This window comes from Necator americanus, chromosome V (genome assembly GCF_031761385.1).
Source record: "Necator americanus strain Aroian chromosome V, whole genome shotgun sequence".
In the NCBI taxonomy this organism is placed as follows: Eukaryota; Metazoa; Nematoda; class Chromadorea; order Rhabditida; family Ancylostomatidae; genus Necator; species Necator americanus.
Window position 1 is genome coordinate 9078047 of NC_087375.1, and position 106320 is coordinate 9184366.

Sequence of the window (106320 nt, forward strand, 5' to 3'; positions counted from 1 at the left end):
CAGCGGAACCTCTTACCGACTGCGCTACCCCCGTCTCCTGCACCAATACATGACAAACTGAAAACGCGTCAAGTGATTGCTGAAAGAAGTTAGCTGATAAAGCAACTGTTTAAATATGTGCGTGTAGTGACCATTTCACACGGTCTCGGCCAATCATTCGCATGAGTGTAAGGAGTTGCTTCGTCATACAATTTAATCAGTCTTATGCTCCTGATTCATCTATTACTGGAAGTTTCAAACGAAATTTAACGAATTACTGGAAGTTTTAAACGAAATTTCGAATTTTCACATAGACGTGAACAACGTCTCCAGTCCTACATACTAGTGGGAAAAGTGCGACAGCAAAAACCTTCACGGATGCTACATTTGATCTCTTTATACCCAAACCTCATACTTCAATCAAAACGACCAAATACGCTAGTTTCCCCGGCTCCGTTACCGACGCTAACATCAGTTTGAAATGCATCAGACGCTTATTGTGCATACTACGGGTGATTTATTGCAGCACTATTAGCAAAAATCGATTTTATGGGCCAATAAACCAGCTGGATTTGAGATGGTAAGGCTTGTAATTGAACTGGCGCGTATACGCATTTGCAGCAAATAAATTGAAATCAGCGGCATTTTACTGATTTCCTATTTTAAAGGAAGCAGACCACGAATCCGACGTAGTGAAGGAAACCACGGGAAAATCTAGAGTTGGGCTTGTAGATTGCGGGATCAGGGATGGTTCCGCGCTCATTTCTCCCTGATCGTCGTAAGAAACGACGTGGAGGACGACGTTTTTTTAAGACGATTTCAGTTGCAACGCGCTAACCTTGTGGACGCGACGCATCCAAGTGCAATCGGTCGAAGATCAGTGATATCTTTTTCTTTTCACCAGCCCTCAAACGAAACTAATGAATAGGCTGCTGAGGTGGGGTGTACGCACAGGCGAGTTCTTACGTACCTCGTAGGGAATAAAGCAGTTTCCATGCTGTTTTCTACGACGATTTGGAACGGGTGAGCGGAGCCACACCGCATCCCACAATTCACGAACCTGGCTTGCCTTGCAAGCCTTGCGAGCCTATCTCTAGCTTTTACCATGGATTCCCTCACTACGTCAGATTCGTGGTATGCTGCCTTTAATGAAGTATTCATTCAATACGCTTGAATTCTACTAATATGCCAACAAACTTGCATAACTAAAAAAATGAATGGAGCCTGTTTAAGTGAAAATGACACTCGCGGGTCTCGTTAAGATCATGTGCGTTGCAAAAATACCAACGCTAATCTTTGAACTATAAAACTAGCCATTCTCGCCGTTATTGCATCGTTAAACACTCTTCGTTCAACTTTGCACGAAGCACGACCGCTTAGAAAAGCGAGATTTACAGATTACAATTGTTCTGAAAGAAGCCGATAGAGATCCTGTATAACTATGAAATTTCGTGCGGAAATAAAAGGCTAATAGAGGCAGAAGATATGAAATGAAAAACCAAAGAATTTTCGATTTCTCTCGTACCCATATGCGTCTTAATGGCGTTTTAATGCGATTAATAGCAGTCCCATAAAAGGCGCATATATGTCGAGGGTCGATTCGAAGACTTTTCGTTCCTTACAGCTGCATCCTAGCAGTGACTTCGTAAAAAAAAACAGTGTAGACAGCTCGGAATGCTAAATCGAAGCGTCCACTGCGAAATGTGAAGAAAAAAAAGATTCCATCAAAAATCACACTTTTTGGAAACAGCAGCAAAAAGCAAAGAACCTTAGAGTTAAGTATGTTTTACTAGAAAACTTCAAATCTGTCTTGTAAATCGATAATACGCGTGAAAGTGAGGTAAATTAAGTATTCTATCACTAGTGCAGTAAGGTATTAGAGAAGTCTAGACCACCTGATGCTGAGAAGAATTTACTTTCATGGAAAATTTTGTGAACCTGCACCTGTTCTCGAATAAAAAAATAAATAAAAAAATATCATTAATATGAGGAATAACTGCACAATTCTTAATTCTTCGTTTTTTTTTTGTTCTTCAAGTAAAAACACTCAGGACAACATAAATCTCAGGAGAAATGCGTCTTAATGTTTGAAGTGTTTCCCCAAGGTGCTTTTTCTGTTTCAATTCAAGAAGTTACACATATGTAAAATACAAATTAGTGAGCAAATAGTTCTAAGAAAATAAATAAGAAATACCGCTGATAGAGAAAAATAAATGTGAAGTAGTACTGAACGGCGAAGAAATTTCTTCAATCTAAGAAGGGTTCGTCATTTGAAGTGTATCTTAGTCGGAACTGCTTTGAAAGATATGGAAAAATAATAGGACGTGATTCCAAAAGTAAAAAAAATGGGTGAAAGATCGAGAAATGAAGAAGAAGAAATGCGTTCAGAAACTGAAAAGAAAAAAATTGAAAAGAAAAAAAAAAGAAATGAAAAGAAATTTGCATTGAGAATCATGATGAAACAATTGTAGAAATCAAAAACTGACACCAATATTTTATTTCAAAGGTATAGCTAAACATACATCTTGCCAAAATACATTCGATTGCAAATCTGCAAATCTGCAGAGAGCAATTCGGGCCACGCATGTGCATGCCAAGTGTGGGAACTGTGATCGACCACGGCCAGCAAGGGCGTGCCAGCGTATCGATGCTGTTAATCGCGTGGAAATAGTTAATTTCTGTTACTTTTATATGACGTATCAAGCGAATAGTTTTTATTCGAATGCCAGTTTTTTTTCTGACATCGAAAAAAAAATCCCTCATAGAATTGTTGAATTCGAGGAATAACTGCACAAACTTCATTCATCGTTTCCTTTTTATCGTTTTTTTAAAATCAAATAAGAATGTTTAGCACAATACCAATCTCAGCAAAAATGACAGATGTGTATGGACAATTTTTTCGTATATAAAGTTGTCCATGAAAAATGTTTTATGACAATTTCAATGTCTCACTTATAAGAATAATTTCTATTCCGTTCTAGAGAAAACCTCGTAGATCGTCTACTGATCTAACCTTGCTGAGTGCTTTTCGTTTCAATTGCACGAAAATTAAGAAAATATAATATTCGACAAATTTTATTGACTTGCAAATCTTCTCATCTAAAAAACTGTCTTTGGTCTCATTTCCATCCGATTAAATCAACGTTTTACATTTGAAATAACTACACTGTCGGCGTTTTCCCTGAGAAAATTCTCAGAACGGAAAAATACCACAGAAACAGCGACAGCACGGTCATTTCAAATCATTAAGAAGTTATGTTAACCAGCAAGAAGAAACGAAGGTTTAAATTTACATTCTGTGCTGATCCTTTTCTTTGCAGTTTTTTAAATCCCCAGACATCAGGAAAACATGATACATGAAGTCGGAGAACACATGCTGAAGATCTCAATTTAAAGAATTTTTTTTTGTGAAAGGACTCTAGCCACAAAGAAGTCTGCGGCTGTTATTTATAGGTTCCGTGTTACATAAATTTCGGTAAATTGTTCTCTTCTCCTGGAGAGAGTCCAACGCATCTAATCTACATGCGTTTGAAAAAATAATGAACGATTTTTCATGTTGTTATTACGTTATGAGTTTGTGCCGAAATACGCTGAAATTACGGATGTAATCGATCGTTTATTTTTTTTAAATAGAGTGCTTTGATGTCCCAATGCCAGTAGTGGTCATACATGTGTCTTTCTTTCTTTCTTTCTTTTCGTAAGAAAGATAAGCATGAGTTTTTTTAAGTAGAGAAGATTGTGAAATGGGAAATTTGAAGGGATTTAAAAGTGGATGCGATAATAATAATAATAATGATAGATAAAACTGCGATGTAAAAAAATGTGAAGTTCAGAGAAGAGTTCACAAAATAAAATTTATTGGTAATAATTAAAAATTCAAAGATAATTAATTGTGCCACTCATCAACATTTTTAGGAGTAAACAGATTTTTCATGTAAAAATGTAAAGATTTACGCTATGGATTGAGCCTTTTCTTCAGTTAAGGTGAGGTGGATAAGAATTCCACTAGATACCCAAACATACACTCCTATGGAAAATTTGAACGGTCCCCGGCAACAAATAAAGTAAAAATAAGGTGTTATTTTAAGAGAAGACTATCGTAGATTATCCGTACTGATGAGTCTGACGGATCAATGTGAAACTCATCCGCTCGGCTCTCCTATCATAAAACCGAATAGCAGCAGGGGGTCTGATTTTAAGATGTGGTGATAAATTGAAGGAGAACTTTTGCATCAAATCCAACATCATAATAGAAATTAGAGCAATAATTGAAATAGCACGAATTCTAAAGAATAGGAATAAAGAATAAAATCTGAAGAATAAAACAATAGAATCCATATTTTGCCCAAAGACAGTCAAATGTGTAAACAACGACATCAGTTTGTTTAAAAATGGAGCGTTTCTCAATTAGTTTTAAACTGACAAGAAGCTGCCGAAACTTTCCAAATCCATTGCAAAGCCATGCTGATCTTTATTAGGTGAAGAGGATGAATCTAGTTGTTTAACCACCAGAAATCGGTTTATTCTGACAATTCTCATCAATTAAAGCTAAAAATGTTAATTTGCTTTTGCTGACACTTCGTCGAAATTCAACTGATGATGCGTTTAGTTGTGCGATACGTAGTTCTTTGAAGAAGATAAAAGTACATATTTGAACCCCAATTTCTTAACATCTGAACGTGATAATATAATGTTGACGTATAGATCTGACTCAAAATCAAACACCTTTTTTCCTGCAAGAACTGAAAAATACTTATATTCTTTTTCATAATGTGAAGGATTTACTGCTCATAATTTCCTGAAAAAATATCGAACTACTATCAACGTAAGAAATTCTTCTGCCAGATGTTGCTAAATATTCTTGGAACAAACGGTATACGGCGATATGAAATCGGAAATTCCTAGAAAAATGACTAAAGCGAATGGGCAGCTAAACATCTGTTGACGCAGTGGTTAATTCTCAGAAACTGAGCGGATATGAACAGATTCATAGGATAAACGTATTTAAAATCCATGACCTGCAAATCCTGCACGAACTTCCCCATTAAATGAGTGGAACGAAAAAAAACTCAGCAAAACATTGTAGTGAGGAAGAAAAAACAGCTGAAGAGCTGCTCAAGACCCAGCACAAACAATAGACGGAAAGCGACGTGCGGCATTCATGAGTGAATCCCATCTATGGCAAGACGAGACAAAAAGTGCTTGAAAGCAATCCGTTTTCCAGGTTTGTGGAGTTCATGGAAAAGAAGTGCTTTTCCAGGAAAATAGCCACCACCTCTGAAAAAAGACACGTACAAAAGAAGTCTTTTTTTCTATTTCAAAAGTTTTTCTAAGTCAGAATGAATGGCTTGACATCTCATTCATTCACTCAAATTCGAAGTCGTATTTGCTGCATAGAAATGTAATGTTCACAGAGAAGAGAACACGTCAATGTATTCCTATGATTTGTTTCTCAAGTATCCGGGAAATCTTATACAACATTTGCAGCTTTAAATAAGACATCACTACTATCCTAAGGTTAGATTGCATGGGAAATTGACAGTAGAATGAAGACTAGCATATCAAGAACTTAGCGGGAAAAAAAATCTCTTTGACATCTGCAGAGGTGATACTTTGACTTGAGTGACGAGGTATTCGAGAAAAGGTACATGGTAAAAACGACTAAACGGCTATAAATGTGCGATAAATCAAATGTTCAAGAATGTTCAAGAATGTTGACCGTCACAAACATCTGCAAATTATTTTCAGAAGAGATCCCTATGCGAAATGACGAATTTGTTCACATAAATCTAGTTAATTGTTGAGAAAAAAGGTTGCACTGCACGGGAACAGCATTTTATTTTGTGAAGAACAACTGTTCAAAATCGTCACGTTCAAAAAAGTACAAAACGTGAAAGAATTATTAGGAAAAGGAGGAAGCGCTATTAGGAGCTCGCTATCTCGTTTGTGCCTTCAATTTCCTTCAAATTTAGCCAATTATGATTTTGAAATTATCACTTGTTAGAGACAAATTTTGAGGTGAAGTCAATGAATGGTGTTCGAACAGCTGCAGAACGCGACGAATTACAGGAAAAACGACTTAGTTTTGATTCAAAACGTTTCATCAGCTTTGTTATTACTCCCTTCTTCGTCTTATGAGTCTTTTCAGACGTGAAAAGTTAGGGTTGCAGGCATTGTCGCTTCTACATTCACAGATCCTCTTGCATGGATTCCAGTACTTTGCGTCACATGGTAAAAACGTTCGGCTAATATTTGTTGAATGTCGATAGACTATACGAATATGTGAAAGATTCTATTTTCGAAGTACATAGTTGCACTTTTCTGCATTTGTTCGAACGATAGGAATCATTCGATCCTTCGAAGAAAGAGAGTCAGACGGCGTAAAAACTCCGAGCTAAAGTAGTTAAAGAAGTCACACAACAACGCAAGAAGGATTACATATGTCAGGTTGAATAATAGGTAATGGCGCTTTTTATAACGCTAATCTAGCGCCCAGAGAAAAAGAACTTTAGCATTACTTAACATGTTATTTGAAAGAGCATTTCTTTCTCTACGAAATATTATTTTTGTTTTTTTTTCAATGCTGATTTCATTTTTAGACAAGTACATGAATGGTGTTCAAACAACTTTCATTTTCTTTTTGCGCTTAATCAAGGTGCCAAAGTCACAGAAGCTGCTCGTGAAATTTGTTATTTGTGACTAAATGCCAAAAAGAATAGGTGCGGAATTGGTTTAAAGGCACTTTGGAGAGGGTGGTTTCGACCTGAAAGATGCGGCTCGGTCCGGGTGACCAATAGAGTTTGACGAAGAGTGGTTGAATTCGTACTTTTGTACGAAAATCCGTGTCAAACGACAAGAGAATTGACCGAGCAGAGTCGGACGGCGATCAATCGACGATAGTTGGAATCCGTGGGAAAAGTCCCGAAAGTTTGACATTTGGGTTCTGCACGTTTTGAGCGGAAAGCAATGTTTGACAATCGCCATCGAATTGCTTGTCATCTTCACACACACACGGCCATAAGCAGCGATTCATTCTTCGGATTTTTACCGATGATGAAAATCAGTACCTGTACGTCAATATGAAGTAAATTTTATTAAATTTGATTGTCGATTAAATGGTGTTGAAAATGCCCATTTTTGTCGACTTAACTTTTGATGTTATTGATCTAAAACTTAACAAAAATTAAATCAGCACAGAAAAACAAAGACATTAACTTTTAGGGGAAACGATGGTCTCTCAAATAGTGGACCACGTGAAGCTAAACTGTTTTTTTTTTCTGTGCGCAAGTTTAGATTCAATAAAACCGCCACTACTTGACGATAAACCTAAAAGCTCAAGATCTTTTCAATTGCATGGAGTGCATTTTAAGAGCAGATGAATATACAAACCGGTTATACTGACTTACTTCTAGAAGAAGGGTAGAGGTCACAAACATTATTCATAGAAGGATTATGCCCATATACAGTAGTATAAACCGAACAAAACTGCTCCTATCCCAAGCCGCACACAAATCATTTGGGGCGAAACGAAACGGATAATGATAGGGGGCCGGAGAAGAACCGACGTGTGCAGCAGTACAGATGATGTCACAACGCTTTAGACGACCACGCTCTATTGAATGCTCAGGAAAAGTGCGGTGTAAAAAGGTTTGAAATGGGTGAAGCGCAAGAGAGCGACGAATATTGCAGACCTGTAGTTGCAAACGGCTTTATACGACGAAGATGTGGGCGAGAAAAGGAAAAAGAAAGTGACAGTGAAAAAATTATGGAAAACATGGAAAGAATGTTTAGAAAAGAACAATAAAAACGTGAACGCACATCGCTATGGAAGTGTTTTTTCAACGATTTTCGTTGACGACAAGAGAAGATTCGGCGACAACATTCATCTCATCTCTTCAGATTCCATGCATCGTTTTTTTTCCGGCCAACACAGTATTTCAGAAGGATAAACACTGATATGCCGAATCAACGTCGATGTTCGCATGATTGATGGAAGAATCATGGGGCTCCAGTCACACTGCATCTTTTAGTAAATCAATTATTTAACCATCATTTCATCCTTCGCATTCCAACAAGTAATGCATCTTGTAAAAATAAAATAAAAAAAATCTGAAATGGTACGAAAATAGAATCGAATTCATGCATTTTTCTTCTTTTGAATGTTATTGATGTAATGAATGTGGTTATTGAGAGAGAAACTTTAAAGATCGACCAACGTCTGGATCTTTTTTACAGCTACAAAAGGGTAGTTCCTCAGGATTCCCCAGAATTAGCTTGCCTTCTCCACAGCAGCAGTCGCCGAATTGAAGTGAATGCACATCGCTAAGGAAATGTTTGCGTAACTGGGGGACGATTTTTGTGGAAATCGTGTAGCTTTTTTCAGCCTTCATAGGAGCTAGGCGGTAATCCGACCACTTCTCCAGAGGAGATACTGTTCTTCGTGCACCTGGCCTTGGACTCCTGGAAATATTTCTCCCTCTCCTATTTTATGATTGGTGTTCGGGGGGTCGTCACTTTTTAGTCTAGTGATAGTGAAGCATCTCAAAAGCAGACCGAAACCTTTTGTAGAATTTGAGGAAATAAAATGAAACTATTCCGATCACGATGTTTACTCTGTTTTAAAGCAGAAGGCTGGCGCGCTCCAATCGAACTCCCCGGAACGCTCGAAGCCGCATCTTCCGGGCCGTTTTTTACGGTAATTAGGAAGAAATGGACGTAATCACCCTCCTCCCCATAATCTACGACCCCATATAGGCATAACCCATCTGAAACCCGCACCACCCCAGATTCGTGGGATGTCTTTAAAGCAATCAAGTAGTATACTTTATCATGCTCCGACGTCTCGGCCACATCCACTTTTTTTCGGAACTGAAAAACAGCCCGTGATTTATATCTTTGTTCTAGACCGCAAAAAAAAAAACATAAACATATCATCACCATCCAACTAGTTAGAAAATTAAACACAAGGAATAAGTAAATCTTTCAAGCACCCATACTGCAAGGTTCTCCACGAATGAACGCCCCATTTCGTAGACAATGGTGATATTCACTTACCCTCTATGACCTTCATTTGTGGACAATTCCACAATAACAGGATGAATGGGGAAGGGAGAAGAGTTCGTTTACGCTTTATCTTGAGTATTTTTGAGGTAGCTCGTTCAGATAACCTTATCAGCTTTCTTTTGCTTTGTTCAAGAAAACAAGTAAGAGTAAGAGCGAAGAAGATTTTCGACGGTACTGAACACACGAAATAAGTCGTGAGCCATATTTAGGCTCCTGAAGAAGAAGGGTGAAGGAGGGGTGGGGAGAAGGGGAGCGGGAGGGTGGGCGTTTATGCCAGAACTTCAAGCCATAGAGCACTAAACTAACAACGTGGCTGCCTAAAAACAGAGTAGAATGAATCGAACATTATGTCCACGATTAAAGAAAGAAGGTGAAGATTTTATGTACTTCTGCAAAAATCGTCTTGTTTTTGACAAAGGTCACCTCGTCTAGACAAAAGACGCGAACAAATGGCGTATCACAAACTCATCAAGGCCTTTCAGAACAGAATTGGAGTTATTTCATATTTCGGAGTTACTCTTTATTTTTATTTGAACTTTCACCCATTTTTTCATTTATTCAAATATTTATTCAACCTTATTTTTTATTCAACTTAATTTAATTTTAATTTTAATTTTCAAAATCCACTATTCGAAATAAGGAAATCCAGTGGAAAACTATCGACTGCCGACACCCAGTTTTTATAGCGTTTCACTCGTTCGATTCTCAATTTCGTTCTATTGTCAGAAGACGTCTGCAGAAGAAAATTTCGCTATGTGCTTGTGCCGCTCCTAAATATGATAAACCGCAAAAAGCCCTTTGAAATTTCTTTATGTGTCGAAGTAACCAACCAAAGGACCGGAAAGAAACCTATCCATCACTTCATTCGCCCTTTCAGACGTCTATTTATCGTCTATCTACGTGGAATGAGATCTTTCTTTCTGTTTTTTTTTGCTCGTTCCAACAAAAATATATTGTTTAGCAGGAAATTTGTGGCGACGTGATATATGTGTACAGCTAATAAAGGTAAAGTGAAGGAAAAAAACCGAAAGATGAACATCACAAAAGCGATATGTCCAACTAACATTGAGCAAAGTCAATAATGAAGGGCAAATAGGCCTCATTTTTCTTAACACCCGCAGGGAGCAGCTGTTTCTGAACAGAAATTTACGGAGGCAAAAAAGTGTAGTAAAGGATACTATCTGAAAATATCGAATGGTAAGAAAGATATGTAGAATAGCAAAGAAGGGAAGCAAAAGGTATCATAATGATATATGAATGGAAAAGAAAGAAATAGATCTTTCATTGGACTGAAAGTTTCAAATGAGAAGTGTCACAAGCAGAAATATCGATAGATTTGACGGGAAAATGATAGACAAATTAAAGTAAAAAGAAGAAATTGAAATATATACATGCAGCATATGATGTTAAGATATTTGAAGAAAGGAAAAAAGCGAGAAACAGTCATTATTGGCATCACTCCACGAATCTGAGGTGGTACGGATTTCAGGTAGAGTATTCGTATACGGGATGGAAGACTATGGAGAGGGGGGTGATTCCGTCCTCTTCTTCCTAATTGCCGTAAAAAACGGCCCGGAGGATACGGCTTCAGGCGTTTTGGCGCACTATTTTCTACAAGGGGTTCGATTGGAGCGCGCCAGCCTTGTGCGGCGCCGCATCTTCCGGATCGTTTTTTACGGCAATTAGGAAGAAAAGGACGGAATCACACCCCCCTCTCCATAGTCTCCCATTCCGTATACGAATACTCCACCTGAAATCCGCACCACCACAGATTCGTGGGTGGGGTGATGCCTTTAAGCGATGAGCTGTTCGCAATAAAAAAGGATGTAATCAGAAATCAGCACCACCACTTTTCAATTCCGTAAAAAAATAAGAAAACGGGAACAAAATCTCCATTAGATCTTCGAAAATAAAAATTTCTGGCGTAATCTTTCGCTAGCGAAGAAGTCCTTGAAATTTGGAATTCGCGCAAGATGAATGTTATGATCGTCCTTTCTATGTCAAAACCTCTCGCAAGCAATATCCAACATTACTTCATCTTTACTTTCTTTCAATTTTCTTTTTTCGCATATTTTTGCTTCCATAATCTCCTGTAAAATGACCTGAGGCTTTTCATATGTAAGCTGCACCCTTCTCAGCAGAGCCCGACAAGCTCATCGGAGCTTCATTCATCGTCGCTTCTGCTCTTTCATTTTTCCGTAGAATGGTGCAAAAATTGGATTTTTAGACGCAGAAAACTCATTTTCCACTAGTCTCGGCATTTGCTTTGCTCCTAGAGCTGCTCCAGACCTTTTTTTTGTAAACATTGAGTTTTTCACTCATTTCTTCGTGCAAATGTGCATGATTAGCGTTTCTTTTTGTAGTCGTAGGTGCAGTGAAAGTCCCAGATGCGTCTCAAACAACGCTAATCATGCACAATTACAAAGAAATGAGAGCAGAAAATCAATTTCTACATGCGAAGTCTTTGATGAGATGTTCTGGGGTCAAGACAAGCTATTGAACTAGCAAGAAAAGGCCTTTTTTCAAATCACGATTATAGATGGAGCAAATTGCGTGAGCAATTACATCGAAAATGAGACTGAAAGATTATTTTAGAGGCGCTCAAGGGGAAGAAAAAAACGGCAAAACTAGGAAAATTCGAGAAGGACTTTGCTGAGGCCATTTGATCCCATTCATAAACAATTATGTGAGGAGAAAGAATGAAAAAACAAGAAGAGAAGAGCTCCATGGGATTTGTCCCGTCCTGTGAAAAAGACGCCAACGCACACCTTCATCGAGGGCGCAACGCATCACATCACCGATACACCACGTTTTACGTCGAATGCACTTTCTGCACATATCCCAGCGAACGCGGCGGTACGTAGCCTCCGTCTGACACGTCGATTCTCGAGAGATTAATCGTATCTAGTGGAATGAGGAACTCACACTGGGAGAAACGAAAAACAGTTGCGCTTCTCTTTGAAACGAAATCGGTGTCTTGCACAAAAAGGTGAAAAGAAGTAAGCTTAGGCGGCTATAGATATTAATCCATAAAACCTTTCTTTCTCTTTTCCTTCTCTTTTAGTCAGAAAAAAAAACTTGAAGAAAGGATGTTGGCATCGACAATAATAAAGGTAGGGTTATGTATCCCAACTGGAAACAAAAAAAAATAACGTCATTTTAAAAAAGGACCAATTCTCGCAGGAAATTAAGCCTTAGTACACTTATTTTTATTTCATTGTTTATCTTGTTGGTTATGAAAACTTTGCATGAACAGCTATTTTTCTACTATATTTTCTCCGGTAAATACTGATTACGGATAAAACTTGGTTAATATGGTATTCAATTTTTTTCTGAGTTGCCTTTGATTAGCGACAATTGATCTTTTGGAAGAAACGTGCTAGGAATTAGTGGTACCATGGCAACAAAGCTATGCTACTCCAGAATACATTACACCGAAGAAAAAAAAGCAAACGTTTAACGGCAATCCAAAAAATCCACTGTGACAATCGACGCAGTCATTTTTCCTCTATTGAAATGCATCCTCGAAAAGAAATCGCATTCTCAATATGGCTAAACGTTATGTAAATGGGTGTCTGCTGATGACGTTAAAGGCAACGTCTCGCAGAGCTGGTGATGTTATGGTATCCTTGGGAAAATATAGAGTTCGGGTGTGAATTGAGCGTGTACCACTAAATCACCCCTAATCGTTCAAAAAAAAAACGACGTGGAAACCGCCCAAGTTCCTTCAAGATACGTCAGAATGTGTCACCTTTCTCCAGGTTCCGGTTCCCTCAGCAACCTATTCATTGCTTTTACATGATTAGGCTGCTGAGATAACCTCATTGATTCTGGATCGCTCCCTCCTCGTGGATGTGGTGCTTGTGCAAAGGTGGCGCGTTCCAACTTAACTCGCAAGGACAAACGCCGTTTTCCACGTCGTTTTTATATTTTTTTTTATGTTATATGTTGTATATGTTATTTTTATGTTATTATTTATTTTTTTTATTTTTTTATGTTTTTATTCAGGACGATTACAAGGAACTGAGTGGAGCTACGTTCAAATTCGTAATCGCCGAACTCTATGTTTTCCACCAGGATTTCGTACTAAGTCTATTTCATGATACGATGTATGATTCATTTCATGATTTAAATTATTTGAGATACAAAGAATCGGAAGAAGGTCTACAGCAGATTGTTCGCAGTAGCTGTGAATAATACTCGGATGAAAAGAAAATTGTGCATAGGACGGAATTAATTGTGAGAGGACCAGAAAAGTGCAAGATAACGAAGAATTCCCCGAAGCGAAATACACAAAAGTTCATGACTTTAAGATCAGGTTAGTGGAGTTTCACGCTTTATTGCAATCGCACGAACGTTCTTCGCATTTCAGGATGTCGACCTTGAGAAGTGCGATCACTAATCGGAAGTAACTAATAAGAAAGTTTTGTTAGACGTCAAGAACATTCTACTCTGGAGTCAAACTAACCTTTCATGCAGAAGCGCTCTGAAAAATTCTACTTCATATGAAACTCGACGTATACGTATTTCAAAACTCGGAAGAAAAACCCTTGAACGTGGTTTAATCGAGTAATTCCGTGGAAATGAACGGAAAAATTTATAGTTAAGTCAAAGAAACTTATGACGACCATAATCTCAAAAATCCTATTTCGAAGAAAAATGATGAGTGCAATCACATTGAGTGGAGTATATTATTCTAGCTAGACAAGTTGCTCGGAGAAAAATAGTAGTACAGGGTACATATGTACTTCTATATGACAGCTGTTCCTGTTGACATATAACCAAGAAATGCGAAAAAGCCAAATAATGTTGTAAAATGAGAGGAGAAGATAGAGGACATAGGAGTGAACTGAATCAATAGAAAAATACTAAATTGTAACCGGAGAAATTTTGGTAGAGGTAGTGGTAGTTGAAAACGAGAACAAGACCTGAATCATCGTAGAGTCTTCTCCAAAATGAAAGCCAATGTTGTTGAGTCTGGAGCAAAGTGATAGAAATATATCTTATATCAAATATTTAGTGCTCTGAAACGCCTTGCCTCTACGCAAGATTACGTGCTAAGAAAACTCTCTTACGTTAACAGACAGAAAGATTTAGCCAGCCACTTATTGTAAAGTACCAGCAAGGTAATGATATTTTGAGTTACTTACACCACTTCTTAATGAGTATTGACATTAAAGTCACGATGTGTGCGTCATAAGCTTTACCATTTAAGGGGATTCAAGGCACTGCATACCAGCTGTGAACAAATTCTAAGACCTTTCTCAGTAACTATAGTCGGGTCAATACGACATGAAACACGAGTGTAGTTGATGTGCATTTGCGTACGCGCTCGAAACGGCGCTGTGGAGGCAGCAGTTGGAACCGAGGTGGGCCCGTCGCCAACTGCAGCGATGGGTGGTGCCAGCAAGGATTTCACCACGCTCCTAGCCACTACGTTCCACCGAAGCGCCTCGAAAGAGGCCGCGTACGCAATTGCGTACGTGTTTCATGTCGTTTTGACCCTACTATAGCTGGATGTTTCACCTTTATTTGGAGGGGTACTGGCGATTTTACCTCGTTTGCTGGTGCCTTTACTTGACAACTTTCTGTCATAAAAAGCAGCTCCTTAAAGATTTCTTGAATTTCCATCTTTCTCCTCTGGTTGTTTCCAGAAAACCTTTGTTTTCCCAATTACATAGTAGATTTTCGTTAAAGGCATCGCCCCAAGAATCTGTGGTTGTACGAATTTCCGGATTTCATAAAAAGCAGTACGAGTGAAGTCTTCATGCAGATTTCTGAGAAAATCTTAGATGGATGCAAGAAACAGAAATAATACTCAATAATCGTACCCTACTTCTCCATGGTCATTCTAGCTTAGCATCCTAGCATCCCAGCAACTGTAACTTTACAAAAATCCGGAGCCAAATCATTGATTGGAACCGTTGTTGTTTTTCAAAGAAAACTGATTTTACAACTGTTCAGTTAAGGCGAAAGGAGTAAACGCGCAAATTTGGTTACACATTACAGTCAAATGTGATCGAGTTTTGACATTGTTGAGTTCTTAGAGCCTCAAAACTTGAGACTTTTGTGAAAAGAACAGTGAACAACACTTTGAAAACACTCTGACATGCCGAAAATAAAGAACAAAGTCGTTCGAGTTAAAACAAGCAGTGTTGAGCACAGCTCGAAGAATATTCATCTCGAATTCGTGGCATACACAATAAAAGTTGATAGGTGAGAGTGGAGAGTAAAAAACGCAAATGGAAAGGAAATAAAAGAAAAATGACTTCTGCTGATAACAAAACATGAACACTGAAAGAAAACTGCTATCACAGCTGGTCAGTTCAAGCGAAAGGAGAAAACGTGGTCCCCTTCACCAGCACAAAACATAAATAGTGGGCCCGTGCCGCGATCACAACAAACTCAAGCGATGAAGTAGCGTTTTGAATGTGCGACTTTTCGTACCATTAAAATCTATTTATTTAGTTCTATTTATTTGTTCATTCATGCTTGTATACGAAAGTGAGTGCAAAATTGTCGACTACGAGAATTGAAGCGGCAAAAATCGCTTCCTCCTTCCTTGTTAAGTTCTTAATCTCTTCAGCCCCTGCAAAGTGGAAGATGTGAAATTGGATTTCAAATCCGGACGTGAAAACAGTGAAAGTAGTGAAAAAGAAGTGGAATTATGGAAGTGGAATCCGATGTTAGCGATAATACATTCGCGACAACGTGAGTGAATGTAGGGGAATTTTTATTAGTTCGAAATCTTTAGGGAAAAGCTGTGGATTCCCATAATAAAAATTTGAAAATCCGAAGCGAAGACCTTGCAATGACGAAAGCAAAACAATACGGCAGGCGAAGACGTTGACGGTCTCATGGATGACTAATCCGCTGATTTTCCACCATCAATCATTATTCAATCTACAATTCGAACAAGAATTAAGGTTTGGGAAAAAATAAGAGTGGAAAAATCAGGAACAAGTGAGATCAGGATTCGTTCCGATTTAAGCATCTACGACTTACATCTAACAATGGTTATCAGCATCAGGGTATTTTAAGAATGCGGCACTTCTGCGATTGAACTCAGCCCAGCATAACAACAGCACTTTCTGTTTGATTACCGTTATCAACGGTTGTTTGCTGGAGTAACGGAATTCGCTACGTAGGATGAGTTTGATTGCTGCACCTGTCGTACTCGTTTGTTGACTGAGAAATGATCCAAAGATCAGATCACCTCAAATCAGCAGACGGTGATTCTCCACACTCCCCCACTGACATTGACTGACAGATGATAACAATTGAGATTTCAACGCTGCCAAAAACAATAAACCTCGTACGGGCCCGCAGCCAAGTGTACAGATCGTGACTACATAGAAACGTGATAATAAGACATTTATCACCTGCGCAGACGGAGAGGGTCTCACAAAAAACTTGAACTTGGTCCCGGAAGCTCAACAAAGGGCCTACAAAAAGTTCTGGACAACAACGCGAAAACGATCCATGCCATCGATCGTGAGCAGAACTCCCATAGGTCTTGAGCTCGAATCCAATCAAATTTCTCCAGTTGCGCTCTTATGGAAAAATGAGTCTTGGTTGGATATTTTGTTAAGGATGGGAATAGAAATTTCTCGTCCTCGTGAAAATGCGTCGCGTGGCGGAAATACATCTCCACTCCTTCTATCATTGGGAATGTCCCCGTAATAAACAGCAAGGCTTCGCCGCGAGATGCTGTTGCACCGAGAATGCGTCAGCAAAATGAAAAAATTATTGCTCATTTTGCTGGCGCAAGTTTTGTGAGGCGGGGGCACTCAACATTGCTTTAATCGAACTGTAGTTTTGGGGCGCAAAAACCTTGATAGAGCACAAAAACTGTTCTTAAGTGACAAATGGCTTTACTATTTGAGTAGGCTATAGTTCATCAATCGACAGGTCATCACTGGAAGTGAATAGGTGAGTGAGTCGGAGCCATAAAACGTGAGCATTAGTCTCCCGGAATCACCTTGACACGTAGGCTAAAGTTATTAAGCGAAAAAAGAAATATAGAGCTGAAACTACCAATGCTTTAGCTCTACAAAACTCAACAAACAGCATACCGGAGGTGGGCAGTTAACTCATATCATGTAGAACATTGAAAAAAGCCACAAATAATCTGAGAGGTTTCTTCTCCGCAATCTGCGCTTCACCGTCAGGAATGATCTTTGTGCTCTACGAACGTTTTTTTTTGCGCTGAAAAGTACAGTTCCATTAGAGTAGTGTTGAATGCCCCTGCAACTACATTTTACCTGTGCATTTTTCCTCATGAAGGAAGATACATTGGATACGTGCCCTTCCCGTTTCCCTATCGCCTTTGAACGTCGATCACAAATCGATGCGTCTAGGGAGAGTAGGATGCGAGAATGCTAAATATTTGCGCTTTGTCTAGTAAACTAACAATACGACATCTCGTAAAATGTGAGATCCTGCTTCGATCTTGGTGTCCAGCTTAAGGCCAGAGCTCACGACTATAAACGTTTTTTAATTGAGTCACATAGTTCTATTCTTATAATCGAATGCCTTCGAAATCTTTTTCGTTTTCGCCAACGTTGCTTATTTCCACCAATCAGTTGGGATTCAATGTCCCAGGAACAGAGGCTGCCTGTGCCCGACAGCACTGGCTTCATGGAATTGAAATATCAGAACCAAAAGCCGTTAAATTCTTATAAGATACATAAAAAGGACAGAATTTTCCAAAATTTTTTGTGCTGATACTCAGTGCATTTTTGGTCACTTTTACTCGCTTAAAGGCATCACTCCACGAATCTGAGGTGGTGCGGGTTTCAGGTAGGTTATGCTCATACGGAGTAGTAGATTATCGACAGAAGGGTGATTCCGTCTATTTCTTTCTGATTTTCGTCAAAAACGGCTTGGAAGATACAACTTCGAGCATTCCGTCGCGCTATTTTCCACAACGAGTTCGATCGGAGCGCGCCAGCTTTGTACACGCGCCGCATTTGCCGCGCCATTTTTTAGGGCAATTAGGAAGAAATGGACGGAATCACCACAATCTACGATCCCGTATAGGAACTCTCCACTTGAAATCCGCACCCCCAGATCGGGGTGATGCTTTAACACATTGGAAATTTCGTGTGTTTGGAAGAAACACCGAACAACGAAGAAAACGAGTAGTACATGAAAGAAGCAAATTTGCTGAAATATTGTTGGGATATTATCATTGAAGTGTTTTCTTTTTTCTTTTTAAATCTACAAAATATTTTTAAATACTGATTAGAGCACATAATACGATTAAAAAAAGAGAAGAGTCAGATGCATATGTGGAATTACAGGACAACAATGAAAAAAATTAAAAAATCAACATTTTGCTCCGACAATGTGAAATGGGACGATGCAGGATAGATGTAAACTGTGTTGTCCTGTAATTGTGTAAACTTTTTGCAAAAGAGTCCATAAAGAATCCATAAAGATGAAGAATTAATTATATGTATGTACGTAGTTTCCAGCAGTTTAAAAGTGGATTTAATGACCAAAATTGATTTAGTAACCAAAAAAACTCGGATTCCGTGCACATTGCTAGGTCTGGGAGATCACTAATAACTTAATGATAAGAGGTCCAACAGAAATGTTGTAATTAGTTCTTCAGAAAAGTAGGTTTACCCTTGAAAACAATCATACAGCTGTTTTTTTTTCCCAATTCCTAATCTTGTTGGAATTTTAATGGGACAAGGATGGGAAAATGGCATTCTCCCCATCAGATATTTGGAAAAACGGCGAGGCCATGGAAATAGAATGGTATGGCATCTGATAGGAAAATTTCTCACCCACAACAAGCTGGAATTTAATTTGCATAGAATTGTCTGTTTGTCAGTTGTTTTTTTTGTCATAAAACTTCGTTCAGGATCATACACTTTTCGGTTCATCTGATTCTCTCAAAATTTAGATTGGAAAAATTTCAAAAAAAAGTCGAAAAATTTAAAATTTTCTCCGATCTAAATTCCAAAAAAAAAACCAGGCCTCAAAAAACAGCGACGTGATAATCCTGTAGCAGAAACCTTCCTCTATAGAAATCCACCCAAAGTATTCGCTTGGTCCTCATCACGAAGTTATTCGCGATCTCCTAGAGCATACAATTCGCAAAGAATCAGAGTTCTTTGTTGTTATTAAATTCCACCTGAACCGCTTTTAAACTGCTGAAAACTAGAAATAATTAAATTCTTTAACTTCTAGATTAGGTTTCAAGTTTCTCCTTTGCGAAAATTTGACTCAGCGGGGTATCACATTGCGCATTGTCAAAACGAAATGTTTATGCTTTCACGTTATTGTCCTACGTCTGGAACTTAATATAATACTTTGAAATACATGTAATTATTTATATTATTAATGGAACCAGTCTCAATGTCCGGCTAAAGCCGGACTTCAGACCATCTGTGGTGTTTGCTTCGCTCGCCTTCACTGATCAACGATAATTAATATTAGTGCCGTTTTTTGTGAAATTGGACTTGTGCATCTCCAACAATCTTCCTTCCTTTTTTATATTATAACTAAAAGCGAAAGATTTCATGGAGATTCTAGGATTTCATGGAGGTTCTACATTTGGAGAACATTCGAACTCAGCTTTAAACACTCCTTACCAATATACTATAGAAAAAATTTAAAACTATCACTCGAAATATTGGTTTTCCTCCTGTTTTCCCCAAGTTATCAAAAAATGATGTTTTGGCATAAAATGACGTGAAAGACATCATCCTACTGATAAAGATAACGTTCCACGTCAGATCACATAAGTATCTCGCTACTATTTAAGCATCCGTTTGCATGTGTGTTTCCACTTTCTGAGAACGGCATGCTAACAACTTGAGGCGAACGAAGAAGGAAATAGACACGCGGAGGAGTCATAAAGGTGTAATGCAAAGCGCCCAGTGGCCACGGCTATGAAACGGCTGCAACCATCTTTTGCGTCATGCACGCGAAGTTATTGCGCACCAACCTGACGCCGGGCCGCGGGACCCGCCTTAGTCCATTGTGTAGCTAACTGGCGCCGCCGCACCAATCCGAGGCCGGTGGATCCGTCACACCCCTCTTTTCGAATTTCGTGACTGGCACACACACGTGGCAGAATAAACCCGTTATTATATACCAGTCTGAACGTCTAAAGGGCCAAAGCCGGACTTCAGACTTTCTGTGGTGTTCGTTCCACTCGCCATCACTGAATAAAAAAAAGGATAGTCACTGGCGTATCAATCCACTTGGGATGCGCCAATGCGTTTTACTGGAATTCGTAATCGTTGAGGTTTTTTGGAACGCGTGTTGGCCTATACAATGACTTGCGGGGGCCAGCCGGTGATCAAGTCAGTGTTTTTATCCTCTCAGAGAAGTCTGGTACCAATTTATCGACCCCGGAGGGATGAAAGGCTTGGTGAGCACCGCCATCACTGATTAATGAAAATAAATCAATAATAGTGACATTTTCTGTAAAATTAGAATTGTGGTTTTCCAGCAACGTTTTCTTCTTTTCCTTAAAGCTAATTTAAGCAAAAGATTCATAGCTTTCTTTGTAAACGCGTCAGTTCTTCATATGGAGAACATACAAACTTCACCTTTAAGCATTCTTTCGATACCAATGCAATATAGACAAGACTTGGAATCATTACTCAAAGTATTGGTTTCCCTCTTGTTTCCCCCAACGGTTATCACGGAATGATGTTTCACATAAAAAGAAGTGAATGACATCATCGTACTAATAAAGATAGCGTTTCACGTCAGATCATATAAACAGCTTGCTACTATTTGAGCAGCCGCTTGCACACAAGTTTCCACTTTCTGAGGAACGAAGGAGTCGCAGAGGTGGAAAGCAACATGGAAAGTGGATACAACTATGAAACGTTTGCAACGTCCCATTTACCTTTTTCGACATGCACACGAAAATACTGCACGATACTTCTACACCATGACACAGGACTTCGAACCTGTGGGACCCGCCTTACCCATTTTATACCTTCACGACCCCAGCGCACCAATCCAACGCTGATGGACCCGTCGCACCCCTTTCTATAGATATGGCGATGCGCCTACGCGTTCGACTTCAACTCAGCCGTTCGTTTGAGGTTCATGAACTCCCCTGCATCCTTACAATGACCTGCAGAGGCTAGCTGATGTGCTAAGCCTGTGTTTCTATCCTTCCAGACAAGTCTACTGCCAACTTATCGACCTTCAATTTCTATGACAGATCTCAGGTCCGTACCAGTATTCTTTGACGCAGAGTATACATAATTTGGTATAGTCGAATCAAAAAGGCAAAAACCTCCCCCTTCGATCCTAACCGCTGCGCTCCATTGTAGCGCTTCGAGCGCAGGCGTTTACGCAACTGCACCGCGGTTCATGTCATTTTGACTATAATTTCACTTCATTTGTGAGAAAACCCATAGATGCAGGGAACTAGCGATGAGAGAAAACAAAATTTGTTGTAAAGTCGTTTCAAGTAAAGTGTATCGGAAGCTGATGAGAAAAAGAAGAAATCCGACTTATGCTTTGGGAATGAGGCAATTAAGTGACGAACGAAAAGCGCGCATCCCCTCCATGAAGAAGACAAAATCTGCGATCTCTTGTACAATGTAAATAAAAATATCTGCAGAAACCCTAATGTCATCTGCAATTAGGAAACTAAAACAATATCACAAATATAAGGGAGTACATTTATGTTGGCTAATCCGGTACAAACCAGTTTTCATAGTTTCTCTACGTGAGCCGGTTGTTATGCTATACTGCCTGCTGTTTTCTACCACCGTAGCAGCATCGGAAGTGCGCGGTACGTGGTTGGGTAAACTAACCTACTCGCAGTTACCGCACAAATGTTTCCTTGTATGCGAGATTCAACTCAAAATGTCTTTTTAGGGAATACTTCTTGTTTTGATGGGAAAATATCCAGTGATGGTAGTGTCAGGACCGCTGTAAGTTCCGTGAGTTCGTTGGTGGCAGTATGCAATAACAACGAAACAAAATTTCTAGGAGAAAGAAGCAAAATTATGGTGTTCAGTTATGGTTTCAGAAACTCACAATCTACCATTGTTCGAGCAGCGTGATTGCCCGTCAGCTGGATGTCATCTGTACTCAACTGACGATTTTTACTGGTGAGGAAAATATGATAAGTAGTGCTACTGTCCCCATCTGCCTAAGTGATATGTTGAACGACTTACTTGACTTAATTGGAGGATTGATATTAGCGACTGTCCGGATCTTCCCGCTTGGGTGTGTTGTCCTTCACCACAGTCACTCCATTCGTCGCTATTCCGTATCTTGCGAAACCTTATGCCTCGCCTTCACTGACTATCCACGCCGAGTGTCCTCAGCTACCCTATCGAACCCCTCAGTTTAAAACTTCCTTTTTCAGCAAGGTAGCCTTTTTAGGCTTGGACCCGACAAATTACTAGAACACGTTGAACATGGCGATCTGCTGGTCTTCTCAGTATAGTATGACAAAGACCATCCGTTCAAGATGGATCGACGAAAGCACAAATGACTCGTAGAGATACGCTATAATGATTACGTATTATGCATCGCGAAGAAACAACGCGAAACGAGCAAGCTGGCTTTTTTCCTGGGCTATCTATGGTTTAGATCAGGTGTTCATCATCAGGAGAGTGATTGAAATCTGGCAGCGGTGTTCAAGGTCAATGCAAATAGTCTTTCTGGACTTTGAATCCGCTTTCGACTCTCTTCATCGACGCCGTCTTTTCAACGGACTTCACGCAAGTGAAGTACCAGGAACGTTCGTTCGCCTACTTGATGACATAAATCAACGAACAACTGCTGCACTTCGGATACAGCCGTATGTACAACACCGTCTGGATTTGTAACTGGATTAAGACAACGGGAAGTGGTAGGACACTTCCTGTTCAACTTTGATACTTTGACTTTCATTGATAGCATCACGCGAAGAGCGATGTTCTGACGCATCCTACGCGTCGCGTCAGCCTTGTTGAATGCTTTGGGCGAACTGTGTATAACATTATTTAACCAGGTGGTGGTTTCGAATCCCATTTCTTAGAATTCTTATTGACCGTACTATCGTGACATTAACTCATTCTATTTTGACGATTTAGCTGTTGTGACACGCATCTGTGCAACACACTCTCATTCTTCCATCTAAACAGGACTCGCAGCTATGCAAAACAATATATTGGCCATTTCGTTATACTTATAATCGTAATTGCTAAACTGGTAAGCGAACAGTGAACTTTGTAACGAAATTTGTAGTCGTTCAGAAACATCACTCAGATCCATAGAAAAAGGAAACTTTTAAGCTAATACTCTTAATTATTAACTGTGGCCCTCCAGATCCTTTTGATAAGAATCCAAGATTTGAAGAACGAATACATGTAAGTTCACAATTTCTTGTGTGCAATCCCTAATATAGTCTCTGATTTGCTTGTCGGTGTTCTGCGACAGTTGTACTCCGCTCCAGTACGCTCTTAGCAAATGATGGACATAATAACAGACTAACTAACAGAAGAAAAGTGATTACGAAGGCTCGCATTTACTACATAGGAATACAAAGTTTTTGAACGGAAATTTACGATGGTTATGCTGCGCCACCATTTTAAGGTTGTTTCCAGTATTACATTAGACTTTATCCATTCACTGCCTGAATTCGCAGCTATAATGCAGAAAAGTTCTCTCAGATTCTGTAAAAAAGAAGAAGTCAGAACCAAAATCACGGCAATAAGGAACTTAGTAAAGTAATGAATTTTTTCGCGAGTAGCATTGCATGTTGTGTGGGTATTTATTCAAAATCATGTCCTTCATTTCACGTTCAAACCTAAACCGTTCAAACCGTTCAGACCTCGTGTTTAGGCAGTTTACGAGTATACACTTGCATAACAATGAGCCTCGTATACACGAGGCCGCGTACATATATGATTCATACTGCCACATGTTCGTGCTGGCCCTTCTTATGCTGAATGCAACCTAGCGTTTGACTCTAAGCGTTGTAGCTGAGCCATATAACCTGCACAGCTAAATCACGCAAAATTCCCGTATATTGCAAGAAGGTACTCCTGTTCAGCGCATCCAGTCAATGCCTGCAGTAGTGAAACTCCCTGGAGATACCATGCGATCTTTGGCAATAACTATCTGTTTTGTCACGCTGAACTGCAGATCATTATCGAATGAACTGCAACAAATCGCCTTCTCTAGGCTTCCGCGATATCTCTGTGTACCGTTTGCTGCGCCGCAGGAAGCACGCATCAGAGATCCGAAGATCCGAGAAAGGATACGGTGGTTCAATGATAATGTTTTTCAAATGAAGCAATCAAAACACAGAAAAACTGCCGGCCTGCTCCGGCTATTACAAAAGCAACATGACATACAAGCGCGCCGCCTCCTTATCATATGGTCGGCAAGGAGGGGACAGTATGGCAACAAACATTACAAATAATCAATTATCGTGTTCCGAGTGCGGAACATGCACTATCTGATGCGGCGATGCTGATGAAAGATAGGAGGCTGCACGTTAGCTGTGAGTAACTACCACAACAACCTGAAACTTGGCTCAATATCGTTTAACGCGCCTTTGTATGACCGTGGGATTACAGCAGATGCAATTTCTAGATTGTAAGTACCCACCCCCCTCATGTGATAAAGGCAATGAGTTCCTGTCTAGGATACCCAGTCAGTCAGATATCCCTTCCACGTTCAAAAAGGGTCATGGAAAGGGTCAACCTCCGACGCCTGAAGAGCGCAAACGGAAGACGAGAACTCTCAAACTTCAGCTCGATTACGTTCTCACGTAGAGCGAATTGTTCTATCAAAGCTATGCTAAAGACCGGCTTATCAAATATTGCATAGAAACAACGCGTGACGAGCAAGCCGGCTTTCGTCCTAGACGATCTACGTCTGACTAAGTGTTCATCGTTAGAAGACTGATCAAGATGTGGCCAGAAGTATTCAGAGCAATTTCAGTTAGCCCTTATGTTCCTCGAAGCTGTTTTCGACTCTCCTCACCGAGGCCGTCTTCTCAACGCGCAGAGAACCAAGAAAGTCTATTCGTCTAATTGATTACATAAATAAACGAACAACTGTTGCAGTTTGAACACTAGACCATCGTTCTACTCGAGACCCAGGTATTTCGAGATAATTCAAATGAGCAGCAGAGGTTGTTATACCTTCATAATTGTGTCTCCTCAGTTCATCAATTTTGTTATACGCTGCTTTTAAAAACGCATTGACTAGAACAATACTGCGCGATGTTGCATCGAAAAACCAAGGTCAATCTATCATACTTCGAATGTATGCCACATTTATGTATTTATTGAAAACACCTACAGGTGTGCCATAAAACAAACAATATGGAACACATCTCACTAGAATTCCGCCTAAGTTCTACGCAACAGGACCGGCCCTTCAAAGCTTAAGGGGTGGTGGGTTGGCAGGTTACTCTTCCGCTACAGAAGGTAAGAAATTCTCACGCGAGATCCTTTTCCCAGTTCCAGAATGCTGCAGTAGATAAAGGGTTACCAAGGTTAGCGTGACCAACTTAACCCCGAACAGAGCAATCCTTCAGGGACCCTGGGCGGACGACAGGGGGACCTCAAGCGCAGGGACTCACCACCTTTGCTATCCTCGAACGGTTATCCACCACTAGGAGAGAATGAGGACCAATTTTACAAATGATTTCGAAAAAGAGCATACTAAGCAGAATTGCAGCTAGGTAGTGCCATTATGAACAACAGAAAAACAGAAACTAAGACTGTGAGCTAGAAATACATATCAATTCAATGCTTAATGTGGTCGCTCGTTAGAGAATGAACATGCTCCACAACTCTGAAACAGTGAGATTTTAGACCATGCTCAGTTGGGATAGCCTGTTATTGAATATCTTCGAAATTGGACTAGAAACTTCAGCGGGAAGTGAATTAATCCAACGCCCAACTCTGCAGAAAAAGGAGTTGAACATAGTTGAGAAGAGTTTCCGTCTAGAGTTTGGAGTACTGCGAATTGAAGCTTCCTGTTCTCCCGCTTGTTAGTCGGAAAATCCGATACTTTCCTGCCTTTAGCTTAAATTCCATTTGTAAGATACGAAAACCCAAAACTAAATCGTTGACTACTCTTCTGTACTTCAAGCTCGTAAAATTCAGAGCGTTAAGTCGAATTTCATTGAAAGGAAGTTTATTGAATAGTTGTTGAATATTTGTGTGATGTGTATGTGGATATTATGAGTAGTTTCAGGGCAACCCGGATCGGAAAAGCATCATGATCATGATATATAAAAACGGGCTTATTCTGTCACGTGTGTGTGTGTGTGTGTGTGTGTGTGTGTGTGTGAGTGTGTGTGTGTGTGTGAGTGTGTGTGTGTGTGTGTGCGTGTATGTGTGTGTGGGTCCACCGTTCCATATTCACGGCCACTGCACGTGTTGCATTGCACCTCTATGAATCCTCCACGTATCTATTTCCTTGCACGTTTGCCTCAACTTGTTGCCATGCCTTCTTCAAAAAGTGGAAACATCCACACAAACGGCTGCCTAAATGGGGTCCACCGGTGCAGGATTGACGCGCTGACGCCAGATATCTATAGTATGGGGTGCGACGGGTCCCAGGGTGTCAGATTGATGCGCCGAGATCGTAAAGCCATAAAATGAGTTAAGGCGGGTCCCACGGGTTCGAATTCCTGCGTCATGGTGTAGAAGTATCGCGCAGTAACTTCGTGTGCATGTCGAAAAATGTAAATGGGACGTTGCAAACGTTTCATAGTTGTGTCCACTTTCCGCGTTGCTTTCCACCTCTGCAACTCTTCCGTTCCTCAGAAAGTGGAAACTCGCGTGCAAACGGCTGCTCAAATAGTAGCAAATTGTTTATATGATCTGACGTGAAACGCTATCTTTATCAGTACGATGATGTCATTCACTTCATTTTATGTGAAACATCATTCTGTGATAACCGTTGGGGGAAACAAGAGGAGAACCCATACTTCGAGTAGTACTTTCAAATTGTGTCTACACTGTGTTGGGAACGAAGGCGTGTTTGAAACTAAAGTTTGAATATTATCTAAGTGTACCCGTTTAGAAAGAAAACTATGAAACCTTCCGCCTTTATTTATAATAAAAAAGAGGAAAAGGGGAAGAAAAGGTTGTTAGAACAACACAAATCTAATTTCAGATATTTGCAGAGAGAAAGAGAATAAACAAACTTTCATTAATTTTCATTGATCAGTGAAGGGGAGCGAAGCGAACACCACAGAAAGTCTGAAGTTCGGGTTTAGCCGGACGTTCATACAGGTCTATAATAAACCAGCCTGAAAATTTGTTGTACTTTTTCTTTTTGATATCCTTCCTCAAGAATGGATTCTAGACTGGCATTGCGTATTCTAGATCTGGCAAAACGTATGCCTTGTAAAGAAATATTACTAAATCAACGGCCTTAGGGTGCATGTTCCTAAATGTTGTAAAAATAGATGACAGCTCTTTTTTGGTGACTAAGTCAAAATGAGCGGAGAAGTCGAACGACTTATCGATTATAACCCCAAGATCTCGAATTTGCTCTCGTTGTTGAAATAGTTGTTGAATATTTGTGTGATGTGTATGTGGACATTATGAGTGGTGTAAAAGCACTGAATGAACTTTCGATTTGCAGTTAGACCTCACTCAGTTCTCGATTCAACCGAAACTGAATGCAAACGAAACAAACTATGTGATCGAACAGATTTCCAGAGGAACATCGGAGCCAACATCTGCATCACTGGAAAACCTTGCCGTTAATGCAGTATGTGTATGCCTTTAAATACGTCACGACCCACGTTCAGTTCCTCAATTCAATTCCAGTAGTGATATAGTCGAGTCAAAACAATGTAAAGCTAGGATGAGTTGCGTAAGCAGTTGCACTCCAAGTGGTGCGGTGGAGTCGAGAAGGGACTATCGCTAGCTTTTCGAACCAAATTAGTTCGAAACCAAATGGAGTTAGAAATGCTCCAATCTCGTTTTCATCTGCTGAATCCACCGCGACGCTTCGAGGACAACCGCTAACACAACTGTTAAAGGCTTAAGATCATTTGTTCCGACTTTGATTCATAAGAGCTAGAATGGAAAGCGTTTTTCAGTCAAATGGTCGAGTTAAGCAGGAAAAGCTTACAAAATTTTGCTGCTATTTAGTAGTTCGTTAATATGTTCAAGAAGTAGGGAGAAGCAGGGAGGGAGATTTAGCGTGGGTTCTCTAACTTATAGAATAAGTGCTACTTTGTCGTTTACTTTTGAACTGAATATGAAAGAATACCTGCTTCATTTGCTACGATCCCCTAACAGAAATATATATATATATATATATATATATATATATATATAATCCCCACTACGGTTTCTGTTCTCTTAGTCGGTGCGTTGAAGGCAGCTTATCACTAAGCTGACAATGCTGCCTCTGTGGGCGAATATAGGGTTGGAGCGTAGGTTACGAGTATCCCCTTACCGGCCAGAAAAACGGCGTCGGAACCGCCTTCGTTCGTAAGAGTTTCAACGTTAGAACGTGCCAGCCTTGTACATGTTCTGAGTTCCTCAGCAGTGTGTTCATTGTCTTTACATTAATGGGCTGCTATGGAGACCTCACTGACCTCATTCTCGACCGCTCGCTCGTGGATGTGGCGCGTGTACAAAGATGACACGTTCTAACGCATCTCGAAAGAAAGAAGAAACAAACATGGTTTTCAGCACGATTAGGCGGCGTTGAATTGAATTGCGTCACGTTCATGCTCGCAATCTACCACCCAAGCTCTATATTTGCCAAACCCCAACATCGACAGTTTTGTAGGACACAACTGTTAACGTTTCATGCTCTCGATGGTTGGCATGCCTAAAGGCACCACCCCACCAATCTGGGTGGTAAGGATTTCCGGTGAAGTATTCGTATACGGGACCATACGTTATTCAGAGAAGGGTGATTCCGTTCATTACTTCCTAATTGCAGTAGAAAACGGCCCGGCAGATACGGCTTCGAGCGTTCCTGTGCACTATTTTCTAGAACGAGTTCGATTGGAGCGCCAGCCTCGTGCACGCGCCGTATCTTCCGGGCCGTTTTTTACGGCAATTAGGAAGAAATGGACGGAATCCCACCCCTCTCCATAATCTACTATCCCGTATATGAATACTCCACCTGAAATCCGTACCACCTCAGATTCGTGGGGTGATGCCTTTAAGCGCCACCATTGAGGCAAAACCACGAGTTGTAACAGAAAAGAAACGTAAAGAAATAACGAACGGGAAAAAATGTGGTGAGATAGAAATGTGACGCACGGGACCGTCACTCATCACTTCCAGGTGCTTACTTACTCCACCACCGATCGCATGACATACCGAGAAGCAAAAGATCAAGCAAAACTGACGGATATCAACTGCTCTTCTCCTCTGGGAGAAATTCTCAACTCGGTGAATTCCTTGAATACTGAAAATAAGAGTCAAACGTTAAAGTGCTGCGTACTTATGCGTAGACAGTTCTGCTTTAGCAAAAAAAATCTTTTCTAGGTCATCCGTCTCGGTCCCTGTGAAATTAACTGGGACTACGATGTGGTGGGCGTAATCCTTGCAGCTGCATATAAAACGCTCATGGAAGAACCAACTGTGCTTGAGGTTCGAGATTCATTAGAGAAAGTAGTTAAGTAGCTGTAAACTGCGCATCGTTTCAAGCTATCGGCCCCAATTACAATCTATGGAGACATACACGGTCAATACAGTGATGTCTGGCGATGGTTTCACGCAAATGGTTGGCCTCCAGACACTCGATGTCTTTTTCTCGGAGATTACGTCGACAGAGGACGACATAGCACAGAGGTACAGCCAAAACAACCTAGGCATGTGTGGTTCCTTGACGTGGTGCGCTCGAAGCTGCGCTGTGGAGCTAGAAGTTGCGCTCTAGGTGGGACAATCGTTAGCTCCACTTGACTCTGCCCTTTGGGTCGCACTAACCATAGTTTCGCGTCGATCGCAACAGCTAGGTACACAGCACCCGTTCGAGCACAGAACACAGCTGTAAAAGGCTTCTGGCCGTTTTGACATATATACCATCACATATCAGCTATACCTAGAACATAAATAAAAGACCTCGCACAGTAGTAATTGTTTACTGACAATATAATGTTGTTAAGAATTATATCAGTGTCATTTTAAAATCAATATTGTTTACCCGCAGGCACTTTTCCAGGTATTGATGTTCCTGCTACTTCTAAAAATAGTCCTGCCGAAATCCGTGTACCTCATTCGCGGAAACCATGAAGACCCACCCGTCAATAAAGTGTGTCGCTCTTCACGAATACTTATTCCTCAGACTTATGGCTTATATATTTGACAATAGCAGGACTTCAGGCCTATAATTTCCAAAGTGAAGTGAGAACGCGATTCTCTAGACGTTTATTCAAAAAGTTATACAGGAAAATAGGAAAAGTTTTCAGGTGGGTAACTTTGAAGGTAGTGTATCATTACGTACTGAAATCCCAGGGAACTTGTAGAGTTCGGGTTGCAGATTACGAAAGTTAGCGTGGGTTCGCCCAAATTCCCCTAATCGTCGTAGAAAAGCAAGGACCACCTCTGTCCATGCCACGAGCGAGCTGCCCCAGATCAATTGTGCATCCTCACCAGCCTATTCAAGTGAAACCAATGAATAGGCTGCTGAGAGGACCGAAGCTCGCCGTTCCCACGCCGTTATTTACGTCGATTAGGGTGATTAGGGCGGAGCTACGCTACGTCCCGTAATCTACAACTACGGGTTCCCTGAGGCTTTCGTAACAATTTAGGGATACACTAAATTCAACCTTTTAAAAATAGCTTTGTTTCACACTTCTTAACAGGTGCAAATGTAGTTGGGGGCACTCAATGCTGCTCTAGTTGAACTGTACTCCTGAGCGCTAAACGTCCATAGAAGACAAAAACCGTTCTTAAGTGGCAAATTGTTTTCCCAATTGGAAAAAAAATTGAGGAGGCGATAGTTCATCAATCGACAAATCACTACTAATGGTGAATAGCCGTATCACCTGGGACACAAACCTAAGCGCTAGTCTTCGAGCATCATTGAACGTATTCTAAGCTACTAAGATAAAGAAAGGAAGAAAGGTCTGGAAATACCAATGTTCTACTCTATCTTCTTTCTTAGTATTTCTCCATTCTACAGATCTATCTTAGTAGCTTGGACCTACATGTCATGATCTTCGAAGATTAATGTTTAGATTTTAGGGGCCCAGCTGACTTCTTTTTTCGCTTCCAGTGATGAAAAGTCGATTGATGAATTATCGCCTTCTCAACTGGGGAAGGCATTCGTCACCCAGGAACGGTTTTTCTGCTCTGTTGTAGTTATGCCTTGTGCTCTATGGACGTTCTGCGCTCGAAAGTGCAGTTCGACTAGAGCAGCTTTGAGTGTCCCCACTTTCAACTACCTTTGCACCTCCTAATATTATACTACCAAAATTGGAATTAACTTGCCAGATGTTTTCTGCTATGATCGGGTCAAAACGACATAAATTTCGGTGCTGTTGCGCTCGAGGTGGCGTGTTGGAGCTAGCTGCTGGGATCGAGGTAAGACCATTGCAATTACTGCGACGAATTGTGGTAGCAGTGGTCCCTCTTCAACCCTAATTGCTATGCTTCACCGCACCACTTATACAATGGCACCGTGCTTCATGTCGTTTTGACCCGACTATATACATGGAAGCACAGCTAACACTTATTTTCAGTGCTATGCCGATCGCTTGCGTAATTAATCAACAGATAATGTGTTTTCATGGTGGATTATCCCCACGTATTAATACTATCGCCGAGATCGCAGCTTTACGAAAACCAATAGTAACTAACAAACGGATCGATCTACATATCGACATTATGTGGTCTGATCCACATGTCGACGTCTGGGGTTTTGGAGTAAGCGATAGTCAAGTTTTTGTGTTTAGGACGCTAAAACTGCTTGCAGTTCGTTTGCAATTACCTAGCTGATTCTTTTGCAAAATTTAATGATTTGCTAGAAGTAATTTAGTAGTTTGCTAGAGGTTTTACATGTATTATTCAGCCGAACACTTTTCGTGATGCCGCTGGAGTCGGAGTTGGATATGTGTTTGGACCAATCCAGATAAGAAAGTTTGTAAAGAGAAACAAGGTTTGCATGTTCTCAACTCAAAACGGCATGAAGCACGGTGCAATTGCGTACGCGGCTTCTCTCGAGACGGTGCGCTGAGCTGTTAGGAGCGTGCTGGAACCCTTGCTGGCACCATACATTGCTTCAGTTTGCGATGGTCCTATCTCGGTCCCAATCGCTACCTCCACCGCGCCGTTTCGAGTGCGTAGCAAATGCACCGAGGTTCATGTCGTATTGATCTACTGTACTTGGACAAACTGAATAAATACTTCTGTACATCATAACAACAAGAGAATTCCTAAGATATTGCATTTATAGCTATCGCTTATCGTTCGTGGACATCAACCACCAATGAGTGGTTATGAGCGTATAGGGAAGCACTTGTTGACGATATTTTCTACAGCAGGATATCGAGTTAAGGACGACATTGGAAACATGAGTAGGTATAAACAATCAAATAGAAACAGAGCGAATGTAGATGATTTGCTATGGAATTCTTTGGTAGGTCGCCAATAACCTACCACCAAAACATTTCCACTTCACAAAAGCAATAGCGATAAACATTTGCATTACAATCGGTGGGCAAAACCCCTCCAGATCTTCCTAAAAACGTCACTTTTTGAATGATAGATTACCCAAATAAACTTGGAAATGATCCTTATCGAACAACTGACTTTCCAAACAATTTGATTGCGAGAACATATTCAAAGACTTGATATACATTGAGCGTTCTTAACTACAATTCTTGCCTGTGCTTTAGGCGCTTCATTGGTTATCGGCGAAGATGGCGAAATGAACATCGTACGTATACAAATTGGCGAACCGTTGAAATTGAAACGACAGCGGTACAAAATGGAAAAGGTTCTTCCTTGCTTTCCTTCAATTACTGTGCAACTTTACACTTGACACACATATGTAGGCATTAACAAGTGGATCAAGTATAATCTGTTTTCCTTACTTGAGGGAGACAGATATCGGGACTGCGGAAAGCCAAAACAGAAGCACTCTTCAACAGGCGATGAATACAGTTGAAGATACATCACCTGAAGTTCACAGACATCGTAGCTTTTTCCTTAAAGAAAAAACAATAAATAACCTTAACACTCTAGTCAAAATATCCGCCATATCATTCTCATGAATACAACACCATTAAAAGATCTCAAATCTGGCCAAATTCCACAACAAAAATTTAGGATTGGAAACGTCATCAAACCAAAGAGGTGATTATTCTAATTTTTCACTGTTTTTGATGATCCCATAGTTTACCGTTAATTCCACTTCTGGTCTTCATATCTCGTAAGATGCTGATTTTTGTGCGTGCTTGGGTACAACAAACTCTCGTTTTTCCTCAAAAAGTGTTTACATGGGAGGATTAGGGATTTAAGTTTGAGTTTTTACTCTAGACATCTTTAAACAGTTCAGGAGAGTACGATCTCTGACAGGCGACAGTGATCAGCGTCTAATCTTAGGGTCCAACCCCACCTTACAAATACTTCATGCAGAGATTAAGAAAGGAATAAGGCCCGCTTTTTATGAATACTTCGACACTTAGATAGCCCGTCTTCACTGGACGTGCGGGCCCCAGCATCTCTTCCACTCATTTCGTTCCCTCGGGATTGTCATCTAAGATGTTTTCATGTTTCTTGAGTGACGTTGACGAGGTCCTTGAGCCGTATCCACTTGAGCTCTCAGCTGTTCCATCCGTGTAGCGAACACGTCACTCCATCTCGTCGGTCTCCCTCGAGGGCGTTTAGCATCTCTTGGGATCCACTCTAGCGTTCTTTCAGTCCATCTATCGTCGATTCTTCTCATGATGTGACCGGCCCATCTATGCTTCGATAAATATTCCGCTGGGTCGCGAAGACGGGACATTCCTCTTAAGTCGGAGCTGCGAAGACTGGCTAGGTGTTGTGTGCGCCGGTTAAACTTCAGAAGGCATCTCTCAAGGGCTGTGTGGGTAGTAAGTAGCCTCCTGGAGGCGGCAGCGGTGTCTGCCCACATCACCGCTGCGTAACAGAGCGCTGGAAGAACTGTTGAGTCAAACAGAAGGGCACGATCTTGGTCACGAGTCAGTTGGTCCGTAGCTTCCCTGACGGGTGCGAATGCTGCCCATGCTGCTCTCATCCTTCTATTCAGTTCTTCCTCCAGGTTTTCCATGTTCATAGAACGTCCGATGTATACGTATGACGTAATTTTCACGATTTGGTAGCCTTCAAGTTGTACTCCTCCGTCTCACAGTTGGCGTTCTTCATAAACCGTGTCTTTCTTCTGTTTATTCGCAGCCCTATTCTCTTCCCTGCTTCGTTCGATCCGTCGAGCATCGTTTCTGCTTCATCGGTACTGCTCGAAAAGAGGTCGATGTCATCCGCAAAACGAAGGATCTAGGGAAATATTCTTTCAACACGTATCTCCCTTTCTTCCAAAGCAAGTGATTTCCATTGTAATGCAGCGTGAACAGCGATACAGTTTCTCCTTGTCGTACTCCTTTTTCCATTAAATATGGGGGGGGGGCTGTATCTTAGTGGTGCATCGATCGCAGCAGTTGGCTAATGTCCTCACACACGACGCGTCCACACCTTGATCGACCAACGCTGGCAGTATCGCATTCGTTTCTGCGTTGTCGAAAGATTTTTCATAGTCGACGAAGGTTAGAACAAAGGGCAGGCGGTATTCCCGGCAAAGCTCTATGAATCTCGAAACAGTCTGGATGTGGTCCAAGCAGCCAAACTCTTAACGGAATCCAGCTTGTTTTTGAGGGCGAACTTCATCCAGCCTCCTAGAAAAGTGCGTGAGGATGATCTTAATGAATACTTTGTATGACACACTCACCAAGCATATCGGACGGTAGTTCCAAACGTCTTCCCGGTATCTTTCCAATATATAAGAACCGTTCGCGATCTCTTTCACTGGTCTGGTATCCTTTCTTCCCAAGGTAAGACGTCATGTGCGCCGCTAAGATTACATGAAGTGAATGATCACCAGCCCGAAGAAAGTCTGCTGATATAAAATCAGGTACCAGTAACTCGTAGTTATGACGGGAGAATCCGATTTGTAGCTTCATCAGTGGGGATGATCGAGCTTGACACAGGAGTTGATGAACGGAAAAGGTTCGAGTGGAACCTCATCGTGATGATTTCCATCTCAAGACGAGAAGACGTACGAGTCCCGTCGAAATATTATAGCCGTGGAGATCCCTGCGGCACTTCTTTAGACTTGCTCTCCTTTGTGCTGCTTCTAGGATCTTCTTCTGCCTGAATTTCAAAAGATACTCCTGCAACGCTTTTCTGCAGCCAGTGTTTGCTACTAACCGCTCAGTGTGCGATGCATTCAGAACAAGCCTCAAATCCCTTCTTCTTTCCAACAATTCCTTGCTGGTCTTCGAAGTTCGATCCAAACTTGTCGTGCGCGGCTTCGAGGCACGTTCGGCACAGGCTCGTAATCCTTTGAGCAGCATCTCGTAGTCCACGTTTGGGTCCTCTTCGATGTGCCCGTCACCTTGGGACAAGGAGTTCTCGAGTATGAAATCATCGTCCACGCTTCCATCCTCCTTCGTTGCCGATAGCAAATGCTCCTTTATCATGTAGCTAAGTCGAATTTTTTGAACTAAGGAGATGGCAATCAGAACAACTAAAAAGGGATGGTACTACTGAGACGGCAAGTAGACACAACTTCCGGTTGATGAGTATGTAGGCGATCTCCGACCGAGCACAAAGCCAGCGAGACGATTCATTCCATCCGTCCCCTAAACCAAATCTTCCTATCCTGTACTCCTCCAGTCTTTCCTAGTTTTGCGTTGGAGTCCCTGACGACAAATTTGTAGGACTTCTCGTTGCGGACTACTTCCTCCAGCTCCTCGTAAAACGCGTCCAACTCGGATTCATCAGCTGCTGATGTTGGTGATTAGCAGCTGATGATGCTGATGGGTTTTTGACGCAGAGGACGGAGAAGATTGGTTAGATGAGGAGACAGAATCTCGTAAGAATCAACAAGATGGACGAAGGATGAATGCACAACAAAACCAACACCGCCTACATTTCGCGACGGAAGCTTGCCTCCACGAATGACGAATGTACCGCCAATCGTCATCTATCGTACGTCGCTCCTTCTGCACTTGGTCTCCTGCAGAGCAGTCACGTGGAATTCGACAGCTCTGGGAAGGGCATCCAGGTCACCGTCTGTGGATGCTGTTCTCGCGTTGCAGGTACACAGTCTCCATGGCGAGTCGTGCTTGGTCCAGAATCGAAGACATCCTGAGCAACCTGAGATTTGATCGCCTCCGACCGGTCGCCATACCGTTCGACGTCTGAGCAAGGCCCAGTGTGCAGGGTACTGAGGCAATGAATATGCTAGACTGGCAAAGAGACTTTTACCCAAACTAAGCAGCCCTGCCAAGGCGAGTTTAGCTTTCACCAAAGGTGAGTGCCCAACCTATATGGATCTGGGAGCCACCTTGCGACATTTTGCTAAGACGATGGTGAATTTCAGCAGTGGTTTACCCCAAGCTAGGCTTCCGATTCCGAGAAATCGTAATGTCGGATGTGTCAAACTCCTCAGCTTTTGAGACCCTGACGGAGGACGAACCTTAACGTCACAATGAGGCGGTAATCAGTTATTTAGGTAGCGAATAAGAGTAGTGATAATGAGCTAGTCACCGAATTCAAACATACGCAAAAGAAGAGAATGACAAATACTAGCTAAAACACCTCATTGGGGCGAAAGAAGTGGTTAAAGCATTCCGACAAAACAAAACCACAGCGGTTGAAACGACCTGAAGCCTCGTGGAATTACGCAAGCGGCTGCACCTGAAGTAGCACGGTGGAGCTAGCTGTTGTGATCGCAGATTCTTCATCACTTCTGCTGTCCGCAACAGGCGAGCCGGTTGAGACTTCCCAGTCACAAGAGAGCTTCACTGTATTCAGTTGGAACAATCACAACATCAAGAATGGCATGGAGGAGGCCATCTACGATTGATATCACTTCCTAATTCTGGTATGATATCACTTCGGTGAAACAACATGCAACATCTATGTAGCAAGAAAGTGTTCACCAAACAAAGAACAAAAACAGAAATATTCATAGCATAAGAAAAATATTACAGGGGTTTGAAGCTCCTCATGGGAACAAGTACCAAGCATCGCCGGAAACAACTAGTACAATACCAAAACATCGAGGAGTATTTCAACACTTAACATTTACAAGTGAATATTCAGTTGATCTGAAAAATGCAAATAGCACTGATCCTTCGGAAACAACTTCAGTAAGAAATGAGGACATCATCTTGTTTGTTTCGACGATACCTCCTTGGAGGTAATGGTCCCAATTTGGCCACTCTTTCGGCGTGTCGTGCAGCCAGTCGTCGCAGTGCAGGTGGCACGTGCTGGAACTTTTTCAGATAACAATTTTTTCATAGAGAACGAATAAAGAATTACATGTGCTTTGTGTGAAAAATGAAAACAAAAGTATTATCTCATTCAAAAAATAATATTGACGAAGTAGACCTGTTTACTCTCTTCGAGGAGAGCAATTAGTCGTGCTGCATGCATTCGATCACACCAACTAATGAATGTCATCGCTTCTCCAGTCCGCCTAAGAGACTCACAATGACACAATCTTGTTTTATCATGCTAACATTACTACAAATCTACAACACTATCACTACTAAAAATACACTATCATTACTAAAAATTTAAACTTACCCAGCCCTGCCAGTTCTACCGACTCTGTGGACGTACTCCTCGATATCGCCAGGAAAATCATAATTCAACACATGCCTAAGTGAAGAAAAACGAATACACGAAAAATAGATTTGTACATCGGCATAGTGCCACATGTGCAGCAAACAAAAAAGATCCAAAGATTTCTTGAGATGAACTCCTTTTCTGGCTTTTCCTATACCAAATCTCGTTTCATCCATCGCAAAGGATAGCTCACGTGATATCGGCTATGTGGATGCCTCGGCTCACCAAATCCGTGGCCACCAAAATTTGGCACTTGAATTAAACATTCTTCGAAGATAACGGACGTAGCTTGATTTTGGGAAAGTCACCTGTCCTAAGCGTAATTCCCGGAAGACATTTTCTCGGTCTAGTTGAGACCTTCCACCATGCATCCCCTGGGCAGGAATACCGCACTTGCACAATTCAGATGAGATAAAATCAACCCTAAGACCATAACATTTAAGTAGCGTTTATTGCGAGAGCAATATGGAGCTCATCACTGTAAACCTACATAGCTTTCGCTTTCACAAAAATGATCATTTTAAATCGAGGCCCATGCATATGTAGTAAGTAATGAACAATTTCACGTAATCGGTCGAACTTCTGGCTTCCCTCCCAAAATTCGAAATACTGTTTCACAGCTGAGCAGGCCTAGATAGTGGCTTTGTTCTGGATCACATAACCTGGTGAATCTAATCTATCCACTTCTTTTATTCTTTCTTTCGCTGTACTACCTTTTTTACTTTATGACTAAATCAAAACAATACAATTCTGTGATAACTGCTTATGAGAGGGAAACGGATAGAGGAATTTACGGAATTAGGAAAGAAATTGATCAGCACTCACAGTAAGATTCAAGCTTCCAACAACAACCATTATCGCATCCTTTGTATACTTCTTGGCTAGTTGCCTAACGTTTTCAGGCCAAGTTGCGCTGTAACACACCTAGTCTGAACATAGTCTGAAACGTCAACATGAACATGAAATCCACAGAAAAGACGACAACTCCGGAAAGGCAAGAAATTGCTGAGTGTGCAAAATCTACCTAGTAAGGGCAATAATACGATCTGGTCGTATTTCGCACAAAATTCGACGAATAGACGGCTCGAAGCCGAGATCAAGCATGCGGTCTGCCTCATCCAGTACCAAATAGGAGACAGTAGCTAGCGAAATAACACCTTCGTCGGCCAAGTCCGCGAGTCTGCCAGGAGTTGCGATCACTGGAAAGTGACCAAGGAGAATACTCTTGTGGAAAAAAGCACTAATCAGCTCACCTATTTCCACTCCGCTTCGGCACACTTTCATCTGGTCGAGACGCGCGACTCCACCATATAAACAAACACTACGAAAAAATGGGATGAGGAATACTCGAGTCAAAACCACCTGAAGCAGGGCAGTTGCGTAGTTCGCAACTACTGACTCCACCGCACCGCTTCAGTCGCAGCCGTTTACGCAACCACACTAGGCTCCAGGACGTTCTGACTCGACTATGTATAACGTATTGAAGCAGTTCCACTTAACCCACCTTTTATAACCATTGTATGAATATTTCTTAACCTCACGGTCAATTTGTTGAGCCAATTCTCGTGTCGGCGTAAGAACTAGAACGGAAGGGCATGGCTTCTTTTCTCCAGTTTCGTAGAGCCTATGAAAAAAGTAATGCATAAATAGAGAAGAAACGGTGGCTGAATAAGAGAATACTACAACGAATAAGAGACAGATGACAGGTGTATGGCGGAAAAATATGAGGAACAACAGGGATTCGAGGCCTTTTACAGCCTACACGAGTAGGCGTCATTACGAACGGCTAGAAACGACGTCACTCTCTATACGTCACTAAAAAGCGTTCATCTCCGTTCCACCTACAATTGCTTAGAGTAGAGGAAGAGAGGGTGTGGACAAAAAGAGTTTAAGTTAAATTGGGCGCGCTGTGATCACTCAGTTTGAATACATTCGTCCCCAACCATATGTTATTATCGCTTATTCGCACCCGACTACTTTACTGCCTTGCCTGGGGAAAAGTTAGAGAAAAGAACTTTAGCTCCTTGGCAAAGTACCAAGCTTCGGTAGTTCGGCGGTAGTTGCGTATCGGGACCACAGGGCTCTATTGGCTCAGTAGTAATTGCAACAAACGATGAACACTTTGTGGTCGATTTCGGATATCTGTGAAAAGAAGAAGAAAGCGTGCTAATGTATGGATCTGAATGAGTGTAATGTGTGACAGGCAAACTACGTAGTTCAACCTTAGCTACGTTCTTTTAAAAAGGAAAAACTCAGTAACTATTGATTCTTTTTATGAAACACTTTCCAATTCACAGACATGTTTACAATACCGGTCTAATTTCCATTCCCAGTCTCTCAGCAAATCCAAATGAGTGGTAGTTTTTTATTCGATAAGTACTAGACCAAAAACAAACAGAGAGATATGGATTGGAACCGTTACCAAGTATGTAAATTTGAAAATGTTATATAAGATTTTTATATCCGCTAAGTTCTCTTTATCAAATTACCCAGTCAAACCCAGCATACCACGAAATGTTGGGAATGACGATGTTGGGATCTCTTCAAGATGGAGTTAGAGGTGTAGATCATGAGTATGAGCGCCATCACGCACAATTCCTCTCAAATAACCTTAAAAACGACGTTAGAAACGGTGTTTGGTGTTCGAATTCCGTACGATGCAACTTATAAAGCGTCATCTCTGTACATGTTCTACGTCTGTGAGCGAACCGAAGAAAGTCAATTAGGTTTGCTCCGCAGCCATTTCAAGCAAAACGACTGAGTAAGCTGCCGAAGGATCCGGCGGATCAGTTGCCAAAACTAAAACTCTTGACCGATTTGGAATAAACTTACAAACCACCAATAGAATCAAGTTCAGACCTACCCATGCTGAGCTTCAATGTGCAGGAAGGCAGGCAAGAGAAACCCCAAAGTTTTTCCTGATCCAGTTTCAGAAACACCAATGCAGTCCTTCAACATGGTTTCAGGAAAATCAATTAGGGAGCTCCACAAATTTTAAAATACTTACGTTGCCTTTAAGAAGTGCTGGCCAGAGCTGTGCTTGTATCGGTGACGGAGCTGTGAAACTCTGCTTCTTTAGTTCTCTTAGAATGGATGCTAAAGCGGTCAATTGTGAAGATAGTTAATCTTTCACCACTTTTTTATTTTCTTGCGTATATACATATTACTCAGTCCGCGGATCCCCCTCACTAGAGGGATCACAGCCGGTTAGTCGCGAGGCTACGTGGCTCGTCCCCGGGTGGCCGATAGGGGGCAAATCGCGGACCAAAAGCGACCTTGTGCTTGTCCAGAGATGAGGGTGGATTCAGGGGATGGACTATCTGTTTCTGCTGAGCCAGGACTGACTCATGACATCCTCGTATCGCGCACGTCAGTACGGCCAAAAGCCTGCAATCAAATGACTGGGAGGTGCAAGGGAGGCGGTTTGGAGTCGCCTCCAGCAATAAGCTGCACATGTCCACTAGGGGAGAACGGAAGTTCTCCCAAAAACTCACGGGACTAGAGGCTTGCAACCTGACCATGGGTTTTAAAATTTTTTTGCATGTCACAGTAATAGAAAAGAGTCTTCTGCTTCCGGAGGAAAGCCTGGTGCGGTACCACCAGGAAGGACGGGGTTGCAGGAGTCATATAGGCTACCGAAACGAAAAAAGACTAGGATGACTATCTGTACTTATAACTCAGGTACGCTTGCATGGGAAGCGCCAGTCGAAGATCTGGTGGTGCAACCCAAGAAGATTAAGTACGACGTCATCGGACTGACCGAGACGAGACGACGTCACCCTCTCAACGCCGTATATGAAACTGGAGAAGAACTGTTCTTAGGAAAGTGTGACAGTAGAGGTGTTGGTGGAGTTGGCGTCCTCGTCAGCTCCACCAAAACTTCTACTGTATGGCAAAGAACATCGACTCTTTCGAACAACTTACGACCCGAATCGGACGTCTGCGGATGAGAAGACTTGGTACAACACCAGCTTTGACTATCTTCGTCGCTTACGCTCCAACATCAAACTACGAAGAAGAAGAAGTTGAAGCTTTCTATATGGACCTGGAGAAGATACCGAGAAGATCATGCCTTCTACAAGGTCATAATTGGCGATTTCAACGCCAAAGTTGGCCCAAGAACGCTTGAGGAATTTCACATCGGGACCCACGGTTTACAATGGAATGAACAGGAGGAGATGCTCTCCAAGTCCATCATGACAACTAAGACCATTCATGAGAACTCGCAATTCCGGAAGCCTTCTTCTCTACGCTGGACGTGGGAGTCACTCGGTGGAGGGCACCGTAATGAAACAGACCACATCATCGCCAATAAAAGGTTCTGCCTGACGGACATCGCTGTTGTGTCAAAGTTCTATACGGGATTGAACCATCGCCTCCTCCTTTCTCTTCTTTGCTTGTGAGGAAGATTTTCCCTCGCAAGGAAAGAAGAGAAAGCCAAGTTCAGAGAGAGAAATCCCAGAACTATTATTGACTGGAATCTCTTCGCTGCGCTAACCGGCTTTTAGGAACATTCCGCAATGGACAACAGGATTATGACCGGCTCGTTGAACACCTTCACGACTGCACGAAGAAGGCTGAGAGTTTCAAAACCACCAAGAGACGCCTGTCTCTTGAAACTCTTGAGCTAGCGTGGAGCAGCATGAGCCGCAGGGAACCAAGAACTCACGTCGGAGCTTGCAAAGCTTTGCAGAGAGGCGATAAAGGAAGACCTTAAAGAGAGAAGAGCAGAAGTGCTAACTGAAACTGCAGAGGCGGGAAAAAGCATCCGCTATGCCCGTCGAGATTCGCAAGACGAGGATGACAGGAACCCGAAGGGAACAACCATTGCATCGAGAAGGGAAATGGCGAAAATCATCTACGACTTCTACTCTGATCTCTTCGACAACCATGTCCACTTGCCTCCTCACCATCTGAGGGAAGACGGACATGTCATTCCACAGGTTCTCCTGTTCGAAATACGACATGCTATCATGTCGGTAAGAAATCGTACGACACCCGGTCCCGACAGAATAAGACCAGAGTAACTGAAGAACCTTCCGCCAGTACTCATCAACACCCTGGCGAGGCTCTTTACACGTTACCTGTCGGAATACAAAGCTCCTAAACAGTGGAAAACCAGCAAGACCGTGTTGTTGTATAAGAAGGGAGATCCACATGACATCGGCAACTATCGCCCAATCTGCTTACTGTCCGTCATCTACAAGCTCAGTGATCCTTCATAGGATTGAAAAAATCTTGGATGAAGGACAGCCATGCGAGCAAGCAGGGTTTCGAAAAGGATTCAGTACGATTAACCGTATTCACACTGTTTCGAAAATCATCGAGGTATCACGAGAGCACAAGATGCCGCTCTGTCTCACCTTCGACTCAGTTGAGACGGAAGCGGTCGTGGAAGCCTTGAACAACCAAGACGTCCGGCGTCCCTACTCAGTACATAAAGGTACTTCGAGAGTTGTACAGTAACTTCACGACCAAAATTTCGCCATTCTATAGTACAAGAATATCATCATTGACGTGAAAAGGGGGGTCCGACAGGATGATACAATCTCACCCAAAATATTCACAGCCACCCTCGAGAACGCAATGCGAAAGTTGGAATGGCACGATATGGAGTGGAGATTGATGGTCGGCAGCTACACCATTTGCGCTTTGCTGATGACATCGTATTGATAACACCTAGCATCAGCCAAGCGGAACGAATGCCGACCGAAATCGACGAAGCATGTAGATGCATCGGTCTCCACTTGAATCTACAAAAGACGATGTTCATGCGGAACGGATGGATCTCGGATGCCCCATTCACGCTCAACGGAACGAACATATCCGACTACACCAGCTACGTTTATCTGGGTCGGGAATTGAACATGACAACGACCTGATCCCGAGCTGCGTAGGAGGAGACGGACGAGCGGCTTGGGGATCGTATAAGAGCATCGAGGATGTAGTGAAGAAGACCAGGAACACCTGGCTCTGTGCTCACCTCTTCAACACCACCGTACTTCCTGCTTTCTCCTATGCTTCGGAAAGCTGAGCATTTCGAAAGCAGGAAGAAAACGCGGTGAGCGTCATTGAACGCGCAATTGAGAGATTGATGCTAAGAGTATCCCGTTTCACACAAGTGAGGGACGGGATTCGAAGTTCTCTCTTACGTCAGCGATCGAAGATTAGAGACGCCGCCGCATTTGCTAAGGAAAGTAAAATAAGGTGGTCCTGGCACGTGATGCGCTTTAACGAAAACCGTTGGACCAAAGCCGGCCATGAGCGACCGGGTTCCCCGCGATATTAAGCGCACTACAGGAAGACAGCCGACCCCATGGTCAGATTTCTTCACGAAGTCCTTTATTAGAAACTTGTGATGCTCTTCCTGTCCCACACGAAAGGAGGAACCTTTGGGCGACACTGGTACGCGATCGCGACAAATGGAAGAATTACTGGCGCCCTCTCTACCAGTTCGAAGATCAACGGAGTCAAAGTGATCGAGGTGATACATATCACTACAAGAGGATTTCGGTGATGGGAGGGTATCTGTAGACTCAATGTTGATTAAGCTGATTTTCAGATGACATGGCTTGCATTCGAACGAAACTGATAGGGGAAAACGACCAAGAAATCAGATCAACAGCACACTTCAACTCCAGTTCAATTTTATTGAAAAAGAAGACCCACGGTAGTCTTGGAATGCTTCATCAAAGGACAAGAAAGGAGGTGGTATATCAGCAGTCGACTCCTCATTGTGACGGTAGACCTAAGAGGTATTGGGCGGAAATGGAAAGTTACTAACGATGGAAAGTCTAACGTCCATCAATGGGGTACTGAAGTAATTGTATACCTTCATATTCTGCATACTGGCATATACAGCTTCAAGTTGTTGTGCTGTATAGTTTGGAGCGGTGGGAGGCTTCTTGTAGAGATCCCTCACTATTTCCTTGCAGTCTAAATTGAAAAAAAGACGTACTGAATTATAAATAGAGAAGAGGAAAATCACAAGCCTCGGAAACGTTCAATCTTCTTACGGTACTCTATGGCCCCTTCAACAGTGCGGCACATATCTTCTAAAACGTTTGACTGTTTCAAGTTTATTTCAGCATTTCAAAGTTCAACAACCAAACTGACCTGTGCTGATTGCATCGGCTGGAAGTGCGAAACACGACGGAGCATATGAAGGAACTGGTTGATGTGCCATGATAATGTGAAAGCTCGGACTACCTAGATGAAAACTTAATGTATGGAATTTCTTGAAAACAAATGTGACTTCAGTTCTGACTCTTCTCATGAACGAGCAGTGGCAGTTCATTTCTCACTAACATGTGTTTTAGGATTCTCAAGAGTTTCTCAGCTTGAAATTTTCGAAAATACGATGGAAGATAACAAGTGGGACTCCCTCGATGAAGGTGAAGACTTCCCGGTAGTATAGTGGAATAGATCACATCATGGTCAATCGAATAGTTTGCCTTATGGATGTTGCTTTTGTCCCTTTATTTCACAAAGGATCGATTTTTGGACTCCTTCGAGGAGTGTTCTTCTTCCTACGAAAAGAAGAAGACATGAAGCCTAACACCCTCATCAAGTGCCGAATCCCCGCTTCGTCATCCAGCTTCAGGAAAAATATGGTGATGGACAGGTTCGACTAAGAATGTAATCGACCCAAGGAACATCTTTATTTATGTACGAAGAAGAAATGTCCTGTGTATCGTGGAGGAAGTGGCAGTCATTGGCTGGGGCAGCGACCTCTCCCCTTCTTTTTCTAATGCTGCTTATTTTGATATTTTAATATTGTTCCTTTCTTTTTTCTGGAAATTAACGCAAACACAGGAAAACATCCACCATTGCGCATACCCCATGACGAAAGAAGTACTGCGGCATCCAGCCGCCCATAGTCGATCATGAGCACGGTGCGGTGCTGTAGTGAGCGTTTTGAGTCCGACAGCAGAGCTAGATGAGTGGGGTCCTGTCGCGCAGGTCTGTACGGTAGGTTCAATGGTAAACGATCCCCAATTTTTGGCCATCTTTCTGTCTTCCTTGTGTTTTGCATTACCCGTTTTCACACCTCCAGTTCTGAACTTATACAGCATTTCATAGACAGAAGTGCTGATGATTTCATTATAATTAGGTGAGACCACACTGGTTGCGGCAAGTCTGGAGGATTCGCGGTGTGGTGGTTCTTGGGCGGCAAGCGTTACCATACCCATGTCCATCTCTTGCTTCTTTATCTCCCTCTATTATGCGGGCATGACCGCTGATGAAGATAACGTGATGGAATGGTCAGCGCGAAGGAATAGGTGTGATATAGAGAAGTGTTGTCAAGGATAGGAAGAAACCAACTGATTGATCTCAAATCTGGTGAAACTGCGGTGAACTGCATTCCACATCTATCATTTTGGTCTATAATTCGTCTTGACATGCGCGCGGATCTGTTAGTGAAGTATTGGCTAAAGGGACAGGGAAGCCTGAAATATAGTAGTGTCAAAACGACATGAAGCACGTGCGCAATTGCGTTCGCCGCTTCTCTCGAGGCGCTTCGGTGGAGCGTAGCGGCTACGAGTTTGTTGAAACTCCTGCTGACACCACCCATCGCTGCAGTTTGCGACAGTCCCAACTCGGTCCCAACTGCTGCCTCCACGGCGCCGTTTCGAGCGCGTACGCAAATGCACCGTTCTTCATGTCGTTTTGACCCTACTATATTTAGCGCTAGTTGTACATCATAGTGTCTGCATCGGTGCCATATCGATTGCTACTAGTCGCTCATAGCGTTCGCTGCGAGCAAACTGAAATTATATATGTTATGAACTAAATATGGAAAACGAACATATGGATAATCAAGTGATACACTAGTGATCATAAAAATCTTGGAGCTGAATGTGCACTTGCTAGACGTAATAAGTGCACCAAAATATCTTTAATTCACTGTACTACGTCGTTTACATACAAGATGTTTGAAATCAGGATTACATAGTCTTAGGAAGGGATTGGCGCAAAGTAAGAACTGGTGCGACTTCCCCCATCATCCTTCTGGATCCGAACTAGCTAAAACATGTTTGACATGACTTGAACATGTTTTCTTCATGTTTCGACAATTCCGTCCGAGTTTACGCATGGCATGCCACCGGCATTTGTCGGGAATCTTTTAAAAATTCATTTCTATCTGTAAGTATTTCTTAACTCGGAATCAGCACCGTTTATATATATATATATATATATATACATATATATATATGCATGTGTGTATGCATGTATATACATATATATACATATATATATACATATATATATGCGTGTGTGTATGCATGTATATACATATATATACATATATGTACATATATATATGCATGTGTGTATGCATGTATATACATATATATACATATATGTATATATGTATATATATATATATATATGTATGTATATATATATATATGTATATAGTCGGGTCAAAACGACATAAGCACGGACCGTTGCGCAAGCGGCCACGCTCGTAAGCGGTGCGGTGGGGACAGCGGTTGGGGTCGTGTAAGGATCCACGCTACCCCACACATCTCTGCAGTTCGCCATGGTCCCACCTCGATTCCAACCGCTGTCCCCACCGCACCGCTTCGAGCGCGGCCGCTTGCGCAACGGTCCGTGCTTATGTCGTTTTGACCCAACTATATGCTTCGAGACTCGAATTGTCGGGTCAAAACGACATGAAGCTCAATGCAGTTTTTTCAGTTCTTAAAGCGGCTGCGCTCGAAGCGGCGCGGTGAAGATTATGGTCGAATTGGGACCATTGTGAACTGCTACAAGTGGTGTCAACCGGCGAGGGTCCTCTCGCGATCCTAGCCGCTGCGCTCCCCAGGAGTTTCATGTAGCCTTGACCCGACTGCATATAATGACTATTCGCATACCTCAAATCCATAAGGGTTATGCACTGATATGAGGGAAAAATGTAGTTGGGAGGGGGGCACTCACTGGTGCCCTTTTTTCCCGGCACTGTAACTTATTTTTCCTTTTAGTGACTTTAGTTTAGTTTTCTCATAGATCTTTTAAAACTAATGCTTAGGCCCTAGAGCCCCGATTGATTTGATTATTTTATTCGAAAAATAAGGGCGCCACTGAGTGCCTCCCCCCAACTACATTTTACCCCTGATATCAACGATGTCCTTGTTAGTAAAACCTCTATTATTCTGGAACTATTTCAGTCAGCAGATTTGACTTGGGAACACTCGCCATGCCTTTTCTTCACCAAGTTTTTGGCTTGCTCAATCCTTTCTCGTGGTTGTCTCGTAGAATGCCAAGAGATGAAATTGTTGAACGTGAAATTGAAGTTCAGGAAGATGACATGGTTCGTTCATTTTTGTATTTCTAATTTCTTTGCCCTCTTTTATAAAACTCATTTGAGACAAAACAATCCCGATTTTGTTTTAAGCCAGAATTTGAAACTGCACCGAAAGTTTGTGGTAAATTGGAAGCAGACTCTCAACAACTCTGCCAAAACAGTTCAAAACTGAATGATTTGGAATGTGGTATGGGTGGAGATACACTTTCGGAAAAAGTGACAGATGCTGTTATGAGTGCTCCTTGTAACGGCGAAAATGATAATTTTCTTGCTCTGGAAGAGTGCTGTCCGGTAATGTTTCTCATAGTTACTTTTCTTTCACAATCCACCCGTCCCCTTCTCCTTGGCTGTAGCTTTAACTATCATGATTCTAGAGTGTAGGTCTAGAAACGAATGTGAAAGTTCCTTCACTACATCGCAACTTGGTGGAGGAGCACGACAGTGCCAGCTATCCAGCTGGAGCAGAGGTCGACCAGCCGTGTTCATCCATCCCACTTCGTCATGGAGCCACAGTTCAGGAATCATCGAGGTTCGTAACTTTTTTGGATTTGAAGCGTTAGTAAAAAGAAACCATGTGGAAAATGGCAAGTTAGCTCAATTTTTAGAGTTTAGAGTTCATTAAATATCACAGGGATTTTAGTGCTACAGAGCGAAATCAGAAAGGAACTTCCAGTAGTGACACTCTGCATGTATCGCAGCTGAAGGTACGAGACCAAACCTTTTCTCACTTCTAGAGTATTGTAGTGCAATTTTAGTGTTGTCTACTTTTTTCAAAGCAAAGAATCTGAGGTTGTCTGGTATCCAGCACCTTTACTGAAGCTGTTGTTTTTTCTATAAATGGAGTTTTCACGGAACCATGGCAGGAGAATGTCATGCAAACGAAAGCCCTTTTTTTATATTTGAGGTCGCCATGAAAGAACCATTAATTTTAATCTTATAGTATAATGGATGGAGGTATTTGCATACTTCTTAGATTTCTATGGTTTTTTTTTTCGGATTTTCGGCGAAAAAAAAGCCATCTAAAATCAATCAAGACAACTAAAGAGGGGAAAATCCGAATGGAGGGTTTTTTCCTTTTGAATTTTAAGTTAATTGAATAAGAAACGGTTTTGAATGGAGTTAGATGGAACGCTTCTTCTATGACAGCTTGTTCACTTTTTTATTACCTCCCTTAAAACCTCGTTGTCTTTACTTTTCCCAGATGAAGGAATTAATATAGCTGGTGGGGCATTGTGATTTTGCGTTTAGTTGTAGCGGGAGTGATATTCGTCTAAAAACCCATTACTCAAGCTTTATTCTTTCCTTTTACCTTGATCCGATTTTCCAAAAATATCAGAATTTTTGAAACCTTCAAAATCCGTCAACTTTTGTAGGTGGGCGAACCACTTCTAAAATCGAGAAGCTTGGTGTCAACATGACCCAATTCTTTTTTTTTGTACTTCTTTTCTATGTTCTCGATATTATATGGCCATATTTATCAAGTTCATTATGAATACATCCACATACATCATGCCCCAAATTACAAATCCGTTAGAAAACTTTCTCTCTCTATAAGATTTCAGTAAAATGTTTTACACGTTTCATCTGACCAATTCATATAAATCGATAAATCTCAACTAAAGTTCGAAAAGTGGATTCCATAACAAGCGGTTAATGGATTTTCGCCTCCATTTTGCCGTGACGGTCCACATAATTGAACCATTGTAGAAATTTGAGCAGTAATGGAAATTGAAACTTAAGCCGTTCTCAATGTTACGGAAAGGAACTGTCGTATTTTGCAAGAACGCATTGCTTGTTAGTTCCGTTTCTTGTGTAGTGCAAACTGCTGCGTTAAAGGTAGCATATCACGAAACTGACGATATTAAGTTCTCGAAGGGGAAATATGGAGTTTGTGGCGTAGATTATGAGTACTAGCGTTCAATTCCCCCTAATCGTACTGAAAAACTGGTAAACGACTTTTGTTCCTAAGAGTTAGCTGTGTGCGGCAGCCACGAGCGAGCGATCGAGAATCAGTGAGGCTTCCTCATCAGCCTATTCGAGTAAAACCAGTGGATAGGCTGCTGAGGGAGCTGAAACGTGTATTAGGGTGACATGGGCTAGCGTATCCGGAGGAACAAACACCGTTTTTCAGGACGATTAGAAAGACATGAACGGATCACGATCATACTCGTAGTCTACACTCCAAACTATATTTGCCCACAGATATCCCAACATAGTCCGTTTGGAAAGGCGACGCTGCCTTTAAAATTTCTTTGCGTTATTTTGCAGAGAAAAAAAAACTATCTGAAATTGCTAAATTACACGCGCAATTCACATCTTACAGCAGTGAATTTATTATGAGACAGCAAGAATCTGCTTCTGCTAGTGCGTCATTTTCTTAGGTATTGGCAACCGACACTGCTTCCGTCGACACTGTTTTGGATAAGAAAACGCTGGAAACAAAAGTGTAAGTGAGATTTGTTTCATTCCAACATCAAAACTTTTTAGTCTGTTTTTGAAATAGTTTGGAATAGATGTGCAACAGTGTACTCAGAGTGGGAAGCATTTTCATTTTAACTCAGCTTTAGTTTCCGTATTATTTGTTTGCTCACGGATAACGGAAAAACAGGAAGTCGCAACATTGTGGTAAAATTTTGGTTTCTTTCAGAATTTCATTTCGTCTTTACACTTGTTTCTTCCAATTCATATTGCCTAATGTAGGAACTTTTAAATTGTAAATGTTTCGAGTTCTTTTCATTTGAGTTCTGATTCAGTTCGGAAGAGCTCGCAACATTTATAGTTTACTATTTTAAGTAGTAGAATGCTCAGAATGGGTAATGGAAGTCTATTTTGTATTTTCAGCAATCCACTAATGAAACCACCGACGAATATTGCAACAGTTATCGGCGATATTCAGAAATTTCAAAGCGGAAAAGGTATTGTTTTAATTTCGATATTTGCAGGAATCTAAGCCATTTTTTGTGCCATTTTGCCTTTTTTTGTGCTTTTTCTCAAAACGAAGCCGAATACAATGTTCAGGATTTATGATACTATCGTAAAAGTGCAATCTTCCAGAATGGAGGGGAAGGTGACATGCCATAGTTTGTGGTCCTTTTTTGTTGCAGATTACCGCTAAGTAGAGGAAAAAACTATATATTCAGCCACAGATTAAGTCGAGTCAAAATGACATGAAGCACAGTGCAGGGGCGTAAGTGGATGCGTTCGAAGCTGTACGGTGAAGCGTAGCGGTCAGGATCGACTGAGGGGAGGGACGCTTGCTAGCGCCATATCTCGCTGCAGTTCGCAATGTTCCCAGGTCGATCCTTGCTGCTACATTCACCACATTGCTTCGAGCCGAGCCGCTTACGCAAGTGCACCTTGCTTCATGTAGTTTTGACTCGGCTATAATCAAAGTTGTGTGCAGTCCGCCTAGTGATGCTCTGCATGGCTGTAACTTCTAGTAAAGCTAGTTACAGTTGCGGTAAAATTTGTTCCTTAACTGGTGTGCTGTGATGTAATGAGCTCAGCACTCAGTTGTTGGTGCAGTTTCTCTCCGCTGATATGGTTCTCGCATTTGGTGCGCACGAGTCACCTAGACACGGTTGAACGCGTAACCTATATACTGTCGTCGGTGGCTTTCGCTGCATTGGTACCTCATTCTTTGTTTGGCACATACTAATGGCTGTCCAGACAAAGAAAACATCATCGAGAATAAAAAGGAGCGAAGTAAAACTATGACCATATAGTCAGCTGAATTCAAAAATCAAAATCTGAGACAGCTGAGTTGCTCCAGAGATAACTTGACCTCGTCACCAACCGTTACTCTGCACAATAACATCCTTATCAGTTCTACATATCAGTTCTTTTTCTTCTGTTCAACGTTTGCGGTCCAATGTTCTTAAGCTGATTTATCCATTTGACTGTATATGAAAACTTTTGTAGAATTGTTCTCATTTATTTGCTGCACACATTCTTAGTCCGGTAAAAGATTCTAATCTAAGATCTCCATTCTTTTGTAGAGCATCTGTGGCGTATTCATTCGTGACGTTCACCCAACGTTCCAGCCTTGCAGCGAGGAAGTCTAGGTAAATCCGCATGGCGCAGATATTCGATAACGGAAGGCGTCATGGAGTAGAGTTCTTGGTCCGAGTGTACGTGTCTGATCATGGATCACTCGACCGAACAGCGAAAAAGACGTAAAAGATCTTTGACACTGCATACGCAGCAATATCTGTTCAGAATAGCAGCACAGACTAATTGGAGTACCACTGATTTTCTTACAATTTTTTCTAGACTCATTCTACGTCAAAGTTATTATATGGTCGGGTCAAAACGACATGAAACTCATCCTTGCACTTCGCGATGGTCCCATTTCGTTCAAATGCTGTATACAACCGTGCCAAGCTTCATGTAGTTTAGACCCAACCATATAACAGTGCACTGACCAGGTAGGATCCTAATCAAGATCAGATAGTTATTGTTTGGAGGCTGATATTTGAAAGAGTCGTTCAATTTCTTGTCGATTCATGGTACGTAGAAAACACTGGTTTGATTTCAATTCTCGGTCGATATTCGTATTTCTCTAAGACGAAAAGCAGACATTAAACATGCACATAGGTGATGCATCCCCAGCGAAACGAACAGCGCAAGGAGAGCTAGGACCAAGAGGAGGTGGCGATGTGTTTGTAATGGAAGCCGAGCAACCTATTGGAGCGTTCGGCACCGTGAATATGTAAGTGTGAATGTGCTTAGTTGTTACTTCTGACTCCTTATGTTCTACAAATGATATTTTCTTAGCCCTTGCACGATGTCAGCAAAAAAACGGAAAGCTACTGGGGGTCCTTTCGATGATGGAAGCGTCTGCATTGTTTATGAAAGTGAATATCGTATGGAGTGCGCATGGTTTCTGCAAAAATATATATTAATAAAGCCAGACTAGTGTTTCAGATCTAACTGCAAAGCATTTGAAACGACCAAAGCAGATGAAACGATCTGCGGTGGACGCTACAGCTGTGAAGGCCTCTCTGTCGTCAGAGGCGTACAACCGTGATAGCTATGCAGCCGCTGCGCCGACGCCCGCGAATTCCCCGTTCACAGGACACTCGGCGCGCGCGAAACAAACGAAAACCGACAAAGTGGAGAAGGCTTCGTCTTGAGCTCATTCTTTGCGTCCATTCCATTTTATGAGTTTATTTATTTCACCTCTCCAAGTAACGGTTAATAACACATGCCGAAAAACGAATTGTTTTTTCTAATAATTTGCTTTTTGTTGGAGTATTCTTTCCCTATTCAATGTAATCTCTAAACTTTTTTGCTTGTTCTCTTGTGCTAACTGTATCTTGCGATCTGTTATTAATCTGTTACTTGCATGTTTTTTTTGCTATGAAAGATAAAGTTAACATCAACAAATGAGTGTTTTTTCTTGATTTATTGTGGTTGTCGTCCGTATAGTTAGATGCACCACTACCGTGTATAGTTCTCGAGTTTGATTTTAGCGCTCTCTTTTCACTAGAACTACTTTCTTACATTTTTAGTGGTCGACTTCTAAGAAGAATGGAACTTAATTTGAAGGGTGAGAACTTTTCTGTAGGGAACTCCTTTTTTTTGTAATTTTCAAAGATCTGGTCATTTATTTGTGCAGTTGTTCCCATCCTTTTATCACAAGGTGTTATCAGAATTTATGAAGAAGCTGAAAATGTTCTTCTGTTTGTTTCACTCGAGTTGTGTATGTTTCTCTCAACGTTTAACGAAGTATTCAATGAGGTTCGTATTGTGCCATGGAAACATTATTTTAATCCTTTCTAAATCATCATGTATGAAAGGTCTTCATTTAATGTAGAGTCTGCTTACCTGGCGTCATTTTACTGAGCGTGAATCCGATACAGTAACTGTCACCCGTAACCACAATTAAATGCTACTACTATATTTCTCCCCATAGTTCAGGACATTTTATGATTCCATTTTCTCTTTTTTTTTGTCTAGAATCATTTCCATTTTCCCAGCTCTTATTTTTAGTGGATCTGGAAGCCATTCTTAGTCGTCGCCGCCTAGCAGATAAGACGTGGGATTTAGTGGAAGATGCTGAAGCTCCTTTTGTCAAGCGTTCCCGATCTGATGAGTATGTACTGAGGGAAGGCAGGTATAAGATCTTCAATTTCTATCTTTTAACTGATGTTTAGTTTCTTCGGGTATTTGCAACTTCATAAACTTCTATAGTTAGTTTTCAGTAAAATATGGTGCGATGCGCAAGTGCAACCAAGCTATGAGACGGTGAAAATGGAGGTGGACTCCACTGGGCATACGCAAATGGAAGAAATCAGTGTTAGTAGTTCCTATTCCTTTTCTAGAGTGCATTTTTCTGTGGATGATTTGGTGTAATTGGTACAAATGACTCCCATTCTATAGTCGGGTTAGAACGTCATGAACCAGGGCACATTTGCGGAAGCGGCTGCGCTCTTAGCGGCGTAGTGAAGAAAGTGAATAGAAGGACAGAATCGAGTTGGGACCATCGCGAACTGCAACAACCAATTGTACTAGCGAGGGTCCCTCTTTAGCCGAGTTGCTTACGCAACTGCACCATGTTTCATGTCGTTTTGACCCAAATATAAACTATTAAAATATTTTTAAGGGGAAGCCCCTACTAATAACTGATACGCAGTCCCAGCACCTACATCTAGATGCTTCCAAGCAATCCAACATGCCGTCTTCAGAAGCCATGCTGGAAAACACGGTATGCTTTTTGATACTTCTCTAATCCATCTCTCTTCTCTAATAACATGTCATCCTTGTGTCTCTGTAATTTGGAAAGAATTGCAAGACGTTTTATACATTTTAGGTTTATTATTTTGACATGTTTCTGTGGAGCAGTAGTATTTGCGTGAAATATGTTCCATTCTTTCTTGCTTAGTTCAACGTCTCATTAAGTACCAACTAACGATTGTATCTCACATTCTTACGGTGACGGAGAAAAGAAATTATGCGCTTGTTTCTGATATTGTATATCATTGGTTGTCGGAATTGATATAAAATGGACCGACATTACTGTGAGGAATTCCCAGTCTTTGCAAAAAAAGTCCTGCACTGATGGGGGAGCTCACCTTTATTCTACTTCACTAGTTTTAAGTCTTGTTAATGTTTTTACAGGTGCAAATATTCCCACAAACTGTACCGCTTTACGTGAACCAGTCTCAAGGAAACGACTTCAGCTACTGCCATCGTTCCGCTTTCTCGCGTCACTTGTTCTTTTGAAGATAATGATAGCACCCGAACATCCACGGCGTTCATGGTTCTTTCGTTTTGCTAGTATTTTTCTCCTAGCGCTACGGTTTTATCTTTCAGCAATAATATTTACCTATCAGTAGTTTCTTTCTGGCTGCCTTTCCTCATCAGTTTATGAAAGATCAGATTGTTTGCTCATGTTCAAAGTAGATCTCATTTTTTCAGGTGTTTTTACTTACATTTTAATAATTACAATTTTCTTATAGTTTTCGTTATGTTGAAGTACCTTCATCATCCGATAGCTAATTTTTTTAAAACCGATTCGTCAAGTTTCGTCGAGCTACCTTATCTTTGACGTGCATGGTCTCATTTCGTAGTTTGTTTCCAGTCACTTATTAACGGTAAAATTGTGTAGATGAGTTATATAATTTGTTTTAGATTATCGTATTGATAAATGTTGTGAATAGGTTTGCGTACTCATCGCATTAACACAAGAGAGTGGTACGTGTTAATAGACAGATCAGGTTAGTTTAACCAAAAATGTTTAAAAGAGTTTCCCTCCCCAGCCCGAGTGTTTAATCACCTTTCGTAACTTTCGTGAAGCGTACATGGTACAATAAATCGTAGCAATCTTGTAGTAGTAGCTTTAGTAATAAACTGAGGCTGCGCCATTACAAAAGGTTTAACGCATAAAAAAATCATTTTCATCATAATAGTTTATACCACGAGTCACGAATGGTCACCCAACCTTGTAGCTGTTCTAGAAATGAAAAAAATCTTCACGATTTTCCAGAGTCTACTTTTCTAAGTTTCATGATAAGTTTCGGGACACGTTTACTTTTCCTCTTGCCTTGATCAGGTACCTGGAAAGGTGGCAAGTCCGATCACGACGGGTAAATCTGGCCTTTGGAATCTATGGCTTATTTTAGGATTCCAGTGCTGCAATAGCGAATGGTAGAGGTAGCTTATGCAGCTCTTAGTTCTGTCCACTGCACTCCGCTAATTCCATCGTTATATTTGTTTTTGTTTCCTTGTTTTCTCAACCATCCCAGAAGCTACCGTCTATCGGTTTTCCCAAGGTAAGGAGCTATGAGTTTTCCTTAGAGTTTTGATGCAATATTATTGATCACACTACACTGCTCCGAATCGATTGTGTGCGTCTTCGAAGGCTTACCTTCTAACGGTGTCTTCTAAGCCGAGAAGAAGACCGACCTTCCAAATGTAGTGTGAATCAGAAGCGTAATTGGGAGTGAGCCACTGCCAGTATTTCAGGCAGTGTCGACAAGACAACTTCAAATTGCTTCTATGTATATCTGACTTTGGTGAAGGCTCAGCACGCTACTGCACAATTATTTAATGCGAGGGAAAATCTGCTTTCTTTTCTGATGTAAAGTCAGGCTCGGTAGCTCTGACGCTAGATTATGCGATCTCAGATGTAGTTGACGTGATTGTTGGTGAGATGCGATCTAACCCGAAGGCGTACATTATCTTTGACCAAGGGCACGTCATCCAGCACGGAGAGTGTCCCATCCTTGCACTTGTAACGCTAGAATATCCTCACTTATCAGGCTATAAACCTTCAGTGTCACAGGACTCACCAAATTAAAAAAAGCGCTTTTGCAAGTTTATGAGACTTTCAAGGAATGGAAGGTTTTATGGAACAAAGTAAAACGACAATCGTCACGACGAAAACTCCTCAAAGAATCGAAACCTTTTTCACGGGGATTTCCGTTTAACAAGAATAGATCTTTGCCACTATGCGCTATTTGGGAGGGAGAAACGGAATCACTAGCGCGAGGGTTATGTCGGTGATGAAGTCAGTAGCCTTTTTGCTGTTTCAGTAGTTGTGTCGTACGATAGGGGTTCCCATCGTCTTCTGCGAGGGGAAAGACGGCTGCCAAAAAATTTGCAAATAAACAGTTCACATGATTTTCTGATGACATTCCCTTTAATCCCTCATCTTTACAACTTCAACAACTTGCTTATTCGATGAGTTTTTGTCTCAAAGTTTGGAGGATCTTTCTTCTCATTAAAGAGACTAACGGAAGTTCAACTTTCATATAGTGGAGTCAAAACAATATGAAGCGCCGTGCAGTTACGTAAGGGGCTGCGCCGCTACTTGGAGCTTGGCCGTTTACGCAACTGGACCGTGCTTCATTTGGTTTTGAGCCGACTATATTATATGAATTTTGGAGAGGAAATGGTGCAAGGCTGCAGTTAAAAATACCAACGAACTTTATGCAGACGCTTTGAATGTTAGGAAATCCCAACAATATTTCTCAATTTTGTTGGGATTTCCTAACATTCAAAGCGTCTGCATAGCGATCTAATGTTGAAATACCTACCACAAAACTCAACAAGTTTTGTGGTGGATATTTCAACAGACGGAAGACACATAACGCTAAGATCTTGTGTAAAGACATTGAGAATGAAGTTTAAAGGAGTATCGCAGGTTTGCTGCGTCTCGACACAAAATGTTTGGCGTTAAATTGTAAAAAGATAAGATATTCGAGCAGTACACGCTCACCTCACCGTAACAGGCAGGGAAGGCAAATAGGTGTTTATTAAATACGACATGGCTTAAAAATAGCGTGATGCCTGTCAACATAGGTGGTGAGTCAGAGAGTACAAAACCAAGAATCTCATCGTATGAGCAATCGAACAGTAAAATTGACGTAAATTCTAAATGTCCCCTTATCATTGGCGCTCCTTACGATAAGGAAATCATTCCCAGCCGTTCCTCATCATGCTGCAGGTTTTTCACACTGCAAATACAACAAAATATTGTGGAGTGAACACAAAGGTTAATGTAGTCTTTCATGTCATCGACGTTTCAGTACTTACAATGAAGGACATATTTAAGTGGAGATCCCAGAAGATCTTATTTTTCTGGTTTTCCAGATTGCATGCATTGTCCTCGGAACGATTGTCACAGCTCTGGAGATCTACTGCTTCATTTTTCTACCTCTCATTCCAGGCTTGTCTTCCTTTATCATCGCTTAAAATCAGAAATGTATTGAGAATTGATAATTCATTCAGTTAATGTTATTCTTGATGCTCCTTTTCTCTGACTCCGATTAGACCCAACATTTGATTTCAATACTGACAGAAGGAGTGTAGAATTAGAGAATTTCAACTCCCAAATTAAAAAAAAGCAGTCTGACTTCCACTTATTGTATTCTGTCGATAGTAATGATGATAATGCGGATGTAGGAAATGACCGGAGTGTTTGTTCATTTCTACTCTGAAACTTCCATGCTAGAGTTTCTCAGTATGCTGACTGTTTTTAAAACCATCCTTTTTTAATCCAGTCCCATTAAAACCGCCTGATTGTGGCTAATTAATTACTTGCTGTCTAGAAATTTTCCATTTTAGTGTCTTGTGCATGGCAATTTTGAATATTTCAAAAGTGATTGGGAAGTAGTCATTTCTCCAAAAATATAATAGTGAACAGATGTCTGATATTTATGTTCGTAATGGCGTTTCTCGTTTCGTGTGCATGTGAAGAAGTCAAACTACATAGCAAATAACAACAGCTCTTCGACTTGTTTAGCGTAGAAAATTTCTGTCATAAACTATTGCTTTTAAACTCTTTAATTTGGAATTAGTATTTAAAAATTTTCTCCAAGTCGATCTTTTAGCAATGATGCATTTATCTAGTGATTTATGATTCACTCGTGTATGTTATAATATACTACGTACTAAACTTCGTATATTAATTTTTCATTGATTGTTTTGAGTTTTGATGTGAAAAATTTCCAGTCGGCGTTATATCGATCACAGATTAAAAGTGTACATTGTCTGAAAATGTGAATAGAAAACGAACCGGTGAAAGCACTAATTTTTTCCGTGCAGTTCCGTGATAATCAAGATTTAAAGAAAGAAGAAATTTTTATTGTTTTATTTTTTATTGTTAAATGCTTTGGTGCGGTGAAGTACTTCCATAGATAAACGCGGGAAATTGCTGTGGGTGGTAGTTGATAAATCTTACCCTCGATTCAATTATTTGCGAGAAGTAAGCGCTCCTGTATTCCTCGTTTAAAATGCGAGAATAACCTTTCTTGGAAACTTTATCCAAGCAGAGGACCAAAATAAACTCAAAAATTCGCTTCCTCTCCGTTTCGTGGAGGGTATGACTTTTGGAGACTTTTTTCATCAGGTTCATATTTCCTAATTCGTAGAAATGCGATCGATGAGTGATGGAGCGCTTATTCCTTCTCAGATGTAGTGGTAGCACCAGTCACCGGGAGCAAACGAACGCGATTTGGTGCCAAGCTTTTACAACCACCTACGCAAGATAACAAGAAATTTGCTGATAGCAAATTTGAGATTACGACTGAAAAGAGGTTGAGTTTTTCTGTTTGCGGATACAAGCTAATCGGAATCGGGGTTCTGCTGACCACTGTAGTTGATTGGATCGAAGATGGTTGAAAACAGTATACTACGAAATAGGGGATATTGGGATTTCTCACGAAAAGGTAGGGCTAGTGGGTGTAGATCAGGAGTATGAACGCATTTACCTTCAATTTCCTCCAGTTGTTCTGAAAGCGTCGTGGTAAACGAAACTGACGATGAACTTTTCTACTAGGCACCTAACAACGCGTCAAGTATATAAGCGCAGGCATACGCACCGCGCCTGTCAGCGTTCCGTGAGAGGCGACGTCAGCAACCGCTGGTTGTCCGTGACGCGGAGCTTACGCTTGCGATAGCAGTTGTGGAACTCCACTGTGTGTTCCGTAGAACAATTCAAATCAAGAAAATCATTTCCACACTGCTTTCAGGAAAATTCGGGACCACTGAACGTGGTCGCACTACTGCATACTTGTGAACTACCCCCCACCCGACTATTTTCCTTTTTGGAGAGATCCCTGCACTTAGTTCGGCAAGGGAACACGAATTGGTTGTAAAAGACGGAAAATGAAAACAGCAACTTTTTTTAAGAAGAAGGTCCTACACTACAAACAATTCCTCTAAAATAGAAATTTTTGGAACTCTGTATGCTCAACTGAGAAAAAAGACAAGTAATTAAAAGTAGAAGGGGTATATTTATACCACTTACTTTCATTTACTTTCGGTTCTCGTAAAATTGATATCTCGAAGTTTCAGGGATCTCACTTATCTGCGTAGCAGCTATTGTCTACATTGTGCTTATTTTAACTATTGTAAAAATGTTAAGAGCACTCCTTATCCTATTCATGATATTTAATGTAAGATTTTATCCACAATTTCTTACGCATTACTATTTCTCACGCAACAGCACGTCTGTATTTTAATGTTTTCTTTAAAACCTCAAAACTGCCTCATTTTTTTGTTGTTAACTGACATAAAAACTGGATTTCAAGTTCTGCTGAACACTGGAACTTTGCTGTTGCTCGCATCGTAGAGTCTTCATTTTCAGATGATTTTAAAAATTCCTGTATTAATCGTGACGATTTATGTCGCGTCCAGTATATACTCTTATAAAGGACGCAACAACTGTGGTGATTATCAGTGCAGTCTCCGCGATTTGCGTAGGTCTATTGCTCTTAAATAATTTTCTTTGTATTTTCGCTTGTATTTTCTTGAAATTCTATTTCAGCCTTCGGCTTTCTTCTATCTGGACTTATTGCTGCGCTACTTTGTGCTATAATTGACGGAATTCTGACAGCAGCTCTTCGGAGATTCCGATTGCTGCTCAGCGGTGTGAGCTCTGTAATGTGAGTTGGATAAATTTTTGCGTAGCAAATTGATGGATAAATACTAGTGATCGATTGTTCATTGCCAAAAAGGGTCAGCAAGGGGTTGTTGTATCCATTAATGGGGAAATTCTTCGAATCAACAGTGCAATCGCGTTCTTAGTCTCTGCAAAGTTTTCTTAATGTATTTCATTTTTTTTTTCAAGTTTGAGGACACATTTCAGTTTGTGCTACTATGTTTACACCACGAATGCTGATAAGGTCACTTATTAAATTCCACAAAATTCGCTTTTTTTTTTGAGATGCTCTGCAAGAATCGCAAAAGAAAGGAATGAGGGAATACATCGCACACTGTTGTTGCTTCATCCGTATATTTGTCCCACTTCCTCAAGTTACCATAAAATAAATACTTTGCAGGAGCAGAGTTCAATTCCCAAATACATTTCTAAGAGTTTTAAAGAGGAGGTAATGTAGAAAATCTGTCTTTTGAACACAGTTACAAAGCATTGCGTGAATATTCTAGCAGCAGTTTCCTTGAGCAGGTACAAATTCCGAGATTCCACTGAGAATACACCTGCACCATCTGTGCCCCTGTAGTTTGTCGATTTGCTAGGCACCAGTGTTGCTTACAATTGTCCCGTTCCCGTGTATGGATTGCCCAGTGGCTTCTCTTACCGCCAGAGACTCATATCTTCCTTTACAAGGCTCCTTGGAAAGGTCTGACCAGGCCAGTCGGGTTAGTGGTCTTCTCGCGGTTTGTTTAATATCACGTGGTATCCAGTCGCTCACAGCTGCGGTCAAAGGATTGTCGTCGAAATTCTTCACTTTTCGGCCCATCTAGTTTTAATTTCTTTGTCAGTTTGTGCGGGTGCATAGTGATCTTCCATCGATGACGTAGGGCAGAACTTTGAATCCACTCTTTACAAAAGATACAATAGAATAAATTTCTACTAAAGTCTTACTATTTCTGAGCAATATGAATATGCGGTTAGCATTATGGATAATATAAGTTTGAGTCATAAATTCCCGATTAATTTCTTAATTTAGGCTTGCTCGAGAGGATCGCCATCATCCTCGAACTGTCGTTGCCACAGCCCCTCAGCAGTTCGTCTACACTACTTCATCGGCCAATGTTGAGTATATACCTGCGAACGACAAGACGATACCTGTGGATCCCACGCAGCAACCGCGATTCGCTTATCATGAAACCGAAATTCCACAACCACAACCGTATCTGAATCCGTCCGCGCCGCCACCATATCCAAATCCATCAGCGCCACAACTGTACTCATATCCGTCAGCGCCGCAACCCCCACCTGAGTACAAACTGTAATGAAACATCCCAGTCTTTCTATAAACTTTCCAGGAGTAAATAAACCATGGTCTCTTACTACGTGTTATTTGTTGTTTTTTTGTTTCTGAAGCGGGCTGTTTCTGAATAAATGGGGCATCTTGATGAATAATTATTGAAAATGAACAGGTGACTTCACAGGTAGAGCAGGTTAAAGGTAGCATACCACAAATCTGGGATGGTACGGATTTGAGGTGGTGTCCGTATAGGGGGTCGTAGATTATGGAGACCGGAGTGGTTCCGCTCATCGCTCCCTGAATCACTGCAAGCAGCCGGCCCCTGAATGCTGTTTTGTACGATGTCTTCCATTGCAGCGCGCCACCCTTGCATCCGTAGCGTCCCTTACTGCCTATCGGGGCAGTCCGAATTGATTTTCGATGAATCGCAGGACGGAGGCGGCGCAAGGGGTGGAGCGTTGCGATAAATGGCGTCCTACAAAACAGCATTCTGGAGGCGGCTGTTTGCAGTGATGCAGGGGGAGATGAGCGGAACCACCCCCGTCTCCACAATCTACGACCCCGTGTACGGATACTCCACCTGAAATCCGCACCATCCCAGATTCGTGGTATGCTGCCTTGAAATGGCTCCTAGGAACTTTTCATTGCGCGGCTGGAACAATTAGCAATAAATCGTATTTCTCGTATTTTTCGGAGTTCTCCAAATGTTTTTGCCTACATATTCTTTTAAATGTGATATCTAGGTACCCGCTTCGAATTTTGTCGCTTTTTGGTCTGTCATTTGTTTGGTGTATATTCGTGAATTCAACTTCCTACAGATGACGCTTGATAGTAAACTTTGATGGATTATAACATCAACTGCAATGCAGTTCGAATAAAACAGTTGTAAACGATACCAATCTGAAACAGTACTCCCTCCGCTTGCCTTCACTGATCAATAGAAATTAAAAGTAGTGACATTTTCTGTAGGAATAAATTTGTACTTTTTCTAACTGCGCTTTCTTCGCTATTTTTTTTTATTTAGGCATTTATGAAATGACGATTTCCCAAGTGCATGAGGACCGCATTTGTAGAGTTTTCAAACCTGATTTTACACCTCTACTAATTCGGTACCGCAACAATTTTATAACATTGCTCGGAGAAGAAAGATTACAGTTAGAAATTCTCGTTCTTTTCCTGAACAATCAGCATAAAATAATGTGCTTACATGAAATGGCGTGAAAGTGATCGTCGGATTAATTGGATTAATTTCAAACTGATTATTACTACTTTACCTCGTAAAATGTTGTCTCCGCATTCGTGAACAAAAATGGAAATAAAATTAAAAAAGTAACGTCGTAATACTGCTCAATGTTACAGCATCAATGGATGGCATCTTTTCGGCCTTCAATATCATCTATAAGTTCATATTTTCTATCCAGATTTCGGATAACTAGATCTTTTGTGCAAAACATCAGTTCTATCAGTTTTCTCATATATTAGGAAGGAGATACTTCATGATAATGAGTTAATGGGTATCCACTTCACACAAATACACACAAATAATAAAGTTATATCATCTGGAAAGTGAATAAAACAACGTAGTTTCTTCTTTTCCTATAACTGAAGCTAAAACAATAGCGAGGTTAAAGGCATCACCTCATTCCCTACAGAGTAGTCAGATAACTCTCTGGAGTACTTCTCCTTCTGCCTCACGTCATTTTGACCTTACCGTACAACACTTTTCACGTCGACTGTGTCTTATATGAATTTTGGAAAGGAAATGGTGTAATCGTTGCAAATGAAATATCAACAGACTTCATGCAAAAGCTTTGAATTCTAGGAAATGCTAGCGATAGCTTCTCAAGCTTTGCAGTGTAGATTTCAGTGCGCAGGAAACTCAGCGCGAAAATCTTGTGTGAGGAAAAATGACGATGACATTTAAAGGCATCAACCCACGAATCTGAGGTGGTACGGATTTCAGGTGGAGTATTTGTATACGGGGTCGTAGATTATAAAGAGAAAGGTCATTCCATCCATTTCTTTCTAATTGCCGTAAAAAACGGCCCGGACGGTACGGCTTCGAGCGATCCGGCGCGCAATTTTGTACAACGAGTTCGGTTGGAGCGCGCCAGCCCACACGCCGCATTTTCTGAACCGTTTTTTACGGCAATTAGGAAGAAATGGACGGAATTACCCCCCTCTCCATAATCTACTATCCTCTATAAGAATACTCCACCTGAAATCCGTACCACCTTAGGTTCGTGGGGTGATGCCTTTAAAGGAACAACAGTGTTGATTTGTCTCGCCTCCACACAAAGTTTGGTATTAACAACATGTAGTAAAACTATGAAAATTGTTAGAAGAAAGAATAGGCATGCAAACAGTACGATCACCTCAACATAATGAGGAAGGCAGGTATTTAGTAAATACGAAATGACATGGATCAAAAATAGCCTCATATGTGATGAGTCAGAAAGCACAGAACCGAGAGCTTCATCGTATGAGCAATCGAAGAAATAAAATTGACGCAAATTCTAAGGGCCTTCTTATCACTGCCGCTTTCTAAGATAAGGAAATCATTCCCTTTCGTTTCTCATCATGCGGCAGGTTTTTCGCGCTGCAGATACAACAAGACATTGTGGAGTGAACACAAAGGTTATTGTAGTCTAAAAATGTGATTTAATTTTATTGACATATTTTTATTTACCTTCCGAAAAAAGACTATATTATATTTGAACATGGAAGGCTCGAAAAATCTTATCCTTATAGTTTTCAGGTTGCATGCATTGTTCTCGGAACGCTAGTCACAGTTTTGGAAATCTTTTGTTTCCTTTTCCTGCCTCTCATCGCAGGTTTGCCTTATTTCATATTATTAAAGCCTGCATCCTACGAAATTGACGATGTCGTGACTTCCTGGGACAATATATAAAACAATCGTTTGGGTTGTAGGTTAAATATGAATATGAACGCCACTCTCAATTCCCCGTAATTTTTGTTCTAAAAAACGGCGTAGGAACCTCCTTAGTTCCTACGAGGTTCGTCAAAACGCGCCACCTTTGTGCGCTCTTCGGTTCTTCAGCCATAAAATGGTTCCATTTGAATAGGCTGGGAATTTTGATCTCAGCCGTTTTTCAGGACAACTATAAAGTATTTAGCGTGACCACTTTCATAATTGTGATCTACAACTCGAACTCTGCATTTTTCCACAGAGACTACGACGACGTGGTCAATTTTATGATATGTTGCCTTTAAAATCAGAGAAGTATGTGAAATAGTACACACATTCGGTTAATGGTATTCTTCCTGCTACTCTCTGAGAACAATTGGACCAAAAATCATTTATTTCAGTAGTGACAGTAGAAAAAAAATTAGAGAAATTTGACATTCAGATCTTAAAAAAAGCTATCCAAAAATTCGTTTTGTTTGAATTTTTGGCAAATGTGATGATGACAATGCACATGAGGAGAGTGGAAAATTATTGAGGTGCTTGTTTATTTTCATGCCAAACCTTCAATTCTAGAGGTTTTTTAGCAGGCTAACCTTTTTTTTTTAAAAAAAAACAAACCGACCCTTCTAGAGCTGCATGATTGTGTTGAGTTGATTACTACTAGTGTAGAAATTTTTCATTTCAGTGCCTTGGGCATGAAAATTATGAATACTTTCTGAAGTGATTCGAAATTGATCTTTCTCATCGAAGAATTTAAATGAATAGATACTGTGATATCTTTTTTTCGCATTGCGCTCTTTATTTCGTGTGCATGTGAAAATGTCAAAATAGATGCATATCCTAATGACAGGAGCTCCGTCACTTGTTCAACAAAGGAAGTATTCACTATACAACTTTCTTTTTTCTCCGCTTTCTTAACTTCCTTAATCTTGTGATTAAAATTGTTTTTTTTTTCAAAGTCTAGACGTTTGTAGTGATGCTTTTGCTATGTAATTTATGCCCTACCATATGTTATTTTTTTGAACTTATCGAATATTCTCAAACACACTCTCAATGTGAAACATGTTATGCCGAGTACAGAATTAAAAATAAAATTTTCTGAAAACGTAGATGGTGAGTAAATTATGTAAAAACATAGATACGTCTCTTCATTGTCTTTTTCACTTTTGGCTTCACCGTAATCTCTTTCTTTTTCGTTGAGTTTTTGAAAGCATTAGTTTTTCTTACAACCTGCTTCCTTTAGAAAAAATACCTGAACAATAACTACAATAACTTATACTTTCTATTCACTTCCACAGATGTTAAGGTTTGAAAAAAGGGGAACTTTTGTTGTTTTATTATATGTTGTTAATACTTAGATAAATGAACAAGTAAAAACTCAGTTAATTGCGGGAAATTGCTCAGGATGTTTGTTCATCAACGTCACTCTTAAGCTGATTATTAGAGAGAAGCAAACGGTCTTGTATTTCTTGTCTAAGACACGAGGAATAACTCTCCTCAGAAATATTACTGAAGTAGAATCTCAAAATTTGTCCAAGTATTTAGTATATATTTACTTTACATATTGTATTATATTACATAGTATTATGTGTTTATTTAGTACATATTTTTAGTATCTAGTCAATATTTTTTGTCACGTTTCAGTTCACATGACGTCAGCATTGGGAAATCTTATTTAACGGAAGCATTTTCCGTCACCTTCATTCTTCCGAGTTTAGTAGAAGAGCGATCGATGAGTGTGTACAGCTCTTTCGAAAGTCTGATAAGCAGAGCGGTTATTTTTTCCCGCATGACGTGGTAGCACCAGTCACCCGAATCAAACGAACACGATCTGGTACCCAGTACTTCAAACCACCTACACAAGATGTAGTCGGGGGAAAACGATATGAAGCTCGGTGCAGTTGCGTAAGCGGATTGAAATGATGAGTGGTGCAAGTAAGGGTCCGGCTACAATTTAAATTGGCCGATGGCAAACTTGAGATTTGCCATCCCCGGATGCAAACTAATCCGAATCAGGTTCTGCTAACCATTGTTGCTTCGAAGATGGTTATATCAGTTTTCAGAGATAAGAAATTTTTGGAAAATATACAGTATATTGTGAATATTGCCTATGGGTGTTTATAGAACAGTCATCTTGAGCACATAGGTCGGTAAGAGAACGCGAATTTCTTTATTTCTAAAGACAAAGAAGAAAAGAACTTCTTTTTGGGAACACTTACACTTCAAAGAACTCTTTTAAAGTCAAGGTTTTTGAAATTTCACAATATCCCACTCATAAGACGGACCACTAGTCCCCGTCAACAATAAAAGGTGCTCCATATTAGTACTGCTTCATTAACAGTTTTCATAAAACTGATATCTTCAAGTTTCAGGAATCATACTAATCAGCATAGCAGCGCTTGTCTACATTGTGCTGATTCTAACTATTGTAAAAATGATGAGAGGACTCCTGATCATATTCATGATATTTAATGTAAGTTTCACTTTATATCTACGACTTATTACTTTATTTTCCTATACAGTACATATTTATTTTGATTTTTTTCTTTTGGAAGTTCGCAGCTACCTCATTAAGCTCTGATCACTGATATACAAAGATCTTGTTTGAATTTATGTTTGAGGGCAACAAGCCACGAAGTTGAGGGTGTTGGATCTTTCCATGAGTGCAAAGCGTTAGGGTTGTATACTGGGGTCAAGGTGACATGAATCACGAGTGTGGTTGCGGTGCATTTGCGTACGCGCTCGAAACGGCGCGGTAAAGGCAGTTGGAACCAATGTGGTATCGTCGCAAACTGAAGCGATGGGTGCCAGCAGGGGTTTTACACGCTCCTTCAAAGCGCCTCCAGAGAAGCCGCGTACGCAATTGCGTAAATGGTTTATGTCGTTTTGACCCTACTGCAGTTCACGAGCATGAGCGCCATCAAGCTCAATTCCCCTTAGTTATCCTAAAAAGGGGGTGTTAGACGGTTTGCACTTCCTTATCACCTTGATCACCTTGACTCCCGTTGATCTTCGAACTGGTCGAGCGGGCGCCAATAATTCTTCCATTTGTCCCGATCACGTGCCAGAGTAGCCCAGTGGTTCCTCCTTTCGCGTGGGACACGAAGGTCATCATAAGTTTCTATAAAGGACTTCGTGAAGAAATCTGACCATCGGGTCGGCGGTCTTTCTGTAGTGCGCTTAATATCGCGGGGAACCCAGTCGCTCACGGCTCTGTTCCAACGGTTGTCATTAAAGCGCATCACGTGTCCGGCCCACCTTATTTCACTTTCCTTGGCAAACACGGCGGCGTCTCTAATCTTCGATCGCTGACGTAGGAGAGAACTTCGAATCCCGTCCCTCACTTGCATGAAACGGGATACTCCTAGCATCACTCTCTCAATTGCGCGTTCAATGGCGCTCACCGCGTTTTCTTCCTGCTTGCAGAATGCCCAGGTTTCCGAAGCATAGGTCAAAGCAGGAAGTACGGTGGTGTTGAAGAGGTGAGCACGGAGCCGGGTGTTCCTGATCTTCTTCACTACATCCTCGATGCTCTTGTACGCTCCCCAAGCCGCTCGTCTGCTCCTGCCCAGCTCGGGGGTCAGGTCGTTCATCATGTTCAATTCCCGACCCAGATAAACGTAACTGGTGTAGTCGGATATGTTCGTTCCGTTGAGCGTGAATGGGGCATCCGAGATCCATCCGTTCTGCATGAACATCGTCTTTTGTAGATTCAACTGAAGACCGATGCATCCACATGCTTCGTCGATTTCGGTCAGCATTCGTTCAGCTTGGCTGATGCTAGGTGTTTTCAGTACGATGTCATCAGCAAAGCGCAAATGGTGTAGCTGCCGACCATCAACCTTCACTCCCATGTCGTCCCACTCCAACTTTCGCATTGCGTTCTCGAGGGTGGCTGTGAATATTTTGGGTGAAGTTGTATCACCCTTTCGGACCCCCCTCTTCACGTCAATGGTGATGCTCTTGTAGAATGGCGAAATTCCGGTCGTGAAGTTACTGTACAACTTTCGAAGTGCCTTTATGTACTAAGTAGGGACACCCTGGTTGCCCAAGGCTTCCACGACCGCTTCCGTCTCAACTGAGTCGAAGGCCTTCTTCAAGTCGATGAAGGTGAGACAGAGCGGCATCTTGTACTCTCGTGATACCTCGATGAGTTTCGAAACAGTGTGAATGTGGTCAATCGTGCTGAATCCTTTTCGAAACCCTGCTTGCTCGCATGGCTGTACTTCATCCAAGCCTTTTTCAATCCTATTATGGATCACTCTTGTAAAGAGCTTGTAGATGACGGACAGTAGGCAGATTGGACGATAGTTGCCGATGTCATGTGGATCTCCCTTTCTATACAGCAACACGGTCTTGCTGGTCTTCCACTGTTTAGGAACCTTGCATTCCGACGGATAACGTGTAAAGAGCAGGGTGTTGATGAGTACTGGCGGAAGGTTCTTCAGGTGTTCTGGTCTTATTCTGTCGGGAACGGGTGCCGTACGATTTCTTACCGACATGATAGCATGTCGTATTTCGGACGGGAGAACCTCTGGAATGACATGTCCGTCTTCCCTCAGATGGTGAGGAGGCAAGTGGACATGGCTGTCGAAGAGATTAGAGTAGAAGTCGTAGATGATTCTCTCCATCCCCCTTCTCGATGCAATGGCTGTTCCCTTTGGGTTCCGGAGAGCAGTCATCCTCGTCTTGCGACTGGCGAAGTCTCGACGGGCATAGCGAATGCTTTTCCCGCCTCTGCAGCTTCAGCCAGCACTTCTGCTCTTCTCTCTTTAAGGTCTTCCTTTACCGCCTCTCTGCAAAGCCTTGCGAGCTCGGACGTGAGTTCTTGGTTCCCTGCGGCTCGTGCTGCTCCACGCTGGCGTATCAGATCAAGAGTTTCAAGAGACAGGCGTCTCTTGGTGGTTTTAAAACTCTCAGCCTTCTTCGTGCGGTCGTGAAGGTGTTCAACAAGCCGGTCATATTCCTCGTCGATGTTGTCCATTGCGAAATCTTCCCATAAGCCGGCTAGCGTAGCGAAGAGATCCCAGTTGATGGTAGTCCTGGGACTTCTCTCTCTAAACTTGGCGGCTTTCTCTGCTCTCCTTGTGAAGGAAAATTTTCCTCGAAGGAAACGATGGTCCGATCCCGTATAGAACTTTGGTACAACAGCGACATCCGTCAGGCAGAACCTTTTATTAACGATGATGTGGTCTATTTCATTACGGTACCCTCCACCGGGTGACTCCCACGTCCAGCGTAGGGAGGAGGGCTTCTGGAATTGCGAGTTCCCATGGATGGTCTTGGTCGTCATGATGAACTCGGAGAGCCTCTCCCCCTGGTCATTCCATTGTAGGCCGTGGGTTCCGATGTGAAGTTCCTCAGGCGTTCTTCTTCGGCCAACTTTGGCGTTGAAATCGCCAATTATGACCTTGTAGATGGCATGATCTTCTCGGTAGAACTTCTCCAGGTCCATATAGAAGGCTTCGACTTCTTCTTCTTCGTAGCTTGATGTTGGAGCGTAAGCGACGAAGATAGTCAAAGCTGGTGTTGGACCACATCTTCTCATCCGCAGACGTCCGATTCGGGTCGCAAGTTGTTCGAAAGAGTCGATGTTCTTTGCCGTCTCGTGTTGACGAGGACTCCAACTCCACCAACACCTCTACTGTCGCATTTTCCTAAGAACAGTTCTTCTCCAGTCTCATATACGGCGTTGAGAGGGTGACGTCGTCTCGTCTCGGTCATTCCGATGACGTCGTACTTGATCTTCTTGGCTTGCATCATCAGATCTTCGATGGCCGCTTCCGATGCAAGCGTACGTGCGTTATAAGTACAGATAGCCATCCTAGTCCTTTTCCGTTTCGGTAGTCTACATGACTCCTGCAACCCCGTCCCACCTGGCGCTACCGTACCAGGCTTTCCTCCGGAATCAGGAGACTCTTTTCTGTCATTGTGTTTTGCGTAAAATTTTAAAACCCATGGGCAGGTTGCAAGTCTCTAGTCCCATGAGTTTCTGGGAGAACTTCCGTTCTCCCGGAGTGGACATGTGGAGCTTATTTGTTGGAGGCGACTCCAAACCATTTTCTTCCCCCTTCCTTTTTTTTTTTTTTTTTTTCCCCCCCCCCCTTCCGGTTAAAAAATTTTTTTTTTTTTTTTTTTTTCCTCCCAAAAAACAGGTCCCCCCCCCCCCCCTTCCCCTTTCTTTTCCAGCCCAAGCCCTTTTTTTTTTCCCTTTTTCCCCCCTCCCCCCCCCCCCTTGCCCCCCCCCCTCCCCTCCCCCCTAACCCCCTGTTTTCCCCCTTTTGAGGGGGGTCCTTAGTTGCGCTTCCTTATAGGGTACCTTATAACTAACCACGTCTGTGGGATCAGGCATATGCGCCGCGTATGTGGGCGAGAGGAAATGAATACCTCGGAAACCTAGGCTGCCCACAGAGTTAACTGCCGCGCGGGCGCGTGGTTTGGCGGTTCTGCGATTTTGGTGGTCATTGAACTGTTGTGAATAGTCAATAACCATCAAAACCGTAGAGCCACCAAACCCCGCGCGCGCGGCTCTGAACTTTGCGGGTAAGTGGACTCACTGACGAGGAGCGTCTACCTGCTTTAACCGACGTGACGCGTTATAAGGTGCTTTGTGTGAGGTTCGCTGCGACAAAGACGTCTCCTACGAGGTTTTTCCGGGTGACTAAAAAGAATCGTGAACTACATCTATAACCCTATCTATTAGTGGAGAAATCCGAACCCCCTCAGTTTTGTGCTATGCTGCCTTTAATGTCGGATCAGCTGTTCCGAGCACAGCAAAATCTTCATATTCAGATGCTACTGAAAATTCCTGTGTTTGTCGTGATCTATTATGTCACGTACACTCTGTGCTCCTATGACGGATACAACGATTGTAGCAGTTATCAGTGTGATCTCTACGATTTGTGTGAGTCTACTGCGCTTTATACGTCTTCTCGATATTTTCGCTTACATTCTGTCGGAATTATATTTCAGCTACTGGATTTCTTATATCTGGACTTATCGCTGCCTTTCTTTGTGCTATACTTGACGGAATACTGACAGCAGCTCTTCGAAAACTCCGACTACTGATCAGTGGTGTGAGCTCTGTAATGTGAGTTGGATAATTTTTTTGCTTAGCAAATTGATGGGCCAATATTACTGACGGATTGTTCGTTGCCAGAAAGGGTCAGCAAAGTGTTGTGCATTCAGAAATTGAAATTTGAATCAACAGTGCAATCGCGTTCTTAGCTCTTACATAGTTTTCGTTGTGGATCTAATTTTTTTTCCAAGTCTGGGGATACGTTTGTGTTTGTGTGCCTGTATTTACACAGAAAATGCTGACAAGGACAAGGAAATTGATACACCCAGTAAAATTCAGAAATTTCACTTTTTGTGGTCCTCTGCAAGATCTCCAGAAGAAAGGAATGAAGGATTACATCCCACATTCTTATTTCTACGTGCGTATATTCGTCTCGCTTCTTCATGTTACCATATAATGAATTGCGGCTTTGCAGCAGCAGGACTTAATTCCCAAATTCGTTTGTAAGAGATTTAAAAAGGTAGAGAATGTAAAGATCTGTCTTTTTTCTTTGTCTACGAAGCAATGAGTGAATATTTCAGCAGCAGTTACGTTGAGTAGTTACAAACTCCAAGATTCCATTGAGAATGCAATACATTAAAATTCCACTAGAGCCTATTTCTAAGTAAAATATAAATTAAGTTTAAGTCCTAAAGTTCTTCATCCTTTTCTCAATTCAGGTTTGCTCGAGAGAATTGCCATCATCCTCGAACCGTCGTTGTCACAGCTCCTCAGCAATTCATCTACACTACTCCACCAGCTAATGTTGCGTATCCAGTTGCGAACATCAATACAATGCCTGTGTATCATGGTCAACAACCGCAATTCGCCTACCAACAGGCACAAATCCCGCAACCACAACCGTATCTGAATCCGTCAGCGCCGCTACCGTATCCGAATCCACCTGGACCGCAACTGTACCCGAATCCGTCAGCACCGCAACCACCACCTGAGTACAAACCGTGAAGTAACGGGACGACTCAATTTCTACGCTAACTATCGGAGATAGAACGGACCGCACACTTCTACGATCTGTTTATTTTGTTTTAGACACGGGAACATTGTTAATAAATTGTGTATGTTGATGAATAGTTACTGATAATGAACAGATGACGTGATAGACAGCTAAACTTGGTCGTTGAGCTTTTCCTTCATACCGCTGTCAGAATGTCTAGCAATGAAATGTATCCTGAGAAGTACGGGACATGCCTGCGCTCGCGAGCATGATATGAAGACGTCTCCTTTCCGTTTTGTCGTAACCAGGTCTCTGTCATTTGTTCGCTGAATTTTCATGGGTACAACTACCATCAGGTGACATTCAGTAGTAAACTTTGACGGATTACTTCATCAATTGGAATGGAGTTCGAATAAGACTTATATGCACTACTTATATAAACGGTTACGTCAGCATGTTATATTTCGCACTTTTTATCTACATAACTACTGCAGAGGGTGGTTACAGCGCAGTCGGTTAGAGGTTCCGCTGCCTGTACGATCGACCGGAGGTTCGAATCCGCCCCAAGGCTCATCCAGTCCTTCATCCCTCCGGTGTCGATAAATTGGTACCAGACTTGTCTGGGAGGATGGAAACACTGACTTGACACATCGGTTAGCCCCCACAGGTCATTATATAGGCCAGCTACACGCTCATGAACCTCAAACGATTGTGAATTGAAGTGAAAGTAGTGGCGCATCCCAAGCGGATTGATTAACGCCAGAAACTTTATTCTTTTAATTTCACCAACTGCAAACAGGCTCGTCAATTGTAATTCTATTGAGAAATTCATGCTTGATTTGACAGGCCCCGCCATTTCCTTCATTTTATACCACTATTTTTATTTCTTCCTCATCAACTTATTTTACTGCTCAAGCATAGCAGCGCATCTACTAACCGGATACGTTCGTAAGGGGGACTATTTGTTCCAGAGATGAGACAATAACCATGTCAAGAGCTTATGTTCAGCGTTATTTAGCAGAACGTGAAAATTAGCTGCCAAAATGAGGTTCGATCAAGCGTTTGTTGCAGTCGAGATCGTAGTAGGATGGAGTAGACCGTCTCAGAAAGGTTAATTATGCACGAGCACACAAAAAGCGGTGCAAAAGTGCAGTTCTTAACATCTTAGCATCTTGGAAGAGACGCCCTGAAATCAGAAAGAACCACTGAAATAGCAGAAAAAGAGGGCTTCCTTGGTATCACGACTGCAAAAGATAAAAATCGTGTAAACTGCATTAGAAGTGAGGCAAAAATTAAATCCGTACAAGCTAGCACCGCAGAGACTCCCTAAGAGCAAAACAAATGAAAGAACAATTGGAAAAGGATCTTGTTAAGACTACGTCATTCAGACACTACAGTACGGAGAAAATGGTGCACTTCAAAAGCAAGGAGATTTTCTCGTATACTGTAGGGGAAAGCTTAGTGCACGCCTTCACCAAGGACTAGTCGAATGGTCACGTTACCATCCGTGGAGCACCGACTGTATATCTAGACTAAGTGAAATAGGGGCAAAAGGTAGTTGGGGGGAGATTCAAAACTGCTCCATTCAGACTGTACTCCAACTGCATTTAGGGCGCAAAAAAAGTCATGCTTAACTATCAAATGGCTCTGAGAGAAGGCGATGGGGTAAAATGTAGTTATGGTACGTGGGAGGGGGGAGGGGGGAGGGGAAGGAGAAGCGCTCAGTGGCGTCCTTATTTTTGGAAATAACTAAATTAGTCGGGACCCTAACACCTAAGCATTTGCTTAGAAGATCTTTGACGTGTAAACCAAAAAAGCTAAGAGAAAAAAGTAAGAGATAGAAATAAAAAAAAGAGATACAGTGTCTGGTGTTAATCAGTCCGCTTGGGATGCACACCCACGTTCACTTCAAGATTCAGGATCGTTTGAGGTTCACGAACGTGTAACTGGCCAATACAACGACTTGCGGTGGCTAGCCGATGTGTCGAGTCGGTGTTTTTATCCTCACAGGCAAGTCTCGTACCTATTTATCAACCCTGAATAGATGAAAGGCTTGGTGAGCGCTTAGCTAATTTAATTTAGTTTTAATTACCCAAGTTTCAGGTAAAATTGTGAAGGGCAAGCAGCGTGACCGAAAGACTCGCAACGCCATCACTGAGATCGTTACCCGGGAGTACACGATCCACACGCACAAGAGGACCAAAGAAGTTGGATCTAAGAAACGTGCTCCTCGAGCGATCGAGGTGATTCGTAAAAAAAGAGATAAAAAGAAAAAATCCAGAAATACGGACGCCACTGCGTTCCCCCCACCCCTTCTACCTTTTCCCCTGCGATGTTTCATTAATCGCTGGAAGTGGATAGATGAGTCACTTGGAGCCCCAAAATCTAAGGATTAGTTCTTGAGGACCTGCGACATGAAGGCTAAAGCTACCAAGAGAAAAAAGAAGATAGAGCTGGAACGCTGGAACCATTAACGTTTAAATTTCAACAAACTCCCCAATCGGTCTTGCTGGAAGTGAATAGCCAAGTCATTTCATTTAGTACTTTCAACGATGAAAAAGGATCGAAAATGTCCTTGAAACAGTGCTTCGGAGAAAACGGTTGCGATGGAGGTGGGACCCTCGATAGTTGCGCTCGTCTCCGCAGTCTAGCTAGCTGCATGGTCCCACTCAATCGCAACCGCCTGCGCAACTGCACCAGATTTCACGTCGCTTTACCCGCCTATGTCTAGGAAGCTTCTTGTGAGTCTCACTCACTTTCTCACTACTGATTCATAAACCGCCTCATATACACCATGCAGAGTAAAAACTTTATGGGACCTACAGTGGTCGATCTGCTCCTTTTCTCTTCATCTTTCTATTCTTGCAGAGAAGTATTGATTTGATCACAGTTTTAACCATAGCTTTTTTCAGTGTTATTTCACCATATTGTCGCAGCTGTTTGCCAGAACGTTTAGAATGAGGCAAAAATCTGGTATAACTTAATGCTAAGCACAAATTTCACTCCAGGTGAGTGTCGTAATTACCACTAAATCATCGTCTTTCTATTCGCGAATTACCTCGCATTCAAATTTGATCACTAAAATGTCATATTTTCTCTATTTCCATCATCATAAGTCGGCCTATTTTTTTCTAGACGTTGTTATAGGGACATATTTCAGATATCACGTAACGGAACAGTTTTTCATGTGAGTGAGAGGGATGTGATAACAGCTTCCTTTTCAAACGTTCATCAATAATGTCTCGATTCTTATACACTGGGGATCCCTCGACACATTGCTGTCTTCCAACAAAGGTATCTCCTTTATCGTTCTGATTTCAAATGTAATCTGACATCCAGGATATTGTTTGTATGTTGAAGATGTAATGTGATGAACATATTTGCAGACAACATGTATCATTCTTTGTATATTAATGTCTATATTGCAGTTTGGTGTATTCATATTCTTGCCGCCAGCACCTCGTAAGTGTTTTGTTGTTGCACCTGTCCTAGGGGTTTCGCCGTTTTAAAACACTATTTGTTCATGCTACATGTGGATTCAAAAAATTGATTTGAATCAGTAAATAGTTTTCCGACCCATGAATCGTACATCGTTCTTCAATACAACCGTTTTCAATTGCAATAAATTCAATTTATATCTGAAATTTCAGGATACGCACTTGTCGCAGCTGCTCCTCTTGTTTTGATATTGACGTTGTTTAGCATTTTGAGACCGGATCCAACACTTCTTGTGGTCTCTTTAGTGTGTACAGTAAGTCACAAATGTACGAATTCGTTGTTAGAAATCAACCTACATATGTAGTTCTTTTTTTTGTTCCACAAAATTTCGTGCACTCTTAAAGTCAAATAACAAAGGATTTTCCCGTAACACCAAACCAGCTTTAATGTAATCTTCCTCAGAAATCACGAAAAAACACGAGAGATTTTTTTAAATCAGTTGGTGAGAATGTTTCTCTAAAAATGAGAAGAAAATTCCTTCTGCTAATTTAGCTTTTTGACTTAGAAAGAAATTATGACTATAATCAGATCTGCTAATGGAAGAGGGTCCTCATCAGTACGTCTAATTTTCCACTGCCAATCAGCTGAATGCTGTCAGGCGCATCGATTATAATTGAGCAATTTTGGACCCAACACCAACAGCTTTGTGATGAAAACATTAAGGGACAATAAGTATTAGCGGAATGGTTATGAATGATTTAAAATTTCACTGGTGAACAGATTTCAATCGTAACCCGGGTCAAAACGATGTAAAACACGGTGGACATGCGTAAGCTGCCGCCCCCTAAGCGGTGCATAGGAGCTTAGCGGTTAAGATCGAAGGGGGCTCTTGCTATCACCACTCATCGCTACAGTTCGGGACCCACCTTGTCCATCACATGGATTATGACTTCAGTGGGTGGGACCCATGGACTGTTGTCGCATGTATGTGATCATCTGCACTAAATATGAGTTGGAAAACAATTTATCTTGGTCTACCTCTTTCGTCGGGGTAGGTGTTGAGCAGTCGGTAAGATGTTCACCTGTAACTACAAGATCGGCGGTTTGAAACCCCTAGTGCTTTTCGTTCCGCCGGGGTCGATAAATTGGTAACGTACTTGTCTGGGAGGATAAAAAAAACTTTGAGACATCCAGCAAGTTACTATATAGGCGAAGCACGCGCTCATTAACCTGAATCGATGTTAAACATCGCGACGATCTTCATAGGAATCGACTCGGTCACGTACTTTTTAAATGGTTTTATTGGTCGACCGCTCCCTCGTAGACGCGGTGCGTTCTAGCGCAACTCGTAGGAACTAGGGCGCTTCCTACGCCGTTTTTCAGGACGATTGGGGGAGAAATAATTGTCGTCACACGCATATTCGTTATTCAAACTCTGTATTTTCTGAGAGAGACACCAATACCGTTAATGTGATATGATGCTTTCAACTTGGGGTTTCGCGTGGCATAGAGAAATGACGCTGTCACAACTTCTTTTTTGTTTTGAAAATCGTCTTACCTTGCAACTACGTGATCAATCCATGATAACGTGACCAAGACGACTGTATGTGACATTCCTTCCGAAAGGAAATTTCGAAGGGAATGTCACACCATCGAAAACTGTGGTTTTATGGATGTGTCGAATTCCTCCCAATACTGCACCCATTACTGCTTAACATCCAAGTATTAAGTGCTAAATATATCACGTGGGAGAAATGAAACGTGAAAGCGATATTCAGATAATGTTAACCGGGAAAAAGGTCTTTCTTTCTATTTTAACGTTTATTGTACATAGGTAAAATTGTTGAAAAACACAACACAACTTCGCATCGCAAGAACATTATTTTCACAGCAGAACACAGGTAGATATCTTATCCGAGCAGAATGAAGGGAACTGAATTTCTAATGTATATCGATATCAATAAGGTCTCAACAATGTTCCATGTGTTAGCGATTTTGATGTTAGAACTCGAATAACTGCGATAAATTCTCTCTTTTTTAGACGCTCCTACAAGTTCCCGGCATTCTCGTAATAGCTAAAGCAATTATAGGAATATCTTCTCAAGGTGAACACACAACCATTCACTGTCAACCATACTTCAGCAGCTATCAGTGCTGGTTATACGACTTAGGTACGCATGTTATAATGTCTTATACTTACACTTCTGGTTGTGTTTTATACTTCTTTTTTTAATGGAGCTCAGTTTTTGTGTATCGCTATAAAGACACTAAAACAAAGAAGATTGTATATTTTTTATAATCAAGTACCAAAACTTTCTGTTCTCTCAACTCTTATCTGAACTGCATATCTATTATTAGCGAGATAATTCGAACATTTGGCGAACCATGGTTTAGAAGAACGTAACGCTGCTTTCCCAGGAAATTTCTCTTAACTATTCTAAGGAAATGAACAGCACAGAGCATTGAAAACATATCTTCATCCTAATGCTGTGTGCTATTTAAGAAAATTCCCTCTCCAGTTTTCCATTTTTATTTTTGCTTATTTATTAGTTTTCCATTCCATTTCCCATAAGAGGGTTTTCTTTATTTCAACCGTTCTTTCGTTTCTTTCTCTTTCTTTTAAAATTTAATATGCGCAGTATAGAAAACTATCACTAATGTGATTTTCCGCTGTGGAATTGTGTCTCTCAAATCATCCTCTTTTCAATTTTCCCTCTCCGTAACGCAAACTCTATGGTCAACGTCTTCATCTCAATTTTTAACGTCGTAACGAAATAACTGCATGTTAAATTGCATGACCTCATTCCAAGCAGAAGTTCTATTGTTTTGTTTATGTCACGCAAGTGCGATGGTCTGGTTGATTGAAGCCAGAATTGTGGCGAGCAACTCGAGTTAATCCGCTTTCAGAGGTATTTGGAAGTACTACTCTGCAGCTTGCTCATAATTGAATTCTTGTTACATTGGATACTTTTCTGTAGTCAATATGCACAAATTATCTGCTTCCAAAATCCTATAGTCCTATGCTTCAACTTTCGGAGTTTCATCAGGGTATCACCTTTATTAAACTTAAGCTTAAGCTTAGTCATTATCTATCCAAGAAAAAGTTACTCCTAGCGATGATAAATAGTTGAGTCCTATGTGAATTTTAGAGACGTTCCTCACATATCTCTGATCGAGTCGTTCCCTGTCCACAATTGAGAATCCTATGTGATTTAGTTTAGCCTTCTACAAAACTGTTGCAAATTGTTTGGGCAATAACATTTACGTCGAGAGGCGTTGAAAAACTTTAACATAACATGACGACATTACGAGAGTGTGTATAATAAATCGAAGAGATTCACGACAAAGATCTTTTCATATCCAAAGTTTTTAAAGTTCAAAGATAATGGTTGTGCTTTATTGCAAAGAATTTTTACGTTGACTTAGTCACACGTGTTTGAATGTTTGAAACTTCAAAGTTTTATATGGTAATTTTTCCTTTACATTTATTTGCGACATTCATGCTGACCTGTTTAAAGAAAGCGTCTATCTTTGGGGAGCAGTCATCTTCTCTATACTATCGCTCCTCTTCTACACATTTCTGGGGACCGGTCTCCAAAAGCTACGAATCTTGCCTACAGGAGCTGTTACTGCAGTGTGTGTATTATATGTATCTAGTAAACTATTTAGCTCGTCAAGTTCTTTTGTGTTTTTTTCAGGATAGTTAATCAGCAACCGCTGAAAATGGAGGCTTCAAAAATTGCTTCCGAAGGTGCATCGCGTTCTGAAGTCACAACTATTCCTGTCGTTTGGCCGGCTCACCACTAACTCCTTATCCGCCATCTACGTTTTCATCTCACTGATCTATTCATTCATATCTACAAGCTGTCGAAGGGAATTTGTTATATTTATATATTATGTATTTGTACTATTTATTAGTATATTATGTTTCGACTGTAGTAAATGTAAATTATTATTGAAGTATTATTACTGTAAATTATTATTGAAGTATTTAAGATTGCAACGTTTAAATACACAAGAACTTCATAAAAACAACTCATACGAGCAGTTTAGATAATGTGTTGTGCATATCTACATCTCAGGTGCGGGTGTAGCGTAGTCGGTAAGCGGTTTAAGCTGTCTGCATGATTGATCGGAGGTTCGAACCTCCTAGTGCTAATCAAGCCTTTCATCCCTCTGTGGTCGATAATTTAGTGCCAGACTTGCCAGGGAGTATAAAAACACAATGGGTTGACACATCGACTAGCCCCCGCAAGTCATTGAATAGGCCAGATACACGTTCATAAGCCTCAAATGACTATGAATTGAAGTGATCGTGGTTAAGCGGATTGATTAACGCCAGACACTTTAGTTTTACATCTAAATCTCACAAAAGTGATCATTACATAGAATTTAAGAAACAAGCAAAATCTAGTTCTAGCAAGCGATAATTCCGTTCAGGTGGTTAAAAAATAAATGTGTTATTTATAAAGAAGAAGGGAAGGATGCTGTGTCTACACAATCGCAACCAGCCGTATGGTGGTGCATGAACTGGGATGCACACCTTCATATAACATTAACCAATATGTTGCACGTTCGTGTATTTATTGAAAAATCCGTAATAGCATAACATTATGAAATAAGCTTCAACTACATAAAAGAACTTTATGAGGCAACTGCTCCTTTAGCTTGTATCTTTAGTTAGTTTCAGTAGTTTGGTTCGGTAGTTCCAGTCAGGTCATTAGTATTCAAGGCCGAATGCCATCTACGTGGTTCTTCGCAGCTTCTCAAATTTTTGCTCTGTAATCTAACAATAACACTGCAAAGATTACTTTAGTAGGCTCCTCGATATTTCTGTTTGGGTTGCTTCCTTCCAGGCGCTGACTAAGATATATAGAGGTTTTGACTTGGTTACTTAATCGACGGGCTGTCATTACCGCTTTATGCGATTGCTCGCATCATCGCCAAGACATGTAGTCCTGGAATACAACCGTCCTTAACATACTCGATCTACAGCACGCACAGAATCCATCCATTCGTCACTATTCCATAATCTGCGAGGCTTGACGTATCGCGTGAACTGCCTATCGACACCGAGTGACCGGAGTACCTCAGGTAGACAATGTCCAGCGGTGGCGTGGCGTAACGAAACGAAGAGGAATTACAGAAGATTTCACGCTTCCTCTAGGTGCTTAACCTATTTGGGTTGAGCTTTGGCGATGTGTTCGACAGCAACACGTTTTTGCGATATTTCTCTTCGATTTCCCAATATTACTACTGATGATATTTTCAAATGTTTAATTACTAATAAACATATCACATACAAATACCCGGAACTGCACAAGATCGCTTTAGTGAGATATTTTAAAATGTTATTATATAGTATGTCTACTAGATCTCCAGCTTTTATATTAACCGTATCTTCGTATCTATTTGATCGTCAATGCGTCATTGAAGCTATAGTCGGGTCATAACGACATGAAACACGGTGCAGTCTCGTAAGCGGGTGCGCTCACGCGATGCGGTGGAGCGTAGCGGTTGGGATCGATGTGGGACCATTGCGAACTGCAGCGATGAAAGCTGCTAGCATGGGTCCCCACTCGGTCCTAACCGCTACGCTCCACCACATCGCTTCGAGCGCAGCCGCTTACGAAACTGCACCGTGCTTCATGTCGTTTGACACCACTATACATAGAACTAGCCCTTGCACAACGTCATTATTCCACAGTCATTCCTCTTTACTGGAGACCATCCGGATTACCCCTTCTTACTTCTCCTTTGAATATTCTTGTTTCTAAACCATCTTCCCGTCTATAGGTAGGTAGAGGCAATACATTTTTTATCAATATCTATACGTCGTATACGCGTCCCTCATAGAGGTGTAGAAGCTATTTGGCCGTCCATAAAGCCGTGCCCTACTAGTTTTAGTTCTTTAAAATAATATTGTCATGAAGAATTGTCTTCTAAATTCGTGTTCTTAACAACGGTTAATGTAGTTATCTAATGTAGTTATACGAGAAGGTACTAATTTAAACTCAGGCTAAGATGGTGTCAAATTTCCTAATATTCTACATCATAGAGAAAAGTACTTAACAGAGCTTTTTGAGAAACAAATCGGGCAAGATACCAAGTGAGAAAATACCTCAAGGAATGCAGCAAATGGAATGTGACTGCTTGTATCAGCTTCCACAGTCCTTGTTCTGGTATTTACAGATTGCGTAACCCAAAAACGCTCAGCAAATACTCAAACTACCGGTGACTCTGATGAACACATTGCTCTCGTTACAGTAAACTAATATTTATTTGCCCTTTTTATCATTGCATTCGATAACACTCTTCAGGATACTCTTTTCGTTGTGTCTTTCGTTCGACGTTGTTGACATAACAGCAGTTGCATCTCATGAAGGTGATTGTTTTCTGCACTTTGATTCCTTCTTTGAAAATCCGTTATTTGAGAACTACATTGGAAAATTGGCGACATATTTATTTTCTTTTCAGAGAAATTGTGTACTTCTTGCTGCTGCAGTAACCGCCACTGAAGTGGTTTCCTATTCCTTTCTACCGGCGGCAATACGTTAGTTGCAAGGGATTGTTGCTTATGCAGTTTTCACAAAAAAAAAGTGATTACGGGTGAAAAGAAAATAGAAGGGGTATTTGTTGGTGTTCAAGAAATATGAATAATGACAGAAGAGGCATGAGTTTTTTTTTTTTAGTTCTTTGAACAGAAGGTCACGTTTGCTTAGTTATTAGCAGATGTCCTTGCCAGCGTTTTCTTTCTTGATTGTCTTTTCTACCTATTCAGTAGAACAAATGAACCAACATCCAGTATTTTAGGATTATTTTTCATGCTGGCTTCGATAGCGGTATTTATTGGAATATGGATGAACACACGTGAGACTAGCAGAACTAAAGTTATGGTGCTCATGGTCAGTGATGTGAGTAGCGTATGCCTCTACGAATATATTATCCTTATTGTGTTCTACGAAAGTCATCGCAGTTGCGTAGTCGATCTATATCTAATTTTGGAACAGTATTCGGAAGATAAGTTGGATTTTTGATCAATGTGACTTCTCCCACTCCTCTATCTTGCAGTATAGTCAGGTGAAAACGACCTTAATTTCTGTGCAGTTGCGTAAACGGAGCGGTTAAGTTAGCGTTCGCGAGCGACTCAACAACTGCACCGAGCTACAAATCGTTCTCACCCGACTATGCTTTTGTTTGGTCAGGAACCTTTTTTGTTTATTTTTCTCATGCTAGCACCATCTCAGATCAGTCAGTGTAGAACAAATTTAAAGAAGAAGTTTCATGTTTTTCCTTTCGGTTTTAATATGCTGCAACAGAATGTCAAATAATAATGATGGGACAGTTCATTTCGAAAATAAGCACCATCCAGAAGTGAGTTGTGGGGAATCGGCGTGATTTATCCCGGAAGAAACCGGTAGTACAAATCATCATGCGCCATGCTCGAAATCACTGCCAGGTTTTCTAGTATGCTATGTTGGTTAACTTACAATGCGGTACGCATAAATATGATTGTGGACCATGTTTTATCAGGATTGAGTGCTGCATGAGTGCTTCCCTATCCTTCGAATCCTCGCTTTATTGGATCACATAATACAGCCAGTCGCATCACTCGTCATGATGCGTCAGTGTATTGATTGACATATTGTTGTACTTCTGGATCTATCGTTCTTTATAGTCTTGTACTTTGTGGCACACTTCTGTACTCCACTGTGGGCGTGTTCAACACACATATGATATGTTGTAGAAATCCATGACTCATTTACGTGAAAAGGACACTATAGTGAAAGACACAGAAAACAGAGAACCCAGAACGGAGAAAATCATCAAAATCAGCGGCCCAGCAAAGAAACCCAATGTGTTCGGGAACAGAAACCTGCGTAGTCAACGTTGCAAACCGAATAGGCTTTGTTTCCTTTTCATTGGAACGGTTGCTCTTTTCTCCTATATTTGTATTGACAAATGGTACTTGAACGTGCTAACGATCCACCCCCTTTCCATGCTCGATCAATGATAATTGAAAATAGTTTGTGAACGACGTGACTGTTGGGGAAATCATGCCGACATTATTCCGATACGATCACACCTTGCAATATTTGATTCGGAGGGAAATACAACGGAACCTTTGAAAGGCTGTAGAATCAGTTTAATTCAGGGCTGGTTTTTCAAGCGCTCGGACAATTCTGATGAAGTGTTGGGTCTTTGCACATTCTTTTCTCGAATTTTTTGGTTCCTTAAATCTTATTAATCATAGGTGCGATAGGGAGAAGCCGGACCCTCCTCAGGTGAAGGGGGCTTAGCTGACGGGGAGCAGCTCAAGTGAAGGGAGTCCTTTCGTCAACCTCCCAAAAGTGAAAGGGAAAATTTGTTGGAAAAAACTGTTTAAAAGTGAAGGAGTTCCCTTCTCCAACCGTTCAAAAGTGAAGAGGATCAGAGCACCGGCTCCGATTATCGCATCTATGTTATTAATAAAAATCAGTGATCAGCAGTGTGATTGTCATCATTATCACCAACCAAATGGTACTTCTCAATGCCCTTCTTCCAGAAATGGAGAGGCAGTGGTGATAAAAAGTCGTTTAGTACGGTCTTGAGTTCATTCAGATCACTGAAAATTTGTTTGCACAGATGTTGGTTCAGAGCCAGGAACAGGTGATAGTCTTATGGGCAATATCTGAGCTATGGGGAGGGTGGGAGACAGCTTTCCAACCCAAGATCACAAGAAATTGAAAGAAAAGTCACCCCTTCGGTGTGAGGTGTCACGTCTTCATGCAGCAGTGGGACGTAGAGGCATTTTGAGTGTTTTTTCCCTTCTGCTCCGGCCAGCTTCTGGAGTAGAGTCTGCAGCTTAGCGTTGAATATCTGATTACCCTTCAGCAGCTCCCAGAGTAGAAAACTGCGAGTTTCAGGATACAACAATGAAAAGAGAAAAAATAAGCAGAGAACCCAATAGCACTTAAGTGATGTAACTAAAAAGGCGCTCCGAGTGCTATAGTAGGGTCAAAACGACATGTAGCTTGGTGTATTTCAACAACAGCGAAGAGTGGTGATACACATGATTAGGATGAAGAGCAAGGATGCTCTTCGATCCTAATCGCTATGGACCATGAATCACCTCATGGATCGCTCAAAGCGCTGTCGCTCAAAGGCATCGTATCATGTAGTACGGAAAACCTAGCGAATCCTTGTTTGTTCCCACGGGGGATGTTAGAACACGCTTCCTTGTACAAGTTCAGGCCCCCCACAGCTTGGTCAAGTAAAACCAATGAACCCTAATCATTGGTTTTACTTGACCAATGAACTCTATTCATTGGTTTTACTTGAATAGGGTGGTGAGAAGGCATCACTGATCTTTGACCGGTTGCTCGTGGACGCAGCACGTGCACTGGGGTGGTGAGTTCCAACCTACCTCGTCGTTCTCCACGCGGTTTTTTTCACGAAGATTAGTGGAGTATGAGAGGAGCCACGCTGGGTTCCGCAATCTACAACCCGAACACTGCGAGTTCCCTGAAGTTTCCTTACTACGTCAATTTCGTGATTCGCTGCCTTTACGCAACACCGAGCTTTATGTAATTTAGTACCGACTATGTTTCTTAATTTTTTATTTGGCGTATCAATCCACTTGGGATGTGCCAACGCGTTCTACTGCAGTTCGTAATAGATGGAGTTTTGGAACTGGTGTTGGCATATACAATGACTTCTGGGATCCACACCATTTATCAGGTCTGTGTTCGTATCCTCCCCGACAGGCCTGGTACCAGTTTATCGACCCGGAAGGATGGAAGGCTTGGTTGGCACAATCTGTTTCACTAAGGGCGGGTGTAGCACATTCGATGAGAGGTTCCGCTGTGGCTGTAACATGATTGATCAGAGCATCGAATCCGCCCTAGTGCCGACCAGCCCTTTCATCCCTCCGGAGGATAAATTGGTACCAGACTTGTGTGGGAGGATAAAAACACTGAATTGGTACGTCGGGTACCCCCGCATTGTATAGGCTAGACAAGCGTTCATAACCCTCCAACGAAATTCTTAATTAAGGGGGCATCCTGGGTGGATTGATTAACACACTACATTTTATCCTTTAATCTCTATCCATTTCAATGGAAACACCGAGATTCTTTCTCCCATTTTTAGGCACTTCTAAAGTTGCCGGTGTTTGTCGCAATTTTTCAAATAATAACTACGTTAACATCGTACAACAATCCGCATCGACCTATATACTTTAATGACTCCATATGTATTGCACATTACAGCAAGCACCGATGTTTCCTATATGGTCTATGTAAGTGGCCAACATTTCTTGAGAACACTCATTACAAATGGCTAGCATGAAACGTATGTTGTCGAAAGTTTTCCTTCAGCCACTGCATTCCTATGGGTTGGTTTAACGGTATCGTTATTCTGTTGTATAACCGACATACCGCTTATGTTACAACTTTGGAAACTCCATTCCCGAAGCAGCGATGTGACGTCGTCAAGGTATTCAAAATGTTTGAATATTAAGTACATGATCATTAACTGACATTGTGATTCTAGAAATGGCACAGATGTAATGTGTCGTTGTCCAACTTTGACCACAATTGACGTTCCACCACCAATTTACACTACGATAACCTCAAATTATCCAACCTCGAGAGATTCAACGAGAACACTTGAAACATCGTTGCCTCATTGTAATCGTGTGGATCGATCCACCTTGTGTGAACTTCATCGCACCTACCTCGATCCGTTAAGTCAACCACTACCGCCACCATACTCTCCATGAAGAAATACTGTTTACATTGAACAAAAAGAAATAAGGCGAACGCTTTTCATACATAGCTTTCGATCTACACATCTCACACAAATCGCAAGTGCGCTATGAGAGAGTTGCCGAATGCCGATTCACGCGTTCAATTGAGCTCTGAAAGAATAGTTATGGAGTGATATCGTGCATTTCTACTTTATTGTTATCCCAGCTTGTGTCATAATCTTTGGAAAGTGTTGAATACTGTAAAGGAATTTTGTTCTGTTTCATGTTTTTTTTTGGAAAGAGGAATGGCGCATTTGTTACTGAAATTTTGTAGAGAAGAAATAGATTTTGTGCCGTAGCCAAGCACTATGACAAGCGAAGCGCAGCCTGTAGGAGGTCTGTGACTGTCCGGCTGTTACTGCATGATCGATGTTTCGAAATCGTCCTAGTGTTGTACTAACGAGGCTTTTCATTCCCTCAGGGTCGAAAGGTTGCTAGCAGACTTGTCTTGGAAGATAAAAACACTTACTTGGTACATTTGCTCGCTGCTGCAAGTCAATGAATAGGCTAGAGACGCATTCGTAAGCCTCAAACGCTTCTGAATTGCAGTCAAGGGCTTTAACGCTTCCCAAGCGGAATGACACGTCATAGACTTTATCTCTCTATCTTCTATCCGACTAATTTGAATTAATCGGTAGCGGTTGGTACGGGCTAACGTGGCAATCCTCATTTTTTGTCGGGGTGTGTCGTGCTTACACATATCTGAGCCTATCCTGTTCGACTTCCAGAGCTCGCATACAATCCATCCTTCCGTCGCTGTTCCATGATCGACGAGACTTGACGTCTCGACTGAACTGCCTGTCAACCCCACATGTTCTCAGATATTCCCTTTTCACTTCTTTCCAGAACTTTATTTCATGACCAGGAGGCCCTTTCCAGTCCGAAACAGGGAACACCCCCAGGATAACTTTGAGGATATAATCAGATGATCTCCTTATAACGTGACTAAAGAGTCAAACACGGTTTTCTATGACTACTTCAGAAGGCCGTGCAAGATGTTGATGTGGATACTTGTTGATTACAAGCCGAGTGGCGTGGTTTCTTGGCGATGTTTGATTAGCCGATCCAGAATGATCCGCTTCAAAACATACATTACACGCTATTCCACGATATTATCTCACATTCCTAGGTGATTCTTGGGTTCCGTGACGAGCTTCCTGTGGAGAGGAGTTACGACAGCGTGTCTCCATGAAGCAGTCATCCTTCCGTCAGTCATTATTGAACGGATGAAGTGCATCATCTCACGAATCCTAGAAGTGGGAAGAAATTTCAACACTTCTGCGCTAATTGCATGGTTTTTCAGATCTTTCCAGATTTTCAATTCTTCATTTTTTTGATACGCACCAGAACCACCTACTCCTACTCCGTCGGTGGTTCTTCACTGATCGCGGTGTATGTTGGTTATTGGGCGCACTCGAGAGACAGACGGCGCTCGCCGTTTCAGCAAGGTGTGAAAATGTTCCAGTGGGAAAGGGGTGCCTCCCCGACAGCAATCTTTAGGACAGGCGAACATCTCTTTATCTTGCCGTTATGCTACCTTTGCAGAGCATAAACGTTTCTCGGGTTTTTTCTAACTACTTCGCTCTTAATGTCCATTGGGTCTCACGATCACGTTTCAGCTGACGAAGCTGCTGTACTTTCTTCTCAGACCATTCTGCTAGCTGAGGTCACGAGTAGTGCGGGCAATACATACGAAATTGTAGGTGGATTTTGTCCCCGCAGTTGCAGAAGCGAATTTCTTTTTTGGTGTGAAAACCGTGAGCGTCTTCTTCGCAACGTTCTGATTGCATTTAGTGAAAGAGTTAGCGTCATTCACTCTCTCCTGGTCCGTAATCCAATTTTCATCGACTCTCGTTGGCGGAACTTCATTCTGCATCGTTCGTTTTTCAGACCTGCCACGTCAAGCTTTGGTTGGTGTTGAACTCCACGATTCCGTTCCTGGAACAGTGCCGTGAAGCTGAGCAGGAATGTGCTGTTGTCAGAATTGAATGCTACATCCCAGCTCTAGATTTTGGGATGTCTAACAAAGGGTTTTTCTTTCTCAGAACGTAATCGTGCTGAAAGATGCAGACTCTAAAGATGAAGCGAAGGATGACGACTCTGAAGCTTTAGCTTTAGAGTTGGCATCTTCCACTTCCGTTGCTCTTCTGGCGTTAAAGATGATGTCAGTTGCCACGTAAGTTGATGGCGTCGATGATTGTGGGTGCAATGATGCATTGATGAGGTTCGTAGATGGAATGATGAGGTTTGTATGCTGGCAAAAGTCTATCAAACGACTTCCGTTATCCGATGTTCGCTTCGTGGGATGGACATTTTCCAGACACTCCTTTAATAATTGCCCAACTCAACTCAACTCATATAATAATTGCCTGCCCTGGCTAGGCATCTTGGATATAAACACATTGCTCATCGCAGAATGTCAGAATGTGTCCTTGTTGCAGTCCTCAGAGGTTTCCGTAAGTTCATGAGCACTTGCAATCCAGGGCTTGAGTCCTTTGTGAGCACGCAATCGTACAAAGGTGCATCATGACGATACTGTTCTGAACTCCTCCACCAGGTTGTAGTCGCTCCTCTACTGTGCAGCCTCCTACTTTCTTTCCATCAGCAACGCCGCAATAGATGATGTAATTGTCGATATTGATGATAGGGCGATCCTTTATGCTTGTTTCCTGCAATGCAGCATTAAGTGCATGCAGATATCGCAGTTATCTGAAAAGAGCGGCTTGTTGGAGTTTAACTGACAGCGACAGGCAGTTCAACGTCATGTTGCCGGATGTTTGTTGCCAAAGCTTTCATGTCTCCCTCAGGCATTTCACGTATTAGGATATGGAGTCTTGCGTGATGCTGAACGACAGAAACTTTTCGCAATGTATGGGAAGTTTTCACAATATAACAGTGAGAATTATGCAGATCGTACGCTCCCAATGCGTATAGTCAACTGCGATCAAATATTGCGTTTGGTAAAAGCAGGGCCGCCACAGGCGGGTAACAATCAAACATATATTCACCGCCCCTATCCGAGCACTGTGTGAGGACATGTGCGTATCTAATGTGCGTAGAATTTTGGTAGTGTCGTGTGTGAGAAGATAGATGTTGGTAGGTAGGCGGTGCCATTTGAACAAAATTCGTCTCGATCGCATATAGTTTGATTTGGTGTATGAACTGCACAATGGGCCTTTTTTTTCTGAAAATTTAAAATGAGAACTTGTTGGTTGACGTTCAAGTGGTAACGCATCACAATTCTCCACATATGGAAGTATAAAAAAAAGAAATTTCCTGAAGCCACCTTAATTCTCGATGACAGGAAAAGAACCGTCGAGCTGTATGTGTACATGAATCAACGTAAGGAATTGAGTGTGATCGTATTCCATCTATATCTTATACGTATTTGGCGAATCGTCGGTGTTGCACTTAAGACTCCGATGGAAGAGGCCATTTTGTTGACGGAAGTGAATGAATATCATTAATATACACAGTTCGGTCGTACGTTGATGGCTAGCAGAGCTCTTAGATATCTAACTTTACTGCCCTGAATCTGGCTGAAAGCCAAGTACCTAGGTCGGAATTGGACAGGGAACTAACTCTTGCTCGCTGTAATCTTTTTATCCTTCTTGTCATTTCACTTTGTATCCACTGCATTTGTTTTTGCCTGTTCGATATATTTTGTTGTATTGTATTTTTTGATATTTTGGAGATTTTTTTTTGACTCTTGAGTGTAATTAATGGATAAATCTTTTTACTTTTAAATCCTGAATTAGATATTCATAACGTCTACGTTCATGTGCGCACCTTTCAGGTGTGCATTCACCTGTATCACCTGTGCTCCCGTTGTTCATCAATTTGCTCGAGCGGGCACCAGTAATACTTCCATTTGTACCGACGGCTGTTGCCCAGCGGCACCCCTTCTCGCAAGGAACTCAAAGAGCGTCTTACCTTTTTTGAAGGACTTCGTGAAGAGGTCTGACCATCTGTCGGCGGTCTTCCTGCGGTGCGTTTGACGTCGCGTGGTAATCGAGTCGCTTACGTCTCTGGTCCAACGATCACTTGCGTAAAGCGGGTTCTACTTCTTCTACTTCTATCATCACCCTTTCATTTCCGCGTTCTATGACGCTGATCGCATTTTCCTCCTGCTTGCGAAACGCTCACGTTTCTGAAGCGTAGGTCAAAGCAGGAAGAACAGTGGTGTTGAATAGGTGAGCACGGAGCCGGATGTTCTTGGTTCTCTTCATTACATCCTCGATGCTCTTGAATGCTCCCCATGCCGCTCGTTTCCTTTTGTCCGGTCGGAGGTGAGGTCGTTCATCATGTTGATTTCCCGAGCTAGATACACATAGCTGGAGAATTCGGATATGTTCGTTCCGTTGAGCGTGAATGGGGCATTAGAAACCCTTCCGTCCCTCATAAATTCCGTCTTGTCTAGGTTCAGCTAAAGACCGAGCTTTTTACACGTTTCATCATATTCGGCCAGCATCAGTTCTGCCTGATTGATGCTTGGTGTCATAAGAACGATGTAATCAGCGAAACGAAGATGGTGCAAATGCCGGCCGTAAACTTCCACTCCCATGTCATCCCATTCCAATCTTCGCTTCGCGTTCTCAAGAGTGGTACTGAATATTGTGTCACCCTGCCGTACCTCTGTCTTCACGTCGATCATGACATCATTGTAGAATGGGGAAATTTTGTTCGTGAAATTGCTGTACAACTCACCAAGTATCTCTATGTACGGAGTAAGGACGCTTTGGTTTTGGTTGTCCGAGGCCTCCATGACCGGTTCGGTCTCAACTGTATCAAAAACTTTCTTTAAAGGCATCACCCCACGAATCTGAGGTAGTGCAAATTTCAGGTGGAGTATTCGTATACGGGATGGGAGGCTACGGAGAGGAGGGTGATTACGTCCATTTCTTCCTAATTGCCGTAAAAAACGGCCCGGAAAATACGGCTTCATTCGTTTTGGCGCACCATTTTGTACAAGAGGTTCGATCGGAGCGCGCCAGTCTTGTGCGGCGCCGCATCTTCCGGGCCGTTTTTTTACGGCAATTAGCAAGAAATGGACGGAATCACCTCCCTCTCCGTAGTCTCCCATCCCGTATACGAATACTCCACCTGAAATCTGCACCACCTCAGATTCGTGGGGTGATGCCTTCAAATCGATGAAAGTGAGACACATCGGCTTGTACTCCCGCGATACTTTTGTGAGTTTTGGAAAAAAAACGGTCCTGTGCGTTACTCTTCCACAAATAAGTTAGAGTTTTGTGGATTGCTCAACCATTTGCTGTGCCAGCGAACACATGTTTCCACCACAACTCAGAGACGATTTCTGTGCTGTTGTAGGTCATAACTCATCGATTATTTTGAAAAGCAAACTCTTCTTGTAGAAGCGACGTACAACTTGCAAAAAGAAGGCAAGAAAGGGAAAAAAATGAAATGAATGAAACGGATGGGTAGTAGTTGTGCTGCTGGTAACACGTTTAGTTTCGACTGCACGGTCAATTGTTCGTGATCGCCCCATGTCAACTATCATTTCATATCTCCGGCCAGAGGTACCTTACACGTGTATACCGCCTAAGTCCAAGTCTATACATAGATCAGGGACGCATCTCTAACTCTCATACGATTTTGAATTGAATCTCGACAGCGTTGAGCTATCTCAAGTGGAGTGACCAACAGCAGAGACATTTTTCGAAATGAAACAGAATTCCTTTCAGACAGGCTAGCGGTAGCACTATGCGTCTTCAAATTTCAATTTCTCGGATTCTCGCAATGATACCCTTTCCTTTCCACTATTCACACATTATTCACACATATTTCATTCTGTGTTGAATTATTTCCGTGAATTTTTATTCTAATTTGCTTCCTTGACAATCGATTCGAATCGAAAATGAAATGAAATGAGAAGTGAAAAACCAATTTAAACGAAACAGCCTAACTTTATGTCGCTCTGGTTTGAATGAATGGATTGCGGCATTAACATTTTTCTAAATGTCACGTAATTTATGCCTCTAACAATGCGATGGGTATGAAATTAATATCAAAAATGACACATCCATTGGACCACAGTATCACTTCCCTGGGCTAATTCATATAAAATCACCACCAATGGCAGTTATGTGTTACAAATAGCGACAATGCGTCCCAACCTAGCGGTGAGTATCTTCCTCTTGTAATTTATCGACGACTATGAAATAACACAAGATCGGTTTAGGTACTCGTCGTTCTCTTCATAAGTTCCGCCTATGCTCTTGAATCACGTAGGTATTTTTGTTTCAGAAAGTACTGAATACTGTAGAGAGATATGATCAGAAGCTTGTCCAAAAGACAATAAAGAGTAAAGTGGATGAGGTGTACGGGGTTCTTCAATCTCTATGAAGATCTCCCTGCGCGTTCAACTTCATTTCGGAATCATTTGTGAAGTTGGAACGCGCGTTGGCCTGTGCAATCACTTGCTCGGGCAAACCGATATATCAATCCAGTGTTGTTGTCCTCCTGGACAAGTCTGGCACTAATTTACCGACTCCGAAGGGATGAAAGGATTAGTGGAAGTAGGGCAGCTTGAACCCTCAATTGTGCGTACAGCCATATTTAAATTCCAACTATAAAATCGCTTGACTTGTTTTTACAGCACTGGATAAAACTAACAGAAAACAGTTTCTTTTTTTTTGCTAAATGTGCAAATGTTTATTGTCTGTTGCATACACGGCTCGCATTTTAGAATTCGGCTGTAGTGGAGAAATGGGTGATGACAAAAGAGCAATCTTTCTTGAGGCTCACAATGAACTTCGCAGGAGAGTAGCACTAGGTAAAGAGGAAAACAAATTTGGATATCTAGGACCAGCACGGAATATGTACCAGCTTGTGAGTGACTTCTTTTTCTTTTAACTTGAATTCACACTTGGAAGACTTGCGAGTAAGTGAGGTTACAAGGTTCTAGAACTAAATTGTGAATGAGCAGTCTGGAAGAAGAAAAACAAACAAACGAGAATAAACAGTAAAATGACCACATTTCGACGAGACCCGTCCTACTGTACCAGAAAAACAGCAATCACCTTATTCTGGGACAAGAAGCTTGAAGTATGATTTCTTTAGTGTGACAATATTAGCATTAATTCGCCTTTAAGGTGTGGAAAACGGACGAGAAAATTTGAACAAGAGAAAATTTTTCAAAAAAGTGCACGAAAATCAGAAATGATATGCAGGAATTGTTTATTAGAGATCGTTTTGTTTCTTTTGGATAGCTGTTTGGAGCAACCAAAATAAACACAAGTATATATAGCAAAAAAAGTAGCAAATAGCCGAAAAAGACCGAAAGGTTTGAAGAAGGAGAAAAGGAAAATAGACTTAAGCACAACCCCGAGATCATAAAATCATCCGCTTTGGTGTAGTCTTCTGTGAAATTACAACAAGCTTTCGGATAGGAATTTGCTGATGATTCGATGCGGCGTCATCCTAAAACCATGTCTTTGCACAATTATTCGAAAGTATTTTTTTTACAGAATTGGGACTGTACATTGGAAGACGATGCAGCGAATTCTATTGCTGACTGTAGGCTTGATTCAACGGTCGATTCTGCTCGAAACAACATCGCGTAAGAAAATTTTCAAATTGCAAACCACTATGGACGAAGTTACACGTTTTGAAAAGTTTTTTATTGTTCCCAGGCTTTCCGGTGGCTATCTTCCTGATGAAGTTCTCATTACGCTTGGAATGTACCAATGGGAAAACGCGGTGAAATTCTTCGGTAAAAGTGAGCCAACCAACGTGAACGATGGAACTCTCTGCACATTTGCCAACGTGAGGATTTTCAATAATTCTTGTTGAGAAGAGTGAATAAATTAAGGAAAATGTGATTTTTAGATGGTACATGCAAACACCACGTCGCTAGGATGTGCTTACAAATCTTGTAATTCGAATTTCCTTATTACATGTCTCTACGACAAATGGTGAGTTCAAATAATTCTTTACTGCTTCACTTCGACGCTTCTGTTATAATGTTCGGCTCCTTTTTTTCGCGCTATCCACTACTATTTTATTTGTCATCATTTATTTGTGCTATGTTGTTATTTTGCTCTATTTCAGTGGCACCAAGGAACCTCTATTGTGGGAGATAGGTACTGCTTGTAAGGAAGATAAAGACTGCACCACTTACGAAGATTCGAAGTGTGTTGATAGTCTTTGTGTGGTCGACTAAAATTGCTAAGAGCAATAAATTTTCGCAAATATGTATGAGTTACATGGTGTAGGACGAGGAGAGAGTAGCGGTGAGGTCAGAGGTCATCACTGTGTCTGAACAGTCGACGGTTCGAAACCGTTCTCGGATAACCTTCGTTTTTTATCCTGTCGGAGTCGATTCGATTGGTGTCAGAATTGTGTAAGCGGACAATGACATTTGCTTCATTCATCGACTGACATCTGAAACCTATTATAGGACGCATACGTTTTTATAAATTTCAAACGATACTGAATTGAAGTTGAAGTGGTTGGCTCACCCCAAAGTGATTGGTCGGGGATCATTGATTTATTCCATAAATTGGCGTTCTTTTCAAATTTTAATTCTTTTTCTTTTTAATGTGACGCAGAAGCGGAAGCGGTAAGAAATGACAGTATTTTTTCAACTACTCTTCCTAGTTTACTGCGACACCGGTGCTGGAATTCATAAACGTAATGAATGAGGCTACAGTAGTAACTGATAAACTGTACCATCCATGGTCGTGAAATAAACTCGTGACAAAACCTCAGAATCCGTTCGTTTCGCAAAACATATATGTTTCAAACAAGAGATTACATGCGTTTATTCCACCTTGGGGACAACCTAAGGACCGCGAGCTTCGCTTCATCAGCTGTCGTGCTGGTGGTTTACGGGAATAACACATCGATAACAATCTTTCTCTACAACTCTAATGAATTGTGCTTTGAACTAAGAAACTATACATTTGAACAAACTAAACGTACTTTCGTTGAAGCAGTTACACCGCCATAGGATCAATACACTGAATTATGGTGCCTATGGCAGAAAATGAACAGAAATTATTAGGTGGGCGGGACGGCTTGGCTCGGGATAGTACCTTCGTTAATCAGTTTCGGGAACTCTGCACGTTTGTCAAAATTGTTGCTCGGTCTCCAAAACAATTCAAATGCTAGAATATTTATTTATTGATTACTCAACAATAGAAAGCACATTTGGTGTTTAAGGCTTAGTTCCTATTGAGATTTGATTAGAAATCAATTCAATCCTAACCAGAGGTTATATGAACGTGAAGCATTTCATGCGAAATAACAAAAGAAAAAAGAGCATATGGAGATCTTAGAAGATCAAAGAATCGATTGATCATCACCGAGAAATGTAAGGCACACATTTTTTTAAAAACTACATCCGAGTACCCATCGTATATTCAGCTCGTCGATTTCCTCTACAGTATATTATGCAGCGGTAGATCACGAAAGCGCAAACAGCTATCGTCATCAGAAGCAGTATCGCACTGATAACGATCACTGCCCAAAGAGGAATAGGGAAGTTCCAGCCTGGAAAAATTCACCACAATTCAATCAAATCAAAACATAAGTAAGCCAGGGAACTTACCACTGCTTAGATCAAGTGGTTCGCCTTTCAATAACGTTGTGTAGGAATCAATCATATAACGTAAACCATTTGTATAATCATCTTTTTTGAAGTAGGACTCTGAATATTTGAACATAATTTACTATGAAAAGATGAATTGAGGTTTTTAAACTGCTAACATAAAAGTGAGAAAGAAATATTCGCCAACAGAGATCAACTTACCAGCTTTTGAGGCAATTGCAGTGACCACATCTTCCGTAACATATCGCCGTGTTACAACACCCAATGAGGTCGAGGTCTAAAAATCAGCGGCGTTAGTGTCTGTGGAATAATCGTTTTTTCTTACAACACATTTTTTCAAATCAGAGAATAGAAAGGACGTTTTAAAAGCCAAACATTTGTTTCCAAAGAAGGAAATACAAAAAGTTTCTCCAGTGCCACTCAATTTTTATATTTATATATAATGAAGCCTAAACGGGGGTAGTGATGAGATCGAGAAGGAGAGAGATCAAAAGAGAAATGTTGGGGTATAAAGGAACTATAATTGCAAATTAAATTCTAAAAACCACTAGTGATTAAGAGCACATTGTTAGTGGGTGAGCAACAAAACAAAAAGAAGAGAGAAAAAAGAAGCAACACAGTTGAACATGGGCGATCCAAGGAGTTTTTTTCTAATATAGGAGTCAAGAGGAAGTTTTATAGAAATATGTTGAAGTGCTTTCAACCAAAAAATGAATTGTAATCTTCAAAAGCCGAGAACAAAATATAAAACTACAAAAAAAGGGCAAGTGGTGGTCTGATGTGTTTCCAAGTCTTGCTAATGAGGCTCTGACGAAGGCGATAACGCCGAAACGTTAGCTGTTGTTTAGTAAAGAAGATCAATACCAATCTTGGCTACAGCTCAATAAAATCAATTCAAAAAGAAAAGATTAATCTGGAGAAAATGATAAGAGGAAGACTAGTGCACGAATAATAAAACAATAGATAGTAGGGAGTTTTTTAGTCCACTCGTACTGGGTTCTGTATGTCTCGGAATCGATTTGCTTGGATGATAAAATTATGGATTTGTCAATGATTAAACCGGGAAGTTGATAGCAGCAAATTACCACATGGTCATCGGTCGATATGAAGATTAGTAGATCATCATCGCATTGACCACGACTTTGTCGCTTTTTCAATGTGTCAGCAAACATTTGAGCAGCTATCCGTACCGTGTCGCGGTTCCTGAAATAGTGATATGGTCAAGACAATAATTTTTCAAGATCAAGTCAAGATTTTATAATAGTTAAGTGTCCCTCGAATTTTTAAAATATTTGAAAAAATATTTGCCCTGCCTTAAGAACGTTACCATGTTGTTCTGCTCAGATTCCAAGAATTATTATAAAATTTCCTGGAGAAAGCGTTTCGCAAAAAAAAAAAAAACCTAAGCAAATTCTTTTAGGCAGGAATTGCAAAGAGTTTCATTTTAACAAATATCATGGAGAAGTCATCATTATGTGGAGAAATCTAGAATCGTATCCCTTAATACATTTGACTTGTAATCAATAAGATGTTAAAGTAAACTTACTTCTGAACTTCGTCTAGAACTATTTTCTTCACTACAGCCACAGAAATCGTGAAACCTCGTGGACCATCATCATCGCACTGTCCAATATCCATCGGAGAACAAGTGCATTTCGTTTGTTCCCTCACCGTTAGCAGAGCATTCGAGAGTTGAAGATCTGCAAAATTTGGGACTTTCTATTTTTTTTTTGCTTTCAGACAGTTAGTGAGCTTAATTAAGTCATTGTGAGAATCTTTTTTTTTCGTCTCCACGGAGAGCTCACGCGGTTTTCTTTTGATTCATTTTTCTTGACATATTTCTCGCAAAAATTGTGATCTCCAACAGATCTAACAAGTATCAATGAATCTCCTACGCCATCAGCCAATCGACATTCTAGGTATCAAGGTCACCATATTTTTCCTTTTTTTCTACTTTCTACTACGTATTTTCTTAGATGCTTCAGTCTACGCTGTGTACATTTGCACCTACAGTATGTTCTATGTATTCTTTGTGCTGAGACAAATAACACTGATTAGACCTTGAAGCTATGTAATGAAAGGAAAATTTTGCTTCTAAATTAAAGCAGGCCCGTTATTAAAGAATCAATTCAAAACATGACTTTCAGCTCACTCTTAAGTCCGTTCCTTTAAAAAGGTCCTGATTCGAAGTGATTATGCTGCTCTTATCTGTGAGATCATTGCGAACAAATTCAATGTCGTGTACTACAATTTATCTAGATACTTCTCTCGTTTGTAACCCAAGATTGGAACAGAATTGTCTTCAAAAAATCCTAACACACTCATATATTTTTGTTTATTGGGAACACATTTAATGTCATTACGCCGAAGGTGCAGCAGAAAATGTGAATGTCGCAAAAAGTCTTTTCGTTTTTCCATTTGATTATTATTTTGTTGTATTTTATCCCAAATAGAAATTGTAAATGTGAATTTGTAAGAATTGTCAGCATACGGTAACTAATTTTATGGGGTGATAAAACATTATCCATTATATTTTACGTTTTTTTTATTCTCATTTGATTTTTTATGCTTCATATTTTATTTTGTCTTTTTAAAGATTTGAAATCATCGATTGCATGAGTGATTATCGTCAAACACTGACGCTGTATGGGTCGTAATGTTAGCTGTTCTGCAAATATAATCAAAATTCTAAAGATCATGCAACGCTTGTTGACGTTTTATGGATGAAATGTCAACAAACGGGAAACGGCCGCGTTCAGGCTGGATAAGATAGGAATTGTGCTTGTCAGCACCACAATCATGTGAGTTCTGCTGAAAATTCTAGGGATTTTACCTTTCTTAAACCCTGAAGGATGTTAGCATTAAGAGGTTAGAGTATTTCTTCGTTAATCACTCCCTTCGGGATGCCCTTATGATCGAATTCAATTCAGAATGGTAGAATTTTATAAATGCGAAGGCGGTGTATTCAATATGGCTGGTGGTGGCTAAGCGATGTATCCCAGCCTCTATCATCTGTAGTTATCCCATCCTTGTAGACAAATCTCATAGTAATTTATACATCTCAGATGTATGAAAGGTTTGGTTGGCCTTCGACGGCATCGAGCCATCGACCGCTCTGACATAATGTTGACCTTTTACCACGACACTAAACCCGTTCGATACAAGTACGTGTGGCGAGAAACAAGAGAACTCCACGAATGGTGATTTAGTACGTGTGTACAGTTGGCTGAACATTGTACTGGCCACAGGGGACAGTTACTGTCTCAGAAACCTGACTGGTACCTCATTCTCATCTTCCAAAGTAATTGCGCTTCTCGTAATTTCAACAATGCTAAATATATGTGTAGGTTTTTATTTGCACTTGTACCGATTACTACCGGTACTGTTGATTCCTGAGTAAGCTGCGGAAAAGTGCATTTTATTCAGCATCACGGTTCTACGAGGGTTTTCACCTCTAGCACCTAGCACATGCATTTACGCCCCATTAGTCCAACATATTCGCCAAATGTGTAGACGTAATGCTGACAGTACGCTTTTCTTAAGGTCGCATGAGACTTTCTCCAAGTTATTTCAAAGGACGATGATTTCAAAAAGGTGACGAGAAATTACAATTATTTCAACTGAAACATAGTGAGCATTTTCAAGAAATTATCAAACTTTTAGCTCCTTATTAAGGTTTGAAATCTTTTGGGTCAACTTAGTTTCTGAGAAAAAAACTGCCTTTCTTAGTCAATATTTCTCTGCCTCTTTTTCATTGCTCTACTCTGGTGCTTACATCATTTAAATATTTAGGGAAAGAAATAATTGGAAGACGCAAATAATTAGATAATAATAACTGTAGGGAAAAATGAAACCCACGATTAGCAGTGATGTTCCCTTTGTTCAAGAGAAAACTCGGATCACAAAGGAAACTTGGTTCTTTCATGCCGCATGCTATTGGCTGTTCGATAGAATCCGGAAAAGTCTCTGGCGTATAATCATAGAATGAGGCAACAAATCCAGGAAAGATTAGAGTAATAAGACCGAACGTAAGCATTTGAGTACAGTGTTTGAATGAGATGCTCCAATGAGCAAATATAAGCGTTGGTGATAAGACGCACGACGCCACAGCCTACGCAACGCATGGAAGCGTGAGTAAGACCGATTGAGTCATCAGGTTAAGGATGTTTTTTTTTTCGAAAGCGCGGTCCTAATCAGCTATGTAGTACTACTTGTAGATGTGTCCAGATGTCAGTAGGTATCTATAGAGCTAACTCTTAAACTGTTACCGTTTCTTTTCTATTGCTATGTCGTTGGAAATGAATAGTAAATAACAATTATTCGATAGCATACATATTTTCCCACACTTTTTTTTAATAATCTGCCAGCGTAACGGATCTGGATATGACGCTAATGCTAAAGTAAAAATGCTTCTGGTTCTCCCAGAAATCTGGGAAAGTGGGAGTGCTCTCAATACACATTTTCCATGGGGCTAATAGAATCTTTTAAATGTGAACGTTTTTAAGATTTGCGTAGTAGTTTCACTTTTCAAATGAATTTCAAAGTTATTCTACTTTACTACTTTGTAGAACGCTTGTTGTTAGGCTTTTGTGAATGTGACAGCTGCTGTCACATTCCGGAAAGCAAGGAAGTACGACATCGAAAAGGAAGTGCGGCATAAAAGGCCAGGGAAAGGAATCCCGTACAAGTCATACTACGACGAACCGCAGATTCCAATGGGTTGTCGCCAACTATATGAAACTGAAAGAAAATGTAACAGTCTTTTTTTTTGTTTTTGAGAGCCACAGGCGATGCACTACGAATTACATCCTCTAAACTGATGTGCCGCTCATCGTTTATTTGTTATTTGTCGATTTAACGAGGAAGAAGAATGGAAATAGTCAAGGTTCGGCTGTTTCAAATCAGTGACCCATTCCGCGTTGCTCCGACTGCTCCAAGTCGCCTGGAGGAAATCCGCTGGGACATGAACAAAGTACTGAGTACCTGCCTAACGCTTCGCTTTCAGATTAGAGCTATGTCGAGCTCTCAAGCAATAAATGTGCTGAAAAAGGAAAGCAAACGTTATGACGAATTTGAAGAGAGGGGTTTGGATTCAAAGCCTTCCCAGTTGTGGCAATGAAATAATGGCTCAGCAGTGACTACATTTGGAAGGTGACCGTCTGGCACAGGTGCATTTTTTTGCTAGATGCCCAAAAGCTGGTGCAATTCTACCAGAAGCAAAGTATCGTCACATCTGGCGACGGAGAGAGAATTCTCAAGACAGCTCCAAGCACTTGTCTAAACGAGAACACATATAAGACTATTGAGATTTGTAGATTTATGAGCGAAGAATAACGACTTTGGAGTCGTTTTGATATCGTTGAGTCAAGACTGCGTTAGATCAACTGTAATTCAACCTCCTTCTAAGAAATCATGTACGAAAAAACGAAATATTCGTTGCACTTGTTTACTCCGAATCATTTTGAAAGTTTCTGCTTGATTAAAAGCTTCTTCTTCTTCCTATACTTTATCCCGAGTTGTTGTAGGATCCGCCTTTCTGCTTCTTGTCTTCCACTTGCTTCGATCCAGCGCTTCAGCTGTACACAAACGCGCATCTATCATATCCTGCTTCGCACGGTCCAACCAGGGAATCAGCGTGGCGTCACGAGTGTAACATCGAGCTTCAGAGCGGTTTTGGCAACAGAATTTTTCTCTCGCTGCAAGACGCAACCAAACCATCCCAGTCGCGCCTCCTTCATCTTTCCATTTATCGGGACGACTCTGAAGATGGAGCGTACAGTGTCGTTGGATACTTTGTCTTTTAGTGTTACACCTATCGTCCACCTCAACATACGCATGTCCATAGCGTGCAACACTTTTTCCAAGGCGTCGACGGCCAGCAATGGCGTCCGCAAAGGACAACAGGACGCACAAACGTCTTGTGGATCTTCAACTTCAGTCGAACGTGGACTTTCTTGTCGCACAGTACGCCTGTTGCCATTTTCCATTTCGTCCATGCCGCATTAACAGGTGCTCGACCTTCTTGATCAGCCTCTCCCCTGGAAGTCACTTTGGATCCAAGGTACTTGAAACAGTTCACCGTGTTTAAAACACCACCCCTCGAAACTGAGGTGGTACGGATTTCAGGTGGAGTATTTGCATACGGGATTGTAGATTATGGAGAGGAGGAGATTCCGTCTATTTCTCTCTCTATCAGTAGAAACGGACAACCCTTTTCTTACGACGTACTCAATTGCAGCATCCACCGTTGCGTCTCCCCCGCCTGCGAATCCTAATGGGTTTTCGGCGAATCGCAGGCGGGGCGGGGTGGGGTTGGGTGGGGCGCAAACGTTCCGCACTGCAACATATGCCCTCATAAGAAACGGCATTCTGGTGTCGTCCGTTTTCCACTGATACAGAGAGCAATGGACGGAATCACCCACCTCTCCATAATCTAAGATCCCGTATACGAATACTCCACCCCAAATCCGTACCAGCTCAGATTCGTGGGATGATGCCTTTAATTCGGTGCCATCGACACGAATTGAACCATCTTCTATCCTTGGTCCCCACTCCATGTGCTCACTTTTTGATACGTTGAGGCGCAATCCTAGTTGCTGCAGCCGATCCTTCCAAGACTGTACTTTTTTTTGAAGATCATCTCAAGACTCCAACGCGAGCATGACATCGTCGTCAAAGAGAACCTCGCCTTGGAGACTGCCTTCTTAGCCTCCCTCTTCGCCGCTAGGTAAGCACCACGATCTTCATGCTAACGTGTCCTCCACCAAAATTTATATTTGGACTTCTTTTCACAGATTGCCACCTGAACGTCTTCGTCGCCTGATTAAAAAGCTGCTCACAGATATGCCTGCCGTTGCAAGATGCTTTAGCGGTCACCGTCAGGTCGTCACCGTCAGTGAAAGCACGATAGATCGGTTGTTTGAAATCGAAGCCCTTCATCTATCAGAGATCGATAAATTGGTACCAGCCTCGTATGGGATGATAAAAACACTGACTTTGCCTATGCCCAGTATTGTTGTGTAAAAAATAACATATAAATAAATGAAATAAAATAACGGGTGATCTATCTCTAGGTTTCCGGCCCACTCGTTATCGAAAAACTGTGACTAACTAATAGGGCACACAATCGCCAGTCTGCTGTACCAGCTTATCTGACGCTGGTGAAGTAACAGGGTTAACAATGTCGCAGTCAGCAGGAGGTGGTTGGTCTCTATGCACTTTATTTGGGTATTTCTCCAGCCGTTTACAACTTGAAAATTCCTTCCACTTGACTGTGCCTTTGCATGCGATAATTTGTACTGCGGTGTTAAAACAGGGACTGAAGAGAGTAGAGTAAAGAACGCATCTGGCTTAATTCTAGAGCTAGTTTTAGTTCATATAGGGGATGCCAGCTCTAGTTCGAGACAAGTTTATTTACACAGTGAGACTGAGTAGAGGTTAACACATAATAATTGCTGTCACAAAACCGCTACTTGCTTCTCTATGAAGATCTGTTTCCGCCGGATTGATCGGATCGGAAATCATTAGTATACTTAGGTGTGGGCAAAATTGAATTCTGAGAAAACCAACAAAGGACCGGCTAATTTCAAATACGTTTCCAGAATTCAGTTTTGAAAAATCTGTGGTCTGAAAACAGGCGATGTTTCCCTAACTTTCGTTAATTACTTTCACACCTTACGCAAGCATGCCATTAGCATTCTCCGCGGATATACCTCCACGGAAGGAAAAGATGCTCATAGGATTCGCACTGATTTCTCAAAAGTGGAGAAAATGTTTAACATATATACGTAGTGAGGCGGGTGTAGTGTAGCGGTTAGAGGTTAGAAGTTCCGCTTGCACGATCGATCGGAGGTTCCGGTCCGCCCTAGTGCTCACCAAGCCTTTCATCCTTCCGAGGTCAATAAGTAGGTACCAGACTTATCTGGGAGGATAAAAACATTGACTTGACACATCGGCTAGCCCCCGCAATTCATTTTATAGGCCAGTTACACGTTCGTAAATCTCAAACGATTCTGAATTGAAGTGAACGTGATGCCGCATCCCTAGCAGATTGATTAACGCCAGAGACTTTATAATTTATCCTTTTATATTCGTAGTCGTAGAAAATTTTGGCACTCAACATCAAATGTGGTTTAAGCAAATGTAGTGGAAGTGATTCACGAGAAATAAAACTGAAGGAAATAAAAGTAGTGAAAATGTTGCAAGTTTTTCGTCATCAATAAATTCATTGGAAAATATTCTTGGTAAAAACGTCTTAATCTCATCAGATAGTAATCTTTCAAGGATAATTAGAAAAGAAAAAAAGAAGTGGGGATGAGGAGGCAAATATTTTCCATTTTAAACACTCTATTGGATTCCCCAAAATCCCCTGAAAGAATTAACCGTACTTGATAATCATGTTCCTTTCCTGCATTTTCTGAAAAAAAAATCATTGTGTTAAAAATGTTACTTTTGTCAGAGGACTGAAACAGCATGATCATTGCGCAATTCTGCCTCAGCTAGAACATTATGTGGACATGTTAAACGAAAACCGGTAACATTGCTGTTCCTTTTCTCATGCATTGTAAAAAAAAACCTATTGCCTTGTTAAAGGCAGCGTATCGGGATTTTGATGCAGGTGATTGATGGTGCGGAAACGACAGCGAAACTCTAGAGTTTTGGTTGTAGACATTCGCTCAACTCTCCCCAATTGCAATAGAGAACGGTATGGAGGAAGCCGATTCTTACTACTAACACCACCGTGAGCGGTCGGTAGCTACTGCCTTCCCTCACGTATCTTCGCATCAGTCGCCTGGACAACGAGATTTCTTTTTTTTTAATCCCCCGGATTGGTACTATCACCTCCCGCCCCCTGAGCTCCAGGACAAGAATTGCCGCGTTAAAGGCCAAATAGAGGTACCTTTCGATATAATCGGATTATCAGTACACAAAGAAGAGGATACGAAGTTTAAAATTACAGCTAAGTGGTCATATGATTTTCTTTTCGACTCAACAGGGTTTCTGGTCAATAAGAAATGGATTAATTGCTGTTTTTCACCCTCTTTGTGAAGAGTCTCATACATCGACATTCTCACAAAAACCAGCCGCTTTGTTAATTCAAGTGTACGCACCAACACTGACTATCCGACAACGAATACGCCATTTCCTAAACTGTTTCTGAAGCACTGCTATCACGCTTCAAAGTCCTCCACAAATTAGATATTCCACATACAAAGTTGTCGTTGGAGATTTCAATGCTA

The 106320-nt window shown here is 41.4% G+C and overlaps 22 protein-coding genes across 35 annotated transcripts; 10 read left to right on the top strand and 12 right to left on the bottom strand.

Moving 5' to 3' along the window:
* Nucleotides 1–15151: 15151 nt before the first annotated feature.
* Nucleotides 15152–33141, top strand: RB195_013338 (uncharacterized protein; the record flags this gene model as incomplete). 2 transcript variants are annotated; one of them, XM_064203103.1, is made up of 19 exons in its annotated part: nucleotides 15152–15258; nucleotides 15629–15753; nucleotides 21650–21823; nucleotides 21910–21965; nucleotides 22064–22145; nucleotides 22633–22843; nucleotides 23118–23235; nucleotides 23319–23393; nucleotides 27643–27771; nucleotides 29313–29420; nucleotides 29517–29621; nucleotides 29679–29822; nucleotides 30193–30282; nucleotides 30354–30439; nucleotides 31715–31898; nucleotides 32044–32130; nucleotides 32428–32548; nucleotides 32870–32970; nucleotides 33073–33141. In XM_064203103.1, the coding sequence occupies 19 exons, from the start codon at nucleotides 15152–15154 to the stop codon at nucleotides 33139–33141; spliced, it is 2172 nt and encodes a 723-aa protein (XP_064058984.1). The 2 variants fall into 2 exon arrangements, with proteins under 2 accessions (XP_064058984.1, XP_064058985.1); XM_064203104.1 differs by lacking the exons at nucleotides 15152–15258; nucleotides 15629–15753; nucleotides 22633–22843 and having other exon boundaries at nucleotides 21772–21823; nucleotides 22024–22145.
* A 591-nt stretch (nucleotides 33142–33732) lies between these two features.
* RB195_013339 (uncharacterized protein) lies at nucleotides 33733–34272 on the bottom strand (the record flags this gene model as incomplete). The annotated part of the gene is made up of 1 exon (XM_064203105.1): nucleotides 33733–34272. One exon carries the CDS (start codon nucleotides 34270–34272, stop codon nucleotides 33733–33735), a length of 540 nt encoding a protein of 179 aa, XP_064058986.1.
* Nucleotides 34273–34793: 521 nt separating this feature from the next.
* RB195_013340 (uncharacterized protein) lies at nucleotides 34794–35689 on the bottom strand (the record flags this gene model as incomplete). 2 transcript variants are annotated; one of them, XM_064203106.1, is made up of 4 exons in its annotated part: nucleotides 34794–34885; nucleotides 34939–35164; nucleotides 35270–35360; nucleotides 35418–35689. In XM_064203106.1, the coding sequence occupies 4 exons, from the start codon at nucleotides 35687–35689 to the stop codon at nucleotides 34794–34796; spliced, it is 681 nt and encodes a 226-aa protein (XP_064058987.1). The 2 variants fall into 2 exon arrangements, with proteins under 2 accessions (XP_064058987.1, XP_064058988.1); XM_064203107.1 differs by lacking the exons at nucleotides 34794–34885; nucleotides 34939–35164 and having other exon boundaries at nucleotides 35231–35360.
* A 1598-nt stretch (nucleotides 35690–37287) lies between these two features.
* Nucleotides 37288–46045, bottom strand: RB195_013341 (uncharacterized protein; the record flags this gene model as incomplete). Of its 3 annotated transcripts, none has more annotated exons than XM_064203109.1 (18): nucleotides 37288–37324; nucleotides 37407–37486; nucleotides 37608–37695; nucleotides 37806–37880; nucleotides 38041–38099; nucleotides 38156–38270; nucleotides 38338–38477; nucleotides 38673–38760; nucleotides 38872–39046; nucleotides 39101–39168; nucleotides 39352–39471; nucleotides 40711–40796; nucleotides 40855–40943; nucleotides 44517–44595; nucleotides 44680–44783; nucleotides 44840–44902; nucleotides 44964–45056; nucleotides 45706–46045. In XM_064203109.1, 18 exons carry the CDS (start codon nucleotides 46043–46045, stop codon nucleotides 37288–37290), a joined length of 1899 nt encoding a protein of 632 aa, XP_064058989.1. The 3 variants fall into 3 exon arrangements, with proteins under 3 accessions (XP_064058989.1, XP_064058990.1, XP_064058991.1); XM_064203110.1 differs by having other exon boundaries at nucleotides 37316–37324; nucleotides 37382–37486; XM_064203108.1 differs by lacking the exon at nucleotides 37288–37324 and having other exon boundaries at nucleotides 37364–37486; nucleotides 45687–45882.
* Nucleotides 46046–47712: 1667 nt separating this feature from the next.
* RB195_013342 (uncharacterized protein) lies at nucleotides 47713–53294 on the top strand (the record flags this gene model as incomplete). Its single annotated transcript, XM_064203111.1, has 10 exons — nucleotides 47713–47743; nucleotides 48023–48165; nucleotides 48250–48450; nucleotides 48534–48688; nucleotides 48800–48863; nucleotides 50541–50605; nucleotides 51001–51074; nucleotides 52756–52870; nucleotides 52936–53015; nucleotides 53086–53294. 10 exons carry the CDS (start codon nucleotides 47713–47715, stop codon nucleotides 53292–53294), a joined length of 1137 nt encoding a protein of 378 aa, XP_064058992.1.
* Nucleotides 53295–53691: 397 nt separating this feature from the next.
* RB195_013343 (uncharacterized protein) lies at nucleotides 53692–62364 on the top strand (the record flags this gene model as incomplete). 6 transcript variants are annotated; one of them, XM_064203114.1, is made up of 7 exons in its annotated part: nucleotides 53692–53710; nucleotides 54154–54277; nucleotides 54366–54459; nucleotides 54767–54868; nucleotides 55282–55369; nucleotides 55824–55880; nucleotides 56286–56314. In XM_064203114.1, 7 exons carry the CDS (start codon nucleotides 53692–53694, stop codon nucleotides 56312–56314), a joined length of 513 nt encoding a protein of 170 aa, XP_064058993.1. The 6 variants fall into 6 exon arrangements, with proteins under 6 accessions (XP_064058993.1, XP_064058994.1, XP_064058995.1 ...); XM_064203117.1 differs by lacking the exons at nucleotides 53692–53710; nucleotides 54154–54277; nucleotides 54366–54459; ... (2 more) ...; nucleotides 55824–55880; nucleotides 56286–56314 and adding exons at nucleotides 56324–56335; nucleotides 56409–56435; nucleotides 58258–58333; ... (2 more) ...; nucleotides 60935–61052; nucleotides 62079–62364; XM_064203116.1 differs by lacking the exons at nucleotides 53692–53710; nucleotides 54154–54277; nucleotides 54366–54459; ... (2 more) ...; nucleotides 55824–55880; nucleotides 56286–56314 and adding exons at nucleotides 58103–58159; nucleotides 58258–58333; nucleotides 60463–60563; ... (1 more) ...; nucleotides 60935–61052; nucleotides 62079–62364.
* Nucleotides 62365–64919: 2555 nt separating this feature from the next.
* Nucleotides 64920–68158, top strand: RB195_013344 (uncharacterized protein; the record flags this gene model as incomplete). Of its 2 annotated transcripts, none has more annotated exons than XM_013449682.2 (4): nucleotides 64920–64976; nucleotides 65098–65173; nucleotides 67641–67741; nucleotides 68030–68158. In XM_013449682.2, the coding sequence occupies 4 exons, from the start codon at nucleotides 64920–64922 to the stop codon at nucleotides 68156–68158; spliced, it is 363 nt and encodes a 120-aa protein (XP_013305136.2). The 2 variants fall into 2 exon arrangements, with proteins under 2 accessions (XP_013305136.2, XP_064058999.1); XM_064203118.1 differs by lacking the exon at nucleotides 68030–68158 and adding an exon at nucleotides 67890–67910.
* A 100-nt stretch (nucleotides 68159–68258) lies between these two features.
* Nucleotides 68259–69146, bottom strand: RB195_013345 (uncharacterized protein; the record flags this gene model as incomplete). The annotated part of the gene is made up of 1 exon (XM_064203119.1): nucleotides 68259–69146. One exon carries the CDS (start codon nucleotides 69144–69146, stop codon nucleotides 68259–68261), a length of 888 nt encoding a protein of 295 aa, XP_064059000.1.
* A 147-nt stretch (nucleotides 69147–69293) lies between these two features.
* Nucleotides 69294–69899, bottom strand: RB195_013346 (uncharacterized protein; the record flags this gene model as incomplete). Its single annotated transcript, XM_064203120.1, has 1 exon — nucleotides 69294–69899. The coding sequence occupies one exon, from the start codon at nucleotides 69897–69899 to the stop codon at nucleotides 69294–69296; it is 606 nt and encodes a 201-aa protein (XP_064059001.1).
* A 47-nt stretch (nucleotides 69900–69946) lies between these two features.
* On the bottom strand, nucleotides 69947–70816 carry RB195_013347 (uncharacterized protein; the record flags this gene model as incomplete). The annotated part of the gene is made up of 1 exon (XM_064203121.1): nucleotides 69947–70816. One exon carries the CDS (start codon nucleotides 70814–70816, stop codon nucleotides 69947–69949), a length of 870 nt encoding a protein of 289 aa, XP_064059003.1.
* Nucleotides 69947–71091, bottom strand: RB195_013348 (uncharacterized protein; the record flags this gene model as incomplete). Its single annotated transcript, XM_064203122.1, has 2 exons — nucleotides 69947–70889; nucleotides 70934–71091. 2 exons carry the CDS (start codon nucleotides 71089–71091, stop codon nucleotides 69947–69949), a joined length of 1101 nt encoding a protein of 366 aa, XP_064059002.1.
* Nucleotides 70997–73291, top strand: RB195_013349 (uncharacterized protein; the record flags this gene model as incomplete). Of its 2 annotated transcripts, XM_064203123.1 has the most annotated exons (4): nucleotides 70997–71062; nucleotides 72061–72172; nucleotides 72241–72358; nucleotides 73006–73291. In XM_064203123.1, 4 exons carry the CDS (start codon nucleotides 70997–70999, stop codon nucleotides 73289–73291), a joined length of 582 nt encoding a protein of 193 aa, XP_064059004.1. The 2 variants fall into 2 exon arrangements, with proteins under 2 accessions (XP_064059004.1, XP_013301621.2); XM_013446167.2 differs by lacking the exon at nucleotides 70997–71062 and having other exon boundaries at nucleotides 72004–72172.
* A 1630-nt stretch (nucleotides 73292–74921) lies between these two features.
* RB195_013350 (uncharacterized protein) lies at nucleotides 74922–76451 on the top strand (the record flags this gene model as incomplete). The annotated part of the gene is made up of 4 exons (XM_064203124.1): nucleotides 74922–74961; nucleotides 75384–75523; nucleotides 76237–76288; nucleotides 76441–76451. The coding sequence occupies 4 exons, from the start codon at nucleotides 74922–74924 to the stop codon at nucleotides 76449–76451; spliced, it is 243 nt and encodes an 80-aa protein (XP_064059005.1).
* A 66-nt stretch (nucleotides 76452–76517) lies between these two features.
* On the top strand, nucleotides 76518–83077 carry RB195_013351 (uncharacterized protein; the record flags this gene model as incomplete). 3 transcript variants are annotated; one of them, XM_064203126.1, is made up of 8 exons in its annotated part: nucleotides 76518–76574; nucleotides 76667–76742; nucleotides 76931–77031; nucleotides 78760–78889; nucleotides 80237–80354; nucleotides 80417–80469; nucleotides 82911–82984; nucleotides 83039–83077. In XM_064203126.1, the coding sequence occupies 8 exons, from the start codon at nucleotides 76518–76520 to the stop codon at nucleotides 83075–83077; spliced, it is 648 nt and encodes a 215-aa protein (XP_064059006.1). The 3 variants fall into 3 exon arrangements, with proteins under 3 accessions (XP_064059006.1, XP_064059007.1, XP_013305138.2); XM_064203125.1 differs by having other exon boundaries at nucleotides 76709–76742; XM_013449684.2 differs by lacking the exons at nucleotides 82911–82984; nucleotides 83039–83077 and having other exon boundaries at nucleotides 80417–80525.
* Nucleotides 83078–83097: 20 nt separating this feature from the next.
* RB195_013352 (uncharacterized protein) lies at nucleotides 83098–87480 on the top strand (the record flags this gene model as incomplete). Its single annotated transcript, XM_013449685.2, has 6 exons — nucleotides 83098–83103; nucleotides 83196–83271; nucleotides 83532–83632; nucleotides 86850–86997; nucleotides 87077–87194; nucleotides 87252–87480. 6 exons carry the CDS (start codon nucleotides 83098–83100, stop codon nucleotides 87478–87480), a joined length of 678 nt encoding a protein of 225 aa, XP_013305139.2.
* A 1615-nt stretch (nucleotides 87481–89095) lies between these two features.
* Nucleotides 89096–90496, top strand: RB195_013353 (uncharacterized protein; the record flags this gene model as incomplete). Its single annotated transcript, XM_064203127.1, has 4 exons — nucleotides 89096–89206; nucleotides 89398–89484; nucleotides 89553–89683; nucleotides 90418–90496. 4 exons carry the CDS (start codon nucleotides 89096–89098, stop codon nucleotides 90494–90496), a joined length of 408 nt encoding a protein of 135 aa, XP_064059008.1.
* RB195_013354 (uncharacterized protein) lies at nucleotides 89970–90318 on the bottom strand (the record flags this gene model as incomplete). Its single annotated transcript, XM_064203128.1, has 2 exons — nucleotides 89970–90176; nucleotides 90250–90318. The coding sequence occupies 2 exons, from the start codon at nucleotides 90316–90318 to the stop codon at nucleotides 89970–89972; spliced, it is 276 nt and encodes a 91-aa protein (XP_064059009.1).
* A 1437-nt stretch (nucleotides 90497–91933) lies between the features above and the next one.
* RB195_013355 (uncharacterized protein) lies at nucleotides 91934–92317 on the bottom strand (the record flags this gene model as incomplete). Its single annotated transcript, XM_064203129.1, has 1 exon — nucleotides 91934–92317. The coding sequence occupies one exon, from the start codon at nucleotides 92315–92317 to the stop codon at nucleotides 91934–91936; it is 384 nt and encodes a 127-aa protein (XP_064059010.1).
* A 1315-nt stretch (nucleotides 92318–93632) lies between these two features.
* RB195_013356 (uncharacterized protein) lies at nucleotides 93633–95692 on the top strand (the record flags this gene model as incomplete). The annotated part of the gene is made up of 7 exons (XM_013449687.2): nucleotides 93633–93650; nucleotides 93710–93755; nucleotides 94217–94359; nucleotides 94998–95089; nucleotides 95163–95295; nucleotides 95359–95444; nucleotides 95581–95692. The coding sequence occupies 7 exons, from the start codon at nucleotides 93633–93635 to the stop codon at nucleotides 95690–95692; spliced, it is 630 nt and encodes a 209-aa protein (XP_013305141.2).
* Nucleotides 95693–96868: 1176 nt separating this feature from the next.
* RB195_013357 (uncharacterized protein) lies at nucleotides 96869–101117 on the bottom strand (the record flags this gene model as incomplete). Its single annotated transcript, XM_064203130.1, has 6 exons — nucleotides 96869–97023; nucleotides 97082–97180; nucleotides 97283–97358; nucleotides 98167–98284; nucleotides 98628–98781; nucleotides 100940–101117. 6 exons carry the CDS (start codon nucleotides 101115–101117, stop codon nucleotides 96869–96871), a joined length of 780 nt encoding a protein of 259 aa, XP_064059011.1.
* A 1463-nt stretch (nucleotides 101118–102580) lies between these two features.
* Nucleotides 102581–104020, bottom strand: RB195_013358 (uncharacterized protein; the record flags this gene model as incomplete). Its single annotated transcript, XM_064203131.1, has 4 exons — nucleotides 102581–102841; nucleotides 102993–103119; nucleotides 103310–103418; nucleotides 103921–104020. The coding sequence occupies 4 exons, from the start codon at nucleotides 104018–104020 to the stop codon at nucleotides 102581–102583; spliced, it is 597 nt and encodes a 198-aa protein (XP_064059012.1).
* Nucleotides 102712–103077, bottom strand: RB195_013359 (uncharacterized protein; the record flags this gene model as incomplete). Its single annotated transcript, XM_064203132.1, has 1 exon — nucleotides 102712–103077. The coding sequence occupies one exon, from the start codon at nucleotides 103075–103077 to the stop codon at nucleotides 102712–102714; it is 366 nt and encodes a 121-aa protein (XP_064059013.1).
* Nucleotides 104021–106320: the final 2300 nt, after the last annotated feature.